This window comes from Oncorhynchus clarkii, chromosome 1, assembly GCF_045791955.1.
Source record: "Oncorhynchus clarkii lewisi isolate Uvic-CL-2024 chromosome 1, UVic_Ocla_1.0, whole genome shotgun sequence".
Classification (NCBI taxonomy): Eukaryota; Metazoa; Chordata; class Actinopteri; order Salmoniformes; family Salmonidae; genus Oncorhynchus; species Oncorhynchus clarkii.
In genome coordinates, this window is record NC_092147.1 from 59,052,495 (window position 1) to 59,196,673 (window position 144,179).

At 42.5% G+C, this 144,179-nt stretch overlaps 1 protein-coding gene across 1 annotated transcript; it reads right to left on the reverse strand.

Moving 5' to 3' along the window:
- Positions 1-2,514: 2,514 nt before the first annotated feature.
- Positions 2,515-113,671, reverse strand: LOC139409294 (tyrosine-protein phosphatase non-receptor type 13-like). Its single transcript, XM_071154222.1, is given in 48 exon segments — positions 2,515-3,806; positions 4,327-4,389; positions 7,035-7,250; positions 7,572-7,749; positions 8,018-8,174; positions 9,996-10,086; positions 10,263-10,411; positions 10,638-10,774; positions 23,774-23,859; positions 23,956-24,077; positions 25,262-25,694; positions 27,714-27,875; positions 28,379-28,443; positions 29,570-29,607; positions 29,735-29,945; positions 30,503-30,677; positions 30,773-30,943; positions 31,552-31,856; positions 31,859-32,367; positions 32,576-33,015; positions 33,145-33,243; positions 34,135-34,349; positions 34,781-34,943; positions 35,450-35,535; positions 35,799-35,892; positions 37,961-38,062; positions 46,430-46,638; positions 53,842-53,958; positions 54,875-54,982; positions 55,139-55,216; positions 55,379-55,455; positions 55,810-56,068; positions 56,191-56,353; positions 57,875-58,060; positions 58,487-58,639; positions 63,884-64,022; positions 64,142-64,277; positions 64,621-64,795; positions 64,988-65,059; positions 65,767-65,920; positions 67,204-67,279; positions 74,404-74,490; positions 87,527-87,602; positions 87,696-87,875; positions 88,113-88,178; positions 88,853-89,016; positions 90,827-90,977; positions 113,599-113,671. Coding segments are annotated over 47 exon segments (7,437 nt in total). The 5' UTR covers positions 90,951-90,977; positions 113,599-113,671; the 3' UTR covers positions 2,515-3,635.
- Between the last annotated feature and the right edge of the window lie 30,508 nt (positions 113,672-144,179).

Below are 144,179 nucleotides of genomic sequence, written 5' to 3' on the forward strand. Positions count from 1 at the left end.
ACTCCATCAGGTTTTCTTCCAGAATGGTCCTGTATTTGGCTCCATCCATCTTCCCATCAATTTTAACCATCTTCCCTGTCCCTGCTGAAGAAAAGCAGACCCAAACCATGATGCTGCCACCACCATGTTTGACAGTGGGGATGGTGTGTTCAGGGTGATGAGCTGTGTTGCTTTTACGCCAAACATAACGTCTTGCATTGTTGCCAAAAAGTGCAATTTTGGTTTCATCTGACCAGAGCACCTTCTTCCACATGTTTGGTGTGTCTCACAGGTGGCTTGTGGCAAACTTTAAACAACACTTTTTATGGATATCTTTAAGAAATGGCTTTCTTCTTGCCACTCTTCCATAAAGGCCAGATTTGTGCAATATACGACTGATTGTTGTCCTATGAACAGAGTCTCCCACCTCAGCTGTAGATCTCTGCAGTTCATCCAGAGTGATCATGGGCCTCTTGGCTGCATCTCTGATCAGCCTTCTCCTTGTATGAGCTGAAAGTTTAGAGGGACGGCCAGGTCTTGGTAGATTTGCAGTGGTCTGATACTCCTTCCATTTCAATATTATCGCTTGCACAGTGCTCCTTGGGATGTTTAAAGCTTGGGAAATCTTTTTGTATCCAAATCCGGCTTTAAACTTCTTCACAACAGTATCTCGGACCTGCCTGGTGTGTTCCTTGTTCTTCATGATGCTCTCTGCGCTTTTAACGGACCTCTGAGACTATCACAGTGCAGGTGCATTTATACGGAGACTTGATTACACACAGGTGGATTGTATTTATCATCATTAGTCATTTAGGTCAACATTGGATCATTCAGAGATCCTCACTGAACTTCTGGAGAGAGTTTGCTGCACTGAAAGTAAAGGAGCTGAATAATTTTGCACGCCCAATTTTTCAGTTTTTGATTTGTTAAAAAAGTTTGAAATATCCAATAAATGTCGTTCCACTTCATGATTGTGTCCCACTTGTTGTTGATTCTTCACAAAAAAATACAGTTTTATATCTTTATGTTTGCAGCCTGAAATGTGGCAAAAGGTCGCAAAGTTCAAGGGGGCCGAATACTTGCGCAAGGCACTGTAACTGTCCATGAGGAGTCCACAGTAGTTATGAGAAAATTCAAATTCCCAGTGTCCCGCAGGTGATGAGTCCGAGACCAACCTAGAACAGTTAGACGCTCTTTAAAGCCCAACAAGATGTGTGTGGGATGAGTAATGCAGCAGAGTAATGCAGCAGCTCATGTCTCATCATATATTAAAAAATATATATATATCTACTTAACAGAAAACATGGTGGCATGTGTGTGTTGCTGTGTGAACCCAACCGAGAATGAGGATTTACTGGAAGTCAGTGAGTTCATTTCTACACATTTCCGCGTGGTCTATAAATGACTGTTCTCTCACTGAACACACCACAACTAATTACTTTACCACCTCCCCATGTCCTCCACACTCCATCACCTCTGTACGTCCTCTCCTCCACTCCTTCTCTTTCACCTCTGTCTGTCCTCTCCTCCCCTCCTTCTCTCTTCTCCTTACAGCTAAAGCAGTGTTTATCCGCTCCCGTGTGTTATGTGGTTAGAAAGGAGAGGGCAGTATTCACAGTGGTGGTTTAGAATGGTGGCTGGTGAGGGATAAGGAGGATGTGAGACTTGATCAGGGGGGGGGGATCATCTATATTGCATTTCCTAAATTCCTTGCCTCCTCTCTCCTTGTCTCCTTCTCAAAACCCGTTGGAGGTCAGAGGTCGCAAGGAATCAAGGCAATGTAATTGAGATCCTCCCAGAGAGATTCCAGCTCTCACTCAGACCCTGCCCAGGGATTACAATATTTCATTAATTCACTCATTTCTTCATTCCAGCCAAGACTCCTGCGATCACATTTTATAAAAAAGGAAATAACTATTTATACAAAACTATAAAAGGCTATTAGGATGTATATAACTCTATAAACCTAAAAGTGACTGGACCCTGAATAACCCATGTCAGGCCTATTACACAATAAAGCACAACTATAACAACATCTGAGGTAGAGAGTGAAGGAGGGAGAGAGGGTGAGAGAGGGAATGAGGACGGGACTTAGTGAAGGAGTGAAGTATGGAGTCCTGACAGTGGGAGAGGGAGACATTGATGCAGGGCTTTCCCCAGTCTCAGGTTTTAAGAACTGTGTGTGTATGGAAACAACATTGATTCAACTAGTGTGTACCCAGTGGGTTTTCCATGCAGTCACAAAAGCCTGTGTGAGACACATTTATTTATCATGTAGTAAACCTGGAGAGAGAATTTACTCTGTACAAGAGAAGGGCTCCATGTAGTCACAGTTAAGCTTCTCTCTCGTTCTTTCTTTTCCATGTTCTGTCAGTTAGCCCTGTAGGTAGACCTCTCTCCTTTCTTCTCTCCCTCTTTTCCATGTTCTGTCAGTTTGTAAATAGTCCTTGTCATATACAATACCTATGACCTATCAAATGAAGAAAATCTGTTTCTAATCCTGATCCTGTCTCTTACCACGATGTGAAACAAATATGTATTTGAGAACAGCTTTATATGACAGTCAGAGGTAATACATAGTGACCAGACCAAGGTTACACTGTACTGGTAGTGTATGTTACAGTGAGGTATACTACCATGCTACTGAAACTGCAGCTACAATAGTGATGTTACTGTACAATGATGAGAAATGCTTTCAGAAATCCAATACGTTTTTGTGCATTTGACTGCCCATTACATTTCAAAACGCCGAAGCACTTGTTCAGTGGTTGTAGACAGACTGCAAAATGAAGATGGTTTCACCACTAATTCACATACAGTGAATCCAAGCTGTGGGACAACACAACATGAACAAAAAACTGTGAAAGTATCGGACAGAGATTCCTTACAGAATCACACAGAGCACGTGTTCTCAGGGTCCCGTTCAATCAAACCTGGTTTTCAGGTTTCCGAAGGTGAAACAAAGTCTTTCCAAGGCACTTGATTCTATTCACTTCTGGTTTCAGTCATTGACAAAACTCATACAAGATTTACATGCACTTATTTCACAATATTTAAACACAATATTTCATGAACCCTATATATTAGCTACATATTTAAAGATATTCTAATATACATTTTGGTGTAATACACCTCACCCTGTGCATTGCAATGAGCAGTGACATCGTTGATTAGTGATGTGCTGTGGTGCAATTAAATGTATTTAGGTTATAATTGATAACATGCAAAATATACACATTAACTTCAAAATAAAATGTGGAATGATTAAATAGTAACACCCTTTAAAAGTCACACGACCAAAACACTCCTAACTTAACACAGAAGACAAAGTCACTAAACCCCTAATAGCTGTCAAATAATTTATCTAACTCAAACCAATACTGCAATCACAGTATCTCTCATTTCAATTAAGTTTTTAATCAGTCACTGCCATCTCAACCCCCCCACCCCACAAAAGAACCAACAGTAAAAATGTCTACCTCCATCAATAAATTCAAAACCCAAATATCAAAACCATGCAGAAACATACTGTAGCCTGGTCGTCCCATCTGTCATGTTTTGGCATGACATAAAACGAACAGAGGAATTGGCTAAAACACATACATATACAGTGTTCATAACAAAATCAGCTAACGGGTGGGGGAAAAGAAAACTGGTCAAACAAATTGATTATCTTCATGGGGGCTCTCAGGTTGCCATCGGTTACTGTGTGTGCGAGGGCTCGAATTAAGTTTGCGGGGGCTCTCTGGTTGCCAATGCTGACCATGCAGCTGCAGGATGCGATGTAGAACCTCCAACCATACCTTGTAGCAGAACAGGTACTGTTCCTATAACCAGAGACAAGACAGAGATGTTGCTACACACACCCAAACACTCATGCACTGTCGCACGCACACACACACACACACACACACACAGTGCAGTAAAGAGCTCTAACTCTCTGGGTGGCAGGGAACATACTTTCATTCGATCATCCAGACTCGTGCCACTCGAACCGCAAAGTGCTTTACTTTACAAATGATATATGATTCATGCATAGATGATTGACCGTCAAACATAGATTTTTATAATTGTTACTCTTTCAGGGCTCGGTGGCTGAGTGACAAGACTTTAGCTATGAAGGCTTTGGGAAACCCACCACAGGTTAGTAGAACCAAAGAACCACCACTCAAACTGGGTTTGTGGAATATTTCATTTTTGATTATGTAGTAAACAAATAGTGGATAGGATTATGGAAGCCATAGACAAACAATCAATGGTAGCCTGATTGATGGTAGCCTGTTCAATCAAAAGTTTTACCTGTGACACATGACACTAACCTCATAAGGGTAGGCCTACTGTACTGACCTTAGTCTGAATCATGCCATATCGCTGCAGTCTCATCTCCCTCACAATGTTACTAACGTTGATCTGTGGAGAGAGAAGAACAAGGAGTTAGGTTCTGATATATACAGTGGGGCAAAAAAGTCATTAGTCAGCCACCAATTGTGCAGGTTCTCCCACTTAAAAAGATGAGAGGCCTGTAATTTTCATCATAGGTACACTTCAACTATGACAGACAAAATGAGAAAAAAAATCCAGAAAATCACATTGTAGGATTTTTAATGAATTTATTTGCAATTATAATTGCAATTGCAATAATTATGGTGGAAAATAAGTATTTGGTCACCTACAAACAAGCAAGATGTCTGGCTCTCACAGCCCTGTGAGGCTCCTCTGTCCTCCACTCATTACCTGTATTAATGGCACCTGTTTGAACTTGTTATCAGTATAAAAGACACCTGCCCACAACCTCAAACAGTCACACTCCAAACTCCACTATGGCCAAGACCAAAGAGCTGTCAAAGGACACCAGAAACAAAATTGTAGACCTGCACCAGGCTGGGAAGACTGAATCTGCAATAAGTAAGCAGCTTGGTTTGAAGAAATCAACTGTGGGAGCAATTATTAGGAAATGGAAGACATACAAGACCACTGATAATCTCCCTCGATCTGGGTCTTCACGCAACGGTGAGCAAAAATCCCAGAACCACACGGGGGGGACCAGGTGAATGACCTGCAGAGAGCTGGGACCAAAGTAACAAAGCCTACCATCAGCAAGGGCATTGAAAATTAAACGTGGCTGGGTCTTTCAGCATGACAATGATCCCAAACATACCGCCCGGGCAACGAAGGAGTGGCTTCGTAAGCAGCATTTCAAGGTCCTGGAGTGGCCTAGCCAGTCTCCAGATCTCAACCCCATAGAAAATATTTTGGAGGGAGTTGAAAGTCTGTGTTGCACAGCAACAGCCCCAAAACATCACTGCTCTAGAGGAGATCTGCATGGAGGAATGGGCCAAAATACCAGCAACAGTGTGTGAAAACCTTGTGAAGACTTACAGAAAACGTTTGACCTCTGTCATTGCCAACAAAGGGTATATAACAAAGTATTGAGATAAACTTTTGTTATTGACCAAATACTTATTTTCCACCATAATTTGCAAATAAATTCATTAAAAATCCTACAATGTGATTTTCTGGATTTTTTTCTCTCATTTTGTCTGTCATAGTTGAAGTGTACCTATGATGAAAATTACAGGCCTCTCTCATCTTTAAGTGGGAGGACTTGCACAATTGGTGGCTGACTAAATACTTTCCCCCCCACTGTATAAGGACTTTTAAGAACACCAAGTGAAGAGCATAGTTTGTATCCTTATTTGAGTTAAGGAGTGTGTGTAAGCATGTGCATGCATGTGTTTGTGTCTGGGTGTGCACTAATTATGTATATAAACACTAGATTACTGACCAGAGGCACTGTTTCGAAAGCCATTGTAAAAAAAGTTGATTAACCTCTGCGGGATCGGTGTCCCCCCTGCAGGACTGTTGGGCTAACGTGCGCTAATGTGATTAGCATGACATTGCAAGTAACAAGAACATTTCCTAGGACATAGAAACGACTTATATGGGCAGAAAGCTTAAATTCTTGTTAATCTAACTGCACTGTCCAATTTACAGTAGCTATTACAGTGAAAAAATACCATGCTTTTGTCTGAGGAGAGTGAACAACAACAAAAAACATTTATCACAGCAACTGATTTGATACATTCACCTCTGAAGGTAAATATTATTCCTACATTCAGTAGTCTTGCTCTGATTTGTTATCCTGAGGATGCCAGAAATAAAACATAGTTTTGTTTGATATAATCAGTTTTGATATTAAAATGTAGGAACTGGGTTCTACAGTTTGAACCCCTGCTGTGCCCCCCCCATCTATATTGCGTGACGGTTAGTGTCTTTTCTGCAAGTGAAGCCAATTATCCATCATTTATAACATTCATGGAAGTGTGTAAACTTACAAAAATGATATGGTAATAAAAACATTTATGTTCTCCATAGTTATGTACTTGAAAATGTATCAATTGACCAATTCGGCACATTTGGGCAGACTTGATACAACATTTGAACAGTAATGCAATGGTTCATTGGATCAGTGTAAAACTGTGCAGATACACTGCTGCCATCTAGTGACCAAAAGCTAAATTTTACCTAGACTCCTAAGCGATATAATGGCCTTTCTATTGCGTTTCAAAGATGATTTTTATTTTGAAAACGCATGTTTGTTTCTTTGTATTATCTTTTACCAGATCTAATGTGTTATATTCTCCTACATTAATTTCACATTTCCACAAACTTCAAAGTGTTTCCTTTCAAATGGTATCAAGAATATGCATAGCCTTGCTCCAGGTCCTGAGCTACAGGCAGTTAGATTTGGGTATGCCGTTTTAGGATTTTTTTTTTTTTTAAAGGGTCCGATCCTGTGACTACATTTATGTTTGCTAATATATTATATTACAGACATCTTAATGCATACTTTTAACGTCTCCACTACAACAAAGAAATACATTAAATTAAAACATTAAATTGAAATACTGCAGATTCTATTCATTCCTATGGAGGACTGGCTCCTTCTGAGGAGTACCAATATTGTGGCTTCAAAGCCTCTCATTGGCCAATACATAGTATCAGCAATCTAGTGTTTATACATCGTTGGTGCGCACCTGTGTGTTCGAACTCACCGGGAGATCGTTCTCTATGAGACTCAGGATGACATCGGTGCAGATCAGTACTCCTGTTCGTCCTATCCCAGCACTACAGTGTACAGTGACAGGTCCTTTATGGTGGACTGCTCGGAGGTAGCGGATAAATCTGACCAGCTGCTCTGAACTCCGCGGCACACCGTGGTCAGGCCAACGGATAAACTTCAGGTGACGGACAAAGTGGGTCTCACCAGACTGGAACAGGAGGAGGGAGCAGATGTCAATCAACTGATCAACCAATCAAATTGCAAATTGTAAAATTTTACAAATGTGTTTTTGTCATAAAGGAGACCAGTGCCTAAACCCTCTAAGAGACAGCAGAGATGACAGTGGCTGATGACAAGTGTAATTGATATGAGAGATAGTGTATGCTTCAAAATGACTTTCGCTGGATTTAGTAGACACAAAAAATAGACACATTTTTTTTCCCTTCTTTTTAGTATACTCTCCATCACATCTGTGAGTGGATTGTATTTGAGCTGTCCCCTCTTTCTATCGTCCCTCCTTCCCCCTCACCTCTTTCTCCACCATGCGGATGATCTTGATGTGGAAGTATTCCTTGATCTGCTGGTTCTCCAGGCTGAGCTGGAAGCGCCCTGTGTCTAGGGGACAGCTCACCCTCTCTGGCCAGTAGCAGTGACACTTCACCCTGCCTCTCTCCACCTCCTGGGTCATCATGGCTATCACATCAGACCTGGGGAGTGGGGAAGGAGGGTTGTTAACCATGTTGTACTATTCATGCCATAGGACTTTAGTTACAGGTCAGCACTGACACACCAGGGTCGTGTTCATTAGGCACCAAACAGAAGAAAACGGACTGAAACAGGGAGGGACAATAAGAACTTCTAATTTTCCCCCTGCAAAACGTCTTCTGTCGAAACGATGCCCGGCGAAAAACGATTGTGTATACACTAATGTCATGCACTGTATGTGAACTTCACAACACAGTAATCAGCACAGACCTGTTCTCCCAGACCATCTGCCAGAAGTCGGGCACGGTGGAGGGCAGAGGACCCTGGCAGGAGATATAGATGAACTCCTCACTGCCAACCTCCATACGGATATAACTGGCGTTAATATAGTCCTGGTTATCACCCACTGGAACACGCGTCTTATCGTCTAGAGAGCAGGAGTAGAGAGAATCAAATCCAATCTTATTGGTCACATACACATGGTTAGCAGATGCTATTGCGAGTGTAGCGAAATGCTTGTGCTTCTGGTTCCCGACAGTGCAGCAATATCTAACATGAACAATTCCACACCAACTACCCAATACACGACAAATCTAAGAATTGGAATGAGAATATGTACATGTAAATATATGGATGAGCAATGACAGAGAAAGCATAAGCAAGATGCAATAGATGGTTTAAAATACAATATATACATGTGAGATGAGCAATGCAAGATATGTAAACATTATTAAAGTGGCATTATTAAAGTGATTGGTGATTACTTTAATAATGACAGAGAGGGTGTGAGGACAGACGCTGGAAAACGAGAAGCAAGTACAAGGTGAGACGCCTCCTGAGTGTTCGACCACGGGGCAGGGGTTTCCAGTACCTGATTGACATATGGGTTATGGCCCGGACGATAGGTGCTGGGTCCCCGCTAAAGACATCCTAGACCCGGCCCTCATCGCCGACTTTCCCCGCCGACACCCCTATCTGTGCTGTCTAGACTGCCAAATGAATTACTGTTGTTGAATTATGCAAGAGAACGTGACAACAACCATGTCAAGAGAAGGATGCCCACAGATTTAAAATCTAAACACTTGACTGTAGATTACACTTATCTGTACATACTTTACATTGTTTGTGAGAGCAGACATAATATAACCCGAGTGTGGATGCTTTCATTTCAGCACATCTAATTTGTAAACATTTCAACTGTATTAAATCTTTTTTTGTTTGTTTTCAATTGCACAAAAAAAATCCACACCCACTAAAATAAAAGTTAACTTTCCTCTCTTGCTTGTGATGTAAGTGTGGAGACACTGAGTTAAAGCCACAACGGAGTGTTGTTGAGAGGTCATTACGAACGTTTCCACAACGTTTAACAAGAAAGCAATTGGCACAAGCTAGAGTGGGTAAGAGTCACCAGAGTAAATTACCACGGAAGAGTGTGTGAGAGTGTGAGAGGAAAGAAATATACTAAATATGGGAACTCATAAAATAAGATAAGACTAGTGACCACTGCCCAGCTAGCAAAACAGGTTGAAATGACATTATTATATCGTTATGTTCAGAGGTGTATACTACAAAGCAGCATAAATTAGTTAACCAGCTAACTTGACAAAATATTCTGAAATACATGTACATTTTTTAGAAAGATGGCCTTGAGCTTGAAACGGACATGGTCTAATTGACTCAAAAACCCTGAACTCCTATGTTTAGCTTTCTCATTGAAACAGAAAATAAATAGTTATTTCTGGTTGTTTATCAAATTTAAAAGGAAAATTCCACCCCAAAACAATATTTAGGTATTTGTTTCATTAGTCCATTGTTGATATAGTCCCAAAATGTTTTGCATGACAGCAATAAAGTTTTCAAGATATACCACTTAAAAATACAGAAATACTGGCTAACTCATTGAATCTGCTTTGTAGTATACCCTTTAGGTTGTTTACTGGTTGTATAAGGACGTGTTGCTGGCGTCTTTTAGCCACCATAAAAATATGTCTTTATCTTTATTAACTATTATATGACCAGATAACAAACAAAATATGACGTCTCGATACCGTCATGAAAAAGCCGTCATTATCTGGTTGCAACAGGGACCGTTAGGTTGCAATCTTACAACCGGAAAATTACGTAATTAAAACGTCTTGTGTCAATTTTTCCCGCAGCTGTCCTCTCCAGCCCAGATTAGATGGTTCTAGTGCAGACTACACAGAGGCATGAAAGGGACTGTAGTTCAACCGGTTTAACAGGGACTTACAGGGCAGGATGTCACGATAGCGGTTCTTCTCCCGGTTCTCCGGAGCTTTCCCCAGTAGACAGTTATCAGACGGCTTTAGATGCTCCAAGGCCTGAAACAAACAACACCAACTGAAAATGTTTCCTGCTGCTATTGAAAAGGCAGACCAAGTTACAGGACATGGTTAACATACTTCAAAAGTGTGTGTGTGTTTGCATGCGTGTGTGTGTGTGTGTGTGTGTGTGTGTGCGCATGTGTATGAATGAGGAACACATAGTGTCTACCCACCATGAACTCTCGGACCAGTTCTTGCTGGTCTAGTTGATGTTGTAGAATCTGTATGAGGGCTTTCACTCTCGACCCAGCGTATTGACTGGTCTTAGCTGGACTGATCATGGCTAGTCTGGCCAACTCTTCTTCTGATACTATAGGTGGACCTGGAAAGAGGAGGGGGAATAAGTTCTTCATGATTATAAATATGGGACCTATGCACTGTAGTTAGGTTTTCAAAAACCAACAATTTAACAGTGTTATAAAAATAATAGCCCATGGTGCAGAGCTCTGGAGCAGTTTAGGGGTAAGTGCCTTGCTCAAAGGCACAACGGAAACACATTTTCTTGTCAGAGTAGGATTTGAACCGGCCACCCTCCCCTGACCCTGTACCTGGGAAGTGTGACATGGTCTCCTGACCTTTAGCTTCAAATATCTCATCATCCTCATCCTCGCTGCTCCAGCCGTCTGATTGGCTGTTTTTGCTGCCCATCATGGTTTCGTCCAATGGCATCACAGGGATTTGGTTCCTGGGGGGGATCAGGGGGTAGGGATGAGACCATTTCTACTCTTCTGTAGAGAGGCAGACCAGACCATTTATAGTGTTTCGTAGGGGGTTGAAATCATGCTGAGCCTATTTCCCTGTTGTATCTGATATCAAATTATTTATCAATAATTACATTATGATATATCATTACTGATATACTAACTATCAAGGCAACCTCTATTCAACCAGGAGTTCCCATTGTGATATGGTTATACAGTATCATCATAGGCAGCACAAGTTTGTGTTTCATCTGTGACTCTTTGCTGCCTCCTTGTGGTCAAAGTCAGTCTACACTCCAGAAACGTTGAGTAACAGTCTGTGGTATGACACTACAGATGTACACAGTGTACTCCGAGGACAACTGAGACACGACTTCAATATGAACACAGAGTGCTTACAGTGCAGTTAACGTATCATGGAAACATCTTCTATTTTGAGTCTATGGATGTACTGCTCATTCTGGACCAGGCCCTAATGGGGTTTGAAAGCGACGGTACAAGAGAGGCAGACGAGAGGGTTCCCTGACGAGTCTACGTCGGCGAGTAAATAAAATTGCCTCTATCCTCCGTTCTAATGATGAATGTACACTAAACTTGACGAGCTTCAATCGAAGACTATCCAATCAATGGCGCCTGAAGAACTGCAATATCCTGTGTTTTTCAGTCGTGGCTGAACAACGACATGGCTTATATACATCTAGGTTTTCTATGCATCGTCAAGACCGAACGGCAGATTCAGGTAAGGTTAAGGGGGAGGTGTGTGTCTCTTTTTTTAACAACAGCTAGTTCGCAATCTTTAAGTATTTTTTCTTGCCTAAATTAGAATGCCTCATGATAAGCTGCAGACCAAACTATTTACCAAGAGTTTTCAACTATATTATTATTAGCTGTCTATTTACCACCACAAACCGATGCTGGCACTAAGATCGCACTCAACAAACTGTATAGGGCCATATTTATTTATTTATTTTTCTTCTTTTTTTTTCACCTTTATTTAACCAGGTAGGCTAGTTGAGAACAAGTTCTCATTTACAACTGCGACCTGGCCAAGATAAAGCATAGAAGTGTGAATAGACAACAACAGAGTTACACATGGAGTAAACAATAAACAAGTCAATAACACAGTAGAAAAAATATAAATAATAAAAATAGTCTATATACATTGTGTGCAAAAGGCATGAGGAGGTAGGCGAATAATTACAATTTTGCAGATTAACACTGGAGTGATAAATGATCAGATGGTCATGTGCAGGTAGAGATACTGGTGTGCAAAAGAGCAGAAAAGTAAATAAATAAAAACAGTATGGGGATGAGGTAGGTAAATTGGGTGGGCTATTCACCGATGGACTATGTACAGCTGCAGCGATCGGTTAGCTGCTCAGATAGCAGATGTTTAAAGTTGGTGAGGGAGATAAAAGTCTCCAACTTCAGCAATTTTTGCAATTAGTTCCAGTCACAGGCAGCAGAGAACTGGAAGGAAAGGCGGCCAAATGAGGTTTTGGCTTTAGGGATGATCAGTGAGATACACCTGCTGGAGCGCGTGCCACGGGTGGGTGTTGCCATCGTAACCAGTAAACTAAGATAAGGCGGAGCTTTACCTAGCATGGACTTGTAGATGACCTGGAGCCAGTGGGTCTGGCGACGAATATGTAGCGAGGACCAGCCGACTAGAGCATACAGGTCGCAGTGGTGAGTGGAATAAGGTGCTTTAGTAACAAAACGGATGGCACTGTTTGATGAGTAGAGTATTGGAAGCTATTTTGTAGATGACATCGCCAAAGTCGAGGATCGGTAGGATAGTCAGTTTTACTAGGGTAAGTTTGGCGGCGTGAGTGAAGGAGGCTTTGTTGCGGAATAGAAAGCCGACTCTAGATTAGATTTTAGATTGGAGATGTTTGATATGAGTCTGGAAGGAGAGTTTACAATTCTAGTCAGACACCTAGGTACTTATAGATGTCCACATAATCTAGGAACCATCCAGGGTGGTGATGCTAGTCGGGCATGCGGGTGCAGGCAGCGAACGGTAGAAAAGCATGCATTTGGTTTTACTAGCGTTTAAGAGCAGTTGGAGGCCACGGAAGGAGTGTTGTATGGCATTGAAGCTCGTTTGGAGGTTAGATAGCACAGTGTCCAAGGAAGGGCCAGAAGTATACAGAATGGTGTCGTCTGCGTAGAGGTGGATCAGGGAATCGCCCGCAGCAAGAGCAACATCATTGATATATACAGAGAAAAGAGTCGGCCCGAGAATTGAACCCTGTGGCACCCCCATAGACTGCCAGAGGACCGGACAACATGCCCTCCGATTTGACACACTGAACCTGTCTGCAAAGTAGTTGGTGAACCAGGCAAGGCAGTCATTAAACAAACAAACAAGAAAATGCACATCCAGAGGTGGCGCTCCTAGTGGCCGATGGTTTTAATGCAGGGAAACTGAAATCCGTTTTCTAATTTTTACCAGCATTTCACTTGTGCAACTAAAGGCAAAAAAACTCTAGATCACCTTTACTCCACAGAGAAATGCATAGAAAGCTCTCCCTTGGCAAATCTGACCGTAACTCTATCCACCGGATTCCTGCTTACAAGCTGTTGATGGGGCAGCATTGTTTTTAGCTGTCCCATAATGTATACTTTTTGTGGCAGTACTGTTTTCCTCCGGAATCACAGAAGTACTTTTGCGGCTCCTCCATCGTTTTATTTGATAGAGGTAAGGTTTTGCAGTTTAGCCTTCTGGTCTACTCTACGCGACACACTCACATCTGTAACAATGAAACACAGGCTGGTCACATCAACATCATCCAAGACACCCTAGACCCACTCCAATTCGCATACCGCCCCAACAGATCCACAGATGACGTAATCTCTATTGCACTCCACACTGCCCTCTCCAACCTAGACAAGACGAACACCTACACGAGAATGCTGTTCATTGACTATAACTCAGTGTTCAACAACATAGTGACCTCCAAGCTCATCACTAAACTCCCTTTGCAACTGGATCCTGGACTTCCTGACAGGCCGCCCCCAGTGGGTGTGGGTAGGCAACAACACATCCGCCACACTGATTATCAACACGGGGGCCCCTCAGGGGTGCGTGTTTAGGCCCTTTCTGTACTCGATTGTTCACCCACGACTGACACCATCATTAAGTTTGCTGACGACACAACGGTGGTTGGCCTGACCACCGACGACTTTGAGACAGTCTATAGGGAGGACCTGGTAGTGTGGTGCCAGGAAAAACAACCTCTCAATCAACGTCAGCAAGACAAAGGAGCTGATTGTAGAGTGCAGCAAACGAAGGGCTGAGCATGTCCCCATCCACATTGACGGCACCATAGTGAAACAGGTCGAGAGCTTCAAATTCCTCAGTGTCCACATAACTAAGAAATTATCATGGTCCACACACACTAACACGGCCGTGAAGAAGGCACAACAATACCTCTTCCCCCTCAAGAGTCTGAAAAGATTTGACATGGGCCTTAAGATGCTCAAAACGTTTTACAGCTGCGACATTGAGAGCATCTTGACTGGCTGATTCACCGTTTGGTATGGCAACTGCTTGGCATCCGACCGCAAAGCGCTACAGAGGGATGTATGCATGGCCTAGTACATCCCTGGGTCTGAGCTCCCTGACATCCAGGACCTCTGTACCAGGAGGTGTCAGAGGAATGCCCTAAAAATTGTCAAAGCCACCCATGTCATGGACTATTCTCTGTGCTACTGCACAGCAAGCCGTACCGATGCACTTGGAACATTTTACATTACATTTTAGTAATTTAACAGACGTATCTATCCAGAGAGATTTACAAGAACAATTAGGATTAAGTGCTTTGCTCAAGGTCACAGACAGATTTTTCACCTAGTCGGCTCAGTGATTCAAACCAGCAACCTTTTGGTTACTGGCCCAACTGCAACTCTTAAATGCTAGGCTACCTGCCGCCCAACAGGACCCCGAACATCTTCTACCCTAAGCCGTGAGACTGCTACGTACACTGAACAAAAAATATAGACACAACATGCAACAATTTCTAAGATTTCACTAAGTTGCAGTTCACATAAGGAAATCAGTCAATTGAAATATACAATATTCATTAGGCCCTAATCTACAGATTTCACATGACTGAGAATACTGTTGGTCACAGATACTGTACATTTAGAAAAAAAGAATGGATGTGCATCAGAAACGCAGTCAGTATCTGGTGTGACCACCATTTTCCTTGTGCAGAGCAACACATTTCCCTCACTTAGAGTTCATCAGGCTGTTGATTGTGGCGTGTGGAATGTTACCGACATGTCTCCGATGGCTGTGCGAAGCTGCTTGATATTGCTAGGGAACCGGAACACACTGTCGTACACGTTGAATCTGTGGCATTGTGCTGTGTGACAAACTGCTGATTTTAGAGTGGCCTTTATTGTCCCCAGCACAAGTTGCACCTGTGTAATGACCATGCTATTTAATCAGCTTCTTGACATGCCACACCTGTCAAATGGATGGATTACCTTGCTCACTAACAGGGATGTAAACACATTTGTGCACAAAATGTGTGAGAAATAAGTCGTTTGTGAGCATGGAACATTTCTGTGATCTTTTATTTCACTTTACATGTTGCATTTATATACAGTATTTTAACAATATAGTTAGTTAAATAGTTAGCCAATAGCTACACAGACTATCTGCATTGACCCTTTTGCACTAACTCTGTTGACTCATCACATAGTTGTCAAGTGAATCGAATTGTTACGCTGATTATATTTAGAAGAAATGTTACGTAGCACCCAAACACACATGATGTAATGTGATTTGTCAAATTTGAGATGTTCGCTGCTTCGAACCCAGTCATGCATGCAGTAAACAAGCCAAAAGCCAGGTGTAAAATGAATGAACGCCACATACATATCATCGGAAACTCGCAAAATAAATTAGCTATTGATACAGTGCCTTGCGAAAGTATTCGGCCCCCTTGAACTTTGCAAACTTTTGCCACATTTCAGGCTTCAAACATAAAGATATAAAACTGTATTTTTTTGTGAAGAATCAACAACAAGTGGGACACAATCATGAAGTGGAACGACATTTATTGGATATTTCAAACTTTTTTTAACAAATCAAAAACTGAAAAATTGGGCGTGCAAAATTATTCAGCCCCTTTACTTTCAGTGCAGCAAACTCTCTCCAGAAGTTCAGTGAGGATCTCTGAATGATCCAATGTTGACCTAAATGACTAATGATGATAAATACAATCCACCTGTGTGTAATCAAGTCTCCGTATAAATGCACCTGCACTGTGATAGTCTCAGAGGTCCGTTAAAAGCGCAGAGAGCATCATGAAGAACAAGGAACACACCAGGCAGGTCCGAGATACTGTTGTGAAGAAGTTTAAAGCTGGATTTGGATACAAAAAGATTTTCCAAGCTTTAAACATCCCAAGGAGCACTGTGCAAGCGATAATATTGAAATGGAAGGAGTATCAGACCACTGCAAATCTACCAAGACCTGGCCGTCCCTCTAAACTTTCAGCACATACAAGGAGAAGACTGATCAGAGATGCAGCCAAGAGGCCCATGATCACTCTGGATGAACTGCAGAGATCTACAGCTGAGGTGGGAGACTCTGTCCATAGGACAACAATCAGTCGTATATTGCACAAATCTGGCCTTTATGGAAGAGTGGCAAGAAGAAAGCCATTTCTTAAAGATATCCATAAAAAGTGTCATTTAAAGTTTGCCACAAGCCACCTGGGAGACACACCAATGTGGAAGAAGGTGCTCTGGTCAGATGAAACCAAAATTGAACTTTTTGGCAACAATGCAAAACGTTATGTTTGGCGTAAAAGCAACACAGCTGAACACACCATCCCCACTGTCAAACATGGTGGTGGCAGCATCATGGTTTGGGCCTGCTTTTCTTCAGCAGGGACAGGGAAGATGGTTAAAATTGATGGGAAGATGGATGGAGCCAAATACAGGACCATTCTGGAAGAAAACCTGATGGAGTCTGCAAAAGACCTGAGACTGGGACGGAGATTTGTCTTCCAGCAAGACAATGATCCAAAACATAAAGCAAAATCTACAATGGAATGGTTCAAAAATAAACATATCCAGGTGTTAGAATGGCCAAGTCAAAGTCCAGACCTGAATCCAATCGAGAATCTGTGGAAAGAACTGAAAACTGCTGTTCACAAATGCTCTCCATCCAACCTCACTGAGCTCGAGCTGTTTTGCAAGGAGGAATGGGAAAAAATGTCAGTCTCTCGATGTGCAAAACTGATAGAGACATACCCCAGGCGACTTACAGCTGTAATCGCAGCAAAAGGTGGCGCTACAAAGTATTAACTTAAGGGGGCTGAATAATTTTGCACGCCCAATTTTTCAGTTTTTGATTTGTTAAAAAAGTTTGAAATATCCAATAAATGTCGTTCCACTTCATGATTGTGTCCAACTTGTTGTTGATTCTTCACAAAAAAATACAGTTTTATATCTTTATGTTTGAAGCCTGAAATGTGGCAAAAGTTCGCAAAGTTCAAGGGGGCCGAATACTTTCGCAAGGCACTGTAGCTATGGTAAGGAGCCATAGCTGAGAAGAAGTCAAATGGATTGGGCCTAACAAGTGAGGTGTAGCAGAGCAAAGCCAGTGACCTAGTTGCTGGAGAGTGATGGTGGAATTACACAGTTATACAATTATACATTCACCTTAGCCAAATACATTTAAACTCAGTTATCACAATTCCTGACATTTAATCAAAGTAAAAATCCCAGTTACGATCACCACAGAATGTGAAATGTCAGAATAATAGTAGAGAGAATGATTTATTCAGATGTTATTTCTTTCATAACATTTCCAGTGGGTCAGAAGTTTACATACACTCAATTAGTATTTGGTAGTATTGTCTTTAAATTGTTTAACTTGGGTCAAACGTTCCGGGTAGCCTTCCACAAGCTTCCCACAATAAATTGGGTGAATGTTGGCACATTCCTCCTGACAGAGCTGGTGTAACTGAGTCAGGTCTGTAGGCCTCCTTGCTTGCACGTGCTTTTTCAGTTCTGCCCATAGATTTTTTTATAGGATTGAGGTCAGGGCTTTGTGATGGCCACTTCAATACCTTGACTTTGTCCTTAAGCCATTTTGCCACAACTTTGGAAGTATGCTTGGGGTCAATGTCCATTTGGAAGACCCATTTGCGACCAAGCTTTAACTTCCTGACTGATGTCTTGAGATGTTGCTTCAATATATTCACATAATTTTTCTGCCTCATGATGCCATCTATTCTGTGAAGTCCACCAGTCCCTCCTGCAGCAAAGCACCCCCAAAACATGATGCTGCCACCCCCATGCTTCACAGTTGGGATGGTGTTCTTCGGCTTGCAAGCCTCCCCCTTTTTCCTCCAAACATAACAAGGGTCATTATGGCCAAACAGTTACATTTCTGTTCATCAGACCAGAGGACATTTCTCAAAAAAGTACGATCTTTGTCCCCATGTGCAGTTGCAAACCGTAGTCTGGCTTTTTTTATGGCGGTTATGGAGCACTGGCTTCTTCCTTGCGGAGCTGCCTTTCAGGTTATGTCAATATAGGACTCATTTTACTGTGGATATAGATACTTTTGTACCTATTTCCTCCAGCATCTTCACAAGGTCCTTTGGTCCTTTGGTTGTTCTAGGATTGATTTGCACTTTTCGCACCAAAGTACGTTCATCTCAAGTAGACAGAACTCGTCTCCTTCCTGAGCGGTATAACGGCTGCATGGTACCATGGTGTTTATACTTGCGTACTGTTTGTACAGATGAACGTGGTACATTTAGGCGTTTGGAAATTGCTCCCAAGGATGAACCAGACTTGTGGAGGTCTACAATTTTTTTCTGAGTTCATGGCTGATTTCTTTTGATTTTCCCATGATGTCAAGCAAAGAGGCACTGAGTTTGAAGGTAGGCCTTGAAATACATCCACAGGTACACTTCCAATTCACTCAAATGATGTCAATTATCCTATCAGAAGCTTCTAAAGCCATTATGTAATTTTCTGGAATTTCCAAGCTGTTTAAAGGCACAGTCAACTTAGTGTATGTAAACTTCTGGAATTGTGAATTATAAGTGAATTAGTGAATTATAAGTTACTAGTGAATTATAAGTGAAATAATCTGTCTGTAAACAATTGTTGGAAAAATGACTTGTGTCATGCACAAAGTAGATGTCCTAACCGACTTGCCAAAACTATAGTTTGTTAACAATAAATTTGTGGAGTTGTTGAAAAACTAGTTTTAATGACTCCAACCTAAGTGTATGTAAACTTCTGACTTCAACTGTACAGTGCATTCGGAAACTATTCAGACTCCTTGACTTTTTCAACATTACAGCCTTATTTTGCAATGCATTAACCTCTTGAAGCTAGGGGGCACTATTTTTATGTTTGGAAAAATAACGTTCCCAAAGTAAACGGCCTATTTCTCATGACCAGATGCTAGAATATGCATATCATTGACAGATTAGGATAGAAAACACTCTAAAGTTTCCAAAACTGTAAACATAGTGTCTGTGAGTATAACAGAACTGATATTGCAGGCAAAAGCCAGAGGATAATCCAATCAGGAAGTGCCTCTTATTTTGAAACCTCTGTGTTCCTATGCGTGCCTGCCCTCCATTTAAAGGGATATCAACCAGATTCCTTTTTCTGTGGCTTCCCTAAGGTGTCAAGTCTTTAGACATAGTTTCAGGCTTTTATTTTGAAAAATGAGCGTGAAGGATCACATTGCGTAAGTGGAGAGGTGGTGGCTCTCAGAGTGAGATGGTGCGCAATTGAGTGAAGAAGCCATTGTTCCTCCCGCTGTTATGGAAAAAGCTACACACTCGGTTGATATATTATCGAATATATATTTTAAAAACTACCTGAGGAATGATTATAAAAAACGTTTGACATGTTTCTGTGGACATTATGAAGACAATTTGCAATTTCCGTCTGCGTTGTCGTGACTGCTCTTTCCTGTGGATTTCTGAACATAACGCGACAAACAAATAACGTCGGTATTTTGGGTATAAAAATAATCTTCATGGAACAAAAGGAACATTTTCTGTGTAACTGGGAGTCTTGTGAGTGAAAAAATCTGAAGATTATCAAAGGTAAACGGTTAATTTGATTGCTTTTCTGATTTTCGTGACCAAGCTTCCTGATGCTAAGTGTACATAATGCTATGCTAGGCTATCGATAAACTTACACAAATGCTTGGATTGCTTTCGCTGTAAAGCATAATTTCAAAATCTGAGACGACAGGGTGATTAACAAAAGGCTAAGCTGTGTTTCAAAATATTGCACTTGTGATTTCATGAATATGAATATTTTCTAGTAATATTATTTGACTGTTGCGCTATGCTATTCGGCGGTTGCAGACGAAAATTATCCCGCTACAGGGATTGGTAGGGTCAAGAAGTTAAATGAAAAATGATCCTCATCAATCTACACAATACCTCATAATGACAAAGTGAAAACAGGTTTTTACAAATATATTACAAAAAACCCAACTGAAATTCCATTTGCTATGAGACCATTTGCTATGAGAATCCTTGAGATGTTTCTACAACTTGATTGGATTCCACCTGTGGTAAATTCAATTTATTGTACATGATTTGGAAAGGCACACACCTGTCTGTATAAGGTTCCACAGTTGACACCACATGTCAGAGAAAAAAACCAAGCCACGAGGTCGAAGGAATTGTCCGTAGAGTTCAGAAACAAGATTGTGTTGAGGCACAGATTAATTAATTAACACATTAGATCTGGTAAAAGACAATAAAGAAAAAAACATGCACCGATCCGTAGAGGTTTGGAACCACCAAGACTCTTCCCAGAGCTGACTGCCCAGCCAAACTGAGCATTCGGTTCAGAAGAGCCTTGGTCAGGGAGGTGACCAAGAACCTAATAGTCACTGACAGAGCTCCAGAAATCCCCTGTGGAGAAGGTAGAAGATTCCAGAAGAACAACCATCTCTGCAGCACTCCACCAATCAGACCTTTATGGTAGCCAGACAGAAGCCACTCCAAAGTAAAATGCACATGCCAGTCCACTTTGAGTTTGCCAAAAGGCACAAAAGACTTTCAGGCCACGAGTAACAAGATTCTCTGGTCTGATGAAACTAAGATTGAACCCTTTGGCCTGAATGCCAAGTGTCACATCTGGAGAAAACCTGGCCCCATTACTATGGTGAAGCATGGTCGTAGGGGTATGGGGTAAGTTGAACATAGGGACAGGGTAAGTTGAGTTTCCTTGGGGTACGTGGGAGATGTTGTCCAGTGACAGTTCGTGAAGGTTCAATGAAATGGGGGTGTGGTATATGGACACCTGCTCGTCGAACATCTCCTTCCAAAATCATTGGCATTAATATGGAGTTGTTCCCCTCTTTGCTACTTTAACAGCCTCCACTCATCAGGTAAAATTTTCCACTCAATGTAGAAACATTGCTGCAGGGACTTGCTTCCATTCAGCCAGAAGAGCATTAGTTAAGTCGGGCACTGATATTGGGCGATTAGGCCTGGCTCGCAGTCGGCGTTCCAAGTCATCGCAAAGGTGTTCGATGGGTTTGAGGTCAGGGCTCTGTGCAGGCCAGTCAAGTTCTGGTCACACCGTTGCCACAAAGTTGGAAGCACAAAATTGTCTAGAATGTCATTGTATGCTGTAGTGTTAAGATTTCCCTTCACTAGGCGGCCTAGCCTAAACCATGAAAAACAGCCCCAGACAATTATTCCTCCTCCACCAAACTTTACAATTGTCACTATGCATTTGGGAAGGTAGCCTTCTCCTGGCATCTGCCAAACCCAGATTCGTTCGTCGGACTGCCAGATGGTAAAGTGTGATTCATCACTCCAGAGGACTTGTTTCCACTGCTCCAGAGTCCAAAGGCGGCGAGCTTAACACCACTCCAGCCGATGCATGGCATTGCGCTTGGTGATCTTAGGCTTGTGTGCGGCTGCGTGGCCATGGAAACCCATTTCATGAACCTCCAGACGAACAGTTTTTATGCTGACGTTGCTTCCAGAGGCAGTTTGGAAATCGATAGTGAGTGTTGCAACCGAGAACAGATGATTTATAAGCGCTACGTGCTTCAGCAGTTAGTGGTCCCATTCTGGGAACTTGTGTGGCCTACCTCTTCGCGGCTGAGCTGTTGTTTCCACTTCACAATAACAACACTTACAGATGAATGGGTCAGCTATAGCAGGACAAAAATTTGATGAACTGACTATTTAGAAAGGTGTCATCCTATGAGAGTGCACTCGATTTTATACACCTGTCAGCAATGTGTGTGGCTGAAACCTTTTGAGGATCTGAGGATGCCAAATCTTTTCAGTCTCCTGAGGGGGAATAGACTTTGTTGTGCCCTCTTCATGACTGTCTGAAGAGTGTTTGGACCGTGATAGTTTGTTGGTGATGTAGACGCCAAGGAATTTGAAGCTCTAAACCTGCTCCACTGTAGCCCCGTCGATGAGAATGGGGGTGTGCTCGGTCCTCCTTTTCCTGTAGTCCATATCATCTACTTTATCTTAATCACGTTGAGAGAGAGGTTGTTGTCCTGGCACCAAACAACCAGATCTCTGACCTCCTACCTATAGGTTGTCTCATCATTGTCGGTGATCAGGCCTACCACTGTTGTGTCATCGGCAAACTTGATGATGGTGTTGGAGTCGTGCCTGGCCATGCAGTCATGAGTGAACAGGGAGTACAGGACAGGACTGAGCATGCACCCGAAGGGACCCTGTTTTGAGGGTCAGCGTGGCGGATGTGTTGTTACCTACCCTTACCACCTGGGAGCGGCCCATCAGGAAGTCCAGGATCCAGATGCAGAGGGAGATGTTTAGTCCCAGGGTCCTAGCTTAGTAATGAGCTTTGAGGGCACTATGGTGTTAAACACTGAGCTGTAGTCAATAAATAGCATTCTCACATAGGTGTTCCTTTTGTCCAAGTGAGAAAGGGCAGTATGGAGTGCAATAGAGATTACATCATCTGTGGATCTGTTGGGGCGGTATGCAAATTGGAGTGGGTCTAGAGTTTCTGGGATAATGGTGTTGATGTGAGCCATGACCAGCCTTTCAAAGCACTTCATGGCTATAGATGTGAGAGGTACAGGTAGGTAGACATTTAGACAGGTTGCCTTAGTGTTCTTGGAGAGAGGGACTATGGTGGTCTGCTTGAAACATGTTGGTATTACAGACTCAGTCAGGGAGAGGTTGAAAATGTCAGTGAAGACACTTGCCAGTTGATCAGCGCATGCTCGGAGTACACGACTTGGTACTCCGAGCATGCGTCTGGCCCTACGGCCTTGTGAATGTTGACTTGTTTAAAATTCTTACTCACATTGGCTACGTAGAGAGTGATCACACAGTCGTCTGAAACCGCCGTCTGGTAGTAGCCGAGCAAACTTGCTAACTGCCTGCTACTCAGCACTCTATTGTCCTTCTAATCACTCGGACATCAATGCAAATGTAATTAAACATTTTATCAAACACTCCATGAGAGGCCATGAGCTCATGTTGCGCAACATTTCTATAGGCTATGCAATTGTGTGAGAAAACAGAGTGATGGCCTCTAATAAAAATAGGAGAATCTCATCACCTTTCTTTAGGCTTACTATATTTATTTCTTAACTTAACTTGCCTAATATTAAGCACATTGCTTCTCTTTACAACAGGAGTATACTACCTGGCTGGTATGAATATGAACCATAGGAAAAGCGTCCTCAATTCGCTAACCTGTTTTTGCTTTGTCATTATGGGGTATTGAGTGTAGATTGATGATGGGAAAAAAATATTTAATCTGGTTAAGAATAAGGCTGTAACGTAAAAAATGTGGAAAAAGTCAAGGGTTCTGAATACTTTCTGAAGGCACTGTATATATTTTTATTTTGGTTCCCCTTACCCTGCTCTCCCCTACTGGCAACAATGTGTGATTGTTAATGAGAGACAAATGGAGAGGAGGAAAAGAGGAGAGGATGATAAGATCAGTCTTACCTGTCCGAGGCTTCATGGAGCAAGTTAGTCATACTCTTGCTGGACAGGCAGCAAGCTTGATGAGAGGGTTTACTGTTACAGCTCTCCTACACATGCACCAGAGAGAGAAAGAGAGAGAGAAGTAACAGGTGAGTATGGGGGCTCCTATTTTCACGATAGACTGCAATGCTACAGTGTGTTACCTGTCCAGCCATGTCCTCTTCTGTGAGGGTCCGCAGGCGGAGTGAGGGGTGATAGGAGGCATCGGGGGGTGAAAGTGGGGTAATGTCCTCCTCTACATCAGGTACTGGATCTGAAGTCCCCTCTGTAATCAAATACACAGGAAAAAATTATATACAGTATGACTCAATTATTTAGAAGGCCCAGTGCAGTCAAAAATGTTATTTTCCTGGGTTTTATACATATATTTCCACAGTATGAGGTTGGAATAATACTGTGAAATTGTGCAAATGTAATGACCTACTTTTATTTTTTTTACATTAAAATTTGAAAAACTGGAAACATAATTATTTTGTCTCTGCAGTCTACTGCCCGACCATGTATTGGGCCCTACATTTGTCCTATGTCCCACTGTTCAGCAGCCTGATGGCCATTGGAATCAAATTTACCCTGCTCCTATTCTTTATTTATTTATTAACAAAATATATATTAACCCACCCGCCACCACCCCTTTTCGGAGGATATCGTTTTAGTTTTTTAATGCCCTTTTAGTGTAAGAGCCGTTTGAAAAGGCTGCCTGAAATTTAAGCCTGTTTTGGTGGGATAGAGTTTTGGCCTGCCTGGTGAAATCACCAGACGGTAAATTTGTTAATATATTAGAGGCTACTGCCCTATATACATAGACTTGAAATCAATGGCCACTTTAATAATTTGGAACATTAGTCACTTTAATAATGTTTACATATTTTGCTCTACTCATACTGTATTCTACTGTATTTTAGTCTATGCCGCTCCGACATTGTAAATTCTTAATTCCATTTCTTTACTTTGTGTATTGTTGTGAAATCGTTAGATATTACTTGTTAGATATTACTGCACTGTTGGAGCTAGAAACACAAGCATTTCGCTACACTTGCAATAATATCTGCTAAACATGTGTATGTGACCAATAAAATTTGATTTGATAAGAAAGAGTTACAAACCTATCTGCCAATAACAACTAGTTTTCAGTTTTCCCCTCCCCACTCAGACCACTCCCTGAAAGTCCGAGCAATTTTAGCTTGAGAAATTGCTCTTGTTAAGAAGGTATTTTTGTTCGTTTTCAATTAAAATTGTCAAAAATAATCATAGTAAGGTACTTAATTGTTACCCAGAAATGATTTGACATTGATATACAAATGGCTGCATTAAGCCTTTAAGTACATTTTGTTTAGGATTTAGGCCTGCAGATTTAAATATTTACTTCGCTAAACATAGCTAAAAATAACTCTTTTTAAGTATGAAACCCCAAAACAAATATTACTTTTGGATTAACTATCCCTATCTCACCAGGGGGAAGGTCCTCCTGCTGGACATCAGGTGAGGAACATGCAGAAGGGTTGGAGAATGGCTCGGCATTGTCCGACATACGGGCTTCAATGAAGACTGACACATTTGATCCAGTGCAGGGTGCCATGTTGGATCCATTGCTGGTAGCCATGTTGACTTCAGGGCAGGAGGCCATATTTGATCCAGGACAAGGTACCATATTTGATCCAGGATAAGAGGTCATATTTGATCCAGGACAGGAAGCCATATTGGATCCAGGACAGACGGCCATGTTGTCTCCAGGGAAGGCCATAGAGAAGGATACATCAGTGCAGGGTGCTGTGTTGGCCCTTGGTATGTCTCTACAGATTGTGAGTTGGATGTTTCCCTCAGCCTGACGGAGGATATCCACCACCTTACAGTGGCTCAGACCTGATACTATTATACCATTCACCTAGAACACATTTGAATACAACAAGGACACATATTTAGTACAAATATAAAGTATATAGACTTAGGTCATTAAAACTTTTTTTCTCAACCACTCCAAAAATGTCTTGTTAAAACAAACTATAGTTCTGGCAAGTCGGTTAGGACATCTACTTTGTGCATGACACAAGTCTTTTTTCCAATAATTGTTTGCAGAGAGATTATTTCACTTATAATTCACTGTATCACAATTCCAGTGGGTCAGAATTTTGCATACACTAACTTGACTGTGCCTTTAAACAGCTTGGAAAAATGGCTTTAGAAGCTTCTGATAGGCTAATTGACATCATTTGAGTCAATTAGAGGTGTTCCTGTGGATGTATTTCAAGGCCTACCTTCAAACATTGTGCCTCTTTGCTTAACATCATGGGAAAATCAAAAGAAATCAGCCAAGACCTCAGAAAAAAAATTGTAGACCTCCACAAGTCTGGTTCACCCTTGGGAGCAATTTCCAAACGCCTGAAGGTACCATTTTCCTCTGTACAAACAATAGCACGCAAGTATAAACACCATGGGACTACGCAGCCGTCATACGGGAAAGAGACGCGTTCTGTCTCCTAGAGATGAACGTACTTTGGTGCTAAAAAGTGCAAATCATTCCCAGAACAACAGCAAAGGACCTTGTGAAGATGCTGGAGGAAACGGGTACAAAAGTATCCATATCCACAGTAAAACGAGTCCTATATCTACATAACCTGAAAGGCTGTTTAGCAAGGAAGAAGCCACTGCGCCAGAACTGCCATAAAAAAGCCAGACTATGGTTTGCAACTGCACATCGGGACAAAGTTCGTACTTTTTGGAGAAATATCCTCTGGTCTGATGAACAAAATAGAACTGATTGGCCATAATGACCATCGTTATGTTTGGAGGAAAAAGGGGGAGGCTTGCAAGCCGAAGAACACCATCCCAACTGTGAAGCATGGGGGTGGGAGCATCATGTTGTGGGGGTGGATAACGACCCCAAGCATACTTCCAAAGTTGTGGCAAAATGGTTTAAGGACAACAAAGTCAAGGTATTGGATTGGCCATCACAAAGCCCTGACCTCAACCCTATAGAACATTTGTGGGCAGAACTAAAAAAGCGTGTGCGAGCAAGGCCTACAAACCTGACTCCGTTACACCAGCTATGTCAGGAGGAATGGGCCAAAATTCACCCAACTTATTGTGGGATTTAAAAAGGCAAAGCTACCAAATACTAATTGAGTGGATGTAAACTTCTGACCCACTGGGTGATGAAAGAAATGAAAGCTGAAATAAATCATTCTCTCTACTATTATTCTGACATTTCACATTCTTAAAATTAAGTGGTGATCCTAACTGTCCTAAAACAGGGAATTTTACTAGGATTAAATGTCAGGAATTGTGAAAAACTGAGTTTAAATGTATTTGGCTAAGGTGTATGTAAAAGTCAGACTTCAACTGTATTAAAAGTCATGTTTGGACACATCATCAGTCATGGATGGATCAGTCATTGATAAGTCACGTGTGCGTTAGAGCTCTGCTACCTGACCAGAGCCCGAATAACTAGGGTACAGGCAGGGCTCGTCTATCGTCTATCACTAATATTTTGAAGCTGAACCCTTTGTTTGTGCTCTGCTGCACAGTACAGTCATATCTGACTAAGATCATAACGAAGTGCTTCAACCTCGTCAAATATAAGACAGGAGAGATTATTTCACAGAAAATTTTTAGAGTGACAAAAAAATAGCTAACAGCTAAATGCTCACTTATGTCTCTTCATTGAGCAGAGCAGCCCAAGTGGAGCCGTTGCAATGGATACTCACAGACTCAAAGCAGCCATGAGTAGAGCGCATGCAGAGCGAGCTGTGGCCAGTGAGCGAGTGACAGACAGAGAGGAGCAACTAATGGATTTACTGTACTAACGGAGGAAGTTATTTCTGATTTAGAGTTTCTGAATGTCGCAGGCATGGGTAGGCCTTGGGCTTAAAATGCATGCCTGTGCAGGGCTTTAGCGTGTGTGTACCTCGAGCAGTATGTCTCCCACTCTGAGCTGTCCATCCTGCTGCGCCATGCCTCCAGCGCATATCTCCTTCACTCTGAGCGTACTTCCGTTGCATCCTCCAATCAGAGCAAAGCCCAGACCCCCTCTCTCTGGTTTACACACATATATTTGCAAGATACAGCTCTGAGAGAGGGAGAGGTGGAAGTTACAAATCCAGTCATCGGGGTGAATGCCAACTTCCACTTAAGTCAAATTACTGTGAGAATTTTAGTTAGGAAGCCCTTATCCCGCGATACTTGCAATTACAATTTATCCATTAAGTTGACACTTTTATCCAGACTGCTATAAGAGCATTCCCAATTCTCTGCCACAGGCTGAGGTAAGCAGTGTTTGAGCAGTAAAATATTAATGCATGAATCAGGTGAGAATGCCCACACAGGCCCCAAGCCGAGAGAACAGATGACTCTAGTTTCAACCTGTGTCATCAGAGAGAGAGAGAGAGAGAGAGAGAGAAATAGATAGAGAAAGAAAAGTTGGAGAAAGAGACAGAGAAAGAAAAGTTGGAGAAAGATGAGAGATAAGAGAAAGAAAAGTTGGAGAAAGAGAGAGATCGAGAAAGAAAGACAGCAAAAGAGAGAGAGTGATAGGTGGATAGAGAGACAGAGAGAGTGAGAGCTAACACTTACGTCTTGATCGGAGGTGACAGAGAGAAGTGGTCTGAATTTCCCAGTGGTCTCGGGCACGGCTTTAGCTACAGGACAAACAGAGAGAGAGAACAAAATATTTCCATTTCAACGGACAAAAAAGGTTTGCTATATTATGTAACCAAAAGGCCAGTGTGGCAGGTAAGGTAAATGATAGCTCCTGCTCAATGTTCCTGAATCCTGCTCAATGTAACTTAATCTACTGAGAGATAAAAAAAAAAAAACTTGCAAGTATTAGAAACATACATCATCAATAATTCATAAGCAAAGGTACCACAACCAATACAGACGTATGATCAAACAAGATCAATCTAACACGTATTCATTCCTGTTTGACCTTGGATAATGTTCTATCCCTCCAGTCACACAAAAAAAGCCTCTGCAAAAGCTGTCCACGTCAAACAAAAGTAAAACATTCCCCCTGGTGATGATATATTCAGAACAGGACAGGAACTCACGTTGACCTCTCTCCTCTGTGGCCATTTTGGTGCGTAGGTGTCCTCTCGAACAGGTAGACAACACTGGCCTTTCAGACTGCCCCTCTCTTGTCCCTCTACCTCACCCCTCACAGTCAACAAACAACTTGTGTGTGTGTGTGTGTGTGTGTGTGTGGTCTAATACCCCAGTGGAGGTTTAGATGCTCTGTAATAATTAATCCTGCAGTGGCAGCACAGGCCCTGTCCGTCAACAAACACACACACACTGTCTGTCAGCACCGGGCTGCGGCTACAAACACAGACAAAGAGATGAGAGGAGAGAGACCAATAACAAATATTAGCGAGAGAGAGGTCCCACTGAAATACTCCCTTTGCTCCTCCTTCTTCCACTCTCTCAGGTCACTGAGACCTGGACACAGACAGACAGGACACAGAATCACACACCGTAATGTTGAAAGACCAAACCATGAAGCTTCTGTCTCAGGTAATATGGTTATCTAACCTGGTAATGATTGATCTGAGAATAGCATCTACTTCGTCAATGAGGCATCAACCTGCCTGGTTACAAACTTCTCATTACATCAACTTAACCCATTGCAACACTTAGCCAACATTCCAGTGTTTCAGTTCGTGTCTGTTTCTATGTGAACCAGCAGTCACATACACCGAGAGTCCTGAACTGAACATAGTGGTCACCGGGAGGTTAAAGCATCTCAGTACATGATCTTATACGCACCATTACTCTTGGCTTTGGGAGTCACAGGCTGGTTATCTCTACAAGAAACAAGAAAGAAAGCAAACAGACGGATCATTTAACAAAAAGAATGCATGCATTTCTACAAAACACACACACACACACACACACACACACACACACACACACTCAGGCAACCCCACACACCTGGTGGCCTTAAGTTTCACTTTGCGCGGAGCAGTCTCGCAGGCCTTGACAGCGTCCTCCAGAGTCATTCCCATGGTGCATCGGCCACAGATGTACAGGATCCTGTCGTTTGGTTGGACGCTGCCTTCCTCACAGGCAGGTGAACCAGGAACCACCTCCAGACAGTAGATCCCTTGCCATTTGCTGCCTATACCACCCGTCAGCTTTATACCTGAGAGATGTGTTCATTAGGGACAAAAACAGAAGAAAACAGAGTGACCAGAGGATATACAACCTAAACATCGGAATGTTTTCCATTGCAAAGTGTTTGCTATGGCGTGCCCTAATGAGCACCATCCAGATATTAGAGATATAATACAGACAGAAAGGTTGAAATTGTAACAGAGCACCTTTTCCCTGCACCTGTGCATCTGTTACGCACAGCAGGTGTGTCTTCTTAAGTCCGTGCCTCCTTAATGAGTTTGTACAGCACCGACGAAGGCATAGAAGCCGAAACGTACGCTCCTTTCTTTGTTTAGCACTTCGCAACGAGGATCTTTTAATATCCGTTTGAGCATGGATTAAATTTAAGTATATTTTTGCATCTCGACCTCTTTGGTTTTCCCTTTTCATGGTTTGAGTACCTACGTAGTTCTACACAGATTTTTTTCTCCCGCGCACCGGCCACCATACATTGCAGCCTGAGCGCAGACCCTCACACTGGCTTCCCATATTATAGTTCTCCCATCTGATAAATACTAATAGTCACGCTCCCATTCAGTGTTTTACCAAGCTGTCCAGTCGGTGTCTTGTGCAGTATGATGTCTTGCAGGTTGTCTGGAAAAGGTGGAGCGATCAGGTTGGTCACCGCCCTCCCCAGGATCAAACTCAGTCTCCTAGGAGACGACCTCAGGATCGACATGGCAACCTCATCCGTCACATTCGTCATATCTTGGCCGTTGACCTGGGAGTGGGGAATATGGGAGAGACAGGTAAAGATACTGTGTGCCTATGTGTATGTGTTTGTCCATGTGTGTGTGCCGATGTGTGTGTGCATACCGTGACTAGTCTGTCCCCTGGTCTGAGCCGTCCGTCCGTCTTAGCAGGGTTGTCCAGTATGTCCTGAATGTAGTAGCAGGCATCCAGTTTGCTGCGTGTGATGGTGAACCCAAAGCTACCGCTCCACGACTTGGTCAGAACCACACACATCTCAAATTCCTTCATCATGCCCTGGATGGAAAACACAAAAGACAGTGTCCAGGCCTTTGTTCTATTTTCTATCTCTGCTGTTTTCTTTAGGGTTTAGGCTTGGGTTTTTGTGAACGCAGTTGTGAAAAGTGCTATTTCATTTTTTTTGTCATTGTTTTTATAATTTTTTTAATTAAAATTCAACTTCATTTAACTAGGAAAGTGAGTTAAGAAAAAAAATATTATTTACAATGACGGCCTACACCGGCGACGCGGGGCCAATTGTGATTCCCTATGGGAGTCCCAATCACGGCCAGATGTGATACAACCTGGATTAGAACTAGGGGCTGTAGTGAGTCTACAGTCCCTGGTTCAAGATTCAAACCGCTGCCCCACTCGGGATCCCTATGAATAAAGTTCAATCACATGTCACTAGAACAAAAAATTCATCTGCACACTGGCATATCCTTCCAAAGTGTTGTTTAATCGGACAACATTTCAACCCAAAACTAGGGCTGCGTCAGGAAAATATTCCTGACAGATATATTTTTTGTTCTACATTATCCTCTTTAATCCAGCATCTAGGAAAGTGATTTTATGAATGTGAGTAAACAAAAAAAAAAAGTAATGTCTTTGACATTAAGTCTCACTTTTCTGGGATCCTCCTCATTCTCATCCTCATCTTCGTCCTCCTCCCCTTCTGTCTCCTGTCTCCAGGTAGGGTGTGTGTGTGGGAGAGGTGCAGCCTGAATGGGGGGAGAGAGTGAGGACAAGGGAGGCTGGGGAGAGGGGTGGCGTGCGGGGGGTTGCGAGGGGGGCAATGTGTCAGGGGGCTGGGGATTGTATTGGATGACTGAACGAGTGATGTTGGAGGCATTGGTAGTCTTGAATGTGATGCTGTGTTTACGATCGGAGGTGATGCTGTGTTTACGATCGAAGGTGATGCTGTGTTTACGATCGGAGGTGATGCTGTGTTTGCAATGCTGTGTTTGCGATCGGAGATCCTGGAGTTGGGGTTGGAGGTATGGGAGGAGAGGCTGGGAAGAGGAGGTGTAGCATGCTGGGGCTGGAGAGGATGCACCGAGTGGCTGATGTTGAGGTCAGACATCCTTGAGGAAAGACTGGATTTAGGCCTAGAGGAGGGCTGAGCTGGTGTCTGCTGGACAGAGGTGGTGTTGAGGTGTTTGGGGTTTGTTGAGCTTGTGGTTTGCGAGGACAAGCTGTGGGGGATGGAAGTACTTTTGGGGGTGGTGGATCGGACCCTAGTGGGGGGGGTGGATCTGGTCCTGGAGGTATGAGAGGTAGTGTGTGGAGCCACACTGGGGGTACATGAGGTGTTTGAGGTAAGGCTAGAGGGCCTGTCCGAAGTCGAACTGATGGTCAAGTACTCTTTATCAGACAGAATGGTTATTCCATCACCCATAAGGCAGTATGTTAAACTGCCGTCCGCCTCTTCTCTGATGCCACTGGAAGTACATACAGGGTTAATTAACAGTTGTGTGTGTGTGTGTGTGTGTGTGTGTTTGTCTTTGTATTTATTTGCATTTAATTGATCCTTTAATTACACAGGTAAATCGCATTGAAAATAAACATTTATTGTTACAAGAGCGACCTGTTTCTAAAAGGCAGCAATCAATAATTTGTTCTGTACTTAAAATGTTACATCAACGTTACCTGGTGTACACGGGACTAGTACTGGTCTTGGCCCCGACAGATGCCGAGCTCATATCTTCGGAACCTTCCTCGTCCACAACCGACAACTCTTCACTGTCTCCTGCGTCACTTCTGCTGGCGAGGGAGATGGGGGAAGGGGGTGAGGGAGAGGGTGAGGAAGGCTGGTTCTCAGCTGCGTCCATCTCACTGTCTTGACTATCCTGACTCTGTTGAGTCTTCGGACCTCCAGAGGGCTCAGGGGATTTGTCTGTTTGTCTGGCCTGCCTGGAGGCTTGGTCCTGGGCTTGTGATGTCTGCATTGGCTCCTTCTGAGCCTGGTTTTCCTGGTTGTACTGACGATTCTGGTATGCCTGTAGCTTGAGCAGCTGGCTATAATCTTCCCCTAGCCTGATGTCTAGAGACTTGGACCTCACCCCACGGGTTGGAGACAAGAAAGGAACCTATTTAAAGAGAGAGATACCACTCAGTGCTCAATTCTCAGTGCTCAGTGTGTGTGTGCATGTGTCTATTTATCTGTGAGCCTGTTTTTCTCTGTGTGTGAGTGAGTGTGTGTGTGTGTATGTACTCACCAGTGTGTCAGCATCCAGTTGAGACAGTACTCCAAGAGCAGGTCTGCAGAGAGTCAGGTGGACCTCAGACGGAGGCCCACGGAGCAGGAACAACACCCTCTGTGGATGAGCGGTCAAGGGTCAGTACAAGGAATTTTTTGGTATGTGTGTGGTTCAGTCTGCTGGGGAGGGCAGGGGCATATTGGTTGGGAGTTCTCTGTATCTGCTGCATTTATTTGTCAACGTACTTTGTGCACTAACGTAAATATGTATGGTTATTTTGGCGGGCCACAGACACATGCAGTACCCCTTTGCCACCAAGCATTCCCATGACAACAGCTAATTTGCATGTTAACGACACTGCCGTCTCAGTCCAACCGCTGTGTAATCCATAGTTCAGAGCCATAGGTGAGACGTGCAGAGTTCATTTCTGATAGATCAGATTAGGGGATTAACTGCGATGTGGCACAGAGAGCAAAGGAGGTAGAGAGAGAGAATGCTGAATAAAGCACGGAGCTAACATACAGAGAGACGCACTGCATTCTAACACTAAACTAAACCTCTTTTCAGAAACTACAACCAAATATTGCATGCACTAGCTAGATACCTAGATGACACGAACGGAACTACCCAAACTCTCTGGTTAAAATCGCTCGCCTCCTCTTAAGCACCACCTCCACGAAATCATCACTTGTCAAAATAATCTGTGATGCCGGTGCGCCAAATCAAAATTCGTTAAAGGAACATACAAAAAGACAAAGAACGCCATTGGTGACGCTCTTGCGCCTCATCGGTAGACCCCCCCCCCCCTCCCCTCTTCTCAGCTCTCAGATTAAGCAAGGCACGCCAACATATGAAAATATTTAACACCGAACCCTGACATTCACAACCTAATCTCAATACAATGCTAACTCTAACCAACTCATTCACACTCACCAACAGGACACAATTCTTCATATCTGGTTTGAAGGACAACGATAAAGAGATTTGTACAAGAAAGACATTGTGTACCTGGTAGCTGAGGCCTTTAACCCATTGTCCATTAACAGCCAATATGACGTCTCCTTCTCTGATCTGTCCTGACTCCTTGGCTGGTTGACCCTGGAAAAGGGTTTTGATCCGCACCACACTGCTGCCCTGGTCACAACCACTGTTCAACTCACTGATGTAGAAGCTGAAGCCCAAACCACACAGGCTCTTCTTCAACAGCACCTCCAGAGTGTTGTCTGAGAAGAGCGCAAAGGGTCATCATTATTTTCAGAGTGTTTGAGAGAGGGGGAGGGTGATTCAGCTTCACATCATTATTTACATGCACCAACAAGCATTTTCTGCTGTTAAACTCATTCCATTTCATTGTAGCCCTCCACCAGACTGGAATGTGTGTAAAACAGTAAAACCAAGACCGAGGTCTGTACATATGTACAGACGCACGCATACGCACAGTGCTGACACACACGCACGTGCAGACACACACTGAGCTATAAGGCATCAGTGTGTCAGCTCTCAGGGGACTGGGGGTGTGTCGGGGCTGTCTGTGACAGCCAACACAATGTAGCTGTCAGATAAGTCACAGCCACCTCGGGGGAGTCTGTGTGTGTCTGCCTGGTTGTGTGCCTTTGTGTTTGTGTGTGTGTGTGTGTGTGCCCTCTCCTCTCACCATCAGTGACAAAGCTGTAGTCCTTGGTCTTGCCACTCAAGGTCATCTCCATGGAGCTGTCTCTCCTGAGACTTCCTGATTGGCTCTGTGAAGCTGAGCGGGGGCGATTCGCTCCCGCCCCCAACACCACCTGGGGCTCCCTCTCTAAAAGCAGACTCACCACCTAACACACACACACACACACACACCACACACACAGTGAACATACACACAGCGTTCATACACACACAATGATCATGCACACAGAAAAAACAAAACAGCTAAAATCACAGAATTCTGTCCGACAATAGGGAGAAAGGGTTAAGACAGTGCTGTTTAGAGACTCATTATGCTAGTGAAGTCATGTGAGAAAATAGCTAGATTTGTTATGTTATTTGTTTTTGTCCTGGAATCTGGGAGTTACGTAACCCAGTGATTAGACAGGGGGTGACTGGGCTAAGCTAAGCTGTCTGTCAACACTATGTTAGAGATGTGGCCCAGGTGTCAGTGTAGAGCATGCTAACGTCAGCAAGCCTAAAGGCTGAGGCTAAAGCTTATTAGCAAAGGCTAAAATAACAACAGCTGTAAACATATGGTTTGCCCTGCCACTGCCAAGAGAGAAGGAGAGAGAACTAAAGAGAGGCGAGACTAAAGAGCGAGAGAAAGATGGAGTGTGTGCGTGCATCGTACCTCTCCAGTCTTCTTCAGGCACTCCACGGCCTGTTTGTGTGTTACACCTCGTAGGTTGGACCCATCAACTTCCAGCAGTCGGTCACCTGTCATACATACGCACATGATTGATTAGTGATGTCTGGTTACCTATTTGAATTTGTGAAGCTAGTCTGGTATTGGTTGATTAGTGATGTCTGGTTACCTATTTGAATGTGTGAAGCTAGTCTGGTATTGGTTGATTAGTGATGTCTGGTTACCTATTTGAATGTGTGAAGCTAGTCTGGTATTGGTTGATTAGTGATGTCTGGTTACCTATTTGAATGTGTGAAGCTAGTCTGGTATTGGTTGAGTAGTGATGTTTGGTTACCTATCTGAATGCGCCCGTCCTGCTCAGCAGCGGCCCCTGGCACCAGACTCTTGATGTATATCCCCTCGTAACGAACACAGGTGTTCATTCCACCCTATAGGGCACAACCCATACTGTATCCCATACTGTACTGTATATATTATATCATAGTTTCTACCCCTGGCCCTAGCCTCAGACTACTGCCTCTAAAACTAACACGGGTGTTGACTCCCCTATAGAGAACATATAACATACTGCATTAAGTATAGGAGACTGCGAGTAGGGGCTAGGCAAAGGCACCTAGGGATTGTTTTGATCATGACCCCTAAACCTAAACCCTAGCCTGACCCCTAACCTCCATCCTATAGAAGAATGTGTACTGTAGATTGGTGTAACTGAGACAGTAGTAGTATTATAGGTGGAAATGAGGAATATAATTACTAGAAGCGACAAAGCAATTTGACTGGAACACTCATGGGTACACGTTCTAGTTACAGTGCCTTGCGAAAGTATTCGGCCCCCTTGAACTTTGCGACCTTTTGCCACATTTCAGGCTTCAAACATAAAGATATAAAACTGTATTTTTTTGTGAAAAATCAACAACAAGTGGGACACAATCCTGAAGTGGAACGACATTTATTGGATATTTCAAACTTTTTTAACAAATCAAAAACTGAAAAATTGGGTGTGCAAAATTATTTAGCCCCCTTAAGTTAATACTTTGTAGTGCCACCTTTTGCTGCGATTACAGCTGTAAGTCGCTTGGGGTATGTCTCTATCAGTTTTGCACATCGAGAGACTGAATTTTTTTCACATTCCTCCTTGCAAAACAGCTCGAGCTCAGTGAGGTTGGATGGAGAGCATTTGTGAACAGCAGTTTTCAGTTCTTTCCACAGATTCTCGATTGGATTCAGGTCTGGACTTTGACTTGGCCATTCTAACACCTGGATATGTTTATTTTTGAACCATTCCATTGTAGATTTTGCTTTATGTTTTGGATCATTGTCTTGTTGGAAGACACATCTCCGTCCCAGTCTCAGGTCTTTTGCAGACTCCATCAGGTTTTCTTCCAGAATGGTCCTGTATTTGGCTCCATCCATCTTCCCATCAATTTTAACCATCTTCCCTGTCCCTGCTGAAGAAAAGCAGGCCCAAACCATGATGCTGCCTCCACCATGTTTGACAGTGGGGATGGTGTGTTCAGCTGTGTTGCTTTTACGCCAAACATAACGTTTTGCATTGTTGCCAAAAAGTTCAATTTTGGTTTCATCTGACCAGAGCACCTTCTTCCACATGTTTGGTGTGTCTCCCAGGTGGCTTGTGGCAAACTTTAAACAACACTTTTTATGGATATCTTTAAGAAATGGCTTTCTTCTTGCCACTCTTCCATAAAGGCCAGATTTGTGCAATATACGACTGATTGTTGTCCTATGGACAGAGTCTCCCACCTCAGCTGTAGATCTCTGCAGTTCATCCAGAGTGATCATGGGCCTCTTGGCTGCATCTCTGATCAGTCTTCTGATGAGCTGAAAGTTTAGAGGGACGGCCAGGTCTTGGTAGATTTGCAGTGGTCTGATACTCCTTCCATTTCAATATTATCACTTGCACAGTGCTCCTTGGGATGTTTAAAGCTTGGGAAATATTTTTGTATCCAAATCCGGCTTTAAACTTCTTCACAACAGTATCTCGGACCTGCCTGGTGTGTTCCTTGTTCTTCATGATGCTCTCTGCGCTTTTAACGGACCTCTGAGACTATCACAGTGCAGGTGCATTTATACGAAGACTTGATTACACATAAGGTGGATTGTATTTATCCTCATTAGTCATTTAGGTCAACAATGGATCATTCAGAGATCCTCACTGAACTTCTGGAGAGAGTTTGCTGCACTGAAAGTAAAGGGGCTGAATAATTTTGCACGTCCAATTTTTCAGTTTTTGATTTGTTAAAAAAGTTTGAAATATCCAATAAATGTCGTTCCACTTCATGATTGTGTCCCACTTGTCGTTGATTCTTCACAAAAAAAGACAGTTTTATATCTTTATGTTTGAAGCCTGAAATGTGGCAAAAGGTCGCAAAGTTCAAGGGGGCCGAATACTTTCGCAAGGCACTGTATTCTGTTTCTATGGCATGGCCAAGGTGTGGATTTGGGAAGCACTACTGTAACATATATAGATTTACTCACAGCTACACTTATACCCAGGCTGCCGTTGGCCTTCTTCAGCTCCACCACAAGCTGTTCCCTGGCTCTCAGACTGCAGAGAGAGGGAGACCTGGAACGCACCTCCTGGAGGGGGAGGGAGAGGGAGAGAAAGAGAGAGACAGGAGGGGAAAATGGGGAGACAGTGAGAGGGACAGAGAGAGAGATAGGGGAGGTGGTAAGGGGTAGGGGGGTGTGTGAGAGAAAGAGAGAGAAAATGAACGAATGCCAAGAATGCTATCACGTCGTGAATTCTACAGCTCGTTTACAATAATGTCGTACAAATAAACGTATTCCAAATTTCCTGAACTCCAGCCTTAATCCAGTTATCCATTAGCCACGAACATGACCGGCTAACCTATTATCCCATTAAGTCTCTTGAACAAGTAGCATTTTCCAAGAATTTCCCCTCGGGGACAAAAAAAAAAAATCACATCCTATACTACACAACCATTCTGTTAAAGGTTGTCAATAGCGTTAAAACACACTAAATTCATATGAACAACACAACCCTTCACTTGACCTCTTCACCCAAGGGTTTCCAGCATACACAGCTTTCGACAGCTGCTATGCTATAGCTATATCATGGACTTAATGAGCCATTCGCAGTTTCACTGTATCGGCCGTGTGTACTTAAGGGTGTTTCTCATACAACCGTGCTTCTACACTTTCATGCTCAGAGTTTGTTCTCCACGAGTGTTCTATTGAGTACGTTCTTGTGGGGACGAGAGTGCGGAGAAAGCATCAAATATTACATTTGATATTGCACTCGCACTCCGTTGCTACCGTATTCCCTCACGCTGCACATTCCCATTCACTGAACCTGCTTCCAGCCAGGGCAATGGCAAAAGAGATGAAACAAGATATACATAAAGCAAACTTTTTACTTCATAATTACCAGCTAGCTATATGTGAATCGTATTAATCTAGCTGGCAACCAATTTTTCGTGGCTAGCTAGCTAGTTTGCACTATTGACTTAAACATGCCAAAATGAACACAGGTCATATTTATGAATGTATCAATTTACAACGTTTCAGGCAACATATGAGATGTGAATGGGCAACATTTAATTCTGCGTCTGAGTTTATTTTCTCTCGCTCCAGCTCAAATAATGTCTGCCATTGTTTTCAAGACATGTTGCATTGTTTTTTTTTAAGTGGTTGAGTCATATTTCTGTGCATACTTTCCTTTGAAGCGTGCATCAATGCATTATTCAAAATGTGTACAAATGGAGTACTCATCCGATAGGTGCCCTCCTTGCTCCGTTTCGAGTGTTCTGTTTTGGACTCATGTTCCCGACCGCATATGCTCAGATTTGATTGATCGGAGCACGGTAGTATTGAGTAACACCCTAAGACTTACGTGGCTTAATCTTTGAGCCATTTAATGAGTCATTCACAGTTTCACTGTACCGTCCGTGTGCACTTAGACTTGCATGGCTTAATCTTTGAGACCAGCATATGTTACTGGCAGGATCAACCAGGTAGGATGTGTTGCACTGTACATCAGAGACTGTTCCATCATTCATACCCCCCATTAACCTTCATTAGTGTTACCGACCATCTGAAATGCTTGTGGGTGAACGTGAGACACCTGAGACTCGCACGGCACATATCTGCTATTACATTGTGTGGTGTACTCACCGCCACAATCACCACATCAGGATGAACTCTTTGAACATCTAATATCCTCATCTGATCTGCTCCGTGCTAAGTACCCAGACATCGGACAACTCTTGGGGACTTCAACCGCCTCAGTGTCCATGGAATCTGCCTTGGATAATAAACTGTCAGGTAGTTCAGAACAACACCAGAGGTGAAGCCATCCTGACATGATTGTCACCAACATAAAGACATCGTACTTGAAGTCTGAGCTTGCTCAGGAATGGCAGCGGGCAGGTGTGAGTGCATCTGCACGCACAGTGAGGTGAAGACTTTTGGAGGATGGCCTGGTGTCAAGAAGGGCAGCAAATAAGCCACTTCTCTCCAGGAAAAACATCAGGGACAGACTTATATTCTGCAAAATGTACAGGGATTGGACTGCTGAGGACTGGGGTAAAGTTATTTTCTCTGATGAATCCCCATTCCTATTGTTTGGGGCATCCGGAAAAAGCTTGTCCAGAGAAGACAAGGTGAGCGCTACCGTCAGTCCTGTGTCATGCCAACAGTTAAGCATCCTGAGACCATTCATGTGTGGGGTTGCTTCTCAGCCAAGGGAGTGGGATCACTCACAATTTTGCCTAAGAACACAGCCATGAATAAAGAATGGTACCAACACGTCCTCCGAGAGCAACTTCTCCCAACCATCCAGGAACAATTTGGTGACGAACAATGCCTTTTCCAGCATGATGGAGCACCTTGCCATTTTTTGACTGTAGAGTAAAATCCATGTGCAACACAGCAAAATAAGCTGACCGAAAGAACTTTAAAAGAACTTTCCTGGAATCCATCGCCAGCACTTGTCGGCAATCGCAAACGCCATCAACACAAAGTTTGTCAAGATGTCCTAGTCATTTACACTCCTCAAACATTTAGCTCTGTCTCCTTTCCTGCCAGCCCCCTCACTGCCCACCATTTCATTGGGGGATCTGTATAGTAGACTGGCCTCCATCAACTGTCATAAATCCTCTGGCCTAGACATGATTCCTCCAAGAATATTGAAGGAGTTTGCATGCGAGATCAGCGTTCCTCTCTGTGACATCATCAACAGGTCCACAAGTTATCATCCCTGGACAATGGAAAGAGACTACTGTTGTCCCCATACCCGAAATCTACCCCACAAAACATTGAAGAACTGAGGCCGATCTAATTAACATCTCAACTGTGAACAGTTTTCTGCACACTGGATCCTGAGGGACATCACACCGAAACTAGATCCTACGCAGTTTGGCAGCCGACAGAACTGTTCCATGGCACACTGCCTGGTCAGTACGATGAACTTTGTAACACTTTACTTTAGGTGTCCTTATGAATGCATATCAATCAATCAAATGTATTTATAAAGCCCTTTTTACATCAGCCGATGTCACAAAGTGCTGTACAGAAACCCAGCCAAAACCCCAAACAGCAAGCAATGCAGATGTAGAAGCACAGTGGCTAGGAAAAACTCCCTAGAAAGGCCAGAACCTAGGAAGAAACCTAGAGGAACCAGGCATAAAGCCTTTATAACAGCTACATAACACATTATAGCATTTGTCATAAGCAGTTTTGAATTGTTATGAGTAACAGCATAAGATGATATAAAACTAGTCATAATGGGTGTTCTAGATGACTGTTCATCCTGTTGTCATATGATTGAATGTCAACTGTTAATAACAACTGCTATTACACAGTCTGCATGACAAATATGATATTACATGCTACGTAAGAGTCTACATACCAGGTGCTATTACAAGTGTTATGTAATTTACCAACCTCTGCGTCACAATATTACAGTTAAATGAAATGATTGGCATCATAACCATGTCAAATGCCATTAAAGTGTGCACAGACTCTTTAACATCAAACTCTGACGCCCTCTGGTGGCATTTTCTAAACAACGCATAACATTGTATACTACCCTCATTAAGTACATTTCAGTTTCAAAACTATAAGTCCTATAAACACATGCTTAATACTGTTAGAAGGTTAAGAACTGAGAACACAGAGGCCAGTGCACTTCAGAGCTAAAACCAAGCTATGAGGTCGAAGGAATTGTCCGTAGAGCTCCGAGACAGGACTGTGTCGAGGCGCAGATCTGGGAAAGGGTATGAGAACATTTCTGCAGCATTGAAGATCCCTAAGACCACAGTGGCCACCATTCTTAAATTGAAGAAGTTTAGAACCACCAAGACTCTTCCTAGAGTTTGCAGCCCGGCCAAACTAAACAATCATGGGAGAATGGCCTTGGTCGGGAGGTAACCAAGAACCTGACGGTCACTCTGACAGAGCTCCAGAGTTCCCCTGTGGAGATGGGACATTCCAGAAGGACAACCATCTCTGCATGGTAGAGTGGCCATAAGGAAGCCACTCCTCAGAAAGAGGCCCATGATAGACTGCTTGGAGTTTGCCAAAAGGTGCCTAAAGGACTCAGACCATGAGAAACAAGATTTTCTGGTCTGACGAAACCAAGATTGAACTATTTGGCCTGAATGCCAAGTGTCACGTCTGCAGGACATCTGGCACCATCCCTACGCTGAAACAATGTGGTGGCAACATCATGCTGTGGGGATGTTTTCCAGCGGCAGGGATTGGGAGACTAGTCAGGATCTAGGGGAAAGATGAACAGAGAAAGGTACCGAGCGATCCTTGATGAAAAGCGCTCTGGAGCAGGTTAGGACCTCAGACTGGGGCGAAGGTTCACTTTTCAACAGGACAACGACCCTAAGCACACAGCCAAGACAACACTGGAGTGGCTTTGGGACAAGTCTCTGAATGTCCTAGACTGGTCCAGCAAGAGCCCGGACTTTAACCCGATCTAACATCTCTGGAGATCTGAAAATAGCTTTGTAGCAACGCACCCCATCCAACCTGACAGAGCTTGAGAGGATCTGCAGAGAAGAATGGGAGAAACTCCCCAAATACATGTGTGCCAAGTTTGTAGCGTCATACCCAAGAAGACTCGAGGCTGTAATCGCTGCCAAAGATGCGTCAACAAAGAACTGAGTAAAGGGTCTGAATACTTATGTAAATTTGATATCAGTTTTAATTTTTAATAAATTTGCAAACATTTATAAAAACCTGTTTTTGCTTTGACATTATGGAGTATTGTGTGTAGATTGATGAGGGGGAAAAACTGTTTATTCCATTTTAGATTAATTTTGACTTAAATTAGCTAGAAAATCTATGGCAAGACTTGAAAGTGGCTGGCTAGCAATGATCAACAACCAACTTGACAGAGCTTGAAGAATTTGAAAAATAACAAAGCTCTTAAAGACTTACCCAGAAAGACTGTAATCGCTGCCAAAGGTGATTCTGACACGTATTGACTCAGGGGTGTGAATACTTATGTAAATAAGATACACTACATATGTGGACACCTGCTTGTTTGAACATCTCCTTCCAAAATCATGGGCATTAATATGGAGTTGGTCCCCCTTCTCTGCTTCTCTTCTGGGGAGGCTTTGCACTAGAAGTTGGAAATTGCTGCGAGAGCAGCCACAAGAGCATTAGTGAGGTCGGGAAATGATTAGGCCTGGCTCCCAGTTGGCATTCCAATTCATCCCAAAGGTGTTTGATATAGTTGCGTTCAGGGCTCTGTGCAGGCCAGTCAAGTTCTTCCACACCAATCTTGACAAACCATTTCTGTATGGACCTCGCTTTGTGCACTTGGGCATTGTCTAACAGAAACCGTAAAGGGCCTTCCCTAAACTGTTGCCACCAAGTTGGAAGCCTAGAATCATTTAGAATGTAATTGTATGCAATAGCGTTAAGATTTCACTTCACCGGAACTAAATCCCAGACAATTATTCCTCCTACACCAAGCTTTACAGTTGGCACTACGCATTTGGGCAGGTAGCTTTCTTCTGGCATCTGCTAAACACAGATTTGTCCATTGGACAACCAGATGGTGAAGCATGATGGTGAAGCATCGCTCCAGAGAACGCATTTCCACTACTCCAGAGTCCAATTACGCCAAGCTTTACACCACTCCAGCTGACGCTTGGCATTGTGATCTTAGGCTTATTTGCGGCTACTCAACCATGGAAACCCATTTCATTAAGTTCTTGTGCTGACGTTGCTTCTAGAGGCAAATTGGAATTTGGTATTGACTAGAGATCGACCGATTAATCGGAATGGCCGATTAATTAGGACCGATTTCAAGTTTTCATAACAATCGGAAATCTGTATTTCACCGATTTGTCAGATTTTTTTAAACCTTTATTTAAATCTTTACACAGGTGAAAACAATGAACAAAAATGAAAGACAGAGCTACGTTCCAGAACACAAAGAAACAGTGCTTACAAGGCAGGCTCCTGACGACCCAACGGCACAGGAGGATGGAGCAGGCGGGGGAGCAGAGGACGCCTACCTCGGGGGCGAGTTCCGGCAGGCTGGTTTGACGAGGTCGTGGACTGACCCGACGTTCTGCGTCGAGGCTGATGTCCAATGGGTCTGTTCAGGGGTTGACCCCGAGGTCGGGGAGCGGGACAAATGCCTGAATCATATTTGGGTCGAGGATGTCTTGGTCAAGGACCCAGGACCGGTCGTCAGGCCTATAACTTCCCAGTCCACTAGGGAGTGGACTGGATGCGACCTCAGGCAATCAAGGATGGCCCGTATGGCGTAGGTAGGTTCCCCTTCGACGCCCAACGGTGGGGGCGCACTGCGGGTAGAGACTGGAGGATGAAGAGGGCTGTAGGGGACCGGTTTTAACAGAGAATGTCACGACTTCTGCCGAGGTCAGTTCCTCTCCTTGTTTGCGCGGTGTTCGGAGATCGACGTCACCGATCTTCTAGTCATCGCCGTTCCATTTTCATTTGTTTTGTCTTGTTTTCCCACACACCTGGTTTTCATTCCCTCATTACGTGTTGTGTATTTAACGCTCTGTTCCCCCCATGTCTTTTTTTGGCATTGTTTGTTTGTAAGTGCTTGTGTACATGTTGACTGGTGCGCATCGGGTTTTGTACCCAAGTTGTTATTTTCTTGATGCCGTTGGTTTTGGAATTAAACTGCTTCGGCTATTACCTAGTTGTGCTCTCCTGCGTCTGACTTCCCTGCCACCAGTTACGCACTCCTTACAGAATACCACACCCGAATATGGAGTCAGCAGGAGCAGGTGCCCCTGGTATGGCGAAGTTAGTGGGTTTGTGCTTCAATGTATTTGCTGCATTGCATCAGAAATCCTTGACATTTCCCAGGCAAACCGTCATAATTTCCAGGCAAGGGTATCAACGAAGGAGGGCTATGGGTTACGATATCTGGCATCGGAGGAGTAGGGATAGGCTGGCGGAGAATATGGCAAATTTCCTCCATAAGCTCCTCTTGCTGGGTTAGGCGCCACTGTAGCTCTGCTGAAACCCATTCCGTTTTTAGGTAAGGTATTCTGTAATGAATACTCAGGGAGAAAAAGGTGTAGGTTCACACGCAGAACGCAGCAGATGTTTATTAAGGCTTCGCAGATGGTAGGAATCGTGGTCGCTGGCAATAGTCAAACACAGGTAGGCAAAAACAAACAATGCCTGACAACCATTCAAACTGAACTAAATAGGGAGTTGATGAGACCAGGTGAGAAACGAACACAGGTCAAATCAATGAACAAAAATTAAAGACAGGGCTACGTTCCAGAACACAAAGAAAAAGAACACAAGGTTGACTAAGAAAAGAAAAGCAGAACCTTACATTTAGACTAGTTGAGTATCTGGCACATCAGCATTTGTGGCCAGAAACAAATAACTTTCTTCTGAAACTCAGTCTATTCTTGTTCTGAGAAATGAAGGCTATTCCATACGAGAAGTTGCCAAGAAACTGAAGATCTCGTACAAAGCTGTTTACTACTCCCTACACAAAATAGTGCAAACTGGCTCTAACCAGAATAGAAAGAGGCGTGGGATGCCCCGGTGCACAACTGAGCAAGAGGACAAGTGCATTAGAGTGTCTGGTTTGACTGGCAGCTTCATTAAATTGTACCCGCAAAACACCAGCCTCAACGTCAACAGTGAAGAGGCGACTCTGACGTTCTAGGCAGAGTTGCAAAGATAAAGCCATATCTCAGACTGGCAAAATTACACAGACACTGGACAGAGATATGGCTTTTTCTTTGCAACTCTGCCTAGAAGGCCAGCATCCCGGAGTCGCCTGTATGCCTATGTAGATATTCTAATGTACACCTATATAGATATTCCATTAAAAATCAGCCGTTTCCAGCTCAATAGTCATTTACAACATTAACAGTGTCTACACTGTATTTCTGATCAATTTGATGTTATTTTAATGGACAAAAAAAAGTGTTTTTCTTTCAAAAACAAGGACATTTCCAAGTGACCCTAAACTTTTGAACGGTAGTGTACCTTTGTATATATAGCGTATATCTGTATTTCATTTTCAATAAATTTGCTAAAAACATGTTTTCACTTTGTCATTATGGGGTATTGTGTGTAGATGGGTAAACGTTATTTTTATTCATTTAGAATCAGGCTATAACACAACAAAATGTGGAATAAATCAACCTTTCTGAAGGCACTGTAAATAGACCAATAACAAAAAAAGATCCAAATCTCTCTCTCCAATACCAGCTAGTTTTCTGATTACATATCCCTCCTATTAGGTCCCTCCCCACTCAGACCACTCCCAGACAGTCCTAGCTAAATTACTGCCTGAGAAACATTGTTTTGCTAAAAAGCATTTAAAAAATGACAATTTTTATGAAAAACTATTACTTAATTGTTACCAATAAATGATTTTATACGGAGATAAAAATGGCTGAATTGGGCCTTTAACACCATAACAAAAATTGATTAATATACCAGCATTACCTGAGCATCCAGGATCCGGACCACAGGGATGTGGAGTCTCTTGCCATGTTTAGGTGTGGCCAGGTTGGACAGAGCCAGTGCTTCCTCCAGCTCCTCCATGGCTGGTTGGAATTCTGTTCCACTCAGGGTGGTCTGGCACCCAATGCCCCTCTCCAACATCAGACTCATGGTACTGGGGGCCAGAGAAGTCTTACTGTCTCTCAGAGAATCTGCATGGTAGAGAAGGGACAAAGAGGTGCTTTTTACACTAATGAGCAGTAACGAGCCATGCCAAACCAAGCCGTACTGAGCTGGCCTAGTTGCTGGAAACGTGTGAAAAAGATGATGTTGTCATGACTCTCTCGGTGAGGATCACAGTACAACAGATAGCACAAACCACCCTCTCTCCCACAGGAGAGGGGGAGTTGGGCTGGTTTTATGACTTAATGACAGGTCGTAAAACTTTCTCTCTCTTGCACTGCAGTATAGAGAAGTTAAAAATCCCTTTGTTAAAAACAGAGAGACAATGCCACCAAAACGCCAACATGGAAACTTGTTTTGAAGAAATGTAAAAGTCTCCTTTTGATTACAATAATTCCACGACATTCTCTCAAATAGAGAATTTGTGAACATACAATTTCAATCAGGAGAAACGACAAGGATTATCCAGTCGCAGTACATTTTAATGACCTGAAACATGACATTCTACCTTTAGATTTTGTGGCATAGAGAAAGTTAAGATATCAGACAGGGGAGGTGATATAAAAAATACTCTAAGCAAAAGATAATGTTTTGGGATTTTCACCCTCCAGACATTATTTCCTAAAGGTCTTAATGATGAAATGCCAACAGGCCCTCCGATTTGACACACTGAGCTCTATCAGAGAAGTAGTTGGTGAACCAGGCGTGGCAATCATTTGAGAAACGAAGGCTGCTGAGTCTGCAAATAAGAATGTGGTGATTGACAGAGTCGAAAGCCTTGGCCAGGTCGATGAATACAGCTGCACAGTAATGTCTCTTATCAATGGCGATTATGATATTGTTAAAGACCTTGAGCGTGGCTGAAGTACACCCATGGCCAGCTTGCATAGCGGAGAAGGTACGATGTGATTCAAAATGGTCAGTAATCTTAGACCTTAGAGATGCAGGGTAGGATAGATATAGGTCTGTAGCAGTTTGGGTCTAGAGTGTCTCCCTCTTTGAAGAGGGGGATGACCGCGGCAGCTTTCCAATCTTTGGGAATCTCAGACAATACGAAAGAGAGGTTGAACAGGCTAGTAATAGGGTTTGCAACAATTTCGGCAGATCATTTTAGAAAGAGAGGGTCCAGATTGTCTAGCCCGGCTGATTTGTAGGGGTCCAGATTTTGCAGCTCTTTCAGAACATCAGCTATCTGGATATGGGTGAAGGAGAAATGGTGGGGGCTTGGGCGGGTTGCTGTGGAGGGTGCCGGGGTAGGGGTAGGGGTAGCCAGGTGGAAAGCATGGCCAGCCGTAGAGAAATGCTTATTGAAATTCTCAATTATAGTGGATTTGTCGGTTGTAACAGTGTTTCCTAGCCTCAGAGCAGTGGGTAGCTGGGAGGAGGTGCTCTTATTCTCCATGGACTTTACAGTGTCCCAGAACTTTGAGTTTGTACTGCAGGATACAAATTTCTGTTTAAAAAAAGCTAGCCTTAGCTTTCCTAACTGCCTGTGTATATTGGGGGCTATTCGATGCTAATGCAGAACGCCACAGGATGTTTTTGTGCTGGTCAAAGGCAGACAGGTCTGGAGTGAACCAAGGGCTATATCTATTCCTGGTTCTACATGTTTTGAATGGGGCATGCTTATTTAAGATGGTGAGGAAGGCACTTTTAAAGAATAACCAGGCATCCTCTACTGTCGGGATGAGGTCAATGTCATTCCAGGACACCCCGGCCAGGTAGAAAGGCCTGCTCGCAGAAGTGTTTTAGGGAGCGTTTGACAATGATGAGGGGTGCAGGCAATGAGGCAGTGATCGCTGAGATCTTGGTTGAAAACAGCAGAGGTGTATTTGGAGGGTGAGTTAGTTAGGATGATATCTATGAGGATGCCTGTGTTTACGGATTTGGGGTTATATGTGGTAGGTTCATTAATAAATTGTGTGAGATTGAGGGCATCAAGCTTAGATTGTAGGATGGCCGGGGTGTTAAGCATGTCCCAGTTTAGGTCACCTAGCAGCACGAGCTCAGAAGATAGATGGGGGGCAATCAAATCACATATGGTGCCGAGGGCACAGCTGGGGGCAGAGGGTGGTCTATAGCAAGCGGCAACGGTAAGAGACTTGTTTCTGGAAAGGTTCATTTTTAGAAGTAGAAGCTCAAATTGTTTGGGTACAGACCTGGATAGTAAGACAGAACTCTGCAGGTTATCTTTGCAGTAAATTGCAACACCGCCCCCTTTGGCAGTTCTATCTTGTCAGAAAATGTTATTGTTAGGAATGGAAATTTCAAGGTTTTTGGTGGTCTTCCTAAGCCAGGATTCAGACACGGCTAGGACATCTGGATTGGTGGAGAGGCTTCTAATGTTAACATGCATGAAACCAAGGCTTTTACGGTTGCAGAAGTCAACAAATGAGAGAGCCTGGGGGATGGGAGTGGAGGTAGACACTGCAGGGCCTGGATTAACCTCTACATCACCAGAGGAACAGAGGAGGAGTAGAATAAGGGTACGGCTAAAGCATAACAGAACTGGACGCCTAGTACGTTCAGAACAGAGAGTAAAAGGAGCAGATTTCTGGGCACGGTAGGATATATTCAAGGCATAATGTACAGACAAAGGAATAGTAGGATGTGAATACAGTGGGGGTAAACCTGTGCATATAGTGATCATGAAAGAGATATTGTCTCTAGAAATAGCATTTAAACCAGGTGATGTCACTGCGTGTGTGGGAGGTGTAACTAAATTGTTAGCTGAGGCGTGTTGAGCAGTGCTAGAGGCTCTACAGTGAAATAAAACAATAGTTACAAAACAGAACAGCAATCGACATGGCATGGTGACGTTAGGGAAAGGCATGCGTAGCCGGGTGATCATACAAGTCCAGTGCCTGGCTTGAGCTAGCGACACGGGGCTAGCAGGCTAACAGAAAGGCCTTAGAGGATGACGCGACGGAGGAAAGTCTGTTGTGGGCCCCTCGTGCAGTTACATCAGTGGACGGATCAGCAGGGCTCCATGTGGTAAACCAGGCCAATTGGCAAAATATGTATGGTGGCCGAAGAAATATGTCCGAAGGACCTCTTAAGCCAGCAGTCCAATGTGCTTTAGATAGCTAGCAGGCTGCAGATTAGCGGCTGTGCGTTCAGGGATCGTTAGCTGTGATAATGGCAGGTGGATTTTTTGTAATCTAAAAAAATTGGTTCAGAGCTTGCGGTAGGAATCCGGAGATATGGAGAAGAATAAGTCTGACTAGCTCTGGTTTGAGTCGCGCTGTACAAACTGGCGAGAGTTGTCTGGGATAAAGGTAGCTGATGACCGCTAGCAAAGGATAGCTGACTGCTAGCTAGTGGCTTCGGAATGTATTCGATGGGCCTCGTAAGCCAACAGTCCGTTGCGCTCTAGACAGCGAGCATTCAGGGGTTGTTAGCTGCGAAGGTCGGAAGGTGAGAAGGTTCAGAGCTTGCGATAGGAATCCGGGGATATGGAGAGAAAAATAGGTCCGGTATGCTCTGGTTGAATCGCGTTGTACAAACTGGCGAGAGCTTTCCGAGCTAGAGGTTAGCTGATGACCGTTAGCTGGCTAGTTAGCTGGCTGGTTTATGTTGGAGAGATTCCAGTAATAAAGGCAAAGAAAAATACTTTAGAGAAAAAGCAGTTCCACACCACATTGGGTGAGGCGGGTTGCAGGTGAGTATACTGAAGTAAGGGTTTGGAAAAATATAAAAAGATATGTGAAGAAAAATATATAAAAATATGTATACATGGGACAAGACAAGACAAAGGACAAATACGTCTGACTGCTACGCCATCTTGGAATGAATCTGAAGCTTATTATTAAAGAGCAGTGTTACTACCAAGAGCAGTGTGCGGGTTTCTTCTTCTTTCTCATTTTATTCAACTGTTACCATGCACCTGCAAAAAAGATAGCTCAGATGTGCGAGTGCCATTTGAATTTGACATTCTTCAACGTAGCCACCCTTTGCCTTGATGACAGCTTTTGCACACTCTTGGCATTCTCTCAATAAGCTCACATCATCATCACACCTCCTCTTCCATGCATCACGGTCGGAACCACACATGCGGAGATCATCCGTTCACATACTATGCATCTCACAAAGACACTGCGGTTAGAACCAAAAATCTCAAATTTGGACTAAGACCATTTGGAATCAGACCAAAGGACAGATTTCCACCAGTCTAATGTCTATTGCTCATGTTTCTTGGCCCAAGCAAGTCTCTTCTTATTATTGGTGTCCTTTAGTAGAGGTTTCTTTGCATCAATTCAACCATGAAGGCCTGATTCACACAGTCTTCTCTGAACAGTTGATGTTGAGATGTGTCTGTTCATTTAAATTCTGTGAAGGATTTATTTGCGCTGCAATTTCTGAAGCTGGTAACTCTAATGAACTAATCCTCTGCGGCAGGGGTAACTCTGGGTCTGCCTTTCCTGTGGCGGTCCTGATGGGAGTCAGTTTCATCATAGCGCTTGATGGTTTTTGTGTCTGCACTTGAAGAAACGTTTAAAGTTCTTGTAATGTTCTGTATTGACTGACCTTCATGTCTTAAAGTAATGATGGACTGTCGTTTATCTTTGATTTTTTAATATATAATATGGACTTGGTCTTTTACCAAATAGGGCTATCTTCTATATACCACCCCTACCTTGTCACAACACAACTCATTGTCTCAAATGCATTAAGAAGGAAATACATTCCACACATTAACTTTTAACAAGGCACACCTGTTAATTAAAATGGATTCCAGGTGACTACCTCATGAAGCTGGTTGAGAGAATGCCAAGCGTGTGCAATGCTGTCATCAAGGCAATGGATCTACTCTGAAGAATCTCAAATCTAAAATATATTTTGTTTTGTTTAACACTTTTTTGGATCCTACATGATTCCATTTGTGTTATTTCATAGTTTTGATGTCTTCACAATGTACAATGTAGAAAATAGTTTTAAATAATTTATAAAAATGAGTAGGTGTGTCCAAACTTTCAACTGGTACTATATACAGTTACTGTATAGAGAGAGAGAGAGAGAGAGAGAGAGAGAAAGAAACAAACCAGGGGCCTCATTTATAAATCATGCCTAGGGACAAATCTGTGCGTTAACCATGCGTGGGATAATTTCAATGTTCGATTGAGAGTGTGCGTAAATGTACGCACAGCCTTGACCATGTATATGCACAGTGTCAACTGGTGGAATAAGGGAGCTGCTTGTCAAGCATAGAACGGGGAAAATATACTATATGTTGAAAATGTCAAATTGTGGGAGTAATAATTAAATTCGATTTCATTGTATTTCCATCATGAATTCATGCAACATATCTTGACAGCCATATCATTTCACCACAGCAGTACATTTGTTATGATAAAAATCCATATAAAGTACAGTCATTTGTTAAATTATAGGTACTGTGAAAGTGAAAAGTACAGATTGGCTCATCAGACATTGTTTCCCAAAACTGTTATAGGAGTTTTGTGAGGATTTAAGGCTTACTTTAAAAAGGCAAGTGCTATCCACAAAGGGCACTTTTCAAGTGAAACTTGCCGATCGGCATCACTTGATAAACCAATGTTTTGGATGCAATTATCATCTAAATAAACTGTAACATTCCATTTCCATACACCATCGCACAACAGGTTGAAGTCAAGAGGGGTTTCTTTGCCATCAATGGTTTCCCCAAATACGAATGGAGCAAAAGACGGCACCCACATCACCATTTCAATGATGTCGCTCTTGCTGCGGGTGATTCTTTGATCAACCGCTACGCTGACGACACCATTCTGTATACATCTGGCCCTTCTTTGGACACTGGGTTAACAAACCTCCAAACGAGCTTGAATGCCATACAACTCTCCTTCCGTGGCCTCCAACTGCTCATTAAAATGCTAGTAAAACTAAATGCATGCTCTTCAACCGATCGCCCGCCCGACTAGCATCACTACTCTGGACGGTTCTGACTTAGAATATGTGAACAACTATAAATACCTAGGTGTCTGGCTAGACTGTAAACTCTCCTTCCAGACTCATATTAAGCACCTCCAATCGAAAATTAAATCTAGAATCGGCTTCTTATTTACAAAAAAAGACTCCTTCACTCATGCTGCCAAACATACACTCGTAAAAATGACTATCCTGCCAATCCTTGACTTTGGCGATGTCATTTACAAAACACTCTAGTCAGCAAATTGGATGCAGTCTATCACAGTGCCATCCGTTTTGTCACCAAAGCCCCATATATTACCCACCACTGCGACCTGTATGCACTATGTTTTTATGCAGATTTTAGAATATTGCAATGAAAATTTGTCGCCAATTGGATGGAAACCTAGCTTCAGGCACATTCAGAGGGGTTAAATGCGGAAGACACATTTCAGTTGAATGCATTCTGTTGTACAACTGACTAGGTATCCCCCTTACCCTTTCCCAGAAATACACACATAGACAAATGGAAGAGGGTGAAAAAAGCTAATCAACCAAATATAAAAATATATAATTATGCTGAGTACCACAAAAGACAAGTGAGAAAAGCAGCAATCTTCCAGATAAGGTCTAGAAATAAAAACAAATGACGAAGAGAGCTGTGAAGAGGACACAACAAAACCTAATTCCCCAACAGGAGACTGAAAAGATTTGGCATGGGTCCTCAGATTCTCAAAAGGTTCTACAGCTGCACCATCGAGAGCATCCCGGCTGTTTGCATCACTGCCTGGTATGGCAACTGCTCGGCCGCCGACTGCAAGGCACTACAGACGGTAGTGCGTACGGCCCAGTACATCACTGGGGCCAAGCTTCCTGCCCTCCAGGACCAAGCTATAAGACTCCTGAACATCTTATCAAACGGCTACCCAGACTACTTGCTTTGCTGCCCCCCCCCCCTTTTTAACACCGCTGCTACTCTCTGTTGTTAGCATCTCACTTTAATAACTCTACCTACATGTACATATTACCTCAACTAACCGGTGCTCCAGCACATTGACTCTGTACCGGTACCCCCTGTGTATAGTCTCGCTATTGTTATTTTACTGCTGCTCTTTAATTACTTGTTACTTTCATTTCTTACTCATATTTTTTTTAACTGCATTGTTGATCAGGGTCTCGTAGGTAAGCATTTCACTGTAAGGTCTGCACCTGTTGTATTTGCCGCATGTGACAAATCAAATTTGATTTGAACATTTGATTTGACAATGACAGAGTATGAAGAGTATATTTGGGTGGGTTGTATAAGGGTTGTAATAGGTTCTACGTACATTTGGGCTGTGAGACGATGAGCTCCACCTCATCAGGGCTGTTCTGGAGGATGACTGCTGCGTCAGTGAACGTCACGCCCTCCAGACTGATTTTATTTAGAGAAATCAGACGACCACCTGCATAATCAACCAATCAAAGCACAATATCAGTCTGACCATCAACCAAAGATAAAAGAAAAGACTAGTATGATATGTACAGTGTCTTCAGAAACTATTCACACCCCAAAGATTCTTTCCATATTTTGTTGTGTTACAGTCTGTATCTGGAGTGTGGCAAAGCAATTCACCTTTTGTCCTGAACACAAAGTGTTACTGTATGTTTGGGGCAAATCCAATGCAACACATTACTGAGTACCACTCATATTTTCAAGCATAGTGGTGGCTGCATCATGTTATGGGTATGTTTGTAATTTTTAAGGACGAGGGAGTTTCAGGATAAAAAAGACATGGAATGGAGCTAAGCACAGGCAAAATCCCAGAGGAAAACCTTGCCCAGTCTGCTTTCCACCAGACACTGTGAGTTGTTTACCAAGAAGACAGTGAATGTTCCTGAGTGGCCGAATTACAGTATAGACTTAAATCTGCTTGAAAATCTATGGCAAGACGGGAAAATGGTTGTCTAGCAATGATCAACAACCAATTTGACAGTGCTTGAAGTATTTGGTTAAGAATAATGGGCAAATGTTGCACAATCCAGGTGTGGAAAGCTCTTAAGAGAATTACCCAGAAAGACTCAGCTTTCAGATTACAGCTGTAATCGCAACCAAAGGTGATTCTACCATGTATTGACTCAGGGGGTTGAATACTTATCTAATCAAGATATATTAGTGTTTTATTTTTCATGACTTTTCAACAAATGTTCAAATTTTTCTTACACTTTAACATTACGGAATATTTAGTGTAGATCGTTGACAAAAAAATTACAATAAAATACTTCCTGAAGGCAGTGTAGGTGTGTGTGTTTGAACTATGTTCACTTGATACGTAATCTTGTCTGACACCCAAAGACTTGTTTTTGCTCCCTGTTCAGTACCTGGTCTGATTCTGCCGTCTCTGTCTGCTGGTCCGTCAGGTACGATGGAGGCTATGAAGATTCCCAGGTCCAGTTTCCCTGTGTTGTTCTCCCCCACTATCACAAACCCTGAGAAAAAAGAGATATAGATACAATATATATATATAGAGAGAGAGAGACAAGAGAGAGACAGAGGACCAGAGTTATTGTATTTCTATGGCAAAAAAAACAAATCTACAAATGCACCCTTCAATTCCTAATCACCCCTAAAATCCTGTTACTCACCAAAGCCCAGTTTAGGGTCTTTCCTTAGGACCAGACTGATGATCTCTCTCTCTGGAGAACCCCTGGTTGGAGTGTCTACTATAAAATAACCCACAGGTCAGGGGTTAAACATAATACCAAGTGTATTCATAAAAAAAAGCCAAGATTAGAGTTAAGAGTTAAGTTAATGCAGAGAGTTAAGCATATGCAGTGTTATAGTAAATTCTTCAGATAAGAGTATGTAGCGTACTCAGTCCTCACCTTGTATAGAGGAGGTTGTGGAGTCATGTTTCTGTAGCATGGGATTGGACATGATTCTGGGGATGGGCTCTGGAGTACTGGAACACAACAGTCGTGGGTTTGCAAAGTTCATCATTATACTAACAATCTGTACTGTTGGAAATCATTTTAGAGTACTAGAACACAACGACACATAGTTTGTCACCACAAATATTGTCATCATTGTCAAAGGATAAAGTCAACGTAAATAAGCAGAGGGTCTCTCCCTTTGTGGATGAATAAACAAATTGCAGTGGAGGTGAGGTGAGGTGAGGCATGCGTTACCCCCATGGAATGTAGGACCCTTTGAGCTCAAGTGAAAATCATGTTATAGATGATGAGGTTCATTGTTATGTAGTGTTATTTAGTGCATGCAGTGTTATGTAGGGTTACATCGTGTTATGTACTGTTACCTCCAGGCCTGCTGTTCCTTCATCTCTGACAGTGGGCATGGCTCAGGTAGATCTCTGCTCATTTCCCTCAACTCTCTCTGTTGCCTTAGACGCGCCTCCACCTTCGCCGTGATGTCATCACACGACTTACTTAATGACTCGCGGTGGCCGAGGTTGGATGGTAACTCTACGCTGTTCAGGACAACCTCAGAACATGAAAGACGCTTCATACGGGAGTCACTGGTCCGACAAATAGACTGGTACTTGTCAATGTTCTCATCTGGAAAGACAACAAATAATCATAATGAATAAGCAATTGTGTGTGTGTGTGTGTGTGTGTGTGTGTGTGTGTGTGTGTGTTTGCGTGTGTGCCTGCCTGTGTGTGCTCTAAGAGCCCCGTACCTTGAGCGATGCTGTGGCTGAGTTGCCTGGAACTCATCTCGCTGTGGAACTTGTGCTGCCCGGAGCAGAGACTAAGGAGGTACTGCGCAATCTTAGAACTCTCTGTTACAAAGCTGTGCTTCTTACCACTGGGACCACCACACTCTATGGTCAGCTTACGATGCTGGGGGAGGAGAGACAACTGTCAGGGGGTTGTCTTTTAAATCAAGAGCATTGGAGCTGTTAATGGAAAACCCTTCTGAAAGCACAGTCCACCCTTACAAAAAAAAGGTGCTACGTAGAACCATGTAGGGGTTTTGGGTTTGTCCCCATGGGGGAACCCTTTTTAATGCTAGGTAGAACCTTTTGCAGAGGGTTCTGCATAGAACCCTCTATGTTTGTTTCTTCTTAGAACCCCTGTAATTGGTTCTTCCTAGAACCCTCTATGAAGGGTTCTACAGAGAACCCTTTAATCTTGAAAGGGTTCTTACTAGAACCGTCTATAAAAGGTTCAACCAGGCTTTAAAATTGAACTCTTTATGACAATAGACATTCACTTATTGTACAAAACATTAAGAACACCTTCCTAATATTGAAAATCCTAGTTTACAGGCCACACCATACCTTCTAGTCACGTTATGCAAGCTTGCAAAACGATGTGTAATTCTTATTGGCATCCAGCCAGAGTGAGGATATCCAACAATTGAACCTTTTAATCACCCGCAACCTGCATTCAGAATGACTGCCAGGGTGGGGAAGATTGATAAATGAGACTACCTAAACCATCTTGACTGGAACAACCATCTCCGTAATGAGGGCAATAAGTCAACTACTAACAGATTCAATTAGTTTAGAATAAGTATGCTATTTATCTTTGCATCAGATCAAGCAATCAACCAATGCACATGCAAAAACACAGATATTGAAACAAACTGTAGAGCATGCTTTAGAGCATGCTGGGAAATATAATAATGATGGGTGTGGCTGAGTGTTTTACTCTACACAAAGTAAAGAATTACACAAATCACACTCACTTCTGGTTTTCACACCAACACTGGGGTTCTTTTACACCACCGAGTGTTAATTTACCTCTGTTACACTGAAAAAATCAACACTAGGTAATACTGGCCAATTTGCTGTGCACAAATGTTCTCATATTAGGTACAGTTTAAAACATTGTCACATCTTTTTAACTCTAGAGGGCTAAAGTTGAACCTTTTACTGTAGTGGGCTAAATCAGGGTCATACAGTGTATTCTTGGTAGCCTTAAACAAATGTACCTTGAAACAAAAGTATTCACCTTAAACACATGGTTATGGTCTTAGAGAATTTAAAATAAACACCTGTACCATGTTAGATATAGAGTTGAAATGTATTACATTTTGAGTTTGCATTCCAATATTACATTTTATATACATCACAGAAAAATAACACTTGAATTTTATTTTAAATCATGTTTATTAATTATGAAATTATGAAAAAATGGTTCTTCGGATGATAAAGGTTCTAAGTAGAACCCTTTGACTTTTCAAAGAACCCTCGTCTTCCAAAAATGGTTCTTCAGATGAAAAAGATTATTGATAGAACCCAATCCCTCTGCAACGAACCCTTATTTCTTGTGGAAAATCTACTAGCTGGTCTACAATGGAACTAGTAAAGTACTATAGTAGTTGTAGTACAGCCCTAGTATTCCAGTAGTACTCACGTTGGCGGAGATGGTATCGGTCTCTCTCCAGAGGAATCGCCGTGTGACAGTGCGGAGGTGGTTCTTCAGCTCATAGACGATGATTCCTGTGGCACAGACTCCCAGCACCAGCTCCCCTACCACCGGCTTCTTCTCCCGGCCTACCCGATGGAACACCATCCCATACTCTGGAAGCTGCTGGGCGATCTGACGGGGAGATAGAACAAGTACGCTGCAAGGTTGATTGTAGTAAAGGAGAAGAATGTGCTCAACTCAAAAAATATGATTGTGTAGACAAGTAAACAGAGTGCTTGAAACCAAAATAGATCAAATACAAAAAGGGCCAGCACTCACTTGATTATGATTTGCAATAATAGAAGCTTGATTTTAATTGCCTTTAATTTACAAAGCTTATATTATTGGAAGTAATAATCAAGTGTGAGAGCGGGCCATTTTTTTTATGTTGCAGGGCTAAACAAGGTTAAAATGAAGATGTTTGACACCTATAAGTCAAATAAAAGTTCTATAAAAAAGTGGTTATTTCAATTCAGTAAATGTACTGAGTGTGTGTGCAAATGCATGCAAACAGTACTGTATACTATATTTATGTTTGTTGTCTCTCCTCTTGCCTACTTTTAGGTACTCGGTTTCTGCCTCCTCTGGCAGCATCTGGGCATTGTTGGCATGTAACCGTGGCAACTCCTCCTTTAGATTGGGCAGAGCCATCTTCTCCAGCATCCTCTTAGACACAAACTGCTCTAGCTGGTAGTAGTTCCTGCCATACAACTGAACAGAGATAACAGGCCTGTCAATGACATATACTTCCACTAGTGTAGTAGTGTTCCATAGGTACCAAACGGAAGAAAAGTCACTGAAACAATGAAGGGACTACCTTGACTTGTCCAATAAGAAATGCTCATTTTTGTCATGCGGAGACCAAGGTCTCTTTTACAGATGAGCCCTGTATTATCATCAATATACACATCACTATTCACATCAATACACGAAAAGCAAAACACAATCATAAAAACAAACACATTCTCCAGTAAAAAGGTCCTCAATTCAATTTTAGAGAGCCTAGGAGATTATTCCACAAGTAAGGTGCACAGACCCAGTTCCGCGAGGCTGGAAAAGGGGGCATAGACCCCTCAGTTGAAACTTGTGCCACCTCAGTTTTTATGCCCCTATATAAAATTAACTAAAAAGTTTAAATGATTGAGTGTCAGGTTGGCGTGAAATCTGTATCTCCGCTGCGCTGTATCAGCACCACGGACAGAGCACGCCTCGGAGTGTGTGTGTGTTTGTGTGTATCAAATCAAAATCGATCACATCCAGGTGATTAGCAGATGTTATTGCGGGTGTAGCGAAATGCTTGCGCTTCTAGCTCCGACAGTGCAGTAATACCTAACAAATTACACAACATATACCCAATACACAGAAATCTAAGTAGGAATGAATTAAGACTATATACATATGATCGGAATGGACAAAGATACAGTAAAATAGTATAGAATACAGTATATACATATGAGATGAGTAATGCCAGATACATAAACATTATGTGACAAAGATACCGTAGAATATTATAGAATACAGTATATACCATATGAGATGAGTAATGCAAGACATGTAAACATTATTAAGTGACTAAGATACCGTAGAATAGTATAGCATACAGTATATACACATAACTAAAGTGACTAGTATTCCATTCCTTAAAGTGGCCAGTGATTTCTAGTCTATGCCTATAGGCAGCAGCCTTTAATGTGCTAGTGATGGCTGTTTAACAGTCTCTTGGTCCCAGCTTTGCAGCACCCGTACTGACCTCGCCTTCTAGATGATAGCGGGGTGAACAGGCAGTGGCTTGGGTGGTTGATGTCCTTGATTATCTTTTCAGCTTCCTGTGACATCGGGTGCTGTAGGTGTCCTGGAGGGCGGGTAGTTTGCCCCCCGGTAATGCCTTGGGCAGACCGCACCACCCTCTGGAGAGCCTTGCACTTGCGGGTGGTGCAGTTGCCGTACCAGGCGGTGATACAGCCCGACAGGATGCTTTCAAAAAAAGTTTGTGAGGGTTTTAGGTGACAAGCCAAATTTCTTCAGCCTCCTGAGGTTGAAGAGGCTCTGTTGCGCCTTCTTCACCACACTGTCTGTGTGGGTGGTCCATTTCAGTTTGTCAGTGATGTGTACGCCAAGGAACTTAAAGCTTCTCCACTGCGGTCCCGTCAATGTAGATAGGGGGGTGTACCCTCTGCTGTTTCCTGAAATCCACGATCATCTCCTTTGTTTTGTTGACATTGAGTGAGAGGTTGTTTTCCAGGCACCACACTCCCAGGGCCCTCACCTCCTTCCTGTAGGCTGTCTCGTCATCGTTGGTAATCAAGCTTACTACTGTTGTGTCATCTACAAACTTGATGATTTGAGTTATATCTCACTGTAGTAGGCTGTAGGCTGTTTGGGTAGGCGTAGGCGTTCACCTTTTGTTTACGTGTTTGTTTACTAGCCTAAATATAGATTGTGTCATGCCTTTATTGATCTGATATTTTGCGTATAGGCATATTAGTGGACCTACCGCTATTTTGTTCTGTTCGCTTTCATTCGTTCGCATTCGTCTGTATTCTAAGCTAAACTGCTATTCCTTATTTTTGTTAGGCTACTACTTTCAGCATATAGTTTGTATCATTTTGGTAAGACAGCTGTGTGTACGGCTGCATTCACATAGGCGGTTTGTAATAGGTGAATTATCTTATCGATAGTATCTTGTAGCCTATGTTCATTGCCAAATAGGCCTTGCTTTAGGATGTAGGGCGGGATCCATTGTGTTGATACAGCGAAGTGGAGATGGGCTACAGATTTCACACCAACCCGTCACTTCAAAAGCACTCAATGGTCTCGGAGTCTCTGCATTTTAACTTTATGTTTATTGTTGAACAGAGTTGAATGACGGGAACCCGGTTACCAAGATTATCCCTTTTCCAGGGATAAATCACTGCAAGGAACCGATAAATTATAATAAATCATTTATATGAACAGCATGGCGTGAAATGGAACTGTTAAATTATATGCGGTGTCTAAATCTGTCTTCTCTACAATCTCTGCATGATGAATCAATGCTCAGGGTGGGGACAGACAGCCCATATCAGTATGGAGCGCAGTTCACAATACATGTAGAGCAATCATCTCTTGCAGTCTTTCTCCCTCTCCATCAACTCCATTCAAATTGCATCCAAAATAGATAATCCTATTATAGATTGATATATACCATATATATATATATGTCCTAGCCTGCCTCTTTTAGGCAATACATTCAATGCAGTATTAGCCTTATATTTAGCTAATTAATGATGGGTTATGCATTATAAGCTTCTAACTTATGTCTCTTGCGCACTACGCAAGCACCTGTGCTCCGCTGGCCTATCCTTAAAAAACACTCCTTAGGTAGACTAGAATAGCTTGTTGGACATCATTTTTTTAGCATGTCACATACCAATAGACTATTCGAAGAAGAAAGCAAGCTCTTTTTGCCGAATGTTAAATACAGGAGCCAATAGAACTCACAGGTAAAAGAGTGTGCGAAGGCGGTAGGCTATAGCAATTATTTATTCAGACCAATAACCAATAACCATTCAATCTTTGTGAAGAGAAGTGAAAGCCTTCTGCATCTAATTCCAGTCATAAACTAGTCAAGGATGCCATTAGAATGATGAAGATAAGGACAACGAAACGTATTTCATTTAACTGTTGAAAACGAGGACGGAATGAAGCAACAAAAGAAAGAAAGAGGTAGGCTAATAACATTAGGGGAAATATTATGAAAGTTATATATGCGTCAGCCTACTAATTAGCCTATACAAGTAGGCCCTACTATATTTCAAAATTAATTAGGCCCTACTATATTTCAAATTTGCAAGCCTATAGCCTACTTGTAACTTTGTAGGACACGTGCTGCACCAGAATCTCATGTTCTCTTCTGCTTTATCATGGTTTGACCAGCGTGCGCAATCCCATATAATACAGTATAACACAATACAGTAATACAGTTCACACTCAAAAAGATTAGCCTATTGGAGCTAGTTTCATTTTTTTTTACCGATGGGAACATATCGCTAGCTACATCTATGAGCTTTTATGTTTTTCTGTCCTGCGTAATGTGCAGTAGTCTATACGATATAGATAATGGAACAATCGTTTGGCCTTTTTTGGGTTTGGGCTCAATAAATGTCACTAATGTAGGGCTCATAAAACATATTTAATATATAGCTCATCAGGCTCAGGTAGCATCAGGTTTCAATTTTCATGCTGATTAAAGCTCTATTCAAAGCCGGACATATTTATATGCTTTATAATGCTTTTGAATGACAGTTCCGGTTTTGTCAGGAAATATCGGGTTACCCGGGAGAAAAGTGCTGTATTCTCGGGATGAAACATTTGTAAAATAACGGAAAATATTTAACCCTAGCATAGCTTGATATAAGCAGAATTCAATATAATTCCAATGGAAGAACCCCCCAAAATGTTGGCCCTTCACCGATTTCAACTGCCCCCTTACTAAAAGCAGATTTACCTAACTCAGTGGAGATCGAAGGGATCTCCAGAGTTAGCCATCCCCGAGACGGTCTGGTATCTTGTACATCCGTATGAAGTAAGGTACGGCAGAAGTTTATGGAGCAGGGCTTTATAAACAAAAAGAGTGACATGCATCGATCTACAAGAGGGGCCAACCTACTTTCTGATACAAAATGCAGTGATGTGTACGGAACCTATTGTCAGTAATAAAGCTTAATGCACTATGATAAACTGCATCCAATGGCTTCCATACAGTGGCAGTGGCATTCATAAGGACAATATTGCAAAAATCTATAACGGCTATGAATGTCGACCGATTGATTTGTTTTCTATCATTTAAGGCATGGCTTATTCCTATAAAATAAGCCCAATTTACTATTTATAGGCGGGGAAACGATCAATGAGGGAACCATCGAATTTACATATGCATATACCATCAGATACATTTTTACTTGATTTTACCTGCATTAAGTACCAAATTCAGTTCAACAAAGGCTTTCTATAAAGCACTGAAAGAAGCTGCTCAACCGCGAGGGCAATAGCATACACAAAAGTGTCATCTGCATGTTAACATTTTCTGTAGATAAACCAATATAGTTCATATAGACATGTCACGATCGTCGTATTGAGGAGACCAAGGCGCAGCGTGATATGAATACATCTTATATATTTTAATAAAGATTGATTAGTGTCGAACTACAAAAACAACAAACCGACAGTGAGGCTATAATAATACTAGTGCAGACACAGGCAACTAGACATAGACAATAACCCACAAAATACCCAAAGAAGATGGCTGCCTTAATATGTTCCCAATCAGAGACAACGATAAACACCTGCCTCTAATTGAGAACCAATCTAGGCAACCATAGACATTATAAACACCTAGATGATAAACAACCCCATAAACCTACAAAACCGCTAGACAGTACAAAAACACATACATCACCCATGTCACACCCTGACCTAACCAAAACAATAAAGAAAACAAAGAATACTGAGGTCAGGGCGTGACAAGACAGTAAAAAGTACAGGACCTTAAATGTATCCTAGTAGGACACCTTTCGTAAATTCAAGGAAATCTGACGTAATACCATCAGAAAAAAACAGTGTCCCGTGTGTCAAGTAATTGTCGAACCAATTACATGACACCTGAAGAAATATACCAATTGCAGTCAATCTTTGAATAAATAAAGAGTGGTCAACAGTATCGAAAGCCTTCAATAAGTCAATAGAGAGCTTAGTGCTTCATCCTATCAATACCCTTTACCACATATTTTAACACCAAGGTTGCAGGTCTGTCAGTGAGATGTAATACTTACTCATAAACCTACTGCTCTGGCTGGAAGACTGATTAAGAGCCATACAATCTCTCAGGGTTTTATGGAGAACGTAATCCATTATGCACTTCATAAAATAAAATATTTAAAAAATAAAATATCTGAGACAGTGCTTCACTCAGTTTACCTCAGACATGTAGTCCCCAAACTCAGCCTGTAGAGCGAGAGCTGCCAGGAACATGCCTGTCTCCTCGTTGCAGTACAACCTGTCCTCTAGGATGTCCTTCCGCAGCTGCAAGTAGTACTGGTGAAGCGTCACTCTGTGTCTTGGAACACCACAACAATGTACAGTTCTTTAACGAAAAAACTGATAACTGAATTTCACTAACAGTTCATGACACCAAATCTCCAGATACTTTAAATAAAAAAAGTATTGCAGACTCACAATATGAAGGAGATATCATCAACAAAAAACTTGATCCTTAGAAAAACAAGAAAAGAGGTCGACACTACTTTCTTCCAATTGTCAGGAGCAACTTTAGAGATTTTCGTCTCGTGGTCCAAGAAGAAATATTCATCATCTAAATGAAAGGAAATATATATGACATTATAAAATCAACTTTATAGATGTAGCATCTTAATTTGAGCCAGCTTGCTACAGCAGGAAAATAATACTGCCGCAACAGGAAATGTGAATTATTATGTGGATTATAATGAATTTACATTTTTTTGTAGGTGTCGATACATTTTTAGTTAGGGAAAATCAAGTCTGACATTTTAAAGTAGAAATGACAAACTTTAGATGCCTTTTTAAACCTTAAATACACGACAAGTTTGCATGCCCTGCAAATTTCTCAGCAACAAAATAGTGATCAAATTAAGATCCTATGTTTATGAGACACAAAGCTGTCGTCAGTTTCTTACCGTCGGTGTAGGCCAGTCCGAAGTAGAAGTGCTCCACCAGGTTAGCGTGAGCCACCACCATGTCGAACACATCCCTCCCTCTGGACTTCATGTCACATCTGACCAATACAGACTGACCACTGGGCAACACCACAATGACCTCCCTCTGAGACGAACAAGACCTGCCCTTCTTAGACTGGTGGGAAGATGAGGGATGAGACGCAGGAGTGAGAGAAAAAGAGAGAGAGAGTGCGAGAGAGAGAGGGAGAGAGAGACACAAACAGACACACAAACAGAAAGGAGGGTAAAAAAAAGATAATCAATCCGTAGTCAACAAAAATATGCACTCAAGGACAAAAATCATGAATATTGTGGTAAATGTTCTTACCACTATGGATCCGGGTAACTCCAGAACCACCTGGGGTTCGTCAGCCATTCTGATAAACTCGGGACCAAGAGCCTGACAAGACACAACACAATGTAAACACAGCAATGCGGATACACAATCGCACCATGATAACATTACTACACACAGAAACAATACTAACACCACAATACACAGACACACACACACACACACACACTCACTAACACACGTCCGTACACTCTCCAGTCTGTGTGTAGGATGCACCAACCCTGGTTGTGACCGTCACTATGCTCCAGCAGCACTGCAGTCTGAAGTCAAGACTGATAAACCAGAACTGGATCGGAGGTGACAGCTACCTCAATCTCACTGGGGCCATGACGTCAAAGGCTAAGCTGACTGAACCTAGTTTATTGTATCTTCGTTTCATCCCCACACACACTTTGCTGCATGTACACATCCTAGTTATCAAAGAAAAACTATTTTTCCTGTAAAAAACCTTGAATGTACTTTGAGTAACATACAAATCAATCAAATTATCTAAGAAACTAGGATTCTAGCTTAAACTGTATAGGAGCCATATGCCTCATAGGACAAACTATGAGAATAATAAGAAGTACACAGTCTATAGAATCTATGATTTAGAGTCATGCATGCTCTTGTGTATTATTACCCCCAGAGCCCAGCAAATAACTCCATGGGTCTCAGCCAACATCACAGGGTGTCATAGATAGATCATAGACAAACGGACAGACGGATGGATGTAGGTATGGCTGTAGGTACGGATGGACAGACAGACTTACCTTGGCTTTCCTCTGGGTGAGGCTGGCTGAGGAGTCGCTGAAAGTGATGGAGGGGCTGGGGGATTGGGGTGCGCCCTTTGAGGGGACGCCAATGTAGGGGCTCTGGCACAGCCAGCTACTACTACTTTCTCTGTGTCTGAGACCCTGTGGCAGTCTTGAAGGACAGGGGAGAAATAATCAGAGAGAGATGGAGAGATTCAAAGAAAGAGAGATAGTCAGAGAGGGAAGGAGAGAAAGAGAGAGCGAGAGAGAAATAAACAAGGACAATGTGCAGAAGGGAACAGGGGAGATGAGTGACACACTCAGACAGTGTCATTGTTGCTCAGAGTCAAAGACAACAAGTAGTGAGAGATATATATAGAAAGTTCAGAAAGAGCGTGTGAAGGAAATTTTACTTTGTGTAGAAACAGTCTTGAAATGTTAATCTGGTCTTTGGTGTCAAAAACAATCCTTGTTTTCTGCCTAAGTCTGGTGAGGATATGAGGGGGGGGGGGGGGGGGGGTCATGACCTTCTCCTGAGGACTATCTGGTGGAACACCTAGAATATGTTTGTTAAGTTAAGATCGGAGACGGTGCCAGACACATGCCAGAACCAACCCTATGAACTATGCCTATTTAACGTGTCTGTAACCAGTATATAAGGGGACTAACGGGACTGCCCCATTAGAGCTCCTGATCAACATGTGTACGTGGTGCATTGAGTTGGTTGGAAGCTCTCCAGCGCGCTGATAATAAACAATGATTAATTTAAGATGGACTTCGTGTCCCTGTGTAAGAAACTCCACTTGGTGCTGCAAGCAGAGGCTCTCTTCTTGCCCCATATGCATCTTTTATGATTCTCTTGCCGTTACTTGCTTTGATTCTGCCTGTGGAGCTTTCCAGTGGGGATCTGCGAGGAAAAGCGGTGGCGCATTTTATGAAGTGCGAGGGAAAGACAAGATTAATATTTTCAAGACTGTTTCTTCACAAAGTAAAATTTCCTTCACAACAGGCTTTAATCTTGTGCCTTATTCCAAAACAATCAGAACACTTTTTTTTTGTTACATTTTCCAATACTTTTACAGCATTAGTTGCTCATTATCAAGTTCGTTGTAGACAACATAAAATCATTCATTTTTGTCCATTTTCATGTATAATCTTAGCAAAAAGGGTTCGTCAAACATTTCTCCAATGGAGTCAGCAAAAGAACCCTTTTAGGTTCTACATAGCACTTTTTTTCCAAAGACTGTAGGATACAGTAACGGATGAGGGCGTGCATATTTCCCAGAGTCTATCTGGATGTTTAAAGTCTGAGGATACACACAGGTCAGTCCCACAGGTAGGTGTGTTTGTGTGTGTGTGTTTGTGTGTGTGTGTGTGTGTGTGTGTGTGTGTGTGTGTGTGTGTGTGTTCATCTGCTTCGTTAGCCGTGTACGCAACATTTCCAGGTATATATACCGGTCTATGTTCGGTGGGTATGCAGGGGTGGGCGAGCTCCTGGCTTTCTGTCTCCAGGGTTTGTGAAGTAAACTTTCTGTAACACAAATACCAAACGACACTGATAGAACAGATACTTTAGGAATAAATAGGCTTAGTACAAACATTTGTTCAGTTCAAAGATACTTAAATATTTTAAACATGCCACACATACTGTTATACCTATTGCAAGCAACAGTTTACACATATTACACTAAGAAGTGGAACCTTTCCCTCTGGATGCATGTCAGCAGCTTCCACATTCCACAGCAACATTTATCTCATTAACTGTAAAGAGCAAATGAACCATTAGGAGTGCTTAAGATCATCTAGAACATCCTTCAACAAATGAAACACGGAAATCAAATTTTTATTAACAAATACCATGAAAAACACAGAGCTGTCGAGCTACTCCTCTGCAAATCCAGAATTAAGTCACACAAATAACAGTTTTTTTTCCCATGAGTCACTAAACATGAAAAACCAAAACTGTAGCGCTTTAGTTTACAGTGCTGAAATAACGGTAACATCCAGAAAGTAATAGTAAACAGTAAATAACACTGCAACGACCAGGTAAGAATGTAATAATAACCTGTTAAAGATAAACTACAATCACCAAAAGTACTCCTGCTCATCGAACATCCCATTCCAAAATTATAGCCATTAGTATGGAGTTGGTTCCCCCTTTGCTGCTAGAACAGCCACCACTATTCTGAGAAGGCTTTACACTAGACATTGGAACACACTAGATGTTGGAGTGCTCAGGACCTCAGACTGGGGCGAAGGTTCACCTTCCAACAGGACAATGACCCTGAGCACACAGCCAAGACAACAGAGCAGTGGCTTCGGGACAAGTCTCTGAATGTTCTTGAGTTGCCCAGCCAGAGCTTGGAATTGAACCCGATCAAACATCTCTGGAGACCTGAAAATATCTGTGCAGCAACGCTCCCCATCCAACCTGACAAAGCTTGAGAGGATCTGCAGAGAAGAATGGGAGAAACTCCCCAAATACAGGTGTGCCAAGCTTGTAGCGTCATACCCAAGACGTCTCAAGGCTGTAATCGCTTCCAAAGGTGCTTCCGCAAAGTACTGAGTAAAAGGGTCTGAATACTAATGTCAATAAAGGTAATCTTTTCTTTTTGTGCAAACATTTCTACAAACCTGTTTTCACTTAGGTTTAGGTTGATGAGGATTCTTTTTTTAAATCCATTTTAGAAATAAGGCTGTAACGTAACAAAACGTGGAAGAGGTCAAGAGGTCTGAATACTTTCCGAATGCACTTTGTGTGTGAAATTTGTTTTGATTTAGAATGGACCACTATCATGCACCAGTCTCAAAACAGGGGCAGGGGAAAAAATATACATGTCATCTATGCACTTAAGTAGCGAATGAATCACGCCTTTCCCATGGTTCATTTTCCTACCAGCCAGGTAGGCTTTACTCCTGTTGTAAAGAGAAGCAATGTGCTTAATATTAGGAAAGTTGAGAAATAAATACATTAGGCCTAGCCTATCGAGAGCTGAGGGATCCTTCCCTTTTTTAATACAGGCCATCAAAACTATGTTGTTTTCAATACAAATGTTGTGCAGCATGAGTTCTGGGGCTTCTACAATGCCCAATTTTACATGCCCAATTTTTCAGTTTTTGATTTGTTAAAAAAGTTTGAAATATCCAATAAATGTCGTTCCACTTCATGATTGTGTCCCACTTGTTGTTGATTCTTCACAAAAAAATACAGTTTTATATCTTTATGTTTGAAGCCTGAAATGTGGCAAAAGGTCGCAAAGTTCAAGGGGGCCGAATACTTTCGCAAGGCACTGTAGCTTGTGTAACTGAGTCAGGTTTGTAGGCCTCCTTGCTCGCACACGCTTTTTCAATCCTGCCCACAAATGTTCTATAGGATTGAGGTCAGAGCTTTGTCAAGGCCACTCCAATACCTGCACACGCTTTTTCGATTCTGCCCACAAATGTTCTATAGGATTCAGGTCAGGGCTTTGTGATGGCCACTCCAATACCTTGACTTTGTTGTCCTTAAGCCATTTTGCCACAACTTTGGAAGTATGCTTGGGGTCATTGTCCATTTGGAAGACCCATTTGCGACCAAGCTTTAACTTCCTGACTGATGTCTTGAGATGTTGCTTCAATATATCCACGTAATTTTCCTTCTCTTTATGCCATCTATTTTGTTATGTACACCAGTCCCTCCTGCAGCAAAGCACCCCATGAACATGATGCTGCCACCCCATGCTTCACGGTTGGGATGGTATTCTTCGGCTTGCAAGCCTCCCCCTTTTCCCTCCAAACATAACAATGGTCATTAAGGCTAAACAGTTCTATTTTTGTTTCATCAGACCAGAGGACATTTCTCCAAAAAGTACAATCTTTGCCCCCATGTGCAGTTGCAAACCGTAGTCTGGCTTTTTTATGGCGGTTTTGAAGCAGTGGCTTCTTCCTTGCTAAGAGGCCTTTTAGTTTATGTCAATATAGGACTCGTTTTACTGTGAATATAGATACTTTTGCACCTGTTTCCTCCAAACATCTTCACAAGGTCCTTTGCTGTTGTTCTGGGATTGATTTGCACTTTTTGCACCAAAGTACGTTCATCTCTTCCTGAGCCGTATGACGGCTGCGTGGTCCCATGGTGTTTATAATTGCGTACTATTGTTTGTACAGATAAATGTGGTACCTTCAGGCGTTTGGAAATTGCTCCCAAGGATGAACCAGACTTGTGGAGGTCTACAATTATCTTTCCAAGGTCTTGGCTGATTTTCTTTGATTTTCCCATGATGTTAAGCAAAGACGCTTTTAGTTTGAAGGTAGGCCTTGAAATACATCCACAGGTACACCTCCGATTGATTCAAATGATGCCTATCAGCCTATCAGAAGTTTTTAAAGTCATGATATCATTTTCTGGAACTTCCAAGTTGTTTAAAGGCACAGTCTACTTAGTGTATGTAAACTTCTGACTCATTGGAATTGTGATACAGTGAATTATAAGTGAAATAATCTGTCTATAAACAATTGTTGGAAAAATTGCGAGTGTCATGCACAAAGTAGATGTCCTAAAACTATAGTTCGTTAACAATACATTTGTGGAGTGGTTGAAAAATGAGTTTTAATGACTCCAACCTAAGTGTATGTAAACCTCCGACTACAACTGTACAATCAAATAAATATATCTTATTCCAAAACATTAACAGTAAACATTATGCATTAGAGCTATAATATAGCTAACGTTAGCTAGCTAATGAGTAGCTGATCTCTATAGGAAGTTTTCATTTAGCTCATCTGGGTTTGTTGCTGTTAGCTAGCACATGACAAGACGTAGTCGGACATGACATGAATTACCAACATACTTGGATCCATTTATTTTATCACTACATAAATGTGACCCGATTCAGGAAACTAGGTGTATGTCGCAAGTTACGACTTCACAGGAGATCCCTTTGAACGTAAAAATATATTTTTTTTATCAAAATGTGTTTTTTGGCAGAAATGCCTTCTCGAACATCTGAACTTTCATGTGCCTTAATATCAAACTTCTTTGTCATCTGTAAATACAAATATAATTGTTAAATTACAAGCCTAGTTGGTTTAGCCACAGCAAAAAAAGTCAGCAACCTTCCCGCTAGCCATGAGATAATGAGTGGGCTGGATATGCCGAGAGATGAGTTTGGATTGATTGGTGTTGCATCTTGTGTCTTTAAAATGAGCTGCTCCCGTACTGCAGTATTTTTGGTTTAATTCAAATAGTACCATTCAAGGGTTTTTCTTTATTTTTACTATTTTCTACATTGTAGAATAATAGTGAAGACATTAAAACTATGAAATAACACATGGAATCATGTAGTAACCAACAAAGTGTTAAACAAATCAAAACATATTTTATATTTGAGATTCTTCAAAGTAGCCACCCTTTGCCTTGATGACAGCTTTGCACACTCTTCGCATTCTCTCAACCAGCTTCATGAGGTAGTCACCTGGAATGCATTTCAATTAACAGATGAGCCTTGTTAAAAGTTCATGTGTGGAATTTCTTTCCTTCTTAATGCATTTGAGCCAATCAGTTGTGTTGTGACAAGGTAGAGGTGGTATATAGAACATAACCCTATTTGGTAAAAGACCAAGTCCAGATTATGGCAAGAACAGCTCAAATAATCAAAGATAAACGACAGTCCATCATTACTTTAAAAACATGAAGGTCAGTCAATAAGGAACATTTCAAGAACTTTGAAAGTTTCTTCAGCTGCAGTGGCAAACACCATCAAGCGCTATGATGAAACTGACTCTCATGAGGACCGCCACAGGAAAGGAAGACCCAGAGTTACCTCTGCTGCAGTGGATTAGTTTATTAGAGTTATCAGCCTCAGACATTGTAGCCCAAATAAATGCTTGACAGAGTTCAAGTAACAGACACATCTCAACATCAAATGTTCAGAGGGGACTGTGTGAATCAGGTCTTCATGGTCAAATTGCTGCAAAGAAACTACTACTAAAGGACACCAATAAGAAGAATACTTTATTGGGCCAAGAAACACAGGCAATGGACATTATACTGGTGGAAATCTGTACCTGGTCTGATGAGTCCAAATTTGAGCTTATTAGATCCTATCACCATGTCTTAGTTTTGATGTCCTCACTATTATTGTACAATGTTTTTTTTTTTGTAAAAATAAAGAAAAACCCTTGAATGAGTAGGTATGTCCAAACCTTTAACTGGTACTGTATAGAATGCGTGAACATGTAGGCTGAGCAAACACACAAAAAAACATAAATCAAGTACTAGTTTATACTTTGAGACACTTTTCCTTTTTAGGGCTTTTAAGCTCCAACTCCTCTCCTAATGTACCAACATTTTGTGGATTATGTCATTGTAAATACATGAAAGACTGCCACTTAACTAGTGCGGTCAGTTTATAATACTTTGTGAATTAAATTAAAGTATAGTGGCTGGTGGGGCTCTACTTAGGGAGAGTGGGTCCACTGAAAAACCAATGTGAAATGAGTGGAACGCACCACACATACTTCACGGAAGTGTCTGATACCCAACCAGCTCCCTGCCCCCCCGATCCCTGGCATAAAGCCCATCGCCACTCTCACCAATAACCACCATTGGATTTTAGCTATAACGACACACAAGGAATAATAATGGCTTGACAACCTGTCCTAATTTGGCCAGAACGTATTAATTTTACAGCAGGTTTGCAAAATAAATAAAATTACATTGTAGTATAGATAAATCCTTCCATCTTTCCCAAGCCAAGCTTGTCCTCCCCCCCTTTACACACCCCCACCCAAGCCAAGCCTGTCCCAACCTCCCCTCTTTTTCCACCCTCCCCTCGTCTCAGAAACATTTACACGCATTCATTCTCTCCTGCCTTCCTATACATTCTCTCACACATCCATTCGTATACACGAGCACGCACGCACATGGGCGCACACACACACCCATCCATAGAACAGTTATTGACATGCACTGAGCATACCAAACATTAAGAACACCTACTGACATGCCCTCAGAACAGCCAGACTCTACAAGGTGTCGAAAGCGTTCCACAGGGATGCTGGCCCATGTTGACTCCAACGCTTCCTACGGTTGTTTCAAGTTGGCTGGATGTCCTTTGGGTGGTGGACCATTCTTGATACACATGGGAAACGTTTGAGTGTGAGAATTCCAGCGGCGTTGAAGTCCTTTTTGACAAACCGGTGCGCCTGGCACCTACTACCATATCCCGTTCAAAGGCACTTAAATCTTTTATCTTGCCCATTCACCCTCTGAATGGCACACATACACAATCTATGTCTCAATTGCCTCAAGACTTATTTAACCTGTCTCCGCCCCCTCATCTACACTGATTGAAGTGGATTTAACAGGTGACATCAATAAGGGATCATAGCTTTCACCTGATCAGTCTATGTCATGCTATATTTCCCACTTTTAATTTTCTTATCAGTGTCCATGTAGCCTGTTGGCATCGGCTACTTCCATCATTACGTCACAGAGATGAACAGTTACTTGGGGAAAGTAGATTATAGATTGTGTTTGGGGAGGGGACAATAATACTGTCACAATGTACGATAAGCACGTCTTAAGTATCACTGTATGTAGCCTGCGTGGATCGCTTCTTCCCACTCCGTCTTCTCAGTGCAGGGGGCTCCACTCTGTCCGTGGGTCTCCATTACGCTTAATGTTTTGTAGGCCTTCGAGTGGAAAAGTTTCTTGCAGCTAGATTAAGGCTTTATCGGTGCTTATGAATTCCATCCTTTGCTTTCCCTTCCATACCTACAACACTGCCGGGAAACAGTTGAGAATTGATCCCATTTTCCTCCAGTGACTGTCTCCTCTTTCCTCGTCTTCTGGTAAGGACAATCTACTCATGCTGTTACATCTCATTCTGTTCTCTTCCTGGTCCAATTCCTCTTCTAAAGTTTGCAACTTTGTTTCCAAAAGGCTATTTTTTTTTAAATTGTAAATTCATGCACACGTTTTTGCTTGTCTGATACGATAGCCTCTACTGTATTATAGAGCAAATGTACTTTTTTGACAACCGATTCCAACGCAGCTTGTTGGTTTGCGTCTCCAAATTGCCCTTTGTCTTTTCCTTTTCTTTTGAAGGAGGCCATGGTCTGTTGGATTCGTGCGCTGAGGTGTTTTACCAACTGTTTGCTTCACTGTTGTACAAACCTAATCGCTCACACTCTCCCAGTTGCTTCGGGATATATTGATTGATCAAGTTTAGAGGCTTGCTTTTAAACTTTTGTCTAGTTTCTACATATAAACCACAGTTTTGTAGGTACAAAACGGAGCTACTCACACACCCTATGCATCCTATCGGTACACGCATGGGCCTCGTAATCGTTTCAAGTACATTAATAAGTCTGGATGGTACTGGTAAGAAGAGGTGAAATGGCTTCTGCTTATTAGCCTCTTATTGATAGTTTTCAGTAACACATTTTCTGCATAACAAGGAAAATGTATCACACGTTATCATTATTTAGCAGCTACATACTAACTTAATGGGTTATTCCTGCATTCTTATCTGGATGTTGCCATCTCATTTCCCTGTTTACTGTTACTTTCCGGACCATATCCTGTTATTTCGGCACTGTAAACTAAAGTGCTACCAAAAAACAATTTTGTTCCAACCAAACATGATTCAACATTTATCACATGCATTTTACCTGACTTGGTGGAGTCGTTAGAGTACCGTCTGCTCTCCGCTCCAGCCGCGCTGCCCTCACTGTAGTCAGGATGCCGATCACGCTTACCTGGTACAACACCATGTGAAATACCAAGCAAAATACCAGGTGAAACCAGGTAGAACACCAGATGAAGACAGTTCATTAATACATAGCAAAAGGTTTTGCAACAGAAGACAAAAACAAGGGTTTCCGTTGGTGCCATGTGAATCAGAGGATGTGAGTGGAGCTGGAGAGGAGCAGAATTTGGCTGAAGCGTGGAGCGGATTGAAAAAATGTTGGAACGTCTGCTTTCTCTCTCGCTCCAGTCCCGCTCTGCCAAGTGCTCAGAGCATGCTCTGCCCAGGATTTTTTTAGTTTCCTTCGTCACTGTTCTTTTAATTCGCCATACAATTCCATTCGGAAAGCGTTCAGGCCCCTTGACTTTTTCCACATTTTGTTATGTTATAGCCTTATTCTAAAATGTATTAAATACATTGTTTTCCTCATCAGCAACAAACAATACCCCATAATGACGAAGCGAAAACGGGTTTAGATTTTTTTGCAAATTGATAAACTAAATATAAAACACATACCTTAATTACATAATTATTCAGACCCTTTGCTATGAGACTCGAAATTGAGCTCCGGTGCATCCTGTTTTCCATTGATCATCCTTGAGCTGTTTTTACAATTTGATTAGAGTCCTCCAGTGGTAGGAGCGAGAGAGAAAGCAGACGTTCCAACATTTTTTTTCAATTGATTGGCCATGATTTGAAAAGGCACACACCTGTCTATATAAAGGTCCCACAGTTGACAGTGCATGTCAGCGCAAAAACCAAGCCATGAGGTTGAAGGAATTGTCCATTAGCACCGAAACAGGATTGTGTCAAGGCACAGATCTGGGGAAGGGTACCAAAACATTTCTGCAGCATTGAAGGTCCCATAAACACAGGGGCCTCCATCATTCTTAAATGGAAAAAGTTTGGATCCACCAAACCTTTCCCTAGAGCTGGCCACCCAGCAAACTGAGCAATCGGGGGAGAAGAGCCTTGGTCAGGGAGGTGACTAAGAACCTGATGGTCACTCGGACAGAGCTCCAGGGTACCTCTGTGGTGATGGGAGGACCTTCCAGAAGGACTACCATCTGCAGAACTTCACCAATCAGGCCTTTATGGTAGTGGCCAAACTGAAACCACTCCTCAGTAAAAGGCACATGAAAGCCCGCTTGGAGTTTACCAAAAGGCACCTAATGGACTCTCAGACCAAGAAACAAGATTCTATGGTCTGATGCAACCAAGATTGACCTCTTTGGCCTGAATGCCAAGTGTCACGCCTGGTGGAAACCTGGCACCATCTCTACAGTGAAGCATGGTGGTGGCAGCATCAGGCTGTGGGGATATTTTTCATTGGCAGGGACTGGGAGGAGATGAATGGAGCGAAGTACAGAGGGATCCTTGATGGAAACCTGCTCCAGAGCGCTCAGGACCTCAGACTGGGGAGGAGTCTTTGTCTTTGAGTGGCCTACCCAGAGCCCAGACTTGAACCCGATCTAACATCACTGGAGAGATCTGAAAATAGCTGTGCAGCAATGCTCCCCATCCAACCTGACAGAGCTTGAGAAGATCTGTAGAGAATAATGGGAGAAACTCCTCAAATACAGGTGTGCCAAGCTTGTAGCGTCATACCCAAGAAGACTCGAGGCGGTAAGTACTGAGTAAAGGGTCTGAATACTTATGTAAATGTGATTTAAGTTTTTCATTTGCAAAATATTGAAAAATCCTGTTTTTGCGTCGTCATTATGGGGTATTGTGTGTAGATTGAGGGGGGAAAAACGATTGAATACATTTTAGAATAAAACTAACATACGTTTTTTTGGGGAAAAGTCAAGGGGTCTGAATACTTTTCGGAATGCACTGTATTCTGTTGTATTTATTTAGCCTAACCCATCACTGATGCACAGAGATGCCGACATGAGTCAACCAAGATATTGGTCACATAGCCTGTGTAATTGACAGCAAGACAAGGAATGAGCCCATGCAGCAACACCTTTTGATTTTTATAGGCTAATGTAATAATTTGAAAGAGTTCATGTTTGAAAAAGTGGAAAAGTTGTCTATCAACTGTAAAACATGAGCGCTACAGAGCCACAGTTACAACTGAAGTATCTGATCATCAATAGATTAGAGAAAAAGCTAGTTGTTTTTCAACACAGTAGGGAGAACAAGTATTTGATACACTGCCGATTTTGCAGGTTTTCCTACTTACAAAGCATGTAGAGGTCTGTCATTTTTATCATAGGTACACTTCAACTGTGAGAGACGGAATCTAAAACAAAATCCAGAAAATCACATTGTATGATTTTTAAGTAATTCATTTGCATTTTATTGCATGACATAAGTATTTGATACATCAGAAAAGCAGAACTTAATATTTGGTACAGAAACCTTTGTTTGCAATTACAGAGATCATATGTTTCCTGTAGTTCTTGACCAGATTTGCACACACTGCAGCAGGGATTTTGGCCCACTCCTCCATACAGACCTTCTCCAGATCCTTCAGGTTTCGGGGCTGTCGCTGGGCAATAAGGACTTTCAGCTCCCTCCAAAGATTTTCTATTGGGTTCAGGTCTGGAGACTGGCTAGGCCACTCCAGGACCTTGAGATGCTTCTTACGGAGCCATTCCTTAGTTGCCCTGGCTGTGTGTTTCGGGTCGTTGTCATGCTGGAAGACCCAGCCACGACCCATCTTCAATGCTCTTACTGAGGGAGGAGGTTGTTGGCCAAGATCTCGCGATACATGGGCCCCATCCATCCTCCCCTTAATACGGTGCAGTCATCCTGTCCCCTTTGCAGAAAAGCATCCCCAAAGAAAGAAGTTTCCACCTCCATGCTTCACGGTTGGGATGGTGTTCTTGGGGTTGGACCTTCATCTTCCTCCAACCACGGCGAGTGGAGTTTAGACCAAAAAGCTCGATTTTTGTCTCATCAGACCACATGACCTTCTCCCATTCCTCCTCTGGATCATCCAGATGGTCATTGGCAAACTTCAGACGGGCCTGGACATGCGCTGGCTTGAGCAGGGGGACCTTGCGTGCGCTGCAGGATTTTTATCCATGACAGCATACTGTGTTACTAATGGTTTTCTTTGAGACTGTGGTCCCAGCTCTTTTCAGGTCATTGACCAGGTCCTGCCGTGTAGTTCTGGGCTGATCCCTCACCTTCCTCATGATCATTGATGCCCCACGAGGTGAGATCTTGCATGGAGCCCCAGACTGAGGGTGATTGACCGTCATCTTGAACTTCTTCCATTTTCTAATAATTGCGCCAACAGTTGTTGCCTTCTCACCAAGCTGCTTGCCTATTGTCCTGTAGCCCATCCCAGCCTTGTGCAGGTCTGCAATTTTATCCCTGATGTCGTTACACAGCTTTCTGGTCTTGGCCATTGTGGAGAGGTTGGAGTCTGTTTGATTGAGTGTATGGACAGGTGTCTTTTATGCAGGTAACGAGTTCAAACAGGTGCATTTAATACAGGTAATGAGTGGAGAACAGGGATTCTTAAAGAAAAACTAACAGGTCTGTGAGAGCCGGAATTCTTACTGGTGATCAGGTGATCAAATACTTATGTCATGCAATAAAATGCAAATTAATTACTTAAAAATCATACAATGTGATTTTCTGGATGTTTGTTTTAGATTCCGTCTCTCACAGTTGAAGTGTACCTATGATAAAAATGACAGACCTCTACATGCTTTGTAAGTAGGAAAACCTGCAAAATCGGCAGTGTATCAAATACTTGTTCTCCCCACTGTATCATCAGGTAGGTCCTTATTTAATAGCCTACAATGTTGGCAATGTTGAAGCTTCTTACAGTAGCCTTGCCTGATGACTCAAACTGAATTATTCCGCTGCTCTATTTTTCGCTACATACTGTACTGAAATCTGAGACTTCCATCATTGAAGTAGTTTGAGGTGATGTCAAAATGAGTGGTATTGAACAAAACAAAGTAATCAGCAAATGTATCATTTCTAACCAATGAGAGTATCAAAGCGCATGACTAATTTTCAAAACACTGCTTTACCCATGTGTGTTCTTGCTCAGGCCCATCCCATCGGTTTCTGGGACAGACCAGAACAGTTAGAATGTCTTTGTATTCTAAAAATCATTGGGGAGGTGCTCAGATCCAGACTCAAAGGCCTGTATCTCATGGCGAGGAGGGGTGTGTGGGGGTCTAATTAGGGGGGATTTTATGGGATGTACTGTTTCCAGTTTTTCGCTAGTTATAAAAATTCTTTGCAACGAGTGCATCAAAAGTAATTTAACAGTATTTATCCTGTAAAAAATAAACATCTGTCTTCTAAACTAAGCTAGAGCTGTTTTTACCAGGGGCGCAACTTTCACCGGCGACGGGGAGGAACATGACCCCCCCCTTACTTTCTGAATTTGCATGTTTGTCCCCCCTCCAGTTTTATCTTTGCACTGTGTTACAAAACGTGGCACCAATGTGCTTTAGGACCATGCGAACGTCTCAGAGCGGTTGGGTAGGATGGTTTCCAGTTTTAGCCAGCTTGATTTAGGAGCACACAGACATCACAGAGCGTGCCAACAGGCTGTGTGAAGGCAACGCTTCTGAAAAGCTGCCTTATGAGACCAGCACGGGAGAGATGAACAGATGCAGCTGCTGACTGTGTTGCGCTTTTTCTCAAAGTTGTAAAAACAAGCAGAGCAGAAACTGGCTATTCTTTAGTTGCACTGATCTGGCTGGCAAGGTAACTGCTGTTTGACAGAAATAAAGTGCTGAGCTAGTAGTGTAACTGAAATGTTACGTTATCTAATGTTTTATCCCCTCTCGACTGAATTAAATGAACTACTAGCAGCTACTTAGCAAGCTAGTAGCTACCACAGATAGTTCAGCTCTAGCTAGCCTCTAGCTAGCGTATCTGTCAGGTAGCAGCTGTTGTGTGTATGGAAATGCTTGGTTTAGTCCAATTTCAACAGAAGTCCATTTGATGATGTACCATTAGCCGTTGACTAACTTTGGCTATTAGTTTTGCCTCAATCACACTAGACCTGAATCAAATGATGAAACCAGCGGCCAAACGATTGAAGACCAATATTCAGACTTTTTTTCAGCACAATGTGGGTTTTATTAGTCAGTATAGCAATGTACCGTTATTGAGCTGTCAGTTTCCTGAGCTAATTCCCTACTTTTCACACTGACATGGTATAAACGGCTCTACAGGCTTCACTGTCATGGTGCACAGTCAGTACACAACACTATGCTCATCATGTCTTAGCAGGATCAGATGGTGACAATGTCCCTGCAGACAGCCAGGGAAGACCAGTCAACAGAGGTCAGGTGGATTTTGCAGGATATTATAACAATCAGTGACTGGATACAAAGTTCCATCTTGAGTTGATGGGTAGGCTACAGTCTGGGATCTGGAAATAATGGTAATTTCAATTGTTGTGGCTTTAGAAGCTTCTGATAGGCTAGTTGACATCATTTGAGTCAATTGGAGGTGTACCTGTGGATGTATTTCAAGGCCTACCTTCAATCTCAGTCCCTCTTTGCTTGACATGATGGGAAAATCAAAAGAAGTCAGCCATGACCTCAGAAAAACATTGTAGACCTCCACAAGTCTGATTCCTCATTGGGAGCAAACACCTGAAGGTACCACGTTCATCGGTACACGCAAGTGTATATACACCATGAGACCACGCAGCCGTCATACCGCTCAGGAAGAAGACGCGTTCTGTCTCCTAGAGATGAACGTACTTTGGTGCGAAAAGTACAAATCAATCCCAGAACAACAGCAAAGGACCTTGTGAAGTTGCTGGAGGTAACGGGTACAAAGGTATCTATATCCACAGTAAAAACGAGTCCTATATCGACATAACCTGAAAGGCAGCTCAGCAAGGAAGAAGCCACTGCTCCAATACCGCCATAAAAAAGCCTGACTATGATTTGCAACTGCACATGGGGACAAAGATCATACATTTTGGAGAAATGCCCTCTGTTCTGATGAACAAAAATAGAACTGTTTGGCCATAATGACCATTGTTGTGTTTGGGGGAGGCTTGCAAGCCGAAGAACACCATACCAACAGTGAAGCATGTGGGGGTGCTTTACTGCCAGAGGGACTGGGGCACTTCACAAAATAGATGGCATCATGAGAGGGAAAATTGTGGATATATTGAAGCAACATCTCAAGACATCAGTCATGAAGTTAAAGCTTGGTCGCAAATGGGTCTTCCAAATGGACAATGACCCCAAGCATACTTCCAAAGTTGTGGCAAAATGGCTTAAGGACAACAACGTCGAGGAATTGGAGTGGCCATCACAAAACCCTGACCTCAATCCTATAGAAAATGTCTGGTCAGAACTGAAAAAGCGTGCACGAACAAGGAAGCCTACAAACCTGACTCAGTTACACCAGCTCTGTAAGAAGGAATGGGCCAAAATCCACCCAACTTATTGTGGGAAGCTTGTGGAAGGCTACCCGATACATTTTTACCCAAGTTAAACAATTTAAAGGCAATGCTACCAAATATTAATTGAGTGCATGTAAGCTTCTGACCTACTGGGAATGTGATGAAAGAAATAAAAGCTGCAATAAATAATTCTCTCTTAAAATAAATTGGTGATTGGTGATCCTAACTGACGTAAAACAGGGGATTTTTACTCTGATTAAATGTCAGGGATTGTGAAAAACTGAGTTTAAATGTATTTGGATAAGGTCTATGTAAACGTCCGACAACTGTATGTGTGTATATATATATATCTTTAAATCGGTATCAGCTTTTTTTGGTCCTCCAATAATCGGTATTGGTATCGGCATTGAAAAAATCATAATCGTTCGACCTCCAGAGCATCCCAAACGTGCTCAATGGGTGACATGTCTGAGTATGCAGGCCATGGAAGTACTGGGACATTTTCAGCTACCAGAAATTGTGTACAGGGGCTGTGCATTATCATGCTGAAACATGAGGTGATGGCAGTGGATGAATGGCATGGCAATGGGCCTCAGGATCTTTTCACGGTAGCCCTGTGCATTCAAATTGCCGTCAATAAAATGCAATTGTGTTCTCTGTCCGTAACTTATGCCTGCCTATACCATAACCCCACCGCCACCATGGGGCACTCTGTTGACATCAGAAAACAGCTCACCAAAACGACGCCATCTGCCCGGTATAGCTGAAACTGGCATTCATCCATGAAGCGCACACTTCTTCTCCATTGTGCCAGTGGACATTGAAGGGGACAATTTGCCAACTGAAGTTGGTTACGACTTTGAACTGCAGTCAGGTCAAGACCCTGATGAGGACGACGAGCATGCAGATGAGCTTCCCTGAGACGGTTTATGACAGTTTGTGCAGAAATGATTAGGTTGTGGAAACCCACAGTTTCATCAGCTGTCAGGGTGGCCGTTCTCAGACTATCCCGCAGGTGAATAAACCGGATGTGGAGGTCCTGGGCTTGCATGGTTACACACAGTCTGTGGATGAGAGGCTGGCTGGAAGTACTGCCAAACTGACGGAAAATTCCAATCTAATAAAGAATTCTGAGATGCAATTGTGACAATAACATAAAATAAAAGCAAAAGCTCAATACAAAAAAGACAAACCGATAAACCCAAAATTCGTAGATGTACTCCGCTGCAAAAAGACTGGGTACATTGATAGAATGTGTACATCTGTTTTGATTGCAGGTTTGAAACCTGTTATCAAAACGGCAGTTGCGGAGGTAGTGGACCAACATTTTCATTGGGATGAAATAGAGCACAATGCTTTGAGTGAAATCGACTTACGATTACTTTGTAGCCGAACGAGGGGTTAATGCCTCTACAGTGAAAGTCACTATCAGTGGTTTTAATGGCCCAAGACAAAGAAACAGAGGAAAGGGCAAATCATCAAAGCCCTGTTAGATGTGGGGCAGTTGGTCAGATAAATAGTAATGGAGCATTCTGCACCCGCTGCATTCGGAGAGAATGCCGCGATGTAAGCGTAAGATTGTAGAATCTAAAAGGTTTAAAATTAACAGGCCAAACACTCCTTGCAAACTCAGAAAACCTTGGGGGGGGGGGGGGGGTTATCTTGTGAGACATTTTAATATAGTCTTATTATTTACATTTGATGTAGTCTTATTCTGAAATAGATTTATAGAAGTGACGAAAGGGAGGAGGGGTAGCGAGAAATCAGATTGGAGTAAATATGGTGAGTAAGTGTTGGTGGAGTTTTAATTAAGCAATTCTGTCAAGCGACAGCATTGGGGTTATCAAACCAAAAATTAACTTAACATTTTTGTTCATGAACATGATGGGCATTGAGGTGCGTTGGATACTGAAAATCATGGGGAAAAGAGAGACCAGTCATATACGTTAGACTTGGTGGCAAGATAAATGCTAAGTCAAGGATACATAAATGTTTGTGTGGATTAAAATCAACGATTAACGATTGGAGGGGAGACAGTGAACTTATCATGTTTTGTTTGTAATTAAAACTTTTGGTTTGCTGATTTAAGATTAGCATAGTGAATACTAACGAAATGTGCACTTTCTCTTCCAGGAGAGGATGGGGTGTCATTATCTCTCTTTGAAATGTTTCCCAAGACTGTCTTCAGAGAGCAGTTAGTGAAATTCTGCAGTTTTATAAAGTATAAGGTTTCCGCATACGGCCATAAAGGGAGCTCCCAGATAAGTAAGACCTGGCCATTTGTGTGTTTTTGCACAACGGTTTACTACACACACCAGCACGCATGCACACACAATTCACCGGTTATGAATATGTGTTAGTGGTGTTAATACCGTGTTTGATTTATTGTGTGTGGGGTGTTTTTAATTTGGTTTTAAACTGGGTACGCCGAATTATGGAAATGTTTGAAATGTTGTTAAATGGTTTCTGAAGAAAAGGGAAAGAACATACTTGATGGTGTTGAATTACCCTTGTCCTGACTTTCTGGTGAAGCTTGATCAACCTCACTAGAAATGATCGAGACGTTAACTGAGATTTAAGTATAATATGAATGAGGGACACCAGGGGATTGCTCGTAGGAGAGGGAATGTAGCGAATGGTGCACAATATAGGGACTACCATGACGTTAAATTGAACGTCACACATGCCCAGATCATGGCGAGAGGCAGAGATAGTGTCCACTTTTCAGTGATGGGTTTATCAAAGTAGGCACAACATTTGAAAGAATAGCCACAGATCCCTGTGTAAAGGAGGCCATGCCACCGGAAGGGAAGTCTGCTGTAATAATAGCATCAAATCTACTGCAGAGAGTGATTAACCAACACGTGACTCAGAGTGTTGTTATGCTGGATACGCTTTCAATGCCACTAATCTCTCCCCCATTTATAACAGACAGAAAACACTTGACATATCTCCCAGAAGATTGGAAATAATAGTCCGTGAGATTTTACTCGGTTCATTTAAAACATAACAGGGGCAATACCAGTATTGCAAAAATCCAGGTAAATTATTATGTGCTATAGCTTGGAAAATTAATAAATGCAACTAGATAGATGATAAAAAGATGACAACATAATGATAGGGCTGTTCTCCTAAAGAAGATAAATCCGCTTTGTTTTTTGTTTCCTAGCCACGATACTTACAAGTATCGTAATACTGGTATTGTCCTGGCCTTACTAGCTAGTGAATTTGGGCATTGATTAACAGCGTGTAGCTTTGCTATTGTAAATAAAGCACACGATTATTTTAACTAACTCAAACTAGACCACAACATGTCGTTTGCTATGGGAGCAAATCAATCAAACAAGCTAGGAGGGCAGAGCCAAGCACAAGCTAGGGAGAAGCTATTGGCACTTTCTAGCATATATTTGCATAGTTCCATTAGGTAACGCCTATTCTGCAATAACAAAATTTGCCCTTGCACAATGTTTTTTTAAAATTACTTTGGCAAAGGGTAAAGTCTACAAAACTTGGTCCACTCTGTAACTGATTCTAGTTTTGGGAACAGAAAACTAATGGGATCAAATGTTTCATAGATGAAAATTTAGTCTAGTGCTGTAGGTTGGTTATCTTTGAATGCGGTAGGTAATCATGCAGTTGTTAATAGTTTCCTTGTTTTTTAAAACCACATTTATTGTGGTTCATTGATGTCCATGATAACAATGACATGTTTCAACTAATAGGCCAATGTGGAGTGGATTTACAGTGGTTTAAATGGATACGTAAAATCAGATTTTTGCTAAGACATGTATCATGGGCCTACATATTTTAGCGTATTAGCGTATGTGCTAATATGCATCTACTGGTATAGTGTGGCCATCTTCAATTGTATCAATGTTGCTTTCTCAAACTCATGTCACAATATGTTTTTGAAAGGTTTTCAAAAAATGTACCTTATGGGTCCTTTTTAAAAAATGAATTGAAAAACATTTAGAAACATTTAATAAAATTCATATCTCTAGGTCAAACAGGTGACGGATATGAGGTTTAAGTGAGACTGCTTATAACAGAACCCCCTTTTGGACATTGGTGCCATTTATTGGCCAAGTTACTCATGCATCTAGTTTGTGTGCCAAGTTAGAAAAGACAGTTACCAATACTTGACTTATTTTACCATGTTAAGGAAAGAAAAAATACAAATCAGAAAATAACAATGGGTGTTCACAGATTTGCTGTGAACCCCAAATAACTGTCAGGGTACGATGTAGCGAACACACCGACATCGAACCACACCCCCAAGACGCAAATCAAATGTTTCTTAATGAGCAGCAGAAAAGCCCAGGCAGAATCAGTAAGTTCAGCCCCTCTATCAATTGCATTGTAAAGTGAAATCTACTGGAAGCATTAGGATCCTGTTGGCGCTGCACACTAAGCAGCCTAAAGGGCTGGAAGATGTCAGATCGCAGGTTTAAATCTACTTGATTTGACTTTCTTTAAAAAAAAACTGTTTTGACAATAGTCTAATAAAATATCATGATGTAAGAAGATTGAAATGAAAATTGTTCAAAAGTTTGGCAAGTTCCTATAATAATGTTACACTCAGGGCTCTAAAGTGAGACCAGTTTGGTCACGTATGCTACTAGATATTTTGCTGTGCAACCTGACATTTTATTTTGGGAGCAACCAGTGCGACCAGGGAAAAAAATCACCCAGATAATAATTGATGTAATGATAAGCAACTGCACAGGGAAGCCAAGGAGTGCCTTAGAGAAAAAAGTTAGCACAGATTAGTTCAATCCAAAGTGGACGTGTAAAGAATACATCAGTGATTTGAATTTCTTTCAACTTTGTGAGGACGTTATTGCATGGAATGCCTGTGTCTACTACTTGGTGTAGCCAGTTGGCGATGTCAACAGTAATTTCTAAAGGCTTTCCCATAAAATGTTCCAAATGAAACGTTAACTGGCAGAATGCTAGGATATCATGATGATTTGTAGCAATCGGGTGGTATTTTGTTTTGCAAACTCTGCTATTGTGCATGCAGTACAGAAACGCAGCCAGACAAACACCAGTCTCTTGACATGCTCAAATGAAACTCAATTCTCTTCCCCAAACCTCAAAAGTGGTCTACTGATGTGGTTTAAGCTTTGTTGAGGATTTAGAAGATCAAATTGGGTTGTTTTTCTATTACAAAAGTCTGAATAATAGTGAAAATCTGAGAAAACAACTGGGAGAAATCCAAAACCTGGAAAAACAAAAACACTATTTTTTTATGTGTGTTTCATTATGGCGAATAAATGTATTGGCTGGTAAGAATTCTGAGTGGCTCGTATACTTTTTTCATCTACCTGCTACAGTGGCTGGTACACCAAAAAGCACTGTTCATAAACCATGTCATGGGTCATTCCAAAACCCCTCACAGGTATTTGTTTACACATTGTTCAGTCATGTTACATCATTAGCTAGCTGGCTAACAACCTGGTTACTTTACCAGTATATCTAAATAAAACATTTTTTTGAGGGGAGGCAGAACGAAAGGAAAAGGGGATACCTTATTTAGAAAATCAGTGATCATAGTGATGAATGAATGACTGATCTCTTGCATGATAGGCTTCATGGTCATCACTCACAAACGGTGATGCTCTTAAAGAAACAGTGTAGCACTTTCAATGTAATGCATCTCAAAGTTAGGTTTCTTCATTGTGTAAAAGCACTATTATTCCACAACCGACTAATTTCAATGACAGATTTTTGTATCAACATTTTAGCTTTTTATAATAAACAGATGTTTTACAGGGTAAAATATTAGTTTCTAGAGCACCACATGTGCTTAAAAAATGCTATATCTCAGTCAATGTAAAAATATACATACTGTATCTTGTGCTCCAAGATTTTATGTTGAGCTCCTTACTTTCGGTCGGGCACACCAATGTTACCATAGATTTTTTAAAACATTTTATTTAGAGCCCTGGTTACACTACAATTAATATTAGCAGAACATTAAAGCAATGTTTTCATAACTAATTCCATTATCTTTAAAGTGAGTTTTTAGAACATCCTGTCATAACATTACAAAATCTTGCGGGAATGTTCCATGCATGTTGTTTTGGATGATGTCTCCATAAACATTAGCAGAACGTTCCTGTATTGTTTTCTCAGAACCAATTGAATTGAATCCAGATATATTTGCTGAAGTATGTTCTGGGAATGTTTTTACATCATCATGTCATAACGTAACACTATAACTTTATGAGACCATTGACGTAATATTCCCTGCTTGTTGCTATAGGTGTTTCCAATAACATGTCCATCAACATTAGCAGAACGTTTGTGTAATGTTTCCTCAGAACCACTTCTATTGATCCCACATTATGTTGTGGCAGAACATTACCGGAACATTGTGTTATTACATTTCATGGCATCCTAATAAGATTATTAGGGGAACGTTCTGTGGCAGTTTAAAAATAAAAGGTTGTCAACAACATTTTAGTGAATGTTACGAGAACATTCCAAGGATATTTAATTTCAAACATTTTCTTCAAAAAAATGTCGGGTGATCAAAGCATTCTTTGAATGTTTGTGGGATGTTATTTACACTAATGATTTTTTTCTTCATACTAACTACAACTTAAGGGGAATGTTGCCTAATGTCCTGGGGAATGTTCCGGGTTTGCTGTGAGGGATATAGAGGCCGTTTAGAGGCTGTCCTTACCATGAAGCCTCTCTCTGACCATCTGACTCCTCCCACTCAGCGGGGCAAAGGGCTCTGGCACAGAGCCATGGTCCACCTGAGAGAAAAGCATTCCACTTGTAAAATTGCAGCATTACACAGACAGACACACCCACACACTGCCACCCTGCCACCCCCAACACACACTCACAGCTTTGTGAAAGACATCCTCCACCAGTTGTCCTATGACTCTGTTGGGCGGAGGCAGGAGAGAGGCTTTGTGCTGAGACTCACAGGATTCCAAGATACTGTTGAGATTGACCCTGCGGTGGGCCAGGTCCTCGCACATGCTCAGTAGCAGGCTGTTAAGGTGGTCACTCAACTGGACCGGCTGGGAGAGACAAGAATAAAGATGAAAGACCGGGTATCAATATCTCTCCAGGTATCAATATCAACGGAGGGAAAAAGAGAAGTGTGATGGGGTTGCCCGGAATCACTGAAGGACTGAACATGCTTGAGAGAAAGTCTTGAGAGAACGAGTTGTTCTTCAACAAGTTTTTTTTGTTCAACAAGTTTCTCAATTTTGATGTCAATTAATGTTGAAGGCCACGGTAATGTATGGACCCACCTGATTCTGAGGTAGATGATAATCAACAGACCAGTAGAGAGTCATACCAAGTGAATACACCAGCATCTGGTAGAAGACAGAGAGATTAGAGTGTGACACTCAATATGAGTCAGACATTAAATCCTTCTGGGAAAAAAACCTGCATGCCAAAAGAATTCACATTAACACCACAGATGGTGTATCTTTGTGTATTGTGTTTTGGTTTACACAGGCAAAGCATTGTCTACACAAGGGCAGTACCTACAAAAATGTATTTCCTCTCTAGCACCACTGGATGGCGATATGTGTGTGTTATCTTTGCTTCAAGTTACTTGAGGCTCATTGCTGTGTTAGTGCTGCCATCTACTGCATCAGGAACCCCCCCCCCCCCCCACACACACACACAGCATGTTAGTGCTGCCCCCTTGTGTATTAGCTTCAGTGCAGGGACTTAGCTTACTGCAGCAGTGTTAATGCTTTTAGTTAGTGGTGCTGGCCCAAGGCCATGTGAGAGATGGATTACATCATAAATCCTCTCTCTGTAGTGAACCAAGATAATCCACACTTACACCGCTCAACAGCAGAACTGCTACTAATGTCAACATCAGAAACCACATTGTGATAGAGGCAATCTATTGTCAGGTTTACATTTACATCTGATATATATAGATAGGATTTGGTGAGGGTAAGCTGACCTTAGGACTTTGCCTACGAAACGTCTAATTGGAGCTCGGGCTTGGGCACAATGTGTGTATGCTAACCTTCTCTATAGCAGGTTTGGTTGAGGAGGCACGGCCTTGCAGCATCTCTGGCGCGGTGAAGGTGCATGCCTCATCTGATAGGGTGCAGTTCTTAAACGCCAGTGTTCCAGTGGCCGAGAGCAGCAGGGATGCGGGGCTTATGATGCTACACATACTGTTATGTCCTGAAAAGTTAATAGAAATACATACTGTGGAAATGACATGTAATACCTGATAAATGTCTCTAAATAAGTCATGTGTCTCCACAAATCCATATCCCCTTAGTATATTATTAATATTAAGAAGTAGTATGTATAGTATACTGCTCAAAAAAATAAAGGGAACACTAAAATAACACATCCTAGATCTAAATGAATGAAATATTCTTATTAAATACTTTTTTCTTTACATAGTTGAATGTGCTGACAACAAAATCACACAAAAATGATCAATGGAAATCAAATTTATCAACCCATGGAGGTCTGGATTTGGAGTCACACTCAAAATTAAAGTGGAAAACCACAGTACAGGCTGATCCATTTTAAGGATGTAATGTCCTTAAAACAAGTCAAAATGAGGCTCAGTAGTGTGTGTGGCCTCCACGTGCCTGTATGACCTCCCTACAACGCCTGGGCATGCTCCTGATGAGGTGGCGGATGGTCTCCTGAGGGATCTCCTCCCAGACCTGGACTAAAGCATCCGCCAACTCCTGGACAGTCTGTGGTGCAACGTGGCGTTGGTGGACGGAGCGAGACATGATGTCCCAGATGTGCTCAATTGGATTCAGGTCTGGGGAACGGGCGGGCCAGTCCATAGCATTAATGTCTTCCTCTTGCAGGAACTGCTGACACACTCCAGCCACATGAGGTCTAGCATTAGGAGGAACCCAGGGCCAACCGCATAGCATATGGTCTCACAAGGGGTCTGAGGATCTCATCTCGGTACCTAATGGCAGTCAGGCTACCTCTGGCGAGAACATGGAGGGCTGTGCGGCCCCCCCAAAGAAATGCCACCCCACACCATGACTGACCCACCGCCAATCCGGTCATGCTGGAGGATGTTGCAGGCAGCAGAACGTTCTCCACTCCAGACTCTGTTACGTCTGTCACAGTGTGCTCAGTGTGAACCTGCTTTCATCTGTGAAGAGCACAGAGCTCCAGTTGCGAATTTGCCAATCTTGGTGTTCTCTGGCAAATGCCAAACGTCCTGCACGGTGTTGGGCTGTAAGCACAACCCCCACCTGTGGATGTCGGACCCTCATACCACACTCATGGAGTCTGTTTCTAACCGTTTGAGCAGACACATGCACATTTGTGGCCTGTTGGAGGTCATTTTGCAGGGCTCTGGCAGTGCTCCTCCTGCTCCTCCTTGCACAAAGGCAGAGGTAGCGGTCCTGCTGCTGGGTTGTTGCCCTCCTACGGCCTCCTCCACGTCTCCTGATGTACTGGCCTGTCTCCTGGTAGCGCCTCCATGCTCTGGACACTACGCTGACAGACACAGCAAACCTTCTTGCCACAGCTCGCATTGATGTGCCATCCTGGATGAGCTGCACTACCTGAGCCACTTGTGTGGGTTGTAGACTCCGTCTCATGCTACCACTAGAGTGAAAGCACCGCCAGCATTCAAAAGTGACCAAAACATCAGCCAGGAAGCATAGGAACTGAGAAGTGGTCTGTGGTCACCACCTGCAGAACCACTCCTTTATTGGGGGTGTCTAATTTCCATCAGTTGTCTATTCCATTTGCACAACAGCATGTGAAATGTATTGTCAATCCGTATTGCTTCCTAAGTGGACAGTTTGATTTCACAGAAGTGTGATTGACTTGGAGTTACATTGTGTTGTTTAAGTGTTCCCTTTATTTTTTTGAGCAGTGTATATTGAGTTACTACATTAGCATTAGTCATTTTAAAGAACAGTACTGTAGTGTGTGCCCAGGAGTAGTATTTAGTATTACTCAGTGGCAGTGAGTAAGTACATCAGTAGTATTACTGTACCTTTGTATGAGACGTCGACCAGGGACTCTGCAGTGCCCAGGAGGAGGGACCACACCTCGTCCTCCAGAAGAGGGCCTCCTCGACACTCCAACACTTCCGCTAGCGTCACAAACGTGCTGCTCATCCTGCACACACACCACGCACATACACACTGGGAGACAGACACATCAATCAAACAAACAATCAATCAGTCTGTCACACTACACACACTACTGAGCAGGTGATTAACTAGGGATCAGTCTAGAAAACTAATGCCTTTATGACTGATTTAATTTGCACTGCTCAACATATTTATTCATCTCTGGCCTCGTGTCTGTTTACTGAATATCCTCCATATAACATTAACATTTTAGCCATTACAGTTAGTATCCTGAGTTTCCACAGTTCCTCCAGTAAGTTTTAACAATTAGGGTTCCCTCTATCTGTGGTGATTTTGTCACTGAGGTCTGATGGTGCGAAAGTAAACAAACAGCCAATAGCAGTGATTCAGCACCACTGAAGCAGACCTCTGCAGTTTAGCAGCACAGGACAGTGAAGAACAACTGTTTGATGTGCAGCCACCCCACTGAGATAATAAATAAATCCAGGGATGGAGATAAAACAAGGAAGTCCGAACCAGGATATTCAATATATATATATTTTTTACCATTGTAAATAACAGGGAAGAATTTGCAACTAAACAAAAATAAACCTCTCCAATTGTTAATTTGAAATCTCAGCCACACTCTCTCCTCTTACTGTACGGTCTGTCCCTGAGCCAATGCTCAGAAACAGAGCCCGCTCATCCTAGTGCCAGCTCATCCAAACAGCATTTCCAGTACTAGTGTTTAGTGAAGTGTGATTGGATTTCATCAGTTAGATGTTGTTAGCTGTTGAGATCTGTGACAGATCATCCTCTCAGTGGCCCACAATCAGTTTGTCTGGACATAATGAGCTTTTCTTGAGCCACACAGATCAGGTGGACTGGACTCTAAAAGACTATTGAAAACAAAACAAAGTATGTTTTAAGGGAGAATAGGCATTGATCAGAGGCCGAAAAAGAAAGGAAATTCTCAAGCGCCACAAATTCCACCCATGCACTACCAAGGTTTTCAAGCACACAGCTTTGACTTACTGTAGTTGCTATGTTGGTATTGTACTTCAAACTATGTGTAGGCAGGTTGCTTAGGATTCAAACCTTCTCAAACAACCTAATTCATAGTCTTAGAGGTGCTTCCACAATAATGTGATTTGTACCGCATTCAAGGCCAAGTATTGGATTCTTCACACACCACAATAAGACATTCTCCCATTATGCTACCCTTTCATGCTTTTTAAAATTAAATCAATGCAAGAAGCTCAGTTAGCTAGAGCCTGTCTGCATTTCTGATTTCTGTAACTGTTAGCTTACCTGTGTAATATTGAATAAAGCTCAGAACCACTTGTGTTTCAAGCATGGTCCTGTTTTATCAATTGCTGTGCTGGTCAATGGACAGGTATTACCTTTGTCAAAATAATATGTGGCTTAATAAAGTTATGTTTGTACTTGTATTTCTTTTTGCAACAATGATGGTGACGAAACTAATACACATTTACAATATTCCTATATCTAAAAATACATGATTGATTGATATACTGTATACAGTACCAGTCAAAAGTTTAGACACACCTACTCATTGCAGGGTTTTTCTTTATTCATACTATTTTCTACATTTTAGAATAATAGTGAAGACATCAAAACTATGAAATAACACATATGTATGTAGTAACAAAAAAAGTATTAAACAAATCAAAATATATTTTATATTTGAGATTCTTCAAAGTAGCCACCTTTTACCTTGATGACAGCTTTGCACCCTATTGGCATTCTCTCAACCAGCTTCACCTGGAAAACACTTGTTGGCTGCTTTCCTTTACTCTGCGGTCCAACTCATCCCAAACCATCTCAATTGGGTTGAGGTCGATTGTAGAGGGCAAGTTATCTGATGCAGCACTCCATCACTCTCCTTCTTGGTATGCCAATCACACAAATTATTGGCATGCAGATTCAGTTTCACTGGTAAAACGTTAAGAAATATCATTCACGATTGACAGTGATGATGGTCTATTTTGAAATTAGGTATGCCTAACTTGGTGTTTGAGGGTATCATTGTGGAGTGTTCCCTGCAGCGTACCATCGCAAATGTGATTGGAACAATAGCAACAAAACGTATGAAGAAACAAACATGTCTAAAACAGCATTGTTGTCTGAAAAGCATCTAAACAATGTTTTGTATTGATAGTAAATAAAGGTATTTACAACTTTATTTCTTAATTCGACCTTTAATTGTAAAAGATTATCCAAACATCACACAGAACACATCCACAAAAAAACTAATTCCATAAACCATAATATTTCATTTGTGGGTGGTTTTCAAGTCCATGGCATGAAGAAATGGGGGAAGGTATAGTTGATGGATATGCAGGAAATATTACTATGATGGGGGATTTATCACTAAATGGGGGGCAAACAAGTTTGTAAGCTAAATAAAAATAAAACCTCTGGAAAGGGGGGTCTGAGCTGGCTACCCTGAAGTACCATAGTTACAATCTGATGCCGTGTTCAAGACAACTGGGAACTCTGGGAAAAAAACTAGCTCCGACTGGGAAAAATAGTTTTGAACGGTCATCCAACTCGGAATTCAAACTCAGGAACCTGGGCCTCTTTCTAGAGCTTCAACTTTCCGACCTCATGATTTGACCGAGTTGATGAGGGGGGGTTCCTGATGCAGTAGATGGCAGCACTAACACAGCAATGAGCCTCAAGTAACTTGAAGCAAAGATAACACACACATATCGCCATCCAGTGGTGCTAGAGAGGAAATACATTTTCGTAGGTACTGCCCTTGTGTAGACAATGCTTTGCCTGTGTAAACCAAAACACAATACACAAAGATACACCATCTGTGGTGTTAATGTGAATTCTTTTGGCATGCAGGTTTTTTTTCCCAGAAGGATTTAATGTCTGACTCATATTGAGTGTCACACTCTAATCTCTCTGTCTTCTACCAGATGCTGGTGTATTCACTTGGTATGACTCTCTACTGGTCTGTTGATTATCATCTACACAATATCATAACAGAGCAGCAGTAAATTAACAATAGCGAGACTATATACAGGGGGGTATCGGTACAGGATCAATGTGGGGGGGCACCGGTTCGTTGAGGTAATATGTACATGTAGGTAGAGTTATTAAAGTGACTATGCATAGATGATGACAGAGGTATCCGGTATCGCTTGCTGTGCGGTAGCAGAGAGAACAGTCTATGGCTTAGGTGGCTGGAGTCCTTGACAATTTTCAGGGCCTTCCTCTGACACCACCTGTTATAGAGGTCTTAGATGGCAGGGAGCTTGGCCCCAGTGATGTACGGGGCCGTTCGCACTACCTTCTGTAGTGCCTCGCAGTTGGAGGCCGAGCAGGTGCCATTCCAGGTAATGATGCAACCAATCAGGATGCTCTCGATGGTGCAGCTGTAGAACCTTTTGAGGATCTGAGTACCCATGCCAAATCTTTTCTCCTGAGGGGGAGTAGGTTTTGTCGTGCCCTCTTCACGACTGTCTTGGTGTACTTGGACCATGTCAGTTTGTTGGTGATGTGGCCACCAAGGAACTGGAAGTTCTCAACCTGCTCCACTACAGCCCCTTCGATGAGAATGGGGGTGTGCTCAATCCTCCTTTTCCTGTAGTCCACAATCATCTCCTTTGTCTTGATCACGTTGAGGGAGAGGTTGTTGTCCTGGCACCACACGGCCAGGTCTCTGACCTCCTCCCTATATGCTGTCTCGTAGTACCACTGTTGTGTCATCTCAAACTTAATGATGGTGTTGGAGTTGTGCCTGGCCATGCAGTCATGAGTGAACAGGGAGTACAGGAGGGGGCTGAGTACCCCTGAGGTGCCATTGTGTTGAGGATCAGCATGGCGATGTATTGTTACCTACCCTTACCACCTGGGGGCGGCCCGTCAGGAAGTCCAGGATCAAGTTGCAGAGGGAGATGTTTAATCCCAGGGTCCTTAGCTTATTAATGAGCTTTGAGGGCACTATGGTGTTGAACACTGAGCTGTAGTCAATGAATATCATTCTCACACAGCTGTTCCTTTTGTTCAGGTGGGAGAGGGCAGTGTGGAGTGCAATAGAGATTGCATCATCTGTGGATCTGTTGGGACGGTATGCAAATTGGAGTGGGTCTAGGGTTTCTGGGATAATGGTGTTGATGTGAGCCATGACCAGCCTTTCAAAGCACTTCATGGCTACAGATGTGAGTGCTACAGGTCGGTAGTCATTTAGGCAGGTTACCTTAGGGTTCCTGGGCACAAGCACTATGGTGGTCTGCTTAAAACATACGGACTCAGATAGGGAGAGGTTGAAAATGTCAGTTAAGGCACTTGCCAGTTGGTCAGCGCATGCTAGCAGTACACATCCTGGTAATCCATCTGGCCCTGCGGCCTTGTGAATGTTGACCTGTTTAAAGGTCTTACATTGGTTGCCGAGAGCGTTATCACTCAGTCTTCCGGAACAGCTGGTGCTGTCAAGCATCATTTGCCTCGAAGTGAGCATAGAAGTAGTTTAGCTCGTCTGGTAGGTTTGTGTCACTGGGCAGCTCGCGGCTGTGCTTCACTTTGTAGTCTGTAATGGTTTGCAATCCCTGGCACAGCCGACGAGCGTCAGAGCCGGTGTAACATGATTCGATCTTAGTCCTGTATTGACGCTTTGCCTGATTGATGGTTCGTTGGAGGGCAAAGCGGGATTTCTTGTAAGCTTCCGGGTTAGAGTCCCGCTCCTTGAAAGCGGGAGCTCTACCCTTTATCTCAGTGCGGATGTTGCCTGTATGTAATCCATGGCTTCCGGTTGGTGTATGTACGTACGGTCACTGTGGGGACGACATCATCAATGCACTTATTGATGAAGCCAGTGACTGATGTTGTGTTCTCCTCAATGCCATCGGAAGAATCCCTGAACATATTCCAGTCTGTGCTAACAAAACTGTCCTGTAGCTTAGCATCTGCTTCATCTGACCTCTTTCTCATTGACCAAGTCATTGGTGCTTCCTGCTTTAGTTTTTGCTTGTAAGCAGGAAACAGGAGGATAGAATTATGGTCCGATTTACCAAATGTAGGGAGAGCTTTGTATGCGTCTCTGTGTGTGGAGTAAAAGGGGGTCTAGAGTTTTTTCCCTCTGGTTGCACATTTAACAATCTGATAGAAATTAGGTAAAACGGATTTGAGTTTCTCTGCATTAAAGTCCCCGGCCACTAGGAACGCCGTCTCTGGATGAGCTTTTTCCTGTTTGCTTATGCCCGTATACAGCTCATTGAATGCGGTCTTCGTGCCAGTCAATTGAAATAAATTAATTAGGCCCTAATCTATGGATTTCACATGGATGGGACTGGGAGGGCATAGGCTCACCCACTTGGGAGCCAGGCCCACTCCCTGGGGAGCAATTCCCAGCCAATCATAACAAGTTTTTCCCTACAAAAGGTTTTTATTACAGACAGTTTCATCAGCTTTCCAGGTGGCTGGTCTAAGATGATCCCGCAGGTAAAAAGGCTTTGATGTGGAGGTTCTGGGCTGGTGTGGTTGCATAGTGGTTGGCAGTTGTAAAGCCAGTTGGACGTACTGCCAATTTTCGACTTCAACTGTATAGCTTTATACATTTCGATGGACTGATTGACTGAGAAGGAGGGACGAAAGGGAGAGAGAAAATATGAATAGAGAATATGATAACAGAGGGTGACACCTCTGAACCATCTTCCTCCCCATATGTTTATTACACCGAACAAAAAAAACACAACATGTAAAGTGTGGTCCCATGTTTCATGAGCTGAAATAAAAGATCCCAGAAATGTTCCATATGCACAGAAAGCTTATTTGTGGCTCGTTTCAGGAAACTAGGCGTATGTCGCAAGTCACGACTTCTTGGCAGAAATGCCTTCTGGAACATGTGAACTATCATGTGCCTTAATAACAAACTTGTATGCCATCTGTAAATACGAATACAATTGTTAAATTACAAGCCTTGTTGGTTAAGCCAAAGAAAAAGTCAACAACCACTAGCCATGATTGGCTGAGATAATGAGTGGGCTGGACATGCCGAGAAAGGAGTTCGGATTGGTCTGCCATATACAGTAGAAGGCTACTGTCTATTTGAGCTGGTCAGTCTGTGTTGGTAATCCTATCGAACGCGGCTCTTTAAAAAATGTATTGTGTAGTGGAGCTGCATAAGTGTTGCTCTCCACTTTGAGGGTCGAGTTTTGAAATCTGTGGAATTAGTATGATAGCTAAAGAGATGGAGAAAACATCTACAGTTGAAGTCGGAAGTTTAAATACACCTTAGCCAAATACATTTAAACTCAGTTTTTCACAATTCCTGACATTTAATCCTAGTACAAATTCTCTGTCTAACGTCAGTTAGGATCACCACTTTATTTTAAGAATGTGAAATGTCAGAATAATAGTAGAGAGAATGATTTATTTCAGCTTTTATTTCTTTCGTCACATTCCCAGTGGGTAAGAAGTTTACATACACTCAATTAGTATTTGGTCGCATTGCCTTTAAATTGTTTAACTTGGGTCAAACGTTTCGGGTAGCCTTCCACAAGCTTCCCACAATAATTTGTGTGAATTTTGCCCCATTCCTGCTGACAGAGCTGGTGTAACTGAGTCAGGTTTGTAGGACTCCTTGAATTTTTCTATAGGATTGAGGTCAGGGCTTTGTGATGGCCACTCCAATACCTTGACTTTGTTGTCCTTAAGCCATTTTGCCACAACTTTGGAAGTATGCTTGGGGTCATTGTCCATTTGGAAGACCAATTTGCGACCAAGCTTACTCAGACATGTCACCCATTGAGCACGTTTGGGATGCTCTGGATTAGAGGTCGAACGATTATGATTTTTCAATGCCGATACCAATACCGATTATTGGAGGACCAAAAAAAGCTGAAACCGATTTAAAGATATATATATATACACACATACAGTTGTCGGACGTTTACATAGACCTTATCCAAATACATTTAAACTCAGTTTTTCACAATTCCTGACATTTAATCCGAGTAAAAATCCCCTGTTTTACGTCAGTTAGGATCACCAATCACCAATTTATTTTAAGAATGTGAAATGTCAGAATAATAGCAGAGAGAATGATTTATTGCAGCTTTTATTTCTTTCATCACATTCCCAGTAGGTCAGAAGCTTACATGCACTCAATTAGTATTTGGTAGCATTGCCTTTAAATTGTTTAACTTGGGTAAAAATGTATCGGGTAGCCTTCCACAATAAATTGGGTGGAGTTTGGCCCATTCCTTCTGACAGAGCTGGTGTAACTGAGTCAGGTTTGTAGGCCTCCTTGTTCGTGCACGCTTTTTCAGTTATGACCAGACATTTTCTATAGGATTGAGGTCAGGGTTTTGTGATGGCCACTCCAATTCCTTGACTTTGTTGTCCTTAAGCAATTTTGCCACAACTTTGGAAGTATGCTTGGGGTCATTGTCCATTTGGAAGGCCAATTTGCGACCAAGCTTTAACTTCCTGACTGATGTCTTGAGATGTTGCTTCAATATATCCCAAAAATGTTCCTCCCTCATGATGCCATCTCTTTTGTTTAGTGCACCAGTCCCTCCTGCAGCAAAGCACCCATACAACATGATGCTGCCACCCCTGAGCTTCACGGTTGTGATGGTCTTCTTCGGCTTGAAAGACTCGCCCTTTTTCCTCCAAACATAACAATGGTCATTATGGCCAAACAGTTCTATTTTTGTTTCATCAAACCAGATGACATTTCTCCAAAAAGTATGGTCTTTGTCCCCATGTGCAGTTGCAAACCTTTGTCTGGATTTTTTATGGCAGTTTTGGAGTGGTGACTTCTTCCTTGCTGAGCGGCCTTTCAGGTTATGTCAATATATAGGACTCGTTTTACTGTGGATATAGATACCTTTGTACCCGTTTCCTCCAGCATCTTCACAAGGTCCTTTGCTGTTGTTCTGGGATTGATTTGCAATTTTTGCACCAAAGTACGTTCATCTCACAACAGAACAGAACGCGTCTCCTTCCTGAGCAGTATGACGGCTGTGTGGTCCCATGGTGTTTATACTTGCATACTATTGTTTGAACAGATGAACGTGGTACCTTCAGGTGTTTGTAAATTGCTACCAAGGATGAACCAGACTTGTGGAGGTCTACAATTTCTTTGCTGATTTATTTTGATTTTCCCATGATGTCAAGCAAAGAGGCACTGAGTTTGAAGGTAGGCCTTGAAATACATCCACAGGTACACCTCCAATTGACTCAAATGTTGTCAATTATCAGAAGCTTCTACAGCCATGATATACTTTTCTGGAATTTTCCAAGCTGTTTAAAGGCACAGTCTACTTAGTGTATGTAAGGGAAATGGACAAAAATTAATGGGAACTTATTGGCACCGTACGAAACATATACACGATGTACAATACCACTCAAATGGACGTTGTTTCATTCAAAACATATTGCAAATGCCATATGGCAAATGCCAAGTGTCACATAGCAAAAATCCAATAGATGGCAAGCGCGCTCCACAGTAAATGTTCATATTGCAAATGGACATCAAGCCAAGACCCAAGGGTCACATTTTTTAAATTTGAAAAATAATTCAAAAACTTCTCAAAAACCTCCTTAAAAAAGTGCTCTCTGTACCATTTTTTTGTTGTCAATTATACATGTATAAGAACATACTTTTATCACATTGTATTGTCATATTTTTTTAATTGTCCATATGGCATATGTTTTGTCCATTTGCAATATGATTTCATAGGAAGTCAAAAGTCAGTCAACCATTGCCAAATGCCATAAGAAATGTTCAAATGCAATATGAAAATATTGAAAGTGCCAAATCAGGATGTTATGTCCATATGCCATGTACGATCATAGGAAGTCGGTTTCCAAACCCAAAAGTCAGTGAACCATGTCCAAATGGCATTTATACTGCCCAAATGATATATAGCACTATGTTAAGCCATGAATCAACCTAGATGGTCTATTTGTCATGTATGATGAGGGAGAAGTTGTTTTTTAAGGATTTTTTGAAAAACGTCCAAAATGACCAGGGGCGCCCCAGCTATTGGATGGGCACGGGTGGGGGTGGGGGGGGGGGGGGGGGGGGGGGGGGTGCTCCCTACTCAACCGTAAACCCATTGCACCCCCCTAAAAGCATTTTTTTTTTAAACATTTTAAAAATGTGCTCCTGGTAACCCATTCCAATGACCTGGCTGTCCATTTGCTTTATGTTTCAATGGGCATTTACCATCATGAATTTGACATGCCGGGCAGTGATAGTGGTTCCTCTCTCTTTCGCTCGATGGTGACATGATAGATGTGGGATTCTGTTGTTTTTTAACAATTTTTAAAAAAATGTCCAAAATGACATGGGGCACCCCCTATTGGATAGGCACGGGTGGGGGGTGTTCCCTACCCAACCGTGGACCCCTTGCACCCCCCTAACGGTATTAAAACCATTTTAAAAATGTGCTCCTGGTAACCCGTTCCAATCACCAGGCTGTCCATTTGTAATATGTTTCAATGGGTATTTATCATCACGAATTTGACATGCTCAAAAAAACTACAGGAATGCGAAATTGACTGGCCCGATGAACTCGGGATGGCGGGGCAGTGATTCTGGTTCCTCTCCATCGCTCGTTGGTTTTGATTTCAGAATGTCAATTTGGTGATGGTCTATCACTGTTTAAACATATTTCAAATGGACAAAAGACAGCCAGCAAGTCACCATCTATCAGTCAATTAGATATCATTCTGACTCCAAACTGATAAACTGACACCACACCCACTTTTTCCAACTCGTTTAGAAGCCAACTATCACATATTTCAGAGCAGGCCCAAAATTCACAGCGTCTTCGGTTTCAACCATAACAAAAACATAAAACACGTAGTTACGTTCTAGCTGCGGATCCAGTTCTGACATTATGTGTAGGCCTAGCTGAGGCGACCTCAAATCCCGAGTTTCGGCTCGATAGGTCATTCGGTGCCCGATCAATGACCTTAATTAGTGCTGAAAATCAACTTTTTCTGGGCGTTGCTACGGGGTCCTTGAATGAGCTATCGGATACAAACGTTGGGGTCCGTCTCTATGGTCTGAGGCAGTTTCAATGCACCTAATCTTGCGACTTATCTAAATGTCGTTATTTTCGTGATGGTCAAAACAAATTGAAGTCATTGAAAATGTACAAGGCTGTTTCTCGGTCTGAGAACCTTCTAGATCCACATAACTCACCACGCACTATCGACTTGAGCTCTAGAACAGGTTTCCAAAGTTTCAGAGCCCTAGGTCTGACGGTTCTTTGATATTTCGAACGAAAGTGGCTGTAAGCCCCACACTCTGTCAGTCCATCCTTGCTGTGTGTGTGAGTTTTCCTTGGAAATCTGATGGGAGAAATGACTGTTTTACAGTTCATGAGGGTTGCCTAATCACACATATAAAGTTTTGGAAAGATCTGACTCCTTTAACCATTTGAAACAGCCCCTATGACCCAAATTTAAGAGACTTCCGGTTGGCACAGGAAGCTTAAAGTAAACACATATCCTTATTGGGGTAGGCTTTTACAGAATCCCGAGTTTAAAGTCTTTCCGTTAAGAATTGACTGATTTACACTGGGTTGAATGCAGTGATTTTTACAAACTGCAGGTTTGGTACATCAAAACACCTTTAGGGTTAATTTTACCACTTCCGGTTGCTCCAGGAAGCTTAGAATCAACACAGGTAGACCTCATAGTGGAATGATGAATTGTTATCGAAGAGAGGTTCATAAGGCATTCATAACCCACATAGGCTTCAGGTTGAATTTATGGGAGCAGGCAATGTATTCCTATGGGGAGAGAAGTCATTGCAAACTGTTTGATGTAAACACCTTATTTTCACTGTTGAGGGTTAATGCCACATGGTCAAGGTTAGGCTTGCACAGATCGGGAGGACTTGTGCTTCTAACCCTAACGGTTCTCCTGCTGTCACCCAAAAGCACCTGAAATTTAGGGCCAGGATTCATTATGGGCCTACTTTTTTTCACAGAGCGAGCTCAGGTCATGCGTGGCATCTCGTTGAACTCGGCACAGCCTAGAGATTATGGTAATGCCATTGCAGGCTCTGTGTGTCTTTAAGCCCCACACTGTGTCACTCCATCCCTGCTCTTTGTGTGTGTGTGTGTGTATGTGTGTGTGTGTGTGTGTGTGTGTGTGTGTGTGTGTGTGTGTGTGTGTGTGTGTGTGTGTGTGAGAGAGAGAGCTTTTCTTTGACATCTGTTGGGAGAAATGACAGATTTACAGTTCATGAGGGTTGCCTAATCACACATAGGAAGTTTTGAAAAGATCTGACCTTTTTATCCCTTAGAAACAGCCCTTATGCCCCAATTTAAGGCCCTTCCGGTTGACACAGGAAGCTGAAAGAGAACACATATCCTCCTTGGGGTAGTCTCTTACAGAATTTAGAGTTTTAAGTCTTTACGTTAAGAACTGACATTTACAGAGGGTTGAATGAGTGTTTGTGATTTCAGAAAATCACAGAAATCTCGCAGAGCTCCGAAACCCACCTTAACGGATTCGTAACTTTTTGAAAAAACAACATTGTTTTGAGCATAACCATCACATTGTACGATTTCTCTTAAATTACGATAGATAAATGTCTGGTTCTTTTTTTCCTGACCTCATAGGTTCATGTACTTTGAGGTGAAGCAGTCAAATTAGCGCTCTATTGTCGTTTTTGACCTTTAATCCCAGAAAAATGGCCTTAACTCAAAAAGCGTTGAGGCCTCTTTTTCAGGGCTAACAGCCCATTAGTCCAAACCTATGCTTACCAAGTTTCGTCTTCAAAGTCTTTTCCGTTTAGGAGAAATGGCCATGTCGTGATTGATGAACATTGGTGTACATTTTGCAATAAGATTCAAGATTTCGCCATCTGGTGGAATTTACCAGGACAGCGGAAAAATGACCAGAATTTGAACATTTTATAAAACAGAAACCGGATGTCCGAGAGACTTCGTTCGATGACTTACCGGAAGATCTGGCCCCGGTGCACGGCCCGCCACCATCCGCACATTTGACAAACATTTGCGGACGTCTATTAAGGGACTGTACATTTGCAATATGGAGTTTCTCATCGATCATACAACAAATGCCAAAAAGTGCCCTTCATGTATGTAAACTTCCAACTTCAACTGTATCACCGGATTACGTCTTCAAACTAAGGGCAACCATGGCATGGCACCCGTGACAAGGAGACGCTTCCATCATGCATGATGATGTATACGGGTAAGATAGCTAGCTACATTGTCATATTTTACACGTTTCTAATTTTGACAGAAAGTGGGTTCATTTCAAGCTAAAGTGTACTGTCAGCTTGCTAGCTAACGTTAGCTGGCTGGCTCCCTAGCTAACGTTACGTGTATCCCAGAGCCATTTGCTTTGCTAGTTAGAGGCTAATGTTAGCTACCTAACATTGAACCTGTTTAGTTGACTACCTGCAGATTCATGTAGGGTAGTCACGACATGATTTGCACTATGGTCATTGTTGTTTAATTAGCTAATGTTAGCTGGCTGGCTCATTAGCTAACATTACATGATGTGTGATCTTACACATTTTTTACCTAGATAGGTTCATTATTTACCTAGCTAGCTACATGTCTTAAGCTAAAGTGTACAACACTCATTGACTATGGCCGGTGTCAGTAAACATCAGATAAAAAGCGAATGAAATTGTTGCCAGCAGACCTGGTTAGGCTGTTTATGTTATCCAGTGGTAAACAAATCATTGGCCAGGGCGTCAAGTGTGCGATCTGAACGCTGCAAGAGTGAAACTACATTTGTGGGGCTAAATCTTAAGAGGGTATGAACGATGCTGAATGGGTTTAGAGAAAGAGGAGCTCTTCACTACATACCAAAACATTCAAAGGCCATTTTCTCAAAAGTAAGTTTACAAGTTTATCAACTTTCAAAGCAGAATTACTTTCTCTTTGTTCCTCAAAAATGCAGTGTACGATATACCATTTTGTAGAGGTGAGTCTCTACTTTTATCCAATGTAAAAAACACCTATTCAAATTTTGGTACATTAGCCCGAATCCAGGTGATGAGTCACACTTCTCTCAAATTGAGTGCACAAATGTGTTTACATCCCTGATAGTGAGCATTTCTCCTTTGCAAAGATAGTCCATCCACCTGACAGATGTGGCATATTAAGAAGCTGACTAAACAGCATAGTCATTACATTAAAATGTGTGACAACACAATGCCACAGATATCTTAAGTTTTAAGGGAGTATGAAATTGGCATGCCGACTGCAAGAATGTCAACCAGAGCAGTTGGCAGCAAATTGAATGTTCATTTCTCTACCATAAGCAGCCTCCAATGTTGTTTTAAAGAATTTGTCAGTACGTTCAACTGGCCTCAGAACAAGTGTAACCACGCCAGCCCAGGATCTCCACATCCAGCTTCTTTACCTGCAGATCGTCTGAGACCAGCCAACCGGACAGCTTCAGTGGGTAAATGCTCACCTTTGATGGCCACTGGCATGCTGGAGAAGTGTGCTCTTCACGGATTAATCACGGTTTCAGATGGCAGACAGCGTGCATGGCATTGTGTGGGCAAGTGGTTTTGCTGATGTCATCGTTGTGAAAAAAGGTTGCATGGTGGCGGTGAGGTTATGGTATGGACAGGCATACGCTACAAACAACGAACACAATTGCATTTTATCAATGGCAATTTGAATGCACAGAGATACGCAATGAGATCCTAAGGCCCATTGTCGTGCCATTCATCCGCCACCATCACCTCATGTTTTAGCATGATAATGCACGGCTCCATGTTGCGGGGATCTGTACACAACTCATGGAAGCTGAAAATGACCTTCATATTCACAGACATGTCAATCATTGAGCATGTTTGGGATGCTCTGGATCAACGTGAACAACAGCGTGTTCCAGTTCCCAACAATATCCAGCAACTTCGCACAGCCATGGAAGAGTGGGACAATAAACAGACTGATCAACTGATCAACAAATATGCGAAGGAGATGTGTTGCGCTGCATCAGGCAAATGGTGGTCACACCAGATACTCACTGGTTTTCTGATCCATGCCCCTAAATAGTTTTTTTAAGGTATCTGTGACCAACAGATGCATATCTGTATTCACAGTCATGTGTAAGGAATACAGTGAAAGACTGTCAGGAAAAGTAGAAGGAGAGGATGTGATATAATAGTAGTGTGTCAGATTCAAACCGTGCACTGTTGGATATACAGTGCCTTAGGAAAGTATTTTTTCACGTTACCGTCTTATTCTAAAATTTATTACATAATTTTTCCCCTTATCAGTTTACACACAATACCACATAATGAGAAAGCAAAAATACCCTTTACTCAGTACTTTGTTGAAACACCTTTGGCAGCAATTACAGCATTGAGGCGTTTTGGGTATGTCATGAGACTCCTGTGAGGATCTGAAGGATCGGGTTACAGTGGGTCAGCTCTACAGTGCCCTCTCTCCCGCAAGGGGGGAGTGGGATGTAGTAAATAACTGGATCGTAAATACCTTGCAGAAACTCTGTCTTTGGGCTCTGTAGTATTGAATATGGAATGTCATCAAAAGGTTGGAGATTGAAACAATATTTCTAACGTAAATAATGTGGGAAATGGTTGGTGGGGCTCTAAACAATAATCATGTCAAATAATTTGCATGTGATATTGTATATATATTGTGATATTATTAAGGATGGTGTAACCAAACAACGGTAACTCTACAAATGTATACGTCTCAGTTATCAGATTTACATATTAATGTTGTGTTACTTATATGATTAAATATGAAACTATTTGTGAGAAGATGAAATGTGATTTTAGCCTTCGAAATGAGAATTGTTTTTCAGGTAAAGTTTTACCCATTCAGTATCCACACCCCCGTGAGCACAGACATTATACCAAAAGGTGGGAAATGCCCCTTTTCCCCCAGAATGTTTATAAAGGACTCCTAAAGAATTAACATACTGGAATTAACATATGTATTTCTGTGTGATTATTTCATTCGATAGTAAATAACTAATTAAGCAAATTTGTGTAAGCTAATTCATCATGGAGACTAGGATATTATGACGATCAGAATGAGACTGAAATAGGAGCAAATGACTGGTGCTTAATTAATTGTTATATGATTAATTTAATTGCATAATAATTGAACGTGGTATGTAACTATTTGATGAATAGACCTCATTGCATAAATGGTAGTCACGTCACGACAGGTATGACACTACAAACTTGGCACACCTGTATTTGGAAAGTTTCTCCCACTCTACAGATCCTCTCAAGCTCTGTTAGGGTCATTGTCCTGTTGGAAGGCGAACCTTCAACCCAGTCTGAGGTCCTGGAGCAGGTTTTCATCAAGGATCTCTCTGTACTTTGTTCTGTTCATCTTTGCCTCGATCCTGACTAGTCTCCCAGTCTCTGCCGCTGAAAAACATCCCCACAGCATGACGCTGCCACCACCATGATTCACTGTAGGGGTGGTGCCAGGTTTCCTCCAGGCGTGACGCTTGGCATTCTGACCAAAGAGTTCAATCTAGGTTTCATCAGATCATGGTTTGAGAGTCTTTAGGTGCCTTTTGGCAAACTCCGAACTCCCCCGATTGCTCAGTTTGGCCGGGAAGCCAGCTCCAGGAAGAGCCTTCTTAGTTCCAAACGTGTTTTTGGGGACCTTCAATGCTGCAGACATTTGTTGGTACCCTTCCCCAGATCTGTGCTTCGACACAATCCTGTCTCGGAGCTCCCTAGAGACAATTCTTTCGACTTCATGGCTTGGTTTTTGCTCTGACATGCACTGTCAACTGTGGGACCTTAAATAGACAGGGGTGTGCCTTTCCAAAGCAGGTCCAATCAATTTAATTCAACACAGGTGGACTCCAAGTTGTAAAAACATCTCAAGGATTGTCACGCCCTGACCTGAGTATTCTTTGTTTTCTTTATATATTTTGGTTATGTCAGGGTGTTTCATGGGTGATGTATGTGTTTTTGAACTGTCTAGGGGTTTTGTAGGTTTATGGGGTTGTTTACCATCTAGGTGTTTATGTATGTCTATGGTTGCCTAGATTGGTTCTCAATTAGAGGCAGCTGTTTATCATTGTCTCTGATTAGGAACCATATTTAGGCAGCCATCTTCTTTGGGTATTTCGTGGGTTATTGTGTATGTGATGTTGCATGTTTGCACTCAGTTTTGATAGCGGTTACGTTCGTCTTGTTATTTTGTTTGTTTGTTTAGTGTACTTCGTGTTTTTTCGTCTTTCATTAAAAAGATGTATTCACATCACGCTGCGCTTTGGTCTCCTCACTACGACGATCGTGACAGAATAACCCACCAAAAATGGACCAAGCAGCGTGGTAACGGCCAGCAGCAGCAGCAGGAAAGAACACAGGACTAATGGACTTGAAAGGAGATTCTGGACGGCAAAGGACCCTGGGCACAGCCAGGGGAATATCGCCGCCCCAAAGCAGAGCTGGAGGCAGCGAAAGCAGAGAGGCGCCGGTATGAGGAGGCAGCACGGCATCGTTGCTGGAAGCCCGAGATGCAGCCCCAAAAATATCTTGGGGGGGGGGTCACAAGGGGAGTGTGGTGAAGCCAGGTAGGAGACCTGCGCCAACTTCCTGTGCTTACCGGAGAGAGAGGAACCGGGCAGGCACCGTGTTATGCGGTGGAGCGCACTGTGTCTCCGGTGCGTGTGTATAGCCCGGTTCGGTACATTCCAGCACCTCGTATTAGCCGGGCTAGAGCGGGCATCGAGCCAGGTGCCATGAGGTCGGCTCTACGCATCTGGTCTCCAGTGCATCTCTTCGGCCCGGCATACATGGCACCAGCCTTACGCATGGTGTCCTCGGTTCGCCAGCACAGCCCAGTGCGGGCTATTCCACCTCTCCGCACTGGCCTGGCTACGGGGAGCATTCAACCAGGTAAGGTTGGGCAGGCTCGGTGCTCAAGATCTCCAGTGCGCCTTAACGTTTCGGTCTATCCGGTGCCACATCCCCGCACCTGAGCTGGCAGCCCCCCGCACCAGGCTGTCTCTCCGTCTCATCCCTACAGCTGCTCCCGCCTGTCCAGCGCTGCCAGAGCCTTCCTCCTGCCCAGCGCTGCCAGAGTCTACCGTCTGGCCTGAGCCGCCAGAGTCTCCCGTCTGTCCTGAGCCGCCAGAGTCTCCCGTCTGTCCTGAGCCGCCAGAGTCTCCCGTCTGTCCTGAGCCGCCAGAGTCTCCCGTCTGTCCTGAGCCGCCAGAGTCTCCCGTCTGTCCTGAGCCGCCAGAGTCTCCTGTCTGTCCTGAGCCGCCAGAGTCTCCCGTCTGTCCTGAGCCGCCAGAGTCTCCCGTCTGTCCTGAGCCGCCAGAGTCTCCCGTCTGTCCTGAGCCGCCAGAGTCTCCCGTCTGTCCTGAGCCGCCAGAGTCTCCCGTCTGTCCTGAGCCGCAGAGTCTCCCGTCTGTCCTGAGCCGCCAGAGTCTCCCGTCTGTCCTGAGCCGCCAGAGTCTCCCGTCTATCCTGAGCCGCCAGAGTCTCCCGTCTGTCCTGAGCCACCAGCTTCTCCCATCTGTCCTGAGCCGCCAGAGCCGCCTCCTCTGTCAGCCAGGACCTGCCAGAGCCGTCTGTCAGCCAGGACCTGCCAGAGCGGTCTGTCAGCCAGGACCTGCCAGAGCGGTCTGTCAGCCAGGACCTGCCAGAGCGGTCTGTCAGCCAGGATCTGCCAGAGCCGTCTGTCAGCCAGGACCTGCCAGAGCCGTCAGCCAGCCAGGAGCTGCCAGAGCCGTCAGTCAGCCAGGAGCTGCCAGAGCCGTCAGCCAGCCAGGAGCTGCCAGAGCCGTCAGCTAGCCAGGATCTGCCAGAGCCGTCAGCCAGCCAGGACCTGCCAGAGCCGTCTGTCAGCCAGGACCTACCAGAGCCGTCTGTCAGCCAGGACCTGCCAGAGCCGTCTGTCAGCCAGGACCTGCCAGAGCCATCTGTCAGATGCCGGAGTCGCCCTCCTGTCCGGAGCCGCCAGACTCTCCTTCCTGTCCGGAGCTGCCAGAGTCGCTCCTCAGTCCAGAGGCGCCTTTTCCGGACCCTCCCCTTAGATTAGGTTTTTGCGGCCGGAGTCCGCACCTTTGTGGGGGGTACTGTCACGCCCTGACCTGAGTATTCTTGGTTTTCTTTTTATATTTTGGTTAGGTCAGGGTGATGTATGTGTTTTTGTACTGTCTAGGGGTTTTGTAGGTTTATGGGGTTGTTTACCATCTAGGTGTTTATGTATGTCTATGGTTGCCTAGATTGGTTCTCAATTAGAGGCAGCTGTTTATCGCTGTCTCTGATTGGGAACCATATTTAGGCAGCCATCTTCTTTGGGTATTTCGTGGGTTATTGTCTATGTGATGTTGCATGTTTGCACTCAGTTTTGATAGCGGTCCCGTTCGTCTTGTTATTTTGTATTTTTAGTGTACTTTTTGTTTTTTCATCTTTAATTAAAAATATGTATTCACATCACGCTGCGCTTTGGTCTCCTCACTACGACGATCGTGACAAGGATGATAAATGGAAAGAGGATGCACCTTAGCTCAATTTCGAGTCTCATAGCAAAGGGTCTTAATGCTTATTTAAATAAAGGCATTTCTGTTTAAATGTTTTGTAAATGTGAAAAATGTCGTCATTATGGGGTATTGTGTATAGATTGCAGAGGATTTTAAAAAATGTAACATATTTTAGATTAAGGTTGTAACATACAGTGCCTTGCGAAAGTATTCGGCCCCCTTGAACTTTGCGACCTTTTGCCACATTTCAGGCTTCAAACATAAAGATATAAAACTGTATTTTTTTGTGAAGAATCAACAACAAGTGGGACACAATCATGAAGTGGAACGACATTTATTGGATATTTCAAACTTTTTTAACAAATCAAAAACTGAAAAATTGGGTGTGCAAAATTATTCAGCCCCCTTAAGTTAATACTTTGTAGCGCCACCTTTTGCTGCGATTACAGCTGTAAGTCGCTTGGGGTATGTCTCTATTAGTTTTGCACATCGAGAGACTGAAATTTTTTCCCATTCCTCCTTGCAAAACAGCTCGAGCTCAGTGAGGTTGGATGGAGAGCATTTGTGAACAGCAGTTTTCAGTTCTTTCCACAGATTCTCGATTGGATTCAGGTCTGGACTTTGACTTGGCCATTCTAACACCTGGATATGTTTATTTTTGAACCATTCCATTGTAGATTTTGCTTTATGTTTTGGATCATTGTCTTGTTGGAAGACAAATCTCCGTCCCAGTCTCAGGTCTTTTGCAGACTCCATCAGGTTGTTTTCTTCCAGAATGGTCCTGTATTTGGCTCCATCCATCTTCCCATCAATTTTAACCATCTTCCCTGTCCCTGCTGAAGAAAAGCAGGCCCAAACCATGATGCTGCCACCACCATGTTTGACAGTGGGGATGGTGTGTTCAGGGTGATGAGCTGTGTTGCTTTTACGCCAAACATAACGTTTTGCATTGTTGCCAAAAAGTTCAATTTTGGTTTCATCTGACCAGAGCACCTTCTTCCACATGTTTGGTGTGTCTCCCAGGTGGCTTGTGGCAAACTTTAAACAACACTTTTTATGGATATCTTTAAGAAATGGCTTTCTTCTTGCCACTCTTCCATAAAGGCCAGATTTGTGCAATATACGACTGATTGTTGTCCTATGGACAGACTCTCCCACCTCAGCTGTAGATCTCTGCAGTTCATCCAGAGTGATCATGGGCCTCTTGGCTGCATCTCTGATCAGTCTTCTCCTTGTATGAGCTGAAAGTTTAGAGGGACGGCCAGGTCTTGGTAGATTTGCAGTGGTCTGATACTCTTTCCATTTCAATATTATCGCTTGCACAGTGCTCCTTGGGATGTTTAAAGCTTGGGAAATCTTTTTGTATCCAAATCCGGCTTTAAACTTCTTCACAACAGTATCTCGGACCTGCCTGGTGTGTTCCTTGTTCTTCATGATGCTCTCTGCGCTTTTAACGGACCTCTGAGACTATCACAGTGCAGGTGCATTTATACGGAGACTTGATTACACACAGGTGGATTGTATTTATCATCATTAGTCATTTAGGTCAACATTGGATCATTCAGAGATCCTCACTGAACTTCTGGAGAGAGTTTGCTGCACTGAAAGTAAAGGGGCTGAATAATTTTGCACGCCCAATTTTTCAGTTTTTGATTTGTTAAAAAAGTTTGAAATATCCAATAAATGTCGTTCCACTTCATGATTGTGTCCCACTTGTTGTTGATTCTTCACAAAAAAATACAGTTTTATATCTTTATGTTTGCAGCCTGAAATGTGGCAAAAGGTCGTAAAGTTCAAGGGGGCCGAATACTTTCGCAAGGCACAGTAACAAAATGTGGAAAAAGTCCAGGGGTCTGAACATTTGCCAAAGGCACTGTACATGCCAACAATCTCACATATCTTGACAAACAATGACATGAAGTAATGGCTGCTGTATAAACTTCTAGGAACGGGAGAGATGACCCATACTCTTCTCACTGTAGTAGAGTGACACTGACAGTACCTCATGTGCATAACAAAGACATGCTTTGAATTATATTTTCAATTAGTGTGTCAGAAATTAGGAGGAATATCAAATCGCAGTCAGATGCAGAAATGTACTTTCATGCATACTTTCAACACTTTAGGGTGAGTATCTGGATAACCTACAAAACCACATACTGGAAGTAAGTATTAGTGATGGGAAGTTTGGCCCTTTTTACTGACTCAGATCCTTTTGACTCGTTCAGCCAATAGAACAAATCTTTTGATTTATTTTGTTCGTTCGGGTTAGTAATGTCCAGGACCACCTTAGAACAATGAACTGAAGACTCAAAAGAGTCATGATTCTACAAGACTTACAAGACTTCTACAAGGCTTATTGAAGGTCTCATTTGTAACAGACTTGTAAAAGTGTGCTTTAAACAATGTACATTTGTTGATTGCTAGGAATACAAATAAGGTCAAGGTCTAGTTGTAGCCGCAACCGGACTAGATTGTGAACTACATTTGGCAGAATGCATTGCTTGACTGTCGTGAGGGTGGTACGCACAATCTAGTTTGCGAATTGCAGTTTGAGTTTGTTGAGCAGAGGCTGTGTATGTGCTGGTTCTATAAAGCTGTCCATCAAAACATTCAATAATCAATTCATTTAATTCATTCTTGCACCATGCGATCAATGATCAGTTCTAAGAATATCTTTTTCTCCTTTATATTGCCTGCAGAATTATCTATTTTCCTGCGCTGATGAATATGACAGACTTTTGTTGGTCGGAGCACGTCTCTGGACCCGCTGAGCCGGAGGAGCGTGTGTCAATACTGCAGTAGGACTCATTGTGGCCAGCAGGTCAGAACAACAAAGTACTGAAATGAACGAGTCACTCAGAAAAACCAATCACGACTCTCAAGTCAGTAAGAAGAGTTGTTCAAAAAGAACAAATCGTTCCTGAACTGAATATCACTAGTCAGTATGTAGTTGTAGAGTAGCCTCCATAAGCCCATAACTGTAAACCTACCTTTTTGTATTTTATTTGGCAAGTAGCCTACATGGACATGGCAACATATAGTTTATAATGTTTTGGAGTACTTTAATCTAAAAATGAGATACAGTGGGCTACAACCGGAGATACAGAACAGGCCCTAACTATCCAATTATCTAATTCGGGACCCCAAGGGGTGCACGTTTAGGTTTTTGCCCTAGCACTACACAGCTGATTCAGATAACCAACTCAGCATCAAGTTTGGATTATTTGAATCGGCTGTGTAGTGCTAGGGGGAAGAAAACAAAATGTGCACACCTTGGGGTCTCCAGGACTGAGTTTGGGAAATGCTGGACTAGCCCTTGATCATGACTCTCAGTTCCATTACATTACACATAAGAGTCATTGGACGAAGGCGTCTTCTGCACGGGGGGGTTTATTAAGAGCCCCGACGCTCGGTCTGAACATCAACACGCAACGTGTGGTGTGGTGTGGTTTTGGAAGAATAAGGACCTTCCCACTGGGCACAGTGGGCACAACGTCTATTCCAAGTTGGGTCAACATTTTATTGAAATGACGTGGATTCAACCAGTGTACGCCCAGTGGGTTATCTTTCATATCAGCGATAAATAATATTCAAAAAACAAAAGGTTCAATTGACACACCTTTGTAGGGTTAGGGTTCCCACACAGACTTGTTGCCATGTTACAGGGCTAGTTTACAGAAAACAGACGGAAGACAGAGTGGTCTGCCTGTGCTATATGCGTCTACAAACACCTGTGATTCCATTTTGTATCACAAGGTATAATGGATTTATATTATAGTCCAGTTGGGGGCGGTAATGCAACATATTGGATGCCAACTGCCGTTAAACTCCAAAGAAGAAGAACACCTGCGTGTAAATGGAAGACAGAAGCAACAAAAGTGTCACCGAAAAGTACTGTTGGCTGCAACAGTGTTAAACCCAGTTAAAACATTGTACATTAAGTGTGTATTTTGCTTTTATTTTTATGTGATATGGAAGTTGAGGGATTTATATTTCTAGAACAATACCACAATTGAGAATCGATTCACGTTTAGATGGAGTATTTGGCTATTTTCCAGAGCCAGTTCTCCTTTAAACAGAACATGTAATGTCCTTGGACTATAACCTTTAGTCCATTATTGGGATAGTCAAAGGCCAAATTACACTTCAGGAATTAAAAGGAAAGACAAACATTATGTTTATGCTGGCAGCGTATTACCTGGTCGTATTCGATATGTGAAGAACTCGAACCTTTAGTAATGTCCTCACCCTCTTCGACAACGCTCCAATATAATCCTTGTGATCATTGGATGTTATGTTGGTGTCCTCTCTGTAAATAGGAGCTACAGACACCAAACTGTACTCCCTGCCAGTGCCTCAATCCAGCCTTGGAATGTTACGGTGTTTCGAAACATTTTTTTCTTTCTGTAAATTACCACTATTATTAGCCCGCCCTGGCGCTAAGAACTCAATTGGATTACACACAGCACAGTTTTACAGGCAACAGTATGGAAGGCCAAAAGGTTCAAATCGTCGTAACCGGAACACGTCTTAACAATTGTAATTATAATTTTTCACTTGCTTTTGTCAAGTGTCAAATGTCATTTTTTTGTACACGTGTTCTTTACACCTGTTCAGTGTGCATTTACAGGCGATTAGAATGCTTGTTATGGTAATTTTTACATGCATTAATTACACCCATTCAGTGTGCATTCACAGGTGATTAGAACGCTTGTTATGATCATTTGTACACACGCTCATTACACCTGTTCAGTGTGCATTTACAGGTGATTAGAATGCTTGTTATGGTCATTTTTATAAGTATTCATTACACCTGTTCAGTGTGCATTAACAGGTGATGTTAATGCTCTAACTCAGAGACTCTGTCTAGAATCTCGATCCAGAGGGGATCGATATGGGGGAGGGGCCAGAGAGGGCTGAGGCTGACCCAGGGAGAGGGGCCCGACCCCCGGAGAGGGGTGCCAACCTCTACTCACGGCCACCAGGGGGCACCGGTACATCCAGCCAGCTCCCTGCACCAGGGAGGTCAGGTGAGAGGGCTGAGGGCTGCGCCTTTAAACAGCTTGGAAAACTACAGAAAATTATGTCATGGATTCTGATAGGCTAATTGGCATCATTTGACTCAATTGGAGGTGTGCCTGTTGATGTATGTCAAGGCCTACCTTCAAACTCAGTGCCTATTTGCTTGACATGGAAAAATCAAAAGAAATCAGCCAAGACCTCAGAAAAAAAATTGTAGACCTCCACAAATCTGGTTCATCCTTGGGAGCAATTTCCAAAAGCTTTGAAAGTACCATGTTCATCTGTACAAACAATAGCACGCAAGTATAAACAACATGGGACCACACAGCCATTATACCGCTCAGGAAGGAGACGCGTTCTGTCTCTTAGAGATGAACGTAGTGTGGTGCGAAAAGTGCAAATCAATCCCAGAACAACAGCAAAGGACCTTGTGAAGATGCTGGAGGAAACAGGTACAAAAGTATCTATATCCACAGTAAAACGAGTCCTATATCGACATAACCTGAAAGGCCGCTCAGCAAGGAGGAAGCCACTGCTCCAAAACCGTCATAAAAAAGCCAGACTACGGTTTGCAACTGCACATGGGGACAAAGATCAAACTTTTTGGAGAAATGTCCTCTGGTCTGATGAAACAAAAATATAACGTTTTGGCCATAATGACAGTCGTTGTGTTTGGAGGGAAAAGGGGGAGGCTTGCAAGCTGACGAACACCACCCCAACCGTGAAGCACAGGGGTGGCAGCATCATGTTGTGGGAGTGCTTTGCTGCAGGAGGGACTGGTGCACTTCACAAAATAGATGGTATCATGAGGGAGGAAAATTATGTGGATATATTGGGAAGCTTGTGGAAGGCTCCCCAAAACGTTTGAGCCAACTTAAACAATTTAAAGGCAATGCTACCAAATACTAATTGAGTGTATGTAAACTTCTGACCCACTGGGAATGCGATGAAATAAATTAAAGCTGAAATAAATCACTCTACTATTATTCTGACATTTCACATTCTAAAAAATAAAGTGGTGATCCTAACTGACGTTAGACAGGGATTTTTTACTGGGATTAAATGTCAGGAATTGTGAAAACTGAGTTTAAATGTATTTGGTGTTTTTAAACTTACGACTTCAACTGTTCGTGAATGTATATGGATATATATATTTACCAAAAAACGATATGGAGGATTGGACATGATGCAGACAATTACATTGATGGAAGCAACAAACTTTCCGCAATATTAAGCTAATTCCCCCCGCCCCCCAAAAATAAAAAAATAATAATTTGGCTCTTATTTTCTTTGTTCATGCTATTTTTATTATGTTCATTCATAATGTTTTTTTTTTTTTTTACTATGAGCAATACAACAAAATTCTGCTGTCATTGATATCAGAAATGGGTCAAACTGACTGACTGCGCTACACAGACTCCCTGTAATGACAAACAAATGCCATTCTAGAGCTCAATGCTACGAATACAGTTGATCTTTTTTAATTTATATACATCAAAACTTTTGCCTCTGAAGTAACAAGCTATAAGTCCATGTGAAAACAAATCCCTTCCATTTTGTATTGATTATTTTATCGTAACAATATGTTCCTCCAGCCTTCGTCTTGAATAGTGATTTCCTACTCATTCAAATGACACTATACATCCAGTAGATGGGGGTGTTTTGACTAAAGTACCTACTTTTCCAAAATCTCGTCTGTTTGATTATTAGATGAATGTATTAATAGTCACTACCCTTTCCAAGACACAAAGCCTGGATGAAAAGATTGTTTCTACAAAGGAATTAATAAACTGTTGAGGAAGCTGCAGTGGAAAAAGAACCTAGGTCATTCCAAAGCCCATTTATTCTGGAACATAATAAATAATCAAATCAGGCTTTATTTATATAGCACATTTCAGACATGAATGTGAACACAATGCATGAACACATGAACACAATGCACTTCACAGGAAAAAACAATGAAAATAAAAAAGGAATTATTTCCTACACAAGAAACATAAGAGGATAAAACAACAACAAAAGAATAGCAATTTAAAAGTAAAAGACTAAAAAAGCACCCTAAGGTATATGCACACCTGTTCAGTGTGCATTTACAGGTGAATAGAACGCTTGTTATGGTCATGTTTACACACGTTCATTACACCTGTTCAGTGTGCATTTACAGGTGAATAGAACGCTTGTTATGGTCATGTTTACACACGTTCATTACACCTGTTCAGTGTGCATTTACAGGTGATTAGAATGCTTGTTATAGTCATGTTTACACGCGTTCATTACACCTGTTCAGTGTGCATTTACAGGTGATTAGAACGCTTGTTGTGGTCATGTTTACACACGTTCATTACACCTGTTCAGTGTGCATTTACAGGTGATTAGAATGCTTGTTATGGTCATGTTTACACACGTTCATTACACCTGTTCAGTGTGCATTTACAGGTGATTAGAACGCTTGTTATGGTCATGTTTACACTCGTTCATTACACCTGTTCAGTGTGCATTTATAGGTGATTAGAACGCTTGTTATGGTCATGTTTACACGCGTTCATTACACCTGTTCAGTGTGCATTTACAGGTGATTAGAATGCTTGTTATGGTCATGTTTACACACGTTCATTACACCTGTTCAGTGTGCATTTACAGGTGATTAGAATGCTTGTTATGGTCATGTTTACACACGTTCATTACACCTGTTCAGTGTGCATTTACAGGTGATTAGAACGCTTGTTATGGTCATGTTTACACTTGTTCATTACACCTGTTCAGTGTGCATTTACAGGTGAATAGAACGCTTGTTATGGTCATGTTTACACGCGTTCATTACACCTGTTCAGTGTGCATTTACAGGTGATTAGAATGCTTGTTATGGTCATGTTTACACACGTTCATTACACCTGTTCAGTGTGCATTTACAGGTGATTAGAATGCTTGTTATGGTCATGTTTACACACGTTCATTACACCTGTTCAGTGTGCATTTACAGGTGATTAGAACGCTTGTTATGGTCATGTTTACACTCGTTCATTACACCTGTTCAGTGTGCATTTACAGGTGATTAGAACGCTTGTTATGGTCATGTTTACACGCGTTCATTACACCTGTTCAGTGTGCATTTTACAGGTGATTAGAACACTTGTTATCGGCATTTTTACCTGCGTTCATTACACCTTGGGTAAGGAATGGCGTTTTTGTAGTTGTTTTTGGATAATTGCCAAAAACAACTTATTTGGTAGCTAACGTTTTGCTGTTTTTCTTTAAGCATTTATGTATTGAAAAAAAGCACAAAGGTATTTTTTTAATTTGAATTAGCTATCCATAACTTTGCCTTGTCTGAAGTATCAAGCTCTAAGTCCATGTGAAAACAAAATCTGACACTTTTCATCCACCAGATTGGATTGTTTTGAGAAAAGTACCTACTTTTCCAAAACCCCATTTGTTTGATAAATAAATTAAAGCAATAATAGTCACTATACTTTGCAAACCACCAAGGCTGGATTAAAAATGTGGAGGAAGGACCAGGGTGCAAACTTTGAGCGAAATAAGCTTTTTGTGTGTATGAAAAATGTCTGGCAGCTTTTATTTCAGCTCATGAAACCAACACTTTACATGATGCATTTATGTTTCTGTTCAGTGTATATGTGAAAATGTGTTGCAAACTGAGACGTCACTGCTCAAGTTGGTAATCCAATGTTTTGAGAATAGCTGGCTAGTCATCTGTCCAGTACATAACATGCAAATATCTAATGGTATCTTAAGGCTACCTCTATACTGTTTCTTTTGTCATTGATAGGCTGTACATTTACCTACTTATTCCATGACATTGTGCAAGTTTTGATTTCTCATGAATTCTCCCTTCCTCCTCCAATGTATTCCATATTGCCCACTTCCTCACCAGACAGTAGCAACCAACTATTAAAAACCGGTGATAATTTCATTCATCAACATTTAAAAAAAGGGTAGTAGACATTTACAGTAGACATTTCCCCGATCGTAGTCTACCTCGAAACTAATCAGACTGTATCAGTCGGTAAAAAGTAACAGGACAAAACATACATTATTTTAGCAAACATAAAATAATAAGTGAGTCTTGACTGAATAGATATTTAATAAACACTTCAAAACAACACGTTATACTATAGACACTAAAACAATAGAAACAGAATAAACTAAAATAATTCTGTATTTATTTCTGATGTAACGATTGTTCATGAAGCAAACATTGTATGACTTGGTGAAGGGGTGGTTGAAAGAAGCTGTCCCCCCCCCCCCCCCCCACACTTCCTCCGTGGTGCTCGTTCAACATAGCATGTGGAGATTCCTGTGAACATCAACAGTCATAAACATGTCATTCTGAACAGCAACATCTTCTTAACCAAAATTTAGACCAGTTGACAATTCAACAGAAGTCAGTCTTGTTCATGTTGATGATCGGTACAACATGAGACAGATAGCAAGATAGCAAGCCATGGTATCAGGCCATATACCACGGGTATGAGTCAATATTACTTGTTTACTGTTGTAATTACGTTGGTAACCAGTTTTTAATAGGAATTTGGCACCTTGGTGGTTTGTGGCCAATACACCACGGCTAAGGGCTGTATCCAGGCACTCCACATTGCGTCTTGGTTAAGAACAGCCCTTAGCCAAGGTTAATTGGTCATATACCACAAACCACTGAGGTGCCTTATTGCTTAAATATAACACAGATATAGATTAAGTGCATGTGAGGTTTCAAATAATGTTACTACTACTAGTTCTCTCTCCCTGCTTTTCCTGAACATGTTTATCTGATATAGCTAGTTGTTGTTGTTCTAGCTTGCTCATCCAAAGCAGGCTTTCCAATCCTCGATGGTCTTCAGATGCTTGACTACATGCTCATCATGTTGTGGCTGCAATTTGAACATTGCATTAGAACAACAGCTAGATACACTCTTAGAAAAAAGGAGTTCCAAAAGGGTTCTTCAGCTGTCCCCATAGTATAACCCCTTTTGGTTCCAGGTAGAGACATTTTGAGTTCAATGTCGAACCCTCTGTGGAAAGGCTCGACTGGGGTGTCTTGCACCACTGTTGCTGCCCTAATTTATTATTCTTGTGAGCCTACACTATTCAGGCAAATGAAGTAAAAGCTGTTACAAATGTGTTTTGAGTACTGTTTTTAGAGCTGCAACTAACAACTATTCTGATAGTCAATATGTCAGTTATTACTCAATTTGTTTAAATTTTTAAAAAGCCTGCTTTGCTGACTGAATATAGCCTGAGTGTTTTATCAAATATTAAAATGTTTACAGTGCATCAAAGTGCAAGTAGCAACAACAGACAAACTCAAACTCTGTTATTTTGTGACAACATCCAATAAAGTTTATTTCCACATGAGACAGGCACAGTTTCAGCTCAAGACGATTTAGAACCCTAAGTGAGATTTCATTTCGGTGCCCCTCTTATAACTGTTGATGGCCATGCCTCCCTGGGGCACTCAAGTCTTCTCATATCACTATCATTTGTCTTACAATAAAACACTGAGGAGGTTCAAGAGGAGGAAGGGTTTCCAAATTGGATCAAGTTCTCTACGGAGATTGGTGGTGATAGATTAATCCAAGTTCTCTCACAAGAGAAAGGTACAGCATTATACATTTTTTTTGTAGTAACATTCATTATCTGGGCTTGGCAACTGAGAGATCATTTGTTGATATATTTAACTTAAAGTAATCAGTTGGGTGTCTGACATTGTTGCAACATAGTAATCACATGAGTAATCAATGTGCTTCACTTTACATTCAGTTGCTTGTTCCTGTGTAAGAACATTGTAGTTAGGATACTTTTCTTTATAACATAACTGACATTTTGATATATCCGGTGAAATGTAATTGCATTGAATGTACAGTGTAATTACACTTACAGGTGCTGTAAAACCATTTACTCCACAATGTGAATTTTCCCATTGACTGTAATAAAAATCCCCAAAATAAGCTATTATCAATACACCAAAACATAGGAAATAACTGTATGTCAATATAGTTGAACCTACGTCTTTGTCAAGACTGTCCATAAGGTGTTTGAGCTCCATCCCCCCCACCACTCATGGCCGGTAGAAATCAAGGAGCTTGGAACGATGACTGTCCAGTCCTTCATAAAATGTCTTCTTGAGGTCCACAGACACCAGTCTCATGAACTCCAGAACAACCTGTTTGAAGATCATAACATACCAGGGAAGGAATTTTAGGGACAAGGGGGTGCCTAATCTGCCAGGGCACTAAGGCCATCAAGCAAAATAGCCAATAACATTGCTACAAAACTCAAACACTTGTTAAAAAAAAACTATAAGCATTTAATGTAGGAAAGTGATTAAAATGATTCGCTGCCACTTTCAGACCAAAGGGTTACCATGGTAATGGAGCTACAGTACTTATACTGATTTGTGGGAAATATATCTTGATTTTGCAGTTTAAACTGAAACTAACACTGAAAAACGCATGTGATTAAAATATACATAGCTAGGAAACATGAAAACTGGCTATGTCTCATTTGGGATAATTTAAAATGTATCTATGACAGCGTGTGACTGCCACTGTGCTCATTGTTAAATCAAGTTAAGGGATTCAGAGTCAAGCTATGAAACTAAATGACAGAAATACTTTGAAAACAACAATGGTTTATAACTATAATTGACATCAGAAAATGTGAGTGAAACGCTTAGACTGTATAGAGACCCGCATTTTTGTGACCTATAAACCGTCAGAGTAATGATTTTTACACCCAGCCTAAGAGCACTACAGATAAAAGGAATACATTTTTGGAAAGCGTATTACATTAATAAGTTATGTAGTTCCTTGTGTCCTCTAATCACCTTCATCTCAAAATGCACAAAGGTCGGAAGGGAGACAAGCTCTTGAGCTACTGTAGGAAAAACTAGGTATATTATTATTTTCAACAATCACAGAAAATATAATTGGATCTTTTGCAAATTTTAATAAGCACTTACTTGTCTGTCTGTGAACAGCGCTGGCCATCTAGATTTGATGTCAATCACAAGGGGCTCATCTTCCACAATCTCCTTTCTTCTTAATGAGAAAGTAGTCCCCATTGCTGCATCAACAGTTACCCACTCAGGACTTATTTTCTGAATCTCTTCTTGCATATAATCCTTATTGTTGAAACGACTTCTCGAAACGAGAAAAGTACTGCTTAACATTACAGGGCTCAGAAAAATTACAGAGGTCACATTTTATTCAAGCAGTAACTGTTTCATGAACATTTCTTCGGTGTTGAGTCAAATGCTTCTTGAGTGCTATTTCGGTTTTAAAGGAGCACAGACAGTCTTGATGGATACATGGTCATGGACAGGTTCTTGCATAATGTCCATGTTTCAATTTGTAATGTCCAGTAAGGATGCGTTGACTTTATGTGTCAAATCTGCAGTACTTATAGTTCCACTTCATCCATTGAAGGAATAATGCTTTTGGATTTCCAAGAATCTAAAAAATAATGTTTGCATAAACATTTTTTATTCACATTAGTTAATATGTTAATTATTAACAAATGATTCTGAAATTGATAAAACATTCAAGATATAAGTGCTGACTAGGAAAACCTGTTTACTAACTGCGAAATTCATTTTTATAACATGGTTTGTTTAACATAACATCTAATTAAACCCAAACTAACAATTGTGAAATAACAAAATATATACTAACATTACTACTTGCAACACTAGGCTAATTAATCTTTAGAATATTCTTACGTTTTTAAATCATATATTTTGGAAAAAATAAGGGTAGCAAACATATTTCCTTTGTACTATTATGCAGGTTATCAAACTATTTCCAAGCCAGCCAACAAGCAGCTTTTATCAGCACATATGCAATTCCGACCACGTGCTATCTAACGCCATGCTGACTAAATGCACTTTAACCAACCAGCACATGTCCAGATTCGGCCATGTGTCCTAACGGTCCTAACTAACACTATGCTAGATAGGGAGATGCAGGCTAACAGCACACTAGCTAAATGCCACAACATACTCTGGAGAATTTAGCTTGTTTGATTGTGTTGGGGTAGGTTCCTTGTTCCTTGTCAATCATTGGCTTATGGGTGAAATCAGCAATCAGACAATATCTTCTTTAAGTAAATCAAACCTTTATTAATGCAATTGCAGACAGAAGTTGACAACGGAAACACAGCACGTATGTTTCAGAGTAAGTTCTGCAATATAGAAAAGGTCAAAGTTGCTTTAATATACTTGCATTCAACCCCTAGTGATGTAACTGCCTACGTCAACACCTTCTACTCATCAGACCAAGCCCATGCATATACAGTTAGAGCTCTCTTGAATTTTTTCAACATTTTGTTAAAAATCGCGCAACATTTCAACGTCCTGCTACTCATGCCAGAAATATAGTATATGCATATGATTAGTATGTGTGGATAGAAAACACTCTGAAGTTTCTAAAACTGCTTATATCATATCTGTGACTATAACAGAATGTGAACAGCAAGCAAAATCCCAAGAAAAACCTGGTCACAAAAAAAAAAAAGGATTCATCCGCCAGTCTCTGAATTGTCTATGGCAAGAGACAATAGATAGCGACCAGTTGACAGTTCCTACAGCTTCCACACGATGTCGCCAGTACTGGCAATTTCATTGGATTTAATCCTTGGTGGAATGAGAAATAGACCCTTCCTGTCATCCAGTATACAGGAAGAGGCTTATGGGAGAGAGACAATGGACGATGATTTCAAGAGTAGCTGCTTTTGAATACAGATCGCCCCGTGATCAATTTGATCGATTATTAACGTTTACAAATATCTAAAGTTGGGTTACAAAAGTAGTTTGAAGTGTTTTGTCAAAGTTTATAGGCAACTTTTTTAATTTAAAAAAATGACGTTGCGTTTTGGAAAGCTGTTTTTTCCTGGATCAGACGGGCTATATAAATGGACATTTTGGGTATACATGGACGGATTTAATCGGGAAAAAGACCCAATTGTGATGTTTATGGGACATATAGGAGTGCCAACAAAGAAGCTCATCAAAGGTAATGAATGTTTTATATTTTATTTCTGCGTTTTGTGTAGCGCCGGCTACGCTAATTATTTTGTTTACGTCCCCTTCAGGTATTTCGGGGTGTTGCATGCGATCAGATAATAGCTTCTTATGCTTTCGCCGAAAAGCATTTAAGAAATCTGACATGTTGGCTAGATTCACAACGAGTGTAGCTTTCATTCAGTACCCTGCATGTGTGTTTTAATGAAAGTTTGAGTTTTATCGAGTACTATTAGCATTTGGCGTTGCGCACTTCCATTTCCTGTTCCTGTAAGACGTTAAGTAAATCAAACCTTTATTAATGCAATTGCAGACAGAAGTTGACAACGGAAACACAGCACGTATGTTTCAGAGTAAGTTCTGCAATATAAAAAAGGTCAAAGTTGCTTTAATATACTTGCATTCAACCCCTAGTGATGTAACTGCCTACGTCAACACCTTCTACTCATCAGACCAAGCCCATGCATATACAGTTATACAAACTTGCAGGAGAGAACAATAGTCCAGTGTTTTCTAAGAGCTCAGCAGTAGTTTTCCATTTTCCATTCCATTCACGTCTGACTTGTCTCTTATCTCCCATGCAGGGGTCTGTGTCTATGTATCTCTTTTAGCCTTGAGGCGCTTTCTCACAGACACCCTGTTTTGACTCCAGTGGCTCAGACATCTGCTCAGACCGTTTCTTATAAGAGGCAGAGACTAGAAAAGAACTGTGGAACAGTATTAAACCTTATAATGCATATACTGCTAATCTGTGGTCCAGGACCCTATAAATGTAGTGGAGGAGGGTCTTATAGCCTTCCCCTTCTATTAATACAACATAAGCATAATCAATTATTAGGTGCAGCCCCTATCATGACCCCAAGGTGACCCCCATCATTTGCTTTGCAGAGGGAATAACTACACTGTTTATATTTGGCCATATTCCCCAAAATCTTTCCATGGTTGAATGCAGTGGATCACACTTTCAGTTTTGCGCAAATTCCGCCATCTATCTACGGTTTCTGGTTAGGGGAGGTTTTAATGGTCACAGTGGGTACAACATATCTAATGCACTTCCTTATAAACTCACTCACTGAGTTAGTGTATAAATAAATGTTATTCTCTGAGGCTTCCCGGAACATTTCCCAGTCCGCGTGATTAAAACAATCTTGAAGCGTGGATTCCGATTGGTCAGACCAGCGTTGAATGGTTCTAGTCACGGGTACATCCTGTTTGAGTTTCTGCCTATAGGACTGTAGAAGCAAGATGGAGTCATGGTCGGATTTGCCGAAGGGAGGGCGGGGGAGGGCCTTGTATGCATCGCAGAAGTTAGAGTAGCAGTGGTCCAGTGTATTGCCCGCGCGGGTGCTACAGTCAATATGCTGGTAGAATTTAAGTAGCCTTGTTCTCAAATTAGCTTTGTTAAAATACCCAGCTACAATAAACGCTGCCTCAGGATATATGGTTTCCAGTTTGCATAGAGTCAAGTGAAGTTCCTTGAGTGCTGTTGAGGTATCAGCTTGGGGGGGATATATACGACTGTGACTGTAATCGAAGAGAATTCTCTTGGGAGATAATGTGATTTGATTGTAAGGAATTTTAGGTCAGGTTAACAAAAGAACTTGAGCATCTTCTTACCAGAGAGATAAGGTTTGTTTCTGTCAGCGCGACACATGAAGAAACCCGGTGGCTGTACCGACTCAGACAACATATCCCTAGAGAGCCATGCTTGTGATACCAATAGCACAATAAGTTCCTATAAGCAGGAAAAGCTGTTATCATCCGGGTCAAATTACCTTATTAGGCAGTCTACTCTGGAAATGACACGGCCCACAACACACCACAACAACAGCAGGCAGGGAGCTCTTATGATGGAGACAGGAGCTATATCGGGGTTCGGTAGAGAGAGAGAGAGAGAGAGTGAGAGACAGAGGGTGTGAAAGAGTGGGAGAGATAGAGATGATCTGTGACTTTGTCCCTAAGAACCTAGTTGTTAAAAATATTATGAATAAATTAATAAACAATATCCTCATTTTAAATAGAACTGTAACTAAGTAAATTTATACTCTGTTTTATTATATCTAATTAACAATATGAGTTCATAAGAAGGGATTTTGTGACACTGACAAGGAGTAATTCAAGTTAATGAACACCATTCCAACTAGGGAGAAAGGAATGGGTTTTGGGTTAAGTAAGCAGATAGGGTCGTTAACCTATGGTTGAACCGACGAAACTGAGCTCTGGGGTGTTGAAGATAAGACAGTGAGTGCATTCCTAGGTTTTCTGTTAGTTAGAACTGTCAGCTAAGTGGTAATCGATAATGGTGAGGAGTCAAAAGTTAATTCAGTTTTGTTGTGTGTCCTGTGTATGTGCTAGGGGGTCAGAATTAATTTTGAATGAACTTTTAAAGTTCCCTTTGTCTCGGTCGAAAGGAGGAGATTCATTTTTTAAGCAATGAAATGACGTCATGTTATTGTATATAAACTGTTGCTCATGGTAACGTGGGAGCGCGCTCCGAGAATAAATTCTGTTACCTATCATTGAAAGGACTGGTCTCCGTCTATTGTATGCAAACAAGAATCTTACAAATTCTCATAAAATAGATTAAGGGAATTCAATTAATGAAAACACATTGGTATAATTAAATTACAGTAACACTAGTATAAAATCCAGAGCGACAATACCAAGATTGAATGGTTGCTGAGATAATTTTGGTAGTATTAAAAGAAAACACAGTTCAGTATAGGGCCAGCCAAAGTATATTTCACCACCATTGTTTATATTATCACTAGAGTCTTGTGAAATGCCTATAATGATTGCCACAGCATGATGCACAGAAAAACTTTGTATCTCTACAGTCGACATTGTCCAATTCTCCTATCGGCCTCCACGATCTGTAACCATTCGAACTGTTCTTAAAGCGATATCTCAGAGTTTGATTGAGGTTTTTCTGTCTACTCTGGGTTCTGACTGTGCATTGCTATGTTCATGCACACAATGCAGCTATCAATAGCCCTAACAGACATATTCAGGACAGAGCAGGGTCAACATAGTGCTATTCCAGTCCCAGCTTCAGATCAGTTAAAAGCCTGAGAATTGTATGGATTTTTCTCATTTATGAGAGAAGGATGGGGCTCCCGAGTGGCACTCCCGAGGGGCACTGCATCTCAGTACTAGAGGCATCATTACAGACCCTGGTTCGATTCCAGGCTGTATCACAACTGGCCGCACAATTGTCCCAGCATTGACTGGATTAATAGTTTGGCTGGGGTAGGCCGTCATTGTAAATAAGAATTTGTTCTTAACTGACTTGCCTAGTAAAACAAAATGGAAGAAATGATTGATTCTCAGTAGTACTACTGATAACTTTCTCAGCAGTCCCCGTTTCCTTTCCTTAATCTGATTCTGCACTGAGAAGGCGACTTTATTTCTTTCACCTCTACTGTGATTTCAAATCAGTGAAGACAAAAGGAAAGGAGATAAGAAGAGGAGGTTATAGTAGAGAATTGAGACAGCCCCAGGAGTATTCAAAGGTTTGTGAGTTGTTAGACTTAATATCCAGGAGGTGGCAGTATTGATTCATATTCATCCTCCCCCGTTACTCTCCTCTTAGCAACAGCCACAGGATCTTTATTAGACAGGCAAGTCATGGCAGGTCATGGGGATGTTTGGCTTCTCTTTCATAAGATAGGAACTGTGATATGCCTACCAGGCTGAAGTTCTCGGGTAGGCATAAAGTTCAGAACCTCAACTTCTGTTTTCTATAATTAGAAATGCCTTTATAATAACTTTTTACCTGTAATTGTTTAATTTCCTCTGGAGGAATATGGTTTTTCATCAAACTATATATTTTGGTTCTGAGAACAAAATATTTCAGGCACAGTTGCGGCCAAATAAATTGGCACCTCTGCACATTTCTTAAATAATTCCCTATTTCTTCAAAAAATAAGTTGAAATGTAAAAATACTTTTGGTCACCACACCTTGTTACTTGGCTTTACAGACCAATTTTGTTTTTGGAAAATAAAGATAGCAGTTGGTGGAGGGCACTAGTCAAACATTGAATAATTATAGCAGTTTGCTGCTAAAGAGTTGGCCAAATTGCCAGTAGAAAGCTGTAGCAAGCTCATGGATGGTTACAAGAAGCATTTGTCTGCAGTTTACTTGGCCAAAGGCTGTACAACCAAGTACTAGCTCCTGGGTGACAATAATGTTGTCCATGGCATGTCTTTATTTTCTAAATTAATATTGTTAGCTTAAGTTTACAAAAATAAATTTGGTTCTGCAATGTTGAAAATCGAATAACAAGGTGTGGAACCTCAATTATTTTCAATGTAACTTATTTGAGAAGAAATAGGGAATTATTTAAGAAAGGGGTCTCAAAGGTCTCAGGATAAGACCCAGGGGCAGACAGTTTGAATCACAGATGTTTATTGAAAAACAGTGGGCAGGCAAACGACAGGTCAAGGGCAGACAGAGGTCAGTAATCCAGGGCAGAGTCAGTAAGGTACAGAAAGGCTGGCAGGCTCAGGGTCAGAGCAGGCAGAGGTCAGTATTCCAGGGCAGTGTCAGAAAGGTACAGAACAGGGTCGGGGCTCAGGGTCAGGTCAGGGCAAGCAGAATGGTCAAAACTGGGAAGAATAGAAAAAACTGGGAAGACTAGGAAAAACTAAAACTAGAGCATAGGAATGGGAACACGCTGGTAGGACTTAATGGAACACGACCAAACTGACAACAGACAAACAGAAAACGCAGGTATACATTTAAAGTAGATAATGGGGCAAATGAGAGACACCTGGTGGGGTGGAGACAAGCACAAGACAGATGTGACAGTACCCCCCCCCCCCCTCTCTAGGGGCATCACCTGGCATCGTACCCTGGCACATACCTGGTTGACTGGGGTCCCGGTGGCGGAACTCAACAATGAGGGCTGGGTCCAGGATGTTCCTAGCGGGGACCCAAAACTTTTCCGCCGGGCCTGTCGCCGTTACCTGGAGATGGTCTTGAGGAGGGCTCTCTTTCAGGTACTGCGACAGCAGTGGACAAACATCTGGGCCGAGGGTATGCTGACCTCTTCCTCCTGCTCAGGAAAGAGCGGAGGCTGATAGCCCATGGCACACTAAAACTGTGAGAGACCAGTGGCCGAGCAGGGAAGGATGTTTCGGGCGTATTCCACCCACACGAGTTGCTGGCTCCAGGTGGTGAGGTTGGTGGAGACGAGGCAAAAAAAAAAGAGTCATCTCCAGGTCCTGATTGGCTTGCTCCGACTGGCCGTTAGATTGGGGTGAAAATCGGAGGGTAGCCAGGCCGATGCCCCAATGAGAGTGCAGATCACCCTACATATCCGGGACAAGAACTGAGGACCGCGGTCGGAGTTCATGTCCACCAGAAGTCCATGGGTCCGGAAGACGTGTTGCACCATGAGCTTGGCAGTTTCCTTGGCTGAGGGTAACTTGGGAAGGGGACTGAAATGGGCATGAGGATAAGATGTTGCCATCTGATTGAGGGAGATCTGTGACGAAGTCCAGGAATATATGAGACCAGGGGCGGTGAGGAATGGAAAGAGGTTGAAGGAGGCCAGCCGGAGCTTGTCGCAGAGTTTCATTCCGGGCACACTCTGTGCAGGCTGTGACAAACGCGGAGAAGTCAGGAACAAAGGTGGGCCACCAAAAACGTTGTCGTTCAAATGCCAGGGTCCGACTGGAGCCAAGATGTCAGGCCAGTCGAGAGGAATGAGCCCAATCCAGAACCCGGGAACGGGCATAGTCCGGGACGAACATCCATTTAGCTGGGCCCCCCCTGGGAACGCTGCACCCCCTGGGAACGAACCTGGTTTTCTATACCCCAGATGAGTGTAGCTGCGAGACAGGGGTAGGGAGAATGGTCTCGGGGTTCAATGGTGTAGAAGCGGGGCTATAGAGGCGTGAAGGAGCATCCGGTTTCACATTTTCGGTATGAGATGGTGAAGTTGAATCGAGTGAATAGCAGGGCCAATCGAGCATGCCTGGAATTGAGGCTCTTGTCAGTGCAGAGATATTCCAGGTTCTTGTGATCTGTCCATACTATGAATAGGTGATCCACCCCCTCCAAACAGTGCCTCCACTCCTCTAATGCCATCTTCACCATGAGTAGTTCTCGGTTACCCACGTCGTAATTCCTTTCCCTGGTGTTGAGACGATGGGAGAGGAAAGCGCGGGGATGCAGCTTTTGGGTCTTGGGCCAAACGTTGGGACATGGCAGACCCCAATCTGACATCCGAGGTGTCGACCTCCACCACAAACTGCCGGGATGGATTAGGATGGGGGATGTAGTGAATTGTTGCTTGAAATTGGCGAACCCCAGGAAGCTTTGCAGCTGCACTCTTGAGTTGGGTTGCGGCCAATCCACCACCGTTCTCACCTATCCAGGATCAGTCTGTATGTCGCCTGCAGCTATGATGTATCCAAGGAAGGAGATGGTGGAGCTTTGACGAACAGCTGGTTCTCCAGAAGACGCTGTTGGACATGAAGGTCATGTTCTTGAGCCGAGCGGGGGGAAATTAGGATGTCATTGAGTTACACGAACACAAACCGGTTCAAAATGTCACGGAAAATGTCATTAACCAGGGCCTGTAACACAGCAAGAGCGTTGGTCAGTTCGAGTGGCATCACCAGGTATTCGTAGTGAACCACTAGCCATGTTAAAGGTGGTCTTCCACTTGTCTCCATCCCGTAGGCATTCTGGAGGTCAACTTGGAGAAGATCGTAGCCCTAAGGAGAGGCTCGAAAGCAGAGGCGTTGAGTGGAAGCAGATAATGTTTTTTAACTGAGATATCACTTAGGCCTCGGTTGTTGATACACAGGTGCAGGGTTTTGTCCTTCTTCTCCACAAAGAAGAACCCTGCGCCGGCGGGGGAGGCAGAAGGACGGATACCCCCTGCAGCCAGGGAGTCCTCAATGAACGTCTCCATCGCCTTGGTCTCTGAACCAAGAGGAGATAATGGGGACAAATGGGAGATACCTGGTGGGGGGTGGAGACAAGCACAAGACAGGTGAAACAGATCAGGGTGTGACACTTCTCATTTGTTAAAATACATTTTACTATCACTTAATCTGACTGCTCTTATTTGGTCATCTCTAAACTGTTTGGTAAACTATAGATTTTAAACTGGTTTGTCGACTACAGATTTTGAGAACTACATAATGAAAATGTACCTGTAAAGTATAAACATATAAAGTTGAGTCACGTACAGGACCACTACAATACATAAGTGCAATACAACACTGTAAAATACAATAGAGATCGAAGATGTATTTCGATGAGTACCTATGGCCAGCCAAATGCTCAAGACAGGCTTGATGCAAACTAGTGCCCGCTACAAATTATGTTTCTTTAATTTCTTTAAATTGATTACATTGTGAAATATGTCTACAATGATCATACCTTTGATCACACATGGGATAGAAATGATGGAAATGTAAAGTTTACTCAATTTTAATGGGTGTATTGTCTAATGTGAAAACATCGTAATGTGCTGTAATTTACAGTACTGTAGCATACATAATACATTCAAATGGCAATTTTGAAACATCTACAGTATCCTATTTTCTTTTGCTATTGGATTAACTGGTTGTTAAAATAACTAAATTGAGACAATATCATTATGTTGTGTTTTAGTGATTTAACCAATGTTCTCATTATATTTCACAGTAAAGATATGTTTTATAATCAGTGGTTGTGTGGTTAAAGATGTCTACAAACAAAAATGAATGCACAATAAAAACTTTTGAATATTAGACTTCCTGCGTTACAAGTGAAACCAGTTTGGAGTATTGTACTAAGAGTTTTGAAAATTCACCACAGACTTGTGTGTGTGTGTGTGGACCTGCGTGTGTGTGTGTGGACCTGCATGCCCGTGTCTGTGTCTAACTCAGTAATAACAGGCGCTGCTTCCCTGGTCATTTGAGAGGAAATCAAGTTCTAGTGGTGGAGGCCTATCCCCTCCTGTCACACACTGTTGTACACACACACACACACGCACACACACACACACACACACACACACACACACACACACACACACACACACACACACACACACACACACACACACACACACACACACACACACACACACACACACGGCTTTCAACTTTAATCTATACTTGATAAAAATGAAAATTTAATGAAAAAGCTACTCATCTGTGTGAGGAGTGTGTGTGTGTGTGTGATTGCATTCATGTTCTTATGAGTCAAGTGAACTGAAGTTCTGACCCTTGGAGGGCAACAACATCTTCAAGGCTGTTAAATCTTTCAAGGGTAAATGTTGTTCAAAGAGATTAGATTATCAGATTTTAGTGCAGATTACAGCAGCGTTTCATCTGACATGTATGCCTAGACAGGCTAATGAGTTAGTACCCACCGGGCACAGATGTCCATTCAACATTTATTCCATGTTGGTTTTAATGTAATTTCATTGAAATGACGTGGAAACAATGTTGATTCAACCAGTGTGTGCCCAGTGGGTAGGAACCTATGAAGCTTGCTATGGGCTAACAGACAGAGAGCTAATAAACTCGAACAAATTAAGCTCGCTAACACTAGCAGGCAGCACTACTCTTACATGCTGACCAGACTGCACGCGTGCGTGCGTCCGCATGCACCAATGTGCGCAAGTTGATTTTGTCCACCCACACCAGACGCGATCAGAACACGCAGGTTGAAATATTAAAACAAACACTGAACCTATTATATTCATTTGAGGACAGGTCGAAAAGCATTAAACATTTGAATCCTACAGACGAAGAACCATATATGTGACATTTAAAAAAAAAAGAGATATACATGAAAAATCCTTATTGGACACCATTTTTCTATAGTGAACCGGTTTCACAAGCTTTCCACGCGCTAATTAACAATAATTTTAAATTTAAAGATAGGCTCTCGTGGAATAACCGTTTATGTGCACCACTCAGAATGGACAGACAAGCGCACAACCTTTCTGTTGCTGATGAAAATCGCAGAAATGTGAGAAAGAAACTTAAAACAAAACTAAAAGAATGGAAAGACAGGCAAAGGAAGATCTTACGGGATGCGGGAAAACCCTATACAAATCGTAAGGGTCAAGAAAAAACTGGGAAAAGCTGTCCAAAAGAGGTATGTGGAAGAACCGTATATCAAACAATCAAGCTAGCTAGCTATAGAGTACAGTAACTAACATGTATGTTCTGGGTTGTCTCATTTGTAACTATAGAGAAAACATATTAACTAAAGTTCGTTGGCTACTAACTCATACATTATCGTTACAAATGTTATTGCTAGATTATAGAAGAAACATAGCTAGCTACTTTTTCTCCGTCCACCGGATGATTCGACATGGCTACAGTAGCTAGCTAGTTACACTGTATCCTGCAGGGAAGAGCGTGTTCCACGACGTGCAGAAAGGATTGTGGAAAGTTGACTGATGAACGCAAGCTGCATCTGTTCAACAGGTTCTATACTGTCCCATACGAGAAACAACAAGCGTTGATTCTCTCCGGCTTAGAACAGGTTAGAAATAAGACAAAACGCCTATTGTTATAATAGCTATATTGAACACTTGCATAGTTTAACTTTGACAGTAATGATACGTACATTAACGTTAACTCTAAAAGTGCTGTGTTACACAATGGTGCAATACAAACTAATTCTGTGTATAGATTGGGAGTGTGTGAAAGATGGAGGTCCTGATCAAGCAATATCCTGAATGTGCTACAGTATATTAAATTCTGAATTCATCATTGTCAATTTTTATTGCAGCATGAGGTGAAACGGAGACGTAAACCTGAGGATACAAAGGAGAACAAACGACGGCAACAAACCTTCAAATACCATGTACAGCAAGCAGGCCAGAGATTGAATGTGTGCAAGGTTACTTTCATGTCTGTGTTCCAGCTAACCAACAGTCGTCTTCAGGCAAGTGAAAATATGAATTAATGTCTATATGAATATCAATTACAAACATATTGTATTCTCTGTACTAGTTTTTAATAACCTGCTAATTGAAATGTAATTGTTTTGGTCAGGTTATTCAGGAAAAGTTAGCTGAGGCAGGTGAGGTTGCAGGGTCTCCAGATCAGGCTACTGAGGCTAGGTCTCCTTTAGAAGATGGAAGAGGGAAGCATAGCAATAGGTAATGCGCTATGGATTCCAGCCTGGATTATTTCACTATAGCAGTGCTCTAAACAATCTTCTAAACATTAACATAGAGTATCGAATGGATGAATAGCGAATTCTGAAACAAAAATATAAAAATGTGTATTACTTTTAAACAAAATGATGGTAACTAAGCTGTCCAAATACCACCTGAGCATTGAGGACTGAGTGCCGATTACCTTCCCCCTCCCACCGGACAGCACTGGCCTAATTCTCGCTGCCCTACAGGACCCCCGGCCACAAACTGCAATGGCGTGACCGGGATTTGTACCCCGGTTATAGCGACACAGTTGCACTCTAAGGCAGGTCCCTAGACCATTGAGAGAATACAAGTTTAACAACACCTTGTTGTCTCCTTTACAGGCCACATCGGATACATGCTACAGTGAAAGAGGGCATCAAGGAGCACATTCTATCTTTCCCAAGAACCCAGAACCACTACTCACGGATGAAGGAGGATGTACACAGAGAATACCTCAGCCCTGATCTGAATTTGTTGCGAATGTACAGACTCTACAAAGAGAATAATACCACATCATCTGCAAAATTCTGGGTTTATAGGGACATTTTCAAACAGCAGAGTCTCAATTTCGGCCAACCCAGGAGTGACACCTGTGGCAAATGTGACGCATTCTTCACTAAGATGTCAGCAGCAACATCTGAAGAGGAGAAGAGGAAGATTGCAGTTGAAAGTGAGTTACACCATCGAAAAGCCGAAAAGGCCTACACACAGCTTCAAAGTGACACTGAGTGGGCTAAAGCCAATGCTGACTGCCATGTAATTTCTGTGGATCTGAACCTGTATACTGTAGTATGTTGAATCTGTATACATTTCAGAAGACATGTCACCCCTATTGTAGGAAATTAAATGTATCGTAGGTGTTTTCTATGTGAATCAATTTGTGTATGATTTGAACCAGCACAATATATTGAATTAATTTAATTTTAAGATGTTGTTCCTAGTGTAGAAAATGTTATGTACAATGTGTTCTGTTGATAATTATTTTGTGTCATCATTTGAACCTTTTTTAATCTGAATGAATGAAAAACAAATAAGTCATCACATACAGTATGTGAGTATTCATTTGATCTTGATTCCCTTTTTTTATTCATTACAATATACACTGTCTCTCTGTCACCACATTTAGCATTAACTCTAAGCAGTTAATACTTATTTACTGCTGTCACCTCAGTGCAGAAGGACATTTCTTGCCTTTAGCATGGGTTTAACGCAATTCACAACTTAATTGCTGATCATAGTGTTAAACACAAAGAGAATGGTTTTCTGAACGTTTTGTAATATTGACCTTAGGGACCTGCATATTGGTACATCACATTGATCCATATTTGATATTTACAAGTTGTGCTTGTTTTGATTTAATTAATTTAATTGTATTCTATTTTGGTAGTTCTATGGTATGTTCACATTGAGGGCTTCATTTTAAATGAGACTTAGATTTCATGACTCAACTTTTAAGAAAAGTCATCAGTGCTAAAGTTGATAGACCACCTTTAAATGAACATCCATACAAATGAATTAACTACATATTGCATTTAAGTTATTTACATGAAGGGCATATGTACTTGAAAGTACTTAAAACATCATATCAGGTGTTAAAAAAGGACATCTTACATCACTGGAGATATACTGTTCTTCCACATTCTAAAAATTTAAACGGCAATAAAAAAAGTATTATTTGAAATAACAAAAAAATATAAATTGTTGTTGGAAGATATGGGTATGGTGAATTATTTCAACCATAAAACACCTAATGTGGTACACACAATTAATAATATAAAAATAACATCTTAAAATGGAAAAATTGTCACATATATGGTTCTTCGTCTGTAGGGTTCATTTATGGCAAATTAGCTAGCTAGCTTGCTGTTGCTAGCTAATTTGTCGTGGGATGTAAACATTGGGTTGTTATTTTACCTGAAATGCACAAGGTCCTCTACTCTGACAATTAATCCACAGATAAAACAATACAACTAGTTTGTTTCTAGTATTCTCTCCTCCTTCAGGCTTCTTCTTCTTCTTCTTTGGAGTTTATGTGGCGGTTGGCAAGCATCTTTGAGGTGCATTACCACAACCAACTGGACTGTGGACCTCAACTCATCTTTCAATCACCCACGTCAGTATATGCTCCTAAAAACCAATGAAGAGATGTGAGAGAATGGAGTTGCAGCGCATCGAGTGTACCAAATAGAACCAAGTTCTTTTTTGCGCCTGGCTACGCAGATGCTCGTTGACGCGTGCGAGCAGTATGGTTGCAATGTTAACATGTATGTGTAAATGTATTTTGCGAGCGGTGTGCTCTGCATGTTAGTAGTGAGTTAGTGGTAACGTAAACTCACCCCATTCCGTACAAATGTGCGCAACCGCAACATTCAAACGAGGCTACAAAGAAAACTAATGGGACGTCAAAATCGGGGGTGTGAACTAGGTTTCTATTCAAGCGTTGATGGACATGGTAATGTCTCTATAGTATTGGAGAAGTTGAAAAAACTGACCCTCCGTTACATATTGACGTGTCATGTTTTTTTCATCATCAATGCATAAGATCATCATTCTCAAAGCCGCTGTTTACTTCTAAGATCACTTTAGCACCGCCCTTAAAACCCGATTCAAATTCGTCACAAACCTTCAAATAGGTATGTAATGACACATTATATAAACTCTTTATAGTGTTTTATTTACATTTTAGAGGCGATAAGGTGATTGTTGGACAGATTTGGACAGATCGAGTGAAAAAAAGCAATTTTCCCACACAACATCTCTCCTTTTCACTATCACGCATTAGTTTCGCTTCCCCACCCGGCATTTTTAAAAGACCCGACGGGGCTCATTGCCTGCTTGAATTATGCAGAAACGGGCAGCGTTTAGGTCATGTAATTGATTTTGTTGGAAAGGGGAGAAATTGTTCTTTACAATGGTATTGACATTACAGTTGATCTGGAAGTATTATGTTTTTGGGGCGCTAAAATAAGGGCAATTGTGCGGAACAAGGCCAAGTACGAGTTTACGTGAGTTTACTTTAATGTTAAATGTATGAAGCTTGCTAGCGTTAACAGAACACTTATTTGTTACAACACATTGAGCTAGCTGACACGAGCAGCCAGGCAGCACTACTCTTAGTGGTGAGTTAGTGGTCATGTAAATGTATGAAGCTTGCTAGCTCTAACAGAGAGAAAGCTAATTAGCTACAACACATTGAGCTCGATAATGATAGCAGGCAGCACTAATGCGTTAGTGGTCATGTAAATGCATGAAGCTTGCTAGCGCTAAAAGACAGAAAGCTAATTAGCTACAACACACTGAACTCACTAACGCTAGTAAAGTATTACAAAAAAACTAACTGTAATTCGTTTCATTACCAGCAAAAATATCGTAGTCAGATTACAGATTGGGTTGGCTATACTACAGATCTTTGTGGGCTATACTCGGCCTTGTCTCAGGATGGCAAGGTGTTGTGCGCGTATTCGGCCCAAACAATGAAGGACGACCATGTGGAGATGAATACGGGTGGTTGTGTTGGCAGCAGCCACTCAGTGTTAGAGATGCACCTGTACTGACCTCGCCTTCTGGATGATAGCGGGGTCATGTCCTGGAGGGCAGGTAGTTTGCCCCCGGTGATGCGTTGTGCAGACCTCACTACCCTCTGGAGAGCCTTACGGTTGAGGGCGGTGCAGTTGCCATACCAGGCGGTGATACAGCCCGCCAGGATGCTCTCGATTGTGCATCTGTAGAAGTTTGTGAGTGCTTTTGGTGACAAGCCGAATTTCTTCAGCCTCCTGAGGTTGAAGAGGCGCTGCTGCGCCTTCTTCACGATGCTGTCTGTGTGAGTGGACCAATTCAGTTTGTCTGTGATGTGTATGCCGAGGAACTTAAAACTTGCTACCCTCTGTTCCATCGATGTGGATAGGGGGGTGTTCCCTCTGCTGTTTCCTGAAGTCCACAATCATCTCCTTAGTTTTGTTGACGTTGAGTGTGAGGTTGTTTTCCTGACACCACACTCCGAGGGCCCTCACCTCCTCCCTGTAGGCCGTCTCATCGTTGTTGGTAATCAAGCCTACCACTGTTGTGTCGTCCGCAAACTTGATGATTGAGTTGGAGGCGTGCGTGGCCACGCAGTCGTGGGTGAACAGGGAGTACAGGAGAGGGCTCAGAACGCAACCTTGTGGGGCCCCAGTGTTGAGGATCAGCGGGGAGGAGATGTTGTTGCCTACCCTCACCACCTGGGGGCGGCCCGTCAGATTCCTCTTGTCCAGATGGGTTAGGGCAGTGTGCAGTGTGGTTGAGATTGCATCGTCTGTGGACCTATTTGGGCGGTAAGCAAATTGGGGTGTCAGGTAGGGTGGAGGTGATATGGTCCTTGACTGTCCAACGAGATATGGGACCAGGGTCTGTGGGGAACAGGTAAAGGGTGAAGGAGTCCTTGAGGGCGGAGGTGAGAAGATTTGCCCTGGCAGCACACAGGGCAGGCATTGACGAAAGTGGCAACGTCTTCTCATATGGTAGGCCACCAGAACTTACGCTGGATGAACTCCAAGGTGCGACCTACGCCCGGATGACAGGTGAGGCGAGAGGAGTGCCCCCACAGAAGGACCTGAGTCCTCACTGCCTTGGGGACAAACAACCGATTGGCAGGGCCTCCTTTCGGTTCCGGTTCGATAGCTTGAGCTCGTCTCACGGTATCCTCAACTTGCCACGAGATCGGAGCCACGATCTTAGCAGCAGGAAGGACAGGCATGTCCGTGTCATCTCGAATGGCAGGAGCGTAGACTCGGGACAGGGCATCCGGTTTGAGATTCTTCGACCCGGGCCGATAGGTGAGGATAAACTGGAATCGATTGAAGAAAAGAGACCATCTAGCTTGTCTAGAGTTCAACCGCTTCGCCTGCTGGATATACTCCAGATTTTTGTGGTCCGTGAGCACTTGAAACGGGTGAGAAGCCCCCTCGAGCCAGTGTCTCCATTCCTTCAATGCCATCTTAACCGCTAGGAGTTCACGATCCCCCACATCGTAGTTCCTCTCAGCCGGGGTAAGCCGGTGTGAGAAGAAAGCGCACGGATGAAGCTTCTTGTCTTCACCCCTCTGAGACAGGACAGCTCCAACACCAACCTCTGAGGCGTCTACCTCCACCACAAACGGTTCATCCGTAGTCGGTAGTATCAGGATGGGAGCAGAGAGGACGCGCTGCTTGAGTCCTTGGAAGGCCGTCTCAGCTTCTCTTCCCCACAAAAACCTTGCATTGCCACCCTTGGTTAAAGCTGAGAGAGGGGCTGCCACCAAGCTGAAGTTCTTGATGAACTTGCGGTAAAAGTTTGTGAAGCCCAGGAAACGCTGAACTTCCTTAACAGATTTGGGGGTGGGCCAATCCGCTACCGCCCCTACCTTCCTGGGGTCCATTTGGACTCGACCGGGTTCCACTACAAATCCCAGGAATTGTACTCGGGATGAATGGAATTCACATTTTTCCGGCTTAACGTACAGATGGCTGTCTAGGAGGCGTTTGAGTACTTGTCTGACATGCTTTGTGTGTTCTTGAAGAGAGTTCGAAAAGATGAGGATGTCATCCAAGTAAACGAACACAAATATGTTAAGCATATCCCTAAGCACATCGTTTATGAGCGCTTGGAACACCGCTGGGGCGTTGGTCAGGCCGAAGGGCATCACCAAGTATTCATAGTGACCAGTAGGCGTGTTGAAAGCGGTCTTCCACTCGTCACCAGGTCTGATCCGCACAAGATGGTATGCGTTCCGCAGGTCAAGCTTAGTGAAAACAACTGCTTCCTGGAGCAGCTCGAAGGCTGTGGCCATAAGGGGTAGCGGGTAACGGTTACGGATGGTTATGGCATTGAGTCCCCGGTAGTCGATGCAAGGACGTAATCCACCGTCTTTCTTGGCCACAAAGAAAAACCCTGCTCCCGCCGGGGAGGTGGATGGACGCATGAGGCCTGCTTCCAGAGCGTCCTTGATGTAGGTATCCATAGCAGCTCGTTCGGGTGGAGATAGGGAAAAGATCCGACCCCTGGGGGGGCAAGTGCCCGGAAACAGTTCGATGGGGCAATCATAAGGTCTATGGGGTGGTAGCATGGTGGCCCTCTGTTTGCTAAATACCAGTTTGAGGTCATGGTAACACTCGGGAACTCGGGTCAGGTCGATGGATTCTAAAGACTCGGGAGTAGAACTCGGGGAATTCGAGAAAATACAAGTAGCTTGGCACGTAGGACCCCACTGCTTGATAGTGCCCACAGACCAGTCGATGTGAGGGTTATGGCTGTGAAGCCAGGGGTACCCAAGGACGAGAGGGAACTCGGAACAGGAGATCAAATGAAAGTTCGTCAATTCCTGGTGTTGTGAAACTGAAAGTCGCAAGGAGGTAGTGACATGAGTGACAAGTCCAGATCCCAAAGGGCTTCCATCCAATGTAGTAACCCTCATGGGGTCACTTAGAGGTTCAGAGGGAACGCCATTCTCCTTCGCCCAGACACCATCCATGAAATTACCTGCGGCTCCAGAGTCTACCAAGGCTTGAAGGTGAAGCTTGTGGTTGTCCCAGGAAAGGGTGACTGGAATGAGCAGACGGGAGTTGGACGGATGGGAGGAGGTTATGTTTCCCGTTACAGTTCCCCCCGGTCTTTACGGGACAGAGCGTTTCCCTGGAGCCCGGGACACGTGGAACGGAAATGGCCCGGTTTGCCGCAATATAGACAGCGTCGCTCCCTCATCCGGCGGTCTCTCTCAGCCTGGGAGATACGTCCAATCTGCATGGGTTCCGGTGGAGCCAGCGAGGATAAAGGTGGGGACTCGGAGCTGGGACTGATAGGGGCTAGAGGTCTACGGTTGAGTTCTCTCTCTCTCAGACGCTGGTCAATGCGTGAGGCCAACTTGATCAGGGACTCGAGATTGTCCGGTGGTTCCCGAGTGGCCAGTTCATCTTGGATAGTGTCGGAAAGGCCTTTCAGAAAGCACACCGTGAGCGCCTCGTTGTTCCAGCCACTCACTGCTGCTACCGTGCGGAACTGGATGGCATAGTCCGTCACGCTGCGCCGACCTTGGTGGAGAGTCAGGAGCTGTTTGGCTGAGTCAGGACCACTGCTTGGGCCTTGAAACACTCGTTTGAATTCCTCGGCAAAGGCAGAGTAGCTGGCACAGCAGGAATTATGGGCATCCCACACAGCAGTAGCCCAGGCCAGGGCTTTTTCCGACAGCAGGGTGATGATATATGCGATCTTAGACCGGTCGGTGGGGAACGACGAGGGTTGCAGCTCGAAGGAGAGAGAACATTGGGTGAGAAACCCTTTACAAGCACTTGGATCACCTGAGAACCGTTGGGGAGGTGGAAGACGAGGTTCAGCCAGGGGATTAACTGCCATGGGTACGTGAATCTGAGGTACTGGGACGGGAACTGTTGCCGGGGTAAGTCGATCAGATATCTGCTTTATGGAAGTCAGCATCTCCGACAGAAGATGAGAATGTCTAGCCATTAAGGCCTCTTGCTGAACCAGGGCGGCTTTGTGGCGTTGGACAGTCTCCTGGTGGTGGGACAGCATGGCAACAAGGTCCTGGGAACTGGCTGCCTCTGGGTTCATTTTTGGCTCTGTGTTTCTGTCAGGACCCGGTTACGAACCCGGGTCTCCGGAGTGAGAAACAGTCACTTAACCTACTGAGCCACGAATAGTCGGCAGAACCCAGAAGATGAGGCAGACACAGCAGTACTTGAGACGGTGTATTTAATGAAGTAAAAAGAGAAGTCCTTCAGGAAAACATGTAACTCCACAAGCTCAAAAGGAATTCCACAAGAACAAAGGTAATCCTCCAAGCAAAAAGGTAAATCCACAAGGTGGTAGGAATAGCATAAAAAGCCTCAAAAGATACTCTAAAATAAATAAACAAGAACAAAAACAGAATTCCACAAGAGAGTCCACCGGGATCAACAAGAGTTCACAGAATACTAGGGCTGGGTGCTAACATACAAACACAGAGCAAAGAACTGAGGAAAACTAAGGGTTTAAATACAATCAGGGGAAACGAGGCACAGGTGCAAATAATAATGGGGATCAAGGGAAAACAAAAGGTCAAAAAGCACAATGGGGGCATCTAGTGACCAAAAACCGGAACAACCCTGGCCAAATCCTGACAAGGGGCTAGGGTCAGTCTATATCCAGAGTATTTCTCCTGTCTTATCCGGTGTCCTGTGTGAATTTAAGTATGCTCTCTTTCTGTCTTTCTCTCTCGGAGGACCTGAGCCCTAGGACCATGCCTCAGGACTACCTGGCATGATGACTCCTTGCTGTCCCCAGTCCACCTGGCTGTGCTGCTGCTCCAGTTTCAACTGTTCTGCCTGCGGCTATGGAACCCTGCGTGTTCACCGGACGTGCTACCTGTCCCAGACCTGCTGTTTTCAACTCTTTCTTCCTAGGTTTTGGCCTTTCTAGGGAGTGTTTCCTAGCCACTGTGCTTCTACACCTGCATTGGTTGCTGTTTTGGGTTTTAGGCTGGGTTTCTGTACAGCACATTGATATATCAGCTGATGTAAGAAGGGCTATATAAATACATTTGATTTGGTTTGATACAGATACTTTCGAAAAACTAGATGATCACGTCTAGGATTACTTTTAAATTCAGAAAGGATGTTTGTGCAAAAATCTTTTAAATCTTTCAGTTTTCTCAATGACATTCATTTTCTCAAGGCCCTCCCATTTCTTGGGACATCTAAAGAACATTTCCTGCATTTATTCACAATCTAATATGACCCATGGCCCTTCTAGCCGTCTCTATTTAGAACAACAAAAAGTTAGCAAAAATGCCTACAGTCGTCAAGCTAGGAAAGAGATGATTAAATATGTTTAAGTGATTGATAACACTGAACTAGATCCATGATAATTCAATAATCAATATTGTGTTGCACCTTTAACCAACTGTCTAACAAAATGAACAACTCTTAGAAATAAAGTACAAAGACAACTTTTGACATCCTCTATATAAAATGTCAGCCAGACCGCCCAGCCAACCCGAGCCGCCTGCAGGCCCGACCCCCACCAGTCTAGTCAATAACTCAACTCTCTCCCCAACACAACTTCCTTCCCATCTTTTTTTTATGTCTCAAAGGAAAGGTTTGGAAAATGAAAGTTAAATGAAAACACATGCACATTAACACACAGAAACAGTACACTCTCCATATAATTCATATCATAGGCCTAATAGTACTGTAAAGCTCTTTTTACTAGCTGGGTCACCCCGTCCAGCCCCTAGGGGTCCACGGCCTTGTAGCGCCCCAACCCGACACACCCCACTCAGGTTTAGGATCTTAGTGAAACATTCATTATTGGTTTCAGGTGTGTTAGGCCAAGGCCAGAGTGACAACAGTACAGCGGTCCCCCAGGGCCAGGACTGTGCAGCCCAGCAGCTAAGGATTGCCAAAATCTCCCCTGATGTCGGCATGTTTTCAATACAGACTCCTTTTGTTGTGCAGTATTCCAAATAAGGCATGCAGATCTTATGAAAGTTGTACAGTATACCCTTAATCTTCAAACAAACCTAGTGATACTGTACACAACTTGACATTTCTTCCATACATTGCGGGAGGATAATCAACCTTCCTATTAATGACAATGAATTTATTAGCCACTATAGATGCACAGTTTCTTCCGATAACAGTCTCGACATTGTCAAGCAAACAAAAACAGAGAGAAGGGAGAATATGTAGACACACTGAGATAAAAGAACATACTGGAATTCAGCCAGCCTTCACAAGACCACAACACATTCAAATAGGTCCCCTTTTGTGCTTGACGCCTCCAGCAGAATAATTACATTTGTGTGTGCATGATTTTCAGTTTCACTAGCATATAGTATGTTCTGTAGATAGTCTTAAACTGCAGTCATTTATATCTGAGATTATATGAACATGACTGGGCATTCTAACATGTCTGTATCCATTCATCATCATCAACCGTATCTTCCAGGTCTTCCTCACATTTTTGCTTTACATGTTTTGTGTCATCGGGAAAATCCTCTATCAACCCTTGATACAGTTTGGAAATCAACTTTAAAAGTTAGTCAGAATGCCTTAAAATCTGGCTTGTCCGCTGTTTGCTGGACAGAGAGAATAAAGTGTTGTATCTGGAAAAAAAATCATCTCACCTCTGTCACAGACTGGCTGACTGACTCTGCGGAGACCCCTGTCACCGTCTGATCCTCCAGGCCAAACACAGAAATCCCAAATTATAGAAAAAAGAACATAGACTGCCCACCCCAACTCACGACCTGACCATACTAAAACAAAGACAAAACAAAGGAACTAAGGTCAGAACGTGACACTAATATTAAAGAAGTTCCTCGCCTGAGATGGAATACCTCATGATAAGCTGTAGACCACTCTATCTACCAAAAAAGTTTGCATCTGTATTATTCGTAGCCGTCTATTTACCACCACAAACCAATGCTGACACTAAGACCGCAATCAACGAGTTGCGTAAGGTGTGGCAGACCAGGGGGTTTGGTCAAAATGTTTACACAGATCAGACATTGACAGAGTAAGATTAGCTCAGTTTCAAGTGTG